This window comes from Trifolium pratense, linkage group LG7, assembly GCF_020283565.1.
Source record: "Trifolium pratense cultivar HEN17-A07 linkage group LG7, ARS_RC_1.1, whole genome shotgun sequence".
Lineage (NCBI taxonomy): Eukaryota > Viridiplantae > Streptophyta > Magnoliopsida > Fabales > Fabaceae > Trifolium > Trifolium pratense.
The window spans coordinates 29,952,878-30,079,016 of NC_060065.1; the positions used below are offsets into that span (position 1 = coordinate 29,952,878).

Below are 126,139 nucleotides of genomic sequence, written 5' to 3' on the forward strand. Positions count from 1 at the left end.
ACAAACATAAATGAACCAAAACTCATAAAGTAAACTCATGAATTATTGCAAAAAAAAGGGACAACATTTATTAGCAAAACCAGGAAGATTGATGTAAGAAAAACATAAAAATTCAAATATTAAGATGCATTTATAAATTGCACTAGTTAAAGTGTTAACAAGCATAAATTAGCCAAAAGTACACTCATGAATTTTCGCAAACAAAAAAATGGCAACTCATTGATTTACCAAAACCATGATGATTGCTGACAATTACCCCCAAAAAATAGAAATAACTCAAAACTTAAGATGCATTTATCAATTGCATTAGTAGAAGTGTTACAAGCATAAATAAGTCAAAATTAAAATCTTACAGTCAAGAATTAATGCAAACAAAAAAGGACATCATTGGTTACCTAAACAAAGATTGGTGTAAGCTACTACAACAAGAATCAACATTAATAGGTCATAATTTAAAATGCATTATTCAATTGCATTAGTTTAAGTGTTAACAAGCATAAATAAGTTAAATCTCTAAAATTACACTCATGATTTATTACCAAAAAATTAACTACAGCATTCATTGCCAAAACCAAGACAATTGATGTAAATTACCCTAAAAAACAACGATGTGTTTTCTTTTGTGATGAATTATCTATTGTCTATTTATACTATAGTATAGCCTGGTAGAAAAATTCCAAAACACTGTCCAACCAGACAACAAGTCACACAAAAAGCAGAAAATGTTCCATGCAATTTTATTCAGAAAAGGGCACAGGCAGAAGCAAGTGTAGATTGTAGAGTGAAGACCGGTACTAAAACTAGGTGACCACACTAGATGAACAATGAGCTACCTCCAGTACCCAATCAAGAGACAAAAAAGTGACCCAAAGAAGATCAATTATACCTAGATGCATCAACTGTAACATCTGAGACTATTCAAGCCATAAAGGTTGTACTATTGTGGAATTAGAGTTGGAATTGCCATGGCAAAAAGGCACAAGGCTCCACTTCAACACTGAGACAGCACGTATGTGACCGATACCAATACCATTAAAAGTTTCTCTTAACAAATTACGATTTCTTTTGCCTTTTTTCAATTACCTACTGCACTAAACTTCAACAATAATAATCATTGAGGCAAGTAAACAAAAGAGACACGACACATCAAAGCATAACATGTTGAATGCACTTAACAACAAATTCATAACCAAACACATTGATAATATGTAATCCCATCACAATCCATTAACCAAAACACTAATCCTAACCATAACATGTTGAATGCACTTAACAACAAACTCATTCATATAACCAAACACATTGACATCACAATCAATTAACCAAAACCCTAATCCTAACCATAACATGTTGAATGCACTTAACAAACTCACTCATATAACAAAACACATTGACAACATATCATCTCATCAGAATCAATTAACCAAAACCCTAATCCTAACAATAAAACACATGCCAAACAGAAGTAATTATAATTAAAGCTAACAAAAACAAACCAATAAACATACAAACCTTGAGTCAATGGCTTCCGATTGCACGGTCTTCTCGACTTCATCGGCAACAGCGTTCGATTCTGAACCACCCAACTGCGCCCTTCTCAGCCACTGTTGTTGTTGTTGTTGTTGTTGCTGCTGCTGTTGCTGCTGCCTTTGTCTCTGCGCATAGAATTGTTGCTGCTGCTGCTGGAACTGATTCTGTTGTTGTTGGTTCTGTTGTTGCTGGTTATGGTGATTATAAGGTGCTCTTTGCTGAAACTGATGGTTCAAATTAGGGCTCTGGTTTGGGTTTTGGTTCAGATTCACGTTGGGATTCGAACCACCACGTCCAGGACCAATCCCAGGTGGTGGATATCTCGCTCTATTGTTATTGTTCATCATCACACCGATTCAAAAACCCTAAATCTAAAACCTAGAAAATCAACAACAACGAAAAAAAAATCGAAAAAATTCCAATATACAAAAATGCGGCGGAACTAAATAACCTGTGAGAAGAAAATCTGAATTAGGGTTCGGTGTATTTATATCGTACAGAAAGAAATACGAAAGGTAGGTTTTAATTTTCTTTCCTTGTGAGAAAAAAGGAAAAAAAATTAGAGGTAAAATGTGTGAATTTTTGTACAGATCTAGAGAAAGATATAATTTTGAGAGGAAAAATTGATGGAAAGTGGGAAAGAAAATGAGAGGGAAAAGAAAGAATGAAATTAGGGTTTGATTTTGATTTGGGGATTTTTGTGATTGAATGAATGGTTTGGAGGAAGAAGAAACTGAAAGAATGAACGTGTGAAGCTTTTGTTATTGTTGTTTGTTCAAAGCTTCTAGGGCGTAGAAACTGTTTTCTTCGTTATTGCTTTATGACCCCACTTTTTCTTTTAATTCTTGAAAGTTCCCAAATTTTGTTCTCTTTCTTGTGTCATCTAATGATCTCATCCAATATTTCATGTTTTATAGCCACATCATGTACTTATATGTAGATATGTCAAAATGTGCCACGAATGAGCCGGCCCACAAAATTAGGATTAAATATATTTTTAAACTTTTTAATTATGAATGTAATTTATATGCACCGTGTAAAGTTATTTTACACATGCATTTAATAATATACTGACATATAATGTATGGTATTAAAAATATGTGATGTGTCGCATTCATAAAATGATATGGCAACAACATCATTGAATATATGTGTAAAGAATTTTTACACTGACGGTGCACAACAATTAAACTCTTTAATTATATCAATTTTTACTTTTAGTGTTCCGGTGGCGAATCCAAGACATGGCTAAAAGTGTACAAAAAAATATTGTCGTACAAAATTTGAACTTTTTCCTTAAAAAATTGTACATTTTAGTCCTCGAAAATATCTCTTCATGCACAAATGGTCATTGTTGATCAAAATTTTAAATTTTTAATGTTTTTCATAATTATGTATATAACATTATCAAAAAAATAATATCAATGTTATAGTTTAGTAGTTTAAGAACTAAAAAAGTTATTAAGTTATTCTAATATTTACTACTTAGAATTTAGAAGATATTATAAGAGGTCATAGTTTCTAGATAGAAAATGAAAGAAGAAAATATAATAGAAGGGAGGAGGAGAAATAAAGAGTGACAAAAGCAATTCGTCAAAAAAAAATAGAAAACATTTACAAAACCAATCTAACAAAGGCGGAGATCTAATTCTTTCCTTCATCGCTCAGCCGTCACCCCACTTTCATATTTCTTCTTCTTCTTTTGGTTTTGATCAATTAGAGGGGGTCATTTAGGAACAATTTTGATCCAAAATCATCCATCTTAATCGTTTTTTTATTTCTTGACATCCGTCCCTGAGTGATCAAAAAGTTTTCTTCGAATTTTGGTCAAGATCAAATTTTAATTTTAGTCTTTGATTTTTTAAAAGTTCACTTTCATTGCTTCTTAAGTTGAAAAATAAAGGAATAAAATGCCAAATATTCTTTTAAAATTTCAAAATTCGTCAAAATTGGTTGTTATCACGTTGGACAATTATGTCCACATGCATAATATTAATGGCCTCATTATTTGCTTTTACACCTTCCAATATCGTCTCTTCCTCATCCGTTTCTTTTCAGAGACAATAATATCTTCATCCATATTAATGCTGTCATGATTTGCTGTGTCTGTTGTAATTTGATTTTTGTCTGTTGCTGGTTGTTTCACACGAGTCTTGATTGGAGGCACAATTAGAGCTGGATTCTTAATGAGAGCAGCAATTAAATCATGTCTCTTTGATGACTCAATATTATCAGCGCTGTCTGCCTTCAATTGTGGACCGTTTTGTTTTTTTTTCTCAATATTTGCTTCATTAATGCCCGTGTCTCTCTCCTGATCGGGTGTCTGCCACATCACTTGTTCATCGTCTCTCAGCCATCTACTCCTAGTTTCTTGGCCGCGCCGGCGTACCTCCGACCTCAGTTTTGGTCCCCACTCTCTAATGTCATCGTCAACTTCAACCGAATACAGGTTGTCACACAAGTACTCAGTGTGGCCTAGTAGTCCACAATAGTAGCAAAAAATTCCGAGTCTTTCATACTTGAGATTCACCCCCCCCCCCCCCTCATTGCCTTTCTTTTTTACTTTTTTTTGTTTTCACCAGTAGTCTCCTGACATCCATCATAACTCGAATACGCATAAACCTCCTCCAAAAGTCTGAACTATTCTTCTCATCATATTCAAGAAACTGGCATATGTAGTTTCCGACATTATGTCCCACCGTCTTCGACATATATCCTGTCGGTAAGTTGTGGATTTGTACCCAGAAAGGTACCATGTAGAGCGGTACATGTGTACAGCGGTATATGCTCTGACTCCTCTCCTCCTCCCATGGGACCTAGGATAAGCATATCTTTGTTGTAGAACCATGGTCCTCCCTTCAAAACTTTTTGAACGATGGAAAAATCGAAAGATAAAAATTTCAATTATATTCGACAACACTCTAATATTTCACAATCAGTTCTACACTTCTCAAAATATTTTCATCTCTTCTAAAATTAAATTTGTAACACCCTAAATAATATATTTCGAATAACATTTATAACAAATAGGTGCATTTGTTGTTATTTGGTGTGGTTATCATGCACATACTTTGTTTTCTAGGTTTATGAAGTTACGAAACATTAAGTTTTTCAAATATTAATATTTTTAAAGGATTGTCATTTTTAAATGTTGTTTATGAGTATCGTTTAACAACTGTTTTTACATTTAATTTTGTTGTAAATATTAAATATGTGTTAGTACGAATATTATTTAGTTTTTATATTAAAGATATTATTATTGACATAACCAATAAGCTATCTTATAGCTTTTAGCTTAAAAGTTCTGTGAAATTTTTTTTTCTACCCCAACAATCTTCACTTTACCCCAACATTTTTCTAAAAATACCCAATATACCCTTATTAAAAATTAATATATTTTAAAAAAACAATTTTTGTCGTATTATACTGTCCCGGTAGAATTTTCATCCTCACGAAAAACTGTTCCGGTAAGTATTTATCCTTACCGGTAAGTTAACTTTACCGGTACACTTTTTAACAAGTGTTCCGGTATGTTAATATTACCGGTACACTTTTTATAACGTTTCCGGTATGTTTATGTTACCGGTACACTTTTTAAAAAGTGTACCGGTATGTTAATTATATTTCGTTTATCATTATACATACCGGTACACTTTTTTAAAAGTGTTCCGGTATGTTAAAGTGTTCCGGTATGTAATAAGTGTACCGGTATGTTATTCTTAATTTTTTTAATTTTAATTTGTTTTTTTTATTTTTAAACAGATATGGCTTATCTCGGCGATACAAGTCAAATGTTGGTAGATACTACAGATGTTTTTACAACTCATCAAAAATTTGCTACCCCAGATGATGTTGTCAAATGAGCTCGAGATGTTGGAGATGCCAATAAAGTCGGTATTATCATTACTCGGTCGGATAAAAAGAACGGAATAAGAGGAAGAAATGACAAGTTGATTTTGGGTTGTGACAAAGGTGGAAAGTATGACTCTTCAGAAAGTTCCACGACAACTGCATCGAAAAAGTGTAACTGTCCATTTAAAATTAGAGCTGCACCTTCAACAGATGGTTCAGGATGGAAAGTTCAGGTTATTCATGGAGTTCACAACCACGGGCTACCTGACCAATATCATGGTCATCCTCGCAAGGCACGTTTAACCGCTGATGAAAACAAACGTGTTCAAGATTTGACAAAGCGTAAAGTAGCACCAAGAAACATTGTTTTAGATTTGAAAGATCAAAATCCAAAGTCTGTTGTTGATGTCACACTTGTATATAGGAAAAGACACATGATGCAAATACAGGAAAGAGGCTCCAGAACAGAGCTGCAACACTTGCTGCAGTTGTTAGATGATGCAAAATATGTCAGCTGGAATAGAAGAAAAGATGATGGCTCCGATGTTTCAATCAAGTTGTTGAACTTGTTTCCCATTGTTTTGGTTATGGACTGCACATACAAAACTAATAAATATAGACAGCCACTGCTTGAAATTACTGGCATAACGTCAACTAACATGACATTTGCTGTTGGATTTGCTTACATGGAATCTGAGAAGACGGACAATTATCATTGGGCGTTAGGTAAGTTGAAGTAATTGATTACTAAGCAAGATATATTTCCTAGAGTAATTTTGACCGATAGGGAGTTTGCTTTGATGAATGCAATTAAAGATATATTTCCACATACTACTAATATGCTTTGTACGTGGCACATAATCAAAAATGTGAATGCGAGATGCATTGTGCAAATACCTAAGGATATGCGACAGAAGGTGAAAAATTTGTGGAGAGATGTTGTTGAAAGTCCGGATGAGGTGGAGTATCAGCAGCGGTTGAATGCGTTTCAGCAAGCATGTGTTAATTCAAGCAATTTTGTCGAATATGTCAATAACACCTGGTTGGCCCCTCACAAAGAACAATTTGTTGAAGCATGGACCAATCGAGTGATGCATTTAGGAAACACAACGACTAATAGGTATAATTTTTTTTTATTTTAAAATTGAAATTATATTTTTCTTTTTTTGGCGTTTAATTGACTATTGTTTGCAATTTGATATTTAGAGTTGAGTCTGCACATTGGAGACTGAAGCAAATGTTGGAACACAGCAAAGGAGACTTATGCAAGTGTTTGGAAGGCATGAATGACAACATAAGACTAGAAGTTGACAAAATTAAGAAGTCTTTTCAAAAGAGTTTTTACTATGCAGAAAAGACACATAGCAGTCCATTTTTTCAATATTTGAGAAACTTTGTCTCCAGGGCCGCTATGACACTAATTTCTGATGAGATGAAGAGAATTGACATTGTTGGAACAAATAAAAACTTGTGTGGTTGCAAACTTAGGTCAACATGTGAGTTGTCTTGTGCTTGTGAATTGAGTGGATATACAACCAGCGGTGTACCGATACCGTTAGCACTACAAGAAAACATGCATTTACTGGCGGCCAAAAGCCCTCAGTAATGCACAAATTTCGTCTAAAATGCATGCATTACTGACGGCCTTGGGCCCTCTGCAATTAGCTCGCCAGTAATGTTTACTGACGGCCCAGGACCGTCAATAACGTTACTGACGGCCTGGAGCCGTCAATAATGTCCTCTGCAATTCAAAAAAGTTGTTCGCGTTTGTGACGGCCTGCAGCCGCCAGTAACGGAATTCGAGGGAGAATTCCTGGCGGCCTGCAGCCGTCAGTAATGTTTTACGAATTAAAAAAAATTAATAATTTAATTATTTAAAAATCAATATTAATATTGATTTTTAAATAATTAAATTATTAATTTATTTTTTAAAAAATTAAATTATTAAATTATTTTTTAAAAATTCTAGTTTTAATAATTTAATTTTTTTAAAAAAATATACTGCATAATAAATAATTAAAAAATATTAAATATAATTTTATTTTTACAAAAAAATATTAAAATTTAATTAAAAACATAATAAAAATATTTAACATAAGCATAATTAAACATAATAATAATATTGTCATTACAAAAAGAAAACAATTAAACATAATATAAATTGTCGTTATGTTATACAAATAATTAAATCAACAACAGATAATTAAAATTACACATCAAGGTTGGTCAGGCGGCTGATATAGTGGTCGCTTCCCCTTGCCACTGTATGTTGGCTGACGCGACCTTCCTCGGCCTCGGCCTCTAGATCAATGTATTAAATTTATTACTTTATTTTTCAAAAGTATTTTGGACATATATATATGTCTACTCAACAATAACATATAAACTTCTAACATTTTATTTTTAAAGTTTATGGTTTATTAAATCTAAAAAATACTAAGTTTTTTAGTTGACAAAACTACCGACTTTTTAACATATATATTATAATTTTTTAAAATATAATTTTTTTCTTTTTTTAAATACATAGTAATAATAAAATGTTAGTAACTATTTCTAAGTGTACGGTAAAAAAAAACTATCACTAAATATTATAAATTAAAATTACATATATTACTTACTTGGGTGCCGGGTAGAGTCTTACTTGGCGCGCTCCTAACCACAAACTCCGCTCCTAACCCACGACCTCCGATGACCACGAGAATTTGCTAATAAAAATGGTAAACAACAAAATATTACAACATATACATTTAAATAACAAAGTAAAAATTTTAACTTTTTCTTTTTAAAAATACACAAACTGTTAAAATTTATCTTTTTAAAAAAGATTTTTTTAAAAATTTTGGTTTTAGAAAAAAGAATATTAATATACTGTTTTTTTAAAAAAAAAAACTTTTTTTAATTTTATTTTTACTTTTTTCGAAAAAATCAAATTTAAATATATTTGTTTTATTTTTTTTTCAAAAACAATAATTTTTATACATAGTGATAAGAAAATATTAGTAACAAATTACAAAATACTAATTAATAACTATTACTAAGCATACGGTAAAAAAAAATTATCACGAAGTATTATAAATTAAAATTACGTTACTTACTTGGGTGCCGAGTAGATTCTTACTTGGCGCGCTCCTAGCCCACGAACTCCACTCCTAACCCACAACCTCCGACGACCACGAGAATAAGACTTGCTATTAAAAATGGTAAACAACAAATATTAGAACATATACATTTAAATAACAAAGCAAAAATTTTAAATTCGTAAAAGTAAAACACAAACACTTACCACTTTTTGTATGGAGATTAAGTTGAAAGTATGAAATTTAAGAGAGAAGTTAGAGAAAATTTAGAGAGAGAATGAAAGGTAAAAATGAAGTGAAGGTGTAATAGATTTGTTGAAGAGGAATATATAGGAGTAGTAATATACAACCGTTGGAATTTAAATTTGAAATATGCATTACTGACGGCCTGGCACCGTCGTAAATGCATAACGGCTTTGTCATTACTGACGGCCTGGCACCGTCGTAATTGCCCTCTGCATTACTGACGGCCCATGACCGTCATAATTGCTCAACGGCTTTGTCATTACTGACGGCTTGGAACCGTCTTAATTGGGCATGCATTACTGACGGCCTGACACCGTCACTAATGCTTAATATTACCGTTTTAAATTTTTTCGTTCCTCAAGAAGCATTACTGACGGCTCCCAGCCTTCAATAACCCACAAATGCATTACTGAGGGCTAAAAGCCCTCAATAAGTTTGGTCAGTAATATTATGTTTTCTTGTAGTGTAGATTCAGTTCACGGTCACTGGAAGAAATTAACTATGGAAGAACCATTGGAGGATGACACAGAGGATGGATATGAGTTGGACATGAGTAATGCAATGGAGGCAATATGGACTCGATTTCGGTCACTTGATATTGTTGGTAAAAGAGCGTTGAAGAGTAAAGTGTTTGAACTTGCTTATCCAGCCTCAAGTTCATTGTGTCCACCACCTGAAAAAATAAAAACCAGAGGAGGAGTGAAGAACAAATATAAAGGCAAAGCACCAAAAGGTTATGATGTGTATCGTGATCCATCATACTTTGAACACGTTGAGAGAGAATATGGTGATTCACAAGGTGACTAATTTATTTTTTTGATAATATAGTTATTGCTTATATTTTTATGTCTATATTCTATTATTATATATTCAACTTTTTTTGTTTTTACATAAATCTAGGTACATCGAAGAGGTTGTGTACACAACAATCACAGTCATCTCAGAAGGAACTATCTCAACCCTCTCAGAAGCAACAATCTCAACCATCTCAGAAACAACTATCTCAGATGTCTAAAAAACTGACATCTCAGAAATATTTGGGGCAATTTCCTGATCATATGCATCCACATATTGTTGACATTGCTGATGTGCTTGAAGATGGAAATTGTGGTTTTAGAGCTGTTGCATCTTTACTTGGTTACACAGAGGAAGGTTGGTCCATCGTCCGCCGGGAGTTAGATGAAGAGCTTAAAAATAATAACAGTTTGTATGAGAAATTATTCAGACAAGATTTGCAGGTTGTGAGAGATTCGTTGGTAACAAATAGATGGTTCACCATACCTACTATGGGTTACTTGGTAGCAAATAGGTATAATGTCGTTCTCGTCACGTTGGTTAAACCTAGTAAGACTTTCTTTCCTATGATGACTTCATATTCCTCTTCAGCAAGGTTTTTTTGTATTGGTTTTGTCAATGGAAATCATTGGGTTCCGGTAAACATGTCAAAGGGGTTTCCGTTGCCCGAAGTTACAGCTGATTGAAAGAAATTTTGTTCACATGAAGCAAGGTCTTGGATGTCAAACTTAAACGGACGCCTACAATATTGGAACCTTCTAAATCCTCTGGTGAAACCTCTTAGTGGTGTTATGTCTGTTGAATAATTTTTAATTGTATGTCAATTAATTAAATATTACCTATTTTTAATTGTTTATTTTATGTCGAATATTTATATTACTTATGTTTTATCAAATATCTAAATTTGTTAGTAACGTTTATTGTGTTAAAAAATATTTTATGTCAATAAAATGCAATGCCTACTTTAGTAATGTTCATTGTGTCAAAAAATAATGTATTGAAGTACAAAAAACATTTGATCGATAAAGTTCATAATCTAAATAAAGTACACGATATAGTAAAAATAGTTCAATAAAATACACAATCCAAAAATAAAAGTACATAAACTAGTGTTCAAAAAAACATAACAATAAAAAACTAGTCATGGGTATGCACCACGACATACATCTAGTGCAAAAAAAAGCTCCTCAAATCCCTCATCATCCCTATCAGCGTCTATCCTCGTCAGAAATGTCTCAAGCGCGCCTCGAGCCATACCTCTCCATCTCCGCTCACGCTGTAGTGCAGTTTCTTGTGGTGCATCATCTGCTGGTGCATCGTCTACTGGTGCATCTGGTGCAGGTGCAGGTGCATAGTGCGGAACTGGTGGTGCTCCATGTGGTCCATCAACAGGGCGACACAGTCTAGGATGTGATACCCTATAGTACCAGGACATGTAATCAGGTACAGTCTCATAAGCATATGTCACTGGACGTGTCGGCCGAAGGATTCGATCAACGGACGCGTGATAACCAATCTAGTCGCTATCAATATCAGAATAGGCAGGAGCTAGAGGTGGTGGTGGTGGTATATACTGTACAAATCCAAACTGCCTAATACACCTCTCGGGCAAGTAAGAAACTACCGTGGATCCACGCAGATGACCACTATACAGAGTAATCAGATCAAAAGGAATGTTACCTCTGTGAGTCTCAAACGGACGCCATATTATGTCATCAGGGGTCAGTGCATCCAATATAGGTCGATACTCGGAGAGCTTGGTCTTCCCTTGCTTATACATCCACCGCATAGCTCGAGGAAAGCCAAGATCATCACAATTAAGTCCCGACGCAGCCCTTCTACCAAGGGTAGGAAAACACTCGTGAATCCAACACTGTTACAAAAAAGAAACAAAAGAAAAAAGAAAATTGTTAACAACGCAACAAAGAGAAAAGAAAATTAAATTACGCAACAAAGATAAAAACAAAATTTAATTACACAGCAAAGAGAAAAAAAATTTAATTACGCAATATCTAAATTATGGATGCACCGTTCAAGTTATCGTATAAAACAAACCAATGCAATACTGGCCCACAAAAATGTATGAACTGCAGACAAATCACTAAACAGAAGTAGCCATTTGGCATCCACACGTGTATAACTCTTATCGGCCAAAATGGTACATCCCACCAACATCAACATCCATGCCCTAGCTGCGCAGTCATGTTTCCTGTAGAAATTGACATTCCTCATATAACTCTCATATAACCACTGCTGCGAAAAATAACCACCCCTCTGCAATACAGTCTCTCGCAATGCAAAGTCATACTTCTCTCCTAACAACTCAGCTGCAAGTTCCGCAGCTTGTTCATGAGAAACTGATACAGGAGTATAAAACTGACCCCTAACAGGTAGATGCAGAAGACATGCCACATCGTCCAAAATAATAGTCATATCGCCGAACGGCATGTGAAATGACGATGTCTCAAGGTGCCACCTCTCAACAAATGCGGATATAAGCTGCGGATCGGTAAGTTTCAAGCTAGTCCGCTCAAGCCAGCACAACCCCGAAATATTCAACCACCCTTGAATAACTTCAGGATGGTGATCAGGAATCCTGTCAGCTAACTTTTTTCCTAAAGATGCTATTCGTAGCTCAATTTTGTCACCTTCGACACGTTCCTACATATATTTAAAAAAATACATTGTGAATAATAAATTAGACCGGATAATTGGATGCATATCATAAGACATTGAAAATGAACTATAATAATATTTTAACACTAAATTTGTATGCAAAATAAGGATTTAATAGTTGTAACGAGAGTATAAACAATACAAATTTTAAAAAAAATGATCAATATAACTTAACAAATAATAACAAAAAAAACAAAGTATTACCTGACCAAACCATACATGACGAGCAACATGATGCTCGTATCGAGTCAAAAGACTCGTATCGATCGGCCCTCCAGGCCAACCCTGCTGCACAGCCTGCTGCTCAACCTGCTCCTCATGCACTGGCGGCAGCTCATCGTGTTCCGGCTCCTCCTGATGTCGCCGAGACTCTCCACGTCCTCTGTTATGCTTAATTCTACCGTCTTATCCTCTTGTACGCACCACTGAAAAAAAAACAAAAAAAAAATAAAAAAAAATCATTGTGAACCGGTACACTTTTTTAAAAGTGTACCGGTATGTAATATGAAACTCAGACGTCGAATGCATACCGGTACACTTTTTTCAAGTGTACCGGTATGCATATTCATACCGGTACACTTTTTTTCAAGTGTACCGGTGAAGAAATCAAACCGGCACACTTCGAAAAAGTGTACCGGTATGTAAAATTACACTTACTCTCTCAATTTCGGCAAACTCACACCGGAACACTTTTTTTGACTAGGGTAAATAATGATTTTTTTTTCCGTTTTACATTATATATGAGGGTATATTTGTCATTTCAAATAGGATTGTTGGGGTAGGAAAAAAAAAATTCAAGCTCTGTTTGATAATTGTTTTTAAACAAAAGCATATAGCTTATTTTTCAAACACTATTTCAAGTAGTTTACAAGCTTATAACTTATCATTTTTTCTTCCAATTTTACCCCTATCAACTTACTTGAAAAAATTAAATATTAATCTTTTTTACTATAAAATTAAATATTAATTAAACATATATTTTTTGTCATTTCATACTTATAAGCTAGTTCAACCGTTAATTTTACCAAACACTACAAATTCAATTAGCTAGTTTATTTGTTATAAGCTACAAGGTTTGTAGCTTATAAGTTAACCGCTATAAGCTAGCTTATTAGCTACCCGCTATTTTTTACCAAACATAGTCATAGTCTTGTCGATACAGAAATTCTTTTTTAAGGTCGTAGTTTAATTTTAATGTATAACATTTTATTCTGGACTTCGTAAGTCTAAAGATAGTTTATTATAGCTTATGATTTTGCTCCGTACAAATATGTCTCGTTTTAATTTTGATTCTTGTGGAAAAAAAATTAATCCCCGCAAAATCTCAAAACTTTTAAAATGGTCATTGAACTAAAAATTTTACTGACATGTCAAATTATTAATGATTTGACAAATGCTGAGTTGGAGTTTTTGCTGACGTGAATATTTCAATAACATTTTCATCTAACTTTTTAATTGAAAATGAAAAAGATGAAGAACTCGGGAACAAGATGAAGATGAACTCATCTATCTCTTTTTTTTTTCTTTTCATAATGCTAAAAATATTCCTCGATGAAATTAAAGCATATCCATGATGTAAGAATCACAAACAAAGGCCATATGATAATTGTGAAGATCATTGTCACAGAAATACAGATAATCAGCAGATTGCTTTGTAACCTTGATCACACAAAGGTCTCCTAAAATAGCCTAGAAAAGTGGTTGTTGGTAAATCTTGCAGAAAAGATGGTATACACCATTAATGCACGTTTGGAGTTTCTAAACAGTAAACAATTCATACATTAAGATTTTAACAACAAAATCAATATGAAAAAGGCTAGTTATGACCTTGTGATAGCATTCCAACTTTCAAGATAGACAAACCAATTTATGAAAATATATTGGCACAAAAAAAAGACAATGATCTCCAACCAAATTAGTCTAATGGTTTCAACTCTCAAACGCATTAAGTTTTCTCCCAGAAAAAAGGCAAGAAGAAATCTGTCATTTTGATAAAATAAATCAAATTCAAGTTGTTTGCAGAAACGACTACTGGTCTTTGATTTAAAACAAGGAAAATGCTAAACAGTACCCCCGGGGCACGGGGGCACTGGTTAAGCATCTTAAAATAGAAATTCTATCTCGAAATGCGTGCATTCAATGCCTCAAAAGTACAAAAAGTTGTCTTTTCAATATAAATTTTATTTTTTATTTCCTTTTTAGGTATGCTTAACAAGTGCCCCGGGGGCACTGTTTAGCATGACCCTTAAAACAATATACCCACAATATGAATTCCAAACAAACAAGCGTATACTTTATTTGTTGCGCTTTGCAGCACGCCTTCCCTGTCCCTTCTTTGGTGGCCCTTTTCCCCGACGCTTCAACATTTCAAGCTTCGATAAGCGTCTACATAGAACAAATAACAAATGCATCAAAATTCTTGAATAAGTGGAAATAACTGTAAGCTAACCAGTAAAAAATATGAATATTTTGATTGAAACCCAAAAACCAAAATACATCCTTCACAAAATTTGGCAGCAAATTTCTTCACTGACATAAGTTACCGTTAATAGAATGCACTTGCTGCAAGATAGCACAGCCAAATTTGTAGGTGAAACCATACCAATACTTCGCCTAATTCGAATATCAAAGAAGTTTTCACATTGACAAAAAAAGTAGTCTAACAAACAGTGGACATGGTCACATGGATAATATCAAAGAATACATCTATAAAATGGAACCAAAATTCATGGACAAAACTTTACCCTGTCCCACCAAGACAATAAACTAAGAATTTCCATGTATGAGGTAGTTTCAGTTCATTAGATATATACTAAGAATTTCCATGTATGAGGTAGTTTCAGTTCATACACATCTTCACTAGCACTGCACATTTTTGCTGACCCATTTGGTTCTCAGCAGCTCATATAGCTTAAGCTGCAGCTGGATTCAAGGCCCTTAGATGCAGTAAAAAAAAAGTGGAAGATCGCTAATTTCAATATTGCTGAGATCAGTTCATCTTCACAAAATGGAAAAGACCACTAAAAGGATACGTGTTGATCTGATAAATGAACTGAATCAAGGACAGGATCTAGCAAAACACATCAGTGACCATCTTGTTTCATCTTCTCCATCATCCCATGAAACCAATGAATTCTTGAGAAAATAATTTCGGCCTACGGGAAAGCTGAACTCTCGTCCTAATGTGGGAGAGATTACAATTTACAACCATCAATGGCAACATGACGAATTAATTTCCCATTGTTCTTTTACAAACAAGAGCCCCATAAAAGATGTCACATATACTGAGTTTAAGCACAAAACTCTTTTCAAGAAAAGGTAATGTCAACAAGAGTAACCGAGTTCTTGCTTCTTTTGTGAAAGTGTGTGAATTGTCAATGCTTGTGGACTTATTTGAATTTGTGGTTGTGGGGGTGCAGAAACACCATGTCCAGATGGAAAGAGCAAGTGATGATCTGCTCAAGAACAGGATATAAGGGGTCTTTCAATGATGGATATAGTACGTGGTAGTTTTAGTTCATTAGATATCATATATAGTTACCCTTTAAATGCACTCAACCCCTTTACCATTACATGGTGTTTCAATTTGTTCCATTACGACAGATTTTTCCTATTAATTGCATAACTCAATCTAAATTATCAAACCCCATCATAGACCCAATAAAAAAAAAAGTCAACTGCATGACACTATTCAATCCATTGGTCAAAAATAAAACAACCCCGCGTCAGAAACTACACCAGAAAGACATAAACACAAGTGAGCCATCTCATTTTTGTAATTACCTCATCCAAACACACTCTAAAAAATGTTGGCCATTAGCAATGGCAAGTCCTTTTCCTATTAACCACTAATGGAAACAACTCAAAATGCTTGGACACATAGTTATGGCACAAGTATGTTGTGTGGACCTTAAGCTATGGAACAGGATCATGTTGAAGAAATGGCTACAAGATGCAGCATTCAAAATTGTCTGATATAGATTTCAATATTCTGTTGTCATAAAAAACAAAAACAATTCTACATGCCTACTTCTATAATGGATGCAACGACAAAAAGTTTCATTCTTTCTTGTGTCCATATATAAAGGTAACTTTCCTCTATTTCTCCGAAAAGCCTAGAACAAATATAATGAGACGTTGGAATAAGTATTGCATATCGAAATAATGCCGTGCCAATTCCCTGATTATCTTTTAAAAATGTTTTGGACAAGCTCATACCATTCAGTGAAACACTTAAACTTGAGTAGGATTACTGGCAAAACACTCCTTATCAGTTTTAACATTTTGTTGCAATTTTAAGACCGGATTCGAACAGAGGACCACTAAAGCTGAAAGAGATGTGTATTCCCTAATCCAAGAAACTCACACATCTTGTGTATATGATTAAAACATGGTTATTTTTCTAATAATTGTGGATACTTTATCCAACAACCAATGAAAATTAGCCAAATAAGCAAATGAAGTAAAGATTAGTTTGTGGGTACCACTCGAAAATTTACTCATTGGCTAATTCTCATTAGTAGTTTAGTAAATTGCCCACAATATTTCAGGGCTAGCCTATACCTCAGATTAAAACATTTGAAATTTTGAAGAACATGCCAGATACTCGGATATAATTTTTGTCTAATTAAATGTATTTAATAAGAATCAATAGGTTAAATAAATATAATAACAATTTGCAGAAAACTAAAAAATAAAAACTAGAATGTATCCCAAAAAATTCGTAATGAACTTATAACGTGAGAAGTCTAATCGAACAAAAAAGGAGCACATATTTTACAAACAAATCCTCACATTGAGTGTACATAGTTTACTACAACTAAACAAGTCCCTTTGCTAACAAACAAATTCAAAGTAGCAAAGAATCTCACAATATCAACACAAGATCATGATCGACTTTGGAACTAATTGACAATATGGCTTTATGAAAGACTAAAAACAAATCAGGTATAAACCAAGAGATGCTCAAAGGTAAAGAAGAAAGAAGACAAAGTGAAAGCTAAGATGATTACGCGTGTAATCAATGGTTATGGACAAGACTTATATGAATTTGACGATCACTCTATTAATTTGTGGTTGTGGGGGTGCAGAAAGACTATATCCAGATGGAAAGATCAAGTGATGATTTCCTCAAGAACAGGATATAAGGGGTCTTTCAATGAGGGATATAATCCGAGGTAGTTTTAGTTCATTAGGTATCATATATAGTTTTAGTTCACTCAATCCCTACCATTACACAAGGTTTCAATTTGTTTCATTACAACAAATTTTTCCTATTAAGTGCATAACTCAATCTAAATTTTCAAACCCTATCGTAGACCCAATAAAAAAAAGTGAATTGTATGACACTATTCAATTCATTAGTCAAAAGTAAAACAAACAACCCTACATAAGAAACTCCGAAACAAAAGAAACTACATTAAAAAGACATAAAACACAAGTGAGCAATATATTTTTCATTACAACAGATTTTTCTATTAACTTCATAACTCAAATTGAATTATCAAACCCCATCTTAGACCCAATTATACATATCAAACTGAACTTTATGAGACTACTCCATCCATTAATCAAAATAAAAACCCTACATAAGAAATTTCATAGAAAGAAACTATGTCATAGTCTCATAGAGACATAAACAAAGACATTAATCAAATTGAACTTTATGAGACTATTCCATCCATTAATCCAAAATAAAAACCCTACATAAGAAACTTCATAGAAACTATGTCATAGTCTCAGAGACATAAGCACAAAGACACTGTGAGCAATCCCTAAAAGTTTTTTCATCACAACATTGACTTATCAGACCCCATGATAAACCCAAATAAGGCTCTGTTTGGCAATGCCAAATTTTGAGCTTATAAGCTCATATTGAAAACGGAGACATGTTTGGTAACATTTTTTCCTCACGAGCTTATATCTTATTTTTACTAGCTTATAGTTTATTTTGATAAGCTAGTTCAATTGGCTTATAGCTTATCATTTTTTCTTCTGATTTTACCTATGTCATATTACTTTAAAAAAGTTACTATTAATCAAACATATTTTTTTTTTATCTCATTTCATATTTATAAGGCAGTTCAATCGCTAATTTTATCAAACACTACAAATTCAATCAGCTAAGTTATCCGCTATAAACTATAAACTAGCTTATAAACTATTCGCTATAAGTTCATCTCCTATTAACTAGCTTATCTATTTTTTGCCAAACAAATCCTAAAAAAACTGATCTTCATGACACTATTCAATCCATTAACTAAAAACAACACAACCCCAAATAACAAACCAAATTCACATAGACATAAACACAAACACATAGAGAGCAATCCCAAATAGAAAGAAATAGATAGTTAGAGAGCAATTACTCTTGTTGTTGACGAGCCATAACAAGAGGGTCATCTTTGTTGATATCATGAGGGTACCATTGAGCAACTTTTTTACCAAACAATTTCATGCGGTAAATTTTGTGCCCAGATTTCTTCCCCGTTGGGTTCAATAGATGACCAAATATGTTGGCTCGTGCTGAAGATAATCCGTCGCCGATTGCCAAGGTTAAAATCTTCTTCAAACCAACGCTAGCCATTGCCGCGCGTGTGACTCACGTGATCGTGTTCACTGTGAAAATGGAGAATTGAATAAGGTGCTGCAACTTCGAATGCTTGAAGAATACATCTTTGTGTAATTATACTTTAACCCCTTTTTTATTTCATATTTACAATTATAATTTACTGAATTTTTTAAGAAACTTTTTGGCCCGTTTTTGTAATATATTTTTTATTTAAAGAATTACTTTATTTTTTAGTAGTTTTTCATCTATTGATATGTTTTTTTTTTGGTATGATGCTAATAAAAAAAAAGAAACAAAATGAAAAAATAACGAAGATAAAAAAAAAATGGGACTGTTAAGATAGTTCAAACTGTGTCACTGATAAAATGGTCAAACATGTTTGTAGGAGGAGAATTGTGAATTACTAAATCAGTATCTAAAGAAGTTCCTAGCTTAACTAATAAGTTAGCTCGTCGATTTCTCTCTCTTAGAGTGTGGCAAAGACAGAGGGATGCGTGTACAAATTTTGAAACTTAAGGCGAAAATTTTATAGAAATTTGATATTATATAAATAAATAATTTTTTATATTAGTCTTTTAGTATTTTCACGAAATTTTGGCAAATGAAAGTATTCTAGACAAGCTCAAATGCAGTCTTGATATGATGAATCAGGCTGTTGAAGGTATGGAGGTGGTGCAACCTGTTCTGAAGGAGAAGATAGCAGCAGCCTCTTCTCAACAACAGGCTGCTGCAAGCTTGGCCGATGCTGTCAAAGCCGATGATGGTGCGAATGAAATGAGCATGAAAGAACTCATTGAGGCCTATGCTCATGATAATGGTTTACTTTTCAAACTTAAACCTGGTAGAATGCACAATGGTCATCAAATATATGGCTTTGGCAATGTCAGCATCGTAATGACTCTCGGAATCAAAAGGTCTATGCCCAAAATGACGAAACATGGTCTTTAGAAACTCTCGAACGATTGCTTGAGTTACGTAAAAGACGCTGAATTCTGTTTCCGGTATGTAAAGTAACAACTCAGTTCTCAGGTACTCTATTTCTTTAGGGGTTTTGTATATGTTATTTTCAATATCCAAAATTGCGCAATTATGATGTAATGTTACCTGCTGTTGCAGTTATAATCTTTGTATTCTAAAGATGAATGAAATGTCATTGAATTGCTATATGATCATATATCATAGTATGCTTTCAATTCTTTTAAAAAGAGTCATTAACTAAATGCAACCAACCACTTTATAGCAATTCTTATCTGTTAATTCTCACATGTGTTTAACTACTATATGCTTCCAGGATGAAGCTGATGTATTTTCTGCTTTCTGTGTCTTGGTCGAAAATTCGTAGGCTTGATTGTCAAATAATCTTTTGAAGAGGTGCGCTTGTTCAGAGTATAATATGATCCAACCACATGAAATCTTGAATATTTTGCATGCTAATGAAACATATATAGCTAGAGTCTTTAGAAAGAGTGGCACATATTATTTTTTTTTTATGTTGCTGGAGCAGAATAGACTGGAAGTTGATCGAATTGAATTGAAACAGATAGGATCTGAGGATTTGTTGTGGCAAGTGTGAGGTGAGTTAAGTCTCACATTGCTTGGAAAAGTGGGGGTTGAGTATTTTATAAGTTAGAGGACTCATAAACCTAATGTCTTAAGATTATATGCTGTCCAACTCACTTGTATGATTGCTCTCAACCTAACATGGATAATCCCCCGGCTGCCCTTTCGTGACCCAACAGGTTTGTTCAAGGTCCAAAAGATGTCGTGAATTGCTCTTTTTCCCGTATTGCTTAGTCATACAAAATACACTAGTAAAGGATATTTTCCGGTAGAAAATATATTACTGAAAAATATCTTACGGTAGAATATATACCACTGGAAAATTAGTTCACACTTGTGTTTATTTCTTTACCAACTTCCCTCACATTTGAAACTTGTTCCAACATGTTGCATATAAGTTATACCAGAAGTCATGAATTTGTGTGCTGAGCTTACATTGCATATATGTTACAGGGATTCAGGTTATTTGGTGTCTAAATTTGGTTTGAGGGCTTCAAATTAAAGATGTCCTGCAAGCTTATAAACTGGTTATTTGGTCATCTAATATTGTCTGTTGCTTTTGTTCTAATACTTTTTCCTCTTGTGGTGATGATCTTAATGATGCAGGTTAGGTCCATAATCATTTTAATTTTGGCTCAAGTTTTATATGACTAACCCTGTTAATTATACATGGCGCTATCAGACACAAAACCTTAACAAAAAAGTAGCAGTTGGTCTATCAAAAGCGCATTCAGATTCATGCAAAAGTATTTCGATCCTACACTTACAAAAACAATAGCACGGTGAAGAGCATCTCTGCGATCATGGAACAACATTCTGTCATTAATGACTGCAGGCAATAGCTGACATGAAAGACCTCTTCATATTTGGCGATGTATAAACTTCCTTCCATCCTTTACCTTCCTCATAATTCTCAACCTGTGTGTGTATGTAATATATGAATGTGAGAGTGAGACTAATACTAAGTGTATCATCAAAGGTAAAAGACTAATGTTAATAGATTTACTTACAGTATCTACCATAGTCTGACAACCATTAACACCTCCAATCACATAGATGGAATCTTTGACCGTTGCAGCAGCAAAATACCCCCTAGCATGATTCATTGTTGCTTCCTCCACCATCCATTTCTCGAGACGAGGATCAAAGACCTCAACACTTGAAACCATTGTTTCTCCATCAAATCCTCCTAATGTGTACCTATGTGCGGGGAATGAAGTAGTTTAAGTAAAACATGTTTCAACCAAGAACAGAACATTGCATGATAAGAAAGGTAAGTCTCTAACTAGAAATAACAATAGTTTTATCTATATGCAAGTTTACCATGTTAATACCTATTGTTGAGAGTCTTACATTGGATATGACCCGAAATTTGTTTATAAGTGGGAGGCACCTCTCACCTTACAAGCTGATTTCATAGCGTATCCAAGATCAGATAGGAGACCCTCAGACCACTCAAGTAATAATGCACAAGATATCGAGTCTTGCGCATGATGGAGTGTGTTGAGAGTCTCATATTGTATAAGATATGATTTGCAAATGTGTTTATAAGTGAGAGACATATGTCACCTTACAAGCCGATTCTAACTCAACTCAAATTCAAAGATTTACCAAATGAACCTTACTGCATATATAGATTTTCAGACAAATAATACAAAGATATAGGTAGAGTTAAGTGTTACACACAGGGGCGGTCCGGAAGGTGTTCAGGAGGAGACCGCAAAGGGCTCCAAATTTTTATGGACACCAATTTATTTATTTTCTTAGTAAGTGTGTGTATTAAAAAATATAATAATATAACAAAAACAAAACCCTACCAAATTTGATAAATTGTACCAGCTATGCATATATCTAATAAAAAGTCATAACCTAAATTTGATTCACTATAAATTGTCCCAACCTAAATTTGATTCACTATAAAATAGAAACCCTTGAACAGATAAATTTAAGTCACCATCATTTCAATAGGTTATAAAAAAAGGGTCATGCCAACTAGTGCTCGGGCAGGGGCGGACCCAGACATAAATTACTAGTGGGGCTAAAAAGCTTAGGCACTAATGGAAATTTTTTTTTATTTTGATAGCTTAGTTAAACAACAAACAATATATGAGATTACTACTAATAGAACATCTATATCCAAAAAAAGAGCAACAACAAATAAACAAACCAGAGAATTTCTATTAAAAAAACGAAACCAACAAACTATATCCAAAAAATCACAAAATTTATATTCAAAAAATTCATGCATATCATTATTGTTTGATGCTTCGCAAAATACTACTTTGAACCAAAATATATAGAACCCAAAATTATACTAGCTTATCAATTAGCTTAAAACTTATTAATTTTTATTCCAATTTTACCTATATTATCTTACTTGAAAAAATTAAATATTAATTAAACATATATTTTTTATGTCATTATATGATAGTTCAATTGCTAATTTTACCCAATATACTACAGATATTTTCACTAATACTTAAACTAATATGTGTACGAGAGACTTTCAATCATCAATAATAAACTCTAAACTGATATTTACATTAATATTTGTATGAATATGTATAAAGAATAATTTAAAATAATTTATAAAATAATTTATTTATTTTTAAAAAAAATATGGGCTTGGGCTGGTGTGGCTATAGCCACACCATGCCTTGAACATGTCCGCCCCTGTGCCCGGGGCACTAGTTAAGGAACTCAAAAGTAGTAAATTTTACATTAAAAAAGTATATTTTACATTTTAAAAACGTTTACTACACAAATTCCAAGACAACTTTACTACTTTTGGTTTCTTAACTAGTGCCTCAGGGACCTGTTAGTATTTTCCATTAAAAAAATAGCCAAATTCTTAATTTGCATAGGGCACCAAAAATGTTAGGGACGACTCTGACAACATATTGCAAAACATTCCAAGGACACTCGTGCAATTCCTCATTGCTACTATGTCAATATTAAAGGCAATCAAGAAGAAGAAACAATGTTTAACTCACAATTTTTCATTTAGAACAACCATTGCATGACAGCCCCGGTTTGTATTCATGTTTGCTATTTTGGACCAAGCATGTTCCCTAGGATCAAATCTTTCTGCGGAACTGCAATTATGTAGAAGAGTCGCTGATATTAGTACAAATGTACAAATATAAATAAATAAAAAATACGGCTTTGTCTATTAAGCACAACTAAATAAGTCTTGTACCATACACAAATTTGTTTTCCACCATTGGATCAATGTATCACTACACCTCATTTGATCCAACGGTGAGATTTATTGATCCAATGGTGAAAACAAATTTGTGCATGGTGCAAGACGTGTCTCACTTGTGTACCATAGACTTGACCATTAATACCTATGAAGCACGAATACAGACACCGGACACGGATAATTCAATGTAATCATATCTGTCAGTGTCGGTGTTGACACCAACGCGTGTCTGACATTGGGACACGCCTAATATGAAGAGTGTTTGTGCTTCATAGTAAAATACATCTAATTATATATAAGTAAAAAATAAAATCATATTTAGATCAACCATGTTTACATGACAAATTTTTTAACAACATATACAAATCAATTAAACGGAAATCAAATTATAAAAATTACTTTAAATAGTAATTTCCATCATATCCACCAGTAGCGTAAATTGCACCATTGAGTTCCACTGCCGCAAGAGTAAATCTCTGGAAATACGAAGAGCATTCAAGCATTAACTTCAACAATTTTGTATGCTTTTCAAAGAAATTATCCAAATGATTATTTTATTTATTCTATAATGTGACTGAGAAGAACAGACATCTTTTAGGCCGAGCTGTTAGTTCACATCCTAGAGGTGACTCACTCACACCGAAGTACTAAAGGCAATAAGCTTGATTGTGTTACTTGATGCATATAAAATTTCCTATAACATCCTAGACCTTAGCTACATGTCATGTCTTGTGAAAAATATAAAAATAAAAACATATGAAGTAAAATGTAAATGAAAAGCAGCATGTAATACAGTTAATCCAGTTGTCATGGTAAGAAGATTACACCTAAAAAATCACATAAACTCTCCCTTTGTTTTTGGTTATCCGTAATTATACTGCTTGGATCTCAATCAAGCAATGAATATTTAACATTTGAAAGACTCAATTTACCTTGTCTAGCATTGAACGTGTGGGGATCCACCGCCCAATGTCAAAATCAAGCATCTCGACGTCTGAGAAGGACTCAAGACCATTGCCACCTCCAACAGCAAATATTTTATCGTTCAAAGCAGCACCAGACAAGCTCCCTTTCTTTCGGTTCATAGAGGGACACAAGGTCCAGTTATCAGAAATTGGGTTGTATGATTCGACTACAGACATAAGCCAAAAATGGTTAACAGAAACTTCATCATATTGTAAAAATAACAAATTCAAAACCATAGTAAGATCTCATACCTGAGTCAAACCAAACACGGTCATCTCCACCACCGAAAACATAAATCTGACCATTGAACTCTACAACTGAAGCATATGATCGGAGACAGTTCATAGGCTTGAGAGATTTGATCACATTCTGAGAAGTACAACACATATCCATGTCTGCTATAGATGATTCTCCATATGAGCCGCCTATTAAATAAAATGAATCTTTGGCATCTAAATGCAGCTCAGCAGTTGGACTGATTACTTTCTCCTCAACATTTGTCGGAGGAATATCATGTGTAGATTCCAACAGTGCACAACGGTCTTTCAGAAGCTGAATTTGCAATTCTGCCTCTATCTGAATGGAAAACAAAAACAAGATAATAGTGATATAAGAAAAGGCATATTCACAAAGTGCACTTCAATAACCAGACAATTCTGCCTCTTGATATTACCAGCTTTTGCTCCAGGTAATTATTTTTTTCAGCTTGCGTTGTTTTGAAATCCGCCAGTGCTTTTATCTCTTGCACCAACTGTAGAATATAGATACATCACCAGTTAGTTGTTTGTAAAAAAAAAAAAAATAATATATTAGTTTACATATAATGACAGTTAACGAACATTCTCAACTACCTGAGCTATGTCGAATTGATGCTCAAATGGAGAGCTAGAATTCTCCTCCTTCTCAGATGGATAGCTGGAACTCTCCTCCTTCTGTAATGGAGAACTAGGATTCTCTTCCTTGTCCTCTGAATGCTTTTCTTCAGACAAATTCCCATCCGCATAAGGAGTATCAGTTACATTGTTATCCCAACTTAGATTCTGATTTTCACGAGCAACAGCCAATTCCTTTAGTTTCATCCATGCGAGGTCCTTCTCATTTGGTGCTGCTTCCTCCTTATCAGTTGAACGGGTATCCAAGGTATCCAATGGCTTAAAGCATTCATCTAATAAATCACTGTCATTGGAACCTGATATCATACTTGAGCGGGTAGAATGATGCTCCTCTAACTCTGATTCAAGCATTTTAAAGGTTTTAGATTTCCAAGAAGGATCATGCGATGGAAGAGGTCGGAATACAGTTGCTCGATTTGTATTCTGCGGAACATAATTAGCAGGCCCAGAATTAGCAGGGGCAAATGGCGAGGGTTTGGCAGACTTAGCAGGGGTGATTGCCAAGGGTCTCAATAAGGCAATCAGCCGGCTTGTTTGTCCATGGTCGAGTTCAAACCAGAAATGGTTATGCATGTAGTAGTTCTCGGCAATTATATGTTTAAACTTTTCTTCAGTTAGTGGCCGGCAGTGTAATTGCAGTCGAATCCGCACCTTGAAAATTAAAAACAGAAGCATATACACATTAGTTACTTTTCATGAGTAATGAATAATAATCCATAGTTCCAACAAGAAAGTTTTACCTGAGCCGGAAACTGTGTTACATCTGAACCGTCATTGGTCCATGCATAGCGGTCGATATACATTCTTCCATCACCCGCCGCCTCAAAAATTCCATGAAGCGTCCTGTCACTATAGTTAAACAGGAAGAGAGGCAGCCCAGGATGAATATTCTTCACATAGGAGTAGTGTGCAGCAGGTAAGCCTGTTGAAACAAATAAAAGTTCCATGAGTTAGAGTTCACAATCCTATCCAAAATGCCTAAAAAGTGAAAACTCAGTAACCAATACCAATAATCTTGTAGCATAAAAAACAAAATGCAAGCATCATGTAATCATGTTCAAGTAAACATCTAACTTTATAAGTGGTTCCATGTTATTTATAGTGAATAACACAATCAACTTCAAAATGCTTTGTAATGTAAGTGATCTTTTTATTTTCTTGAAATGGCCAACGTTAGTAATTCGTTGTTAATCTTAATATTTTTCACCTTTACCGGGACTTAAACCCGAGAGAGACCTTTAACTCCTTAACTCCTTTAACCCTTAACTCAAACCAGTTGAGCTACACAACCCCCTTAGTGTTCTAAGATTCATACTCATGAGTCATGAAAACCACACATGGTATTAATCACAAGAAAAACAATCACATGAAAAATGACTTACCAAATAGTTGTTTGTTTAAACATTCGTTAATCGTCATATTCTTGCAACCAAATACGACACCACCAAGCTCATTTTTTGTCAAATTCCTTCCAAAGGATAGATTTGGACTAGGAGAATAAAGCTGATTCCTAGTCAAAGAAGAAATTGGTGTTTTCTTCCTATTCATGATCCTGTCATAAGAACAACAAAAATGTCAGTACTTCATTGACAACCTATGGCAAAAACTGAAATCACAAATAAACCTAACTTGTTAATATTCCGATTACGCTTCAACGAAATCAAAAAGTAAAAATCTGGGTTTGGTTTGGCTAACAAAACAGAAATTTTCTTCCTCTTTACTTCTTTTCAAATGAAAAGAATAAATGCGTACAAAAATTTCTTCACATAAATGTTTCTGTGAAAAAGATGAACAGAAAATACTACTCTACTTAAGCACTTATATCTATGAAATGATGATAAGTTCATCCAACGAAACAAGTAACATGATGATAAAAGAAGTAATAAACATAAAAGTTTTAAACTTTATTCAAAAGGGTTTAGATTAAAAGCCTAAAATCTATGAAATGACATGAAAATTTCAAAACTTGACTGAAAAAGTTCATTTTTTGCTTATGATCATGAAGAGTGTTTTGGTGAAAACAGAAGAAAATGAGAGAGAGAGAGAGAGAGAGAGAGAGAGAGAGAGAGAGAGAGAGAGAGAGAGAGAGAGAGAGAGAGAGGGGAGTTTGAACGGAGAATGAAGACGAAGCAACAGAGAGTAGTACAGAGAAAAGGAGGGAGCGGTTTTTATTTTTATATTTTTTATTTTATTTTGGCACAATATTTTTTTTTATCGGATAGTCTAACAGCTTGAAATTTTACCTTTAAAGATGGATAAATGGAGTGTCTGAGGTTCGAACTCCGACTCTGCATATGAAATGCTGATGTCCTTAACAACTTAGTTAAGCTCAGGAGACTTTTTATTTTTTTATTACTAATACAAAACTATTATCATTGAAAAAAGAAAATTTGTTTGCTTATTACAATTGAAAAAAAAATTGCTAAATCGTGCTTGTAGGGGTGTTTATGATTCATGAACTGCAGTGTACCATATAAATGGTTCAGTTCAGTAATTGAAACCATTTTTTTATAAAAATCAGTTTATTTCTAAAACCAATTACAGTTCGATTCAAAATCGGTTTAGAACCAGTTTACATCTTTAAACCGGTTTAGTTTCAAATAACCGTTTTAAAACTGATTTTTTTTAATAAAAACAAGTTTATTTTTGAAAACTTGGTTTTAAACCATATTTTTTAAAAACATTTTTCCCAAAAAAATCGGAAACTTTTTTCCTGAAAAAAAAATCAAAAATTTTTCACGAAAAAATATCGGATACTTTTTTTCAGGAAAATATCAAAACTGTTTTCCCGAAAAAAATCGGAAACTTTTTTCTCGAAAAAAGATCGGAAATTTTTTTCTATAAAAAACTCCGGAATTGTTTTTATCTGAAATCAAAATTTTTTTCCCCGAAAAAAGATCGGAAACTTTTTTCTGGAAAAAATTGGGTACTTTTTTTCCGAAAAAAGATCGGAAACATCGGGAACTTTTTTTCCAAAAAAAAAAATCAAAATTTTTTCCCAAAAAAAAATCGTAAACTTTTTTTCAGAAAAAATATCAAAAACTTTTTTCCAGAAAAATCGGGAACTTTTTTCAGAACAAAATCGATATTTTTCCCGAAAAAATATGAAACTTTTTTCTGAAAAAATATTTATGGGCATATACACACGACTATTTAAAGGTTAATAATCTCTATTGAAAAATTTTTGGAGTCTCAAAGAAGAATTCTTTCTTTTCAACTAAATTTTTTTCTAAATTTTTTTCATATGTAAATATGAATGATCCACCTTCTTTGATCACATAAATTTACCTTTTTTTCTATTTGGTAGGAATTTGTACGACTAATAATAGTATAATATATATAATTAAATATTAAATTTACCTTCTTTATGAGCTAAATAGGAAAAAAAAATTGTTGACTTAAAGTTGATGAGATGCAAGAGGAGTTATCGAGGTAGAATTGATGACAAGTAAAATGATTGGGTGAAGAGAATCATACTATTTGTTTGTAAGCTAGTTTAGTGGTTAGAAATTTCACTCTTAAAGATAGATAAGTGGAGTGTTTGAGGTTCGAACTCCGACCTCGGCATATAAAATGTAATAGTATTCAGACCCGTGCCAAGCACGGGTAAAGATGTGTTTGTAGATTTATTGAATTATAAATAATATATTTTATTTCAACGTGAAAAATTAAAATTTTAATTGCTAATAGAAGATAATTAACGACAACTATATAAATATTATATTCGTATAAAATTTAATAATTAAAATAACACTTTGTGAAAAAAACTAACCGTAAAATTTAGGTATAGTGTCATAGATCTTCTTAAGGAAAATTTTCAAAACCAACTTTGTGATAAAAAATTTAAAATGTATGGTAGTTTTTTTTTTTAGGTAAAAATGTATCATAGTTGTTCATATTATTCCTCACTAAACAAATTATAAAGTTGATTGAAAATAATTTTTCTGTGGGATATATGGAAGAGACTTTGAAAAAACTTGTATATCAATATATGAGTAAAAATATATACTACAATATAAATAACAAAAATAAAAATTGATTCCCGTATTAATATTTAAGCAGTTGAAATTAAAAATAAAAAAAGTAGTCTCCCTATTAATATATGCCTAAAAAATATAGATTCTATAAAAATTATAAAATAAATAGGTCTTCGTATTAATATATGAGTAAAAATATAGATCTAAGTATAAATTATAATGCGTAAAAAAAGTATAAATTATAAATAAAAAAAGTCATATGTATTAATGCATACGAAGAAATATACCTTCCCGTAGAAATTACAATAAAAAATATGCTTCCGTATTGATGTATGAGTTGAAAATATGAAATATATGTTCCTGTAGAATATTATATAGTTTATATTAAACATTCACCCATTTACATGTAAAATGTTCATCCTCGTGTATTCAGAGACCAAATTATCATAATAATTGTGAAGTTTCAAAACTCAAAATAAACCTCAAAATGAAGGTTTTTATATTGATATATGAATAGAAATATAGGTTATAGTAGAAATTACATAAAAACAGTAATATATATTCTCATAGAATTATTAAATTTTGTTTTTGATCTCTATAAAATTATGAAATTTTGTTTTTGGTACCTATAAAAAAAAATGTTTCAGTCCATATAAAATTATATGGAACATAGCTGTATTAAAGAATTATAGTATTCTAAACATGATTGAAAAAAATTATTCAAAAATTAAAATATTTAATGATAATTAAATATTAAATAATTTTAAAAAAATAGTAGAGACTAAAATTGCATGCATAAATTTTTTGTATGAACTCAAACATGTAGTAACTTTTTTATAGGGAACAAAAACAATATTTGATAATTTAATATAAGGGTAAATGCCTATTTACCCCCTGCAAAATTAGGGATTTTTCGTTTATCCCTGTGCGGATTTTTTTTCTGTTTACCCCCTGCAATGTCAAGATTTTTTCATTTTGCCCCCTAGATGAATTTTTTTTTGACGTGACATGCACACGTGGAAATACATTAAATTTATATTTATTTTTAAAATTCCACGTCAGTTAATATTTTTAAAAAAAAAATTGAAAAAAATTATTATTATTTTTTTAAAAAATTCTTAAAAATTTATTATTATTATTTTTTCTTTAAGAATTTTTTTTTACTGTAAAAGAATTAATACTTAAGTTTTATAATTTTTTAAAAATAAGTTTATTATTTTTTAAAATTCTTAAAAAAAGAATAATAAAGTTTTAAGAATTTTGTTTTTTGAAAAAAAAAAATTGGCAGTAAAAAAATATTCAAGTTTTAAGAAATTTTTTTTCAAAATTTTTTTATTATTTTTTTAAAAAAATATATTAACTGATGTGGATTTTTAAAGTAAATAAAAATTTAATGCATTTCCACGTGTGCATGTCACGTCAGCAAAGATGCACAGTCAGATGCCCACTTGTCTATCTATGGGGCAAAATGTAAAAATCTTGTCATTGCAGGAGGGTAAACGGAAAAAAAATCGCGCAGGGGATAATCGAAAAATCCTTAATTTTGCAGGGGGTAAATAGACATTTAAAAAAATCAATGTAATAATAAATGTACCTGCTAATTGTAATTGTAATTATTCAAATCATTCTAAACATAGCTGCATTAAATATATGATATATCAACATCTTTTATTACCAAAAAAGTTCAACATTCCTTTCTCTCTATTTTCTTTTTTAAAAAAAAAACTTAGTTTCATTTTTTGTACAACATCCCTTTTAATATGTGTATCGTCCTACTATTCATATTTTAGATACAATAATTGTTTTTCTAAATTCATACAATATAATTATGGCATATATTTGCTAAAAAAAAAAATTATGGCATATATATATATATATATATATATATATATATATATATATATATATATATATATATATATAGGGGTTTTCTAACTTAGACCCTAGTTTGGTCTAAGTTAGCAAGGTGCACCTTTTCAATTGGACCAAAATACCCATTCTTTTAATTTTTGAAAGAATAGAGCAACAGGGGCATTTCTGTAATTTTACATAAAAAAAAACATAACAACACGCGCGTACGGAAGGACCATGGTTACAGACCGTTGATTTCCATCAGACAGCCAAGATGTGATCTCATTAAGACTGTCTGATCAATCAGACAGCCCAGATCATCCTGATCTATCAGATCATCCTGTCTGCGCCACACTAGATTATAAGCTGGAGAGAGAAAATTTTGCTTTTGAAAAGGCAGCCACGTTTCAGCATATGAATGGGTCTGCGTGATTTTTTCCATTTTATACTTTAAACTCGATTATATCGTCGTAAATTAATTTTTTATTTTTTATTTTTTATACCAAAATTCATAATTTTTTTTTTCCTACAAATAGAGACTTGGTTCGTTTGATTTGGACACAAAAAAAAAACGCAATTTTTCACTACCTTAATCTCATTTTATTGTTTACTAAATACGTTACTTGTGTGTTGTAAACTCAACCAACTCACTGAAACCATTATACCAGGAAAATAGTAGATAATATTCTGAAACTTTTGGTATATTTTATGAAATTTTTGGAGACCTGAAACTATTTTTAGTTAATTAAATGAGATAAAACGGTAATTAAAAACTAATGTTTGCTTCTGAAACCATTTAATTGGTAGAATGGTTGCACATAGTTGTATTCTGAAACCATTTTACTGGTAGAATGGTTTCAATGGGTAATTTATTAATTGTGTTTGCTTCTGAAACCATTTATCTGGTACAATGGTTTCAGAGAGTTGTAATCTGAAACCATTTTGCTGGTAGAATGGTTTCAGTAAGTTGATTATTAGTTATTTGCTTCTGAAACCATTTAGCTTGTAGAATGGTTGCACATAGTTGTATTCTGAAACCATTTTACTGGTAGAATGGTTTCAGTGAGTAATTTATTAATTGTGTTTGCTTCTGAAACCATTTATCTGGTACAATGGTTTCAGAGAGTTGTAATCTGAAACCATTTTGCTGGTAGAATGGTTTCAGTAAGTTGATTATTAGTTATTTGCTTCTGAAACCATTTAGCTTGTAGAATGGTTGCACATAGTTGTATTCTGAAACCATTTTACTGGTAGAATGGTTTCAGTGAGTAATTTATTAATTGTGTTTGCTTCTGAAACCATTTATCTGGTAGAATGGTTTCAGAGAGTTGTAATCTGAAACCATTTTGCTGGTAAAATGGTTTCAGTAAGTTGATTATTAGTTATTTGCTTCTGAAACCATTTAGCTTGTAGAATGGTTGCACATAGTTGTATTCTGAAACCATTTTACTGGTAGAATGGTTTCAGTGAGTAATTTATTAATTGTGTTTGCTTCTGAAACCATTTATCTGGTAGAATGGTTTCAGAGAGTTGTAATCTGAAACCATTTTGCTGGTAAAATGGTTTCAGTAAGTTGATTATTAGTTATTTGCTTCTGAAACCATTTAGCTTGTAGAATGGTTTCAGAGATTTGTACTCCGAAACCATTTTTCTGGTAGAATGGTTTCAGTGAGTTGATGTAAGGTAGTGAAAAATGAGATTAAGGTAGTGAAAAATTGGGTTTTTTTTTCTGTGTCCAAATCAAACGAACCAAGTCTCTATTTGTAGAGAAAAAAAAATTATGAATTTTGGTATAAAAAATAAAAAATAAAAAATTAATTTACGACGAAATAATCGAGTTTAAAGTAGTGAAAAATTGCGTTTTTTTTTTCGGTGTCCAAATCAAACGAACCAAGTCTCTATTTGTAGAGAAAAAAAAATTATGAATTTTGGTATAAAAAATAAAAAATAAAAAATTAATTTACGACGAAATAATCGAGTTTAAAGTATAAAATGGAAAAAAATTAACGCAGCCAATCATATGCTGACACGTGGCCTTTCCTTTTTTAAAAGTTTCTCTCTTCGCGTTAGGGCTGCAACCACGCGCGTCTGTCGGCGCGTGTGATGCACGCGCTTGGATTTTGTGCAATCAGGAGCTGCCACGTGTCCTGGGGGGGGAAAAAGAAGTGGGGGGCGCGTGTAAAATTGCAGAAAATTACAGAAATGCCCTTGTTGCTCTATTCTTTCAAAAATTAAAAAAATGGGTATTTTTGTCCAACTCAAAAGGTGCACCTTGCTAACTTAGACCCAACTGGGTCTAAGTTAGCAGCCCCCATATATATATATATAGGGGTTTTCTAACTTAGACCCTAGTTAGGTCTAAGTTAGCAAGGTGCACCTTTTCAATTGGACCAAAATACCCATTCTTTTTAATTAATTAACCAAAATACCCATTAATAGACGCGGATCCAGTGTCGCGCGCGTACCGAAGGACCATGGTTACAGACCGTTGATTTCCATCAGACAGCCAAGATCTGATCTCATCAAGACTGTCTGATCAATCCGACAGCCCAGATCATCCTGATCCATCAGATTCCAGCGCGTGCGCCACACTTGATTACACCTGGAGAGAGAAAAATTTGCTTTTTAAAAGTAGGACACGTGTCACACAATGGTTGGCTGGACGTGATTTTTGTTCATTTAATACTTTGAACTCAATTATTTCGTTGTAAATTAATTTTTTATTTTTTTATTTTTATACCAAAATTCATAATTTTTTTTTTCTACAAATAGAGACTTGGTTCGTTTGATTTGGACACCGAAAAAAAAATGCAATTTTTCACTACCTTAATCTCATTTTTTGTCTACTAAATACGTTACTTGTGTGTTGTAATTTAACACGCACCACTCAACCAACTCACTGAAACCATTATACCAGGAAAATAGTAGATAATATTCTGGAACTTTTGGTATATTTTATGAAATTTTTGGAGACCTGAAACTATTTTTAGTTAATTAAATGAGATAAAACGGTAATTAAAAACTAATGTTTGCTTCTGAAACCATTTTACTGGTAGAATGGTTGCACATAGTTGTATTCTGAAACCATTTTACTGGTAGAATGGTTTCAATGAGTAATTTATTAATTGTGTTTGCTTCTGAAACCATTTATCTGGTACAATGGTTTCAGAGAGTTGTAATCTGAAACCATTTTGCTGGTAGAATGGTTTCAGTAAGTTGATTATTAGTTATTTGCTTCTGAAACCATTTAGCTTGTAGAATGGTTGCACATAGTTGTACTCTGAAACTATTTTACTGGTAGAATGGTTTCAGAGAGTAATTTATTAATTGTGTTTGCTTCTGAAACCATTTTGCTGGTAGAATGGTTTCAGTAAGTTGATTCTTAGTTATTTGCTTCTGAAACCATTTAGCTGGTAGAATGGTTTCAGAGATTTGTACTCTGAAACCATTTTCCTGGTAGAATGGTTTCAGTGAGTTGATGTAAGGTAGTGAAAAATGAGATTAAGGTAGTGAAAAATTGGGTTTTTTTTTCTGTGTCCAAATCAAACGAACCAAGTCTCTATTTGTACAGAAAAAAAATTATGAATTTTGGTATAAAAATAAAAAATAAAAAATTAATTTACAACGAAATAATTGAGTTCAAAGTATTAAATGGAAAAAAATTACGCCCAGCCAATCAGACAGCGACACGTGTCCTGCTTTTAAAAAGTAGATTCTTCTCTCTCCAGGGTGTAATCCAGTGTGGTGCACGCGCTGGAATCTGATGGATTCGGATGATCTGGGCTGTCTGATTGATCAGACAGTCTTGATGAGATCAGAGCTTGGCTGTCTGATGGAAATCAACGGCCTGTAACCATGGTCCTGTGGTACGTGCGCGACACTGGATCCGCGTCCATTGATGGTAATTTGGTTAATTAATTAAAAAGAATGGGTATTTTGGTCCAACTGAAAAGGTGCACCTTGCTAACTTAGACCCAACTGGGTCTAAGTTAGCAGCCCCCTATATATATATATATATATATATATATATATATATATATATATATATATATATATATATATATATATATATATATATATATATATATATGGGGAGGGATCAAATTACACCGGTGTAACATTTGAGTAATGTTACACCGCTCAATAACGCTTTAACGAATACAAATTTTACAAAATCCACCGTTGGATTAAAAGCTTATATCGTATAGATCATCCATGTTGAATTTTACAAAAATCTAAAATCGTTTGATATGTTATTGAGACCGATGAAGATTAATGGTTTATGCGTTTTTATTGAATACCGTTAATCTTGATCTATCTCAAAAACATATTAAACGATTTTAGATTTTTATACAATTCAACATAGATGATCTATACGATATAAGCTTTCAATCCAACGGTGAATTTTGTAAAATTTGTATTCGTTAAAGCGTTATTGAGCGGTGTAACATTACTCAAATGTTACACCGGTGTAATTTGATCCCTCCCCTATATATATATATATATATATATATATATATATATATATATATATATACACACATACACGATTTTGAATAAATTTTGGATTAACTTTTTTTTTTTGAACAAGCCAAAATCAGATATATTAAGAAACAAGTCTCCTTAGCACAAATGTGAAATTTTGGATTTACTATTAACTTACCATAGACGAATTAAATACATCATACTTCCTGAGGCAAGCCAAGATTAAAAACACAACCAAAATCATCTCCTCTCTTGAGCACAATAATGATGTTCTCACTGAACCAATTCAAATTGCTGATCATGTGGTGAATCATTTCAAAAACTTGTTTTGCACTAACTCTTCATTGCAGGAACAATTGCTTGTGGACGAAGTCATTCTTACTTTAGTTAGTAACAATGTCAACAATTTGCTAACAATGTTACCATCTAAAGAAGAAATAAAAAGTGCAGTTTTTGGTCTAAATAAAGATGGAGCACCAGGTCCTGATGGATTTGGAGCTTACTTTTATCAAACTTACTGGGATATCATCCAAAATGATGTCATAGATGCAGTCATGCAGTTCTTCATATCAGGATGGATTTTGCAAAATTACAACTCCAACACTCTTATTCTTATTCCCAAGTCTTCCAATGCAGATTCTATTGATCAATACAGACCCACTACCTTAGCCAATTTCAAGTTCAAAATAATTCCAAAAGTCTTAGCAGATAGATTAGCCCAAATCATGCCTTCAATCATTTCTAGAGAGCAAAGAGGATTTATTCAAGGGAGAAACATTAAGGACTGCATCTGTTTAGCCTCAGAAGCCATAAATCTCTTGCAAAAAAAATCTTTTGGTGGCAACATTGCTATGAAGATTGATATTTCTAAAGCTTTTGATACACTCAACTGGGATTTTCTACTTTTAGTTTTGGAAAAATTTGGCTTTAGTCATGTTTTCTGCAACTGGATTAAAGTGATTTTAAATTCTGCTACCCTCTCTATTTCAGTTAATGGATCACATCATGGTTATTTCAAGTGTTCCTCTCCTTTTTTGTATAGTTGAGGAAGTTTTAAGTAGGGGAATTGCAAAATTAGTTGAGGATGGCAAGTTAGATCTTATCAAAGTTTCAAGGCATACTTTTGTTCCATCTCACTACCTGTATGCTGATGATATTATGGTGTTTTGTAGAGGTAAATTGTTTGGCATCATTGCACTCAAAAGCTTATTCACTAGGTATGCTAATTGCTCGGGACAACTTACCAATGCAGCTAAGTCAACTATTTTTTCTGATGGTGTTTCTCAACCTAGACTAGACAATATTGTGAACTTGATCGGTTTCAAGGTTGGGTCCTTGCCTTTTAATTATTTGGGTGTTCCAATCTTTAAAGGTAGGCCAAAAGCCAGTTATTTTTATCACATTGCGGACAAAATCAAGACAAAGCTTTCAGCTTGGAAAGCTTCCCTTCTATCCATTGCAGGAAGAGCTCAACTAGTCAGGTCAGTCATTCAGAGTATGATGGTGTATAGTATTTTTGCTTATGCTTGGCCTATTCAGCTCCTTAAAAATATTGAGACTTGGTCAAGGAATTTTATATGGAGTGGGGATATCAATAAAAAAAAGTTAGTGACGGTGGCATGGAAAAAAGTTTGTACTCCTCTTGGTGAAGGTGGTTTAGGCTTGAGATCTTTGCTTAGATTAAATGAAGCTGCTAATCTTAAATTATGCTGGGATCTTTTGCTTTCAAAGGAAGATTGGGCCATTATCCTGAAGAAAAGGGTTCTAAGAAATGGTAATGTCATCAATCATCATGTTTTTTCTTCAATATGGAGTAGTGTAAAAACAAATTTTTCAACTGTTATGAACAATTCTAGTTGGAAAGTTGGCACATGACAAAATATCAATCTTTGGCTTGATTCTTGGTGTGGAGGTCCTCTAGCTCAAACCTTGAATGTTAATCAAAATGTCTTAGTCTGGCTCCCTTCTAAAGTCAGTGACATAATACTTGATCAAAAATGGAATATTCCCTTTCATTTGGAATTGCTATTTCCTACTCTTAAAAACATTGTTCAGAAGGTCATTCTTCCCGTTGAACCATTGGAAGATCAACTTTGCTGGAACAATGCTTCTTCAGGTGTTCTTACCATGAAAGATGCTTATGATTTTAAGAGACTGCATTTTCCTGTCAAAGCATGAGCCAAAACCATCTGGTGCAAAGAAGTGCCACCCTCAAAGTCCTTGCTAGTTTGGAGACTGATGCAAGACAAGATCCCTACCGATGATAAACTCATGGAGAGAGGTTGTAGCCTTCCTTCTATCTGCTCTCTTTGTCATATTTGTTCTGAATCTACTTTCCATCTATTCTTTGAATGCAATTTTGCGGTTAATCTTTGGAGATGGTTAGCTTCTATTCTTGGCAAGGCACTTCATTTTCAATCTTTAGAGGATATTTGGAAGTTTCGTGATAGCTCTTGGACACCCCAATGCAAAGTTGCCATCAAATCTGCTGTGATTAATATTATGAGTGATATATGGTTTGCTAGGAATAATGCTAGATTAAATAACAAACCTACGCATTGGAAAGCTGCAGTGAATTGGATTCAATCCAATGTCTTTTTGGATGGAAATAAAACCATCTGTTGCTCTTATTCTTCCATCACGGACTTCATAATTCTAAAGAAATTCAATGGTCAATCCATCCCCCAAAGGCTCCGGTTATTAAAGAGGTCATTTGGCATCCTCCTTTTGGCCAATGGGTAAAGTGCAACACTGATGAAGCTGCAAATAACATCACAGCATCTTGTGGAGGTATTTTTAGAAATTGTAACTCTGAGTTTCTTTGTGACTTTGCAGAAAATATTGGCCCAAATTCAGCCTTCATAGCAGAGCTTTGTGGAGCTATGAGAACAATTGAATTGCTGCTAATCATAATTGGCATAATCTTTGGCTAGAGTCAGATTCTTCTTTAGTAGTACTTGCTTTCAAATCTCATGATTTAGTGCCTTGGTCTTTAAGTAACAGATGGTTTAATTGCTCCAAGCTTCTTAGAAACATGAATTTTGTTGTATCTCATATATATAGAGAGGGGAACCAATGTTCTGATGGGCTTGCTAATGTTGGTCTTAGTATAGAAAATTTCACCATTTGGTATGAAATTCCTCAAGCTATTAGGAACAGTTATTTTGCTAATAGATCAGGTAGGCCTAATTTTAGGTTTATCAACTTTTAAGGGAGGTTTTGACCTAGTCCCCCTCCTTTTTTGTAAGTTCTCTCTCCTTGTTCTCTTTTACCTATATATATATATATATATATAATTTTTGAGGTAGTAGCACTTTGCTACTCCTCCTTTTTGGCTAAAAAAAAAAAATTAAATATAAAATGTCATGATAATGACAACCCTTTTAATCACAAAACTCTACAAAAAGTTAATAAAAGAAAAGAAAGTGCGCGTGTGGTAATCAGTGGCGGAGCCAGGATTTTATTTTTGGATGGGCCGCTAAAAATTATAACATATAAATTAAATAAGAAAATTATATTATTATATTATCTATTTCTTTTTTAAGCATATTATATTATATATATAACAATTGAAGTTGTGATAAGTAAAAAGTTGATCACTCTAAATAAAATATCTTAAATTTGCTCCGTTAAAAAAAAGTTTCTCATTCAAAAATTAAAGTGTGTACCTTAAGATAATATTAACGTGTACAAGTGACTTAAAAGAATTAATAATTAAGTTTGAATGAATACTTTCATAAAATTGATCATCAAAAAATTATATTTTTTGTTATATTACATATATAATAAAAGAAAAATGATATAATCGAAAATTAATAATATTAATCAAAAGAGAATAATTTTTTTTATTGATAATAATTGTGTTCACACAAAAAGTTAACGAGAAAGATAATAATGTATATATAACTATGAAAAGCTAATTTTACAAAAATAATATGATTAATTTAGTGGCTTACTTTAATTTCATTTCATCTTGATTTGTGTGGGTTTTTACATAGTAAAATTGATTTTTTAAAGAAAAAAACAGAAAACTAAAAAAATCATCAAAACAGATAAATAAAAAACAAATGCTATTGCAATGACTAGAACTCAAGCCAATTTAATACCCACATACCACTTAACCACTTGGCCAACTTAAATTGTCTTCAATTTTATCGCGTCCAACATATATATAGCATATACTCATAATTTTATATATGTATAGGGGTATCCAGGTAATTTCCAATTTTTTGGGGTGGGCCATGGCCCTGCCTGGCCACCCTCTAGCTCCACTACTGGTGGTAATAATAATTGGTGTACATATTAAGCAATAATATAAATTTAGTTAGGGTTAAATATGCAAAAGGTCACTGCACTTACGAGTCATTTGAGTTTTAGTCCCTGCATTTTAAAAACATTTCATTTTGCCACTGCACTTTCATTTTACTTTAAAAATGGTCCCCGGACCTTTTTTTGTTGTTGAAATGACACATTTTTGATGATCTATCACTGTTGACTGGACTTTAGAGTTGCAGTGAATCGATCAAAATACCCTTAAATAAGTAATTTTTTAAAAGTAAATAAAATTGACACATCATAAAAAAATGTGTCACTTCAACAAAAAATGGGTTCAGCGACCATTTTTAAAGTAAAATGAAAGTGCAGTGGCAAAATGAAAGGATTTTAAAATGCAGGGACTAAAACTCAAATGACCCGTAAGTGCAGGGACCTTTTGCATATTTAAGCCATTTAGTTAAATATCAATTTGACATTCTAGTGGCCACTACAAGAAAAAAGATTTTCGGCAGCGACAAATGTTGTTGAGAAAAATACAAAATTGCTGCAAAATGTATTTTTCGCAACAACAAAATTATCGCTGCATGTCGTTGGCATAGATTCCGTTGCGAAAAGTTTTACAAGGATAATCAATGTCGCTGCCATAACTAGTGTTTTCGCAACAACAAAGATCGCTGTCGTATGATGACTATTGTCGCTGCAAAATGTATTTTTGTCAACAAATAAAGTCGTTGCAAAAATATAAGTATTTTTGTCAACAACTGAAGTCGTTGCAATAAGTTATTGTTTTCAACAATATTTTTTTTAGGCTTAAATATCACATTGGTTCTTGTATGTTCCCATTTTTTTGGTTTTAGTCCCTGTATGTTTTAAAAAAAAAAACAGTTCTTGCATGTTCAATTCCTTTTGGTTTAAGTCCCTCCCCTCTCAAAAATGATGATGTGGCTAACGGTATGACATTTGGCATGCTGACGTGGCAAATGAAGGACCAAAACAAAACAAAAAATTTAATGAAGGACTAAAACTAAAAAACCATAAACATAAAGGGACTAATGTGATATTTAAGCCTTCTAATTTTGATTTTGGTCTTAAAAGGCTCATCATGTTTTTAATTTTCAGCGAGAGTCTTGATTTAACTGGAGAAATATTTCATAGGAGAGAATTTACTTTTGTTGGACCAAAACTGCAACAAATATTTAAGTAGAGGATAGAAAAAATTGATTTTAAAAGGGTTTTTTTTGCGAGCAGGCTGTCCTGCGAATCGTGGAGGAGGCTCTGAAATTATGGGTTGGACTTAAATCAACCCTACAAAACCGGTTTCTAAAGTGATGATTGTCTTTACTTTATATTTCATGTATTTAGATTTTTATATTTCGTGTGTATGTTGCAAATTGAATTGTCCGCTTAAAACAACAATGGATGAAATGAACCACTCACTAAATTAAGGGGGTGTATTGGATTGAGATTTCAATGGATTTTAAAATACTTTTTTATAATAAAAAAATCTTGTGGTATTCAATCAAGAATTTTACAAAGTTAAATAAATCTTGTGGTATTCAATTAAAACAATCACGATTTTTTTCAGGGCAATAAAATATGTTAGTATTCAATTGAGATTTTTTATCACTTTTAAAATGTCTATCGGTATTCAAAAATCTATAGATTTTGATGGACTTTTTTTGAGATGGATTTTAATGGACTTTTTAGTTGAAAATATAAATACTTTTGTCATCTAACAATCTCACTCAAACCCTCAAGACTTTTCTTTTCTTACAAAGGGTGCGTTTGATTCGTAAAACAGCAAGGACTGGACAGAACAGTACAGGACAAAACAAGATAATACAGGACAGGACAAACCTGTACCGGAAAGATATAGGACGATAATATTTTTATATTCGAAAATAAAATGAGTATTTTTCGTATTTTTTATAGTTGTACTGTGGACAAAAAGTTGTCCCGTGGTTTAGTGAGGGACAAAAAATCTTGTTTTTGTCCTGTCCCTTGTTACCTAATTTGTCCAGTCCCATAACCAATTTCAAATCAAACAGAGTACAACAAAAGTTGTCTTGTCCAGTCCTCTGTTTTTTAGCAAATCAAACGCACCCAAAGACTTTTTTCTTCTTGCAAAACTGGAGTTCCCGTTCTTTCTTTTACTACATCCTATACTTTTCAATCATCTTCTTGAATGACTATCATATACAATTCCAATTTGCAATTGTTCATCGTATACATTCATCCGCCAAAATAAACAAGCAAACTATATATGTTTCATCATTTCAATCATTATATATGCCACTTTGAAAAATTCTGAAACATAATTTTGCAACAAAAAAATATTCTGCAACCAAGCCTCTTTCTTTTATGATTCATAGTTGTTTTTATAGACTTTTTTTTATGATTCTGCAACGTTATAAAAAAGTGGTAAGAAGCATAAAAAAACCACTGTTTTCTTTACAACGTTTATTTGTCTTTTTTTTAAAAAATATTTTTTTAAAATATTCATTTATTTGATATTGATGATTGTTGATTTTTTTAAGGAACGATTCATTTTCATTGATTCATTCATTATTATTTTAGAAGATATTTGTATCGAATTTATTGAGTCATTAAATTTTAAAAGTCTATAAAGTATTTTGAAATCTCAAAAATCTGTGTTATAAAGTCTCACAAATTCTTGTGTTAAGAATCTTGATTGTAAAAAGTCTTTTAAAAAAGTCTTCTAAAATCTCATAAAATCAATATAATCTCACAAAATCTTTTAAAATCTTCAAAAAATTTTTTTGCTAAAATTGTCTTATGAAATCCAAATCCAATACACCCCCCTAAGACATTGAAATCAAGTTATTAATGAACCATTTATAACAAATCATTTGAGAGAATTCGAGTTCGATTTATGGTGGGAATTATTTTATTGGTTAGACTTTATTTAGCTCATAGTCGAACGGTGGATTATTAGACTCCTTCCCACGAGATCTAGAGGGTTAATAAAAAAAAGAAATAAACACTCACTAATTAATTTATGATTGAGAGCAATAATGGACAATACTCACCTACAAGCTCACTAATCTCTTATATTCTAAGCTTATTCCGATACGCTAACCTTAAACCTAATCTTTTTTCTGCTCATTTTCAATCTCATTTTAACCCTAATTTAATTCCAATAAAATGTTAAAAAATATCTCAACAAAAATCGAACCCACGACCTTTAAGATTTACTTGGTGAATTTGCCACTAGGCTACATGAATCAATCTGATATAATTTGGTAATCCACATGTAATAAATATGAAATTAATGTTTAATTTTGTTTAAATAGAAATCAACCCCGTTTTCTTTATACAACTCCAATTTTTTTATTATGTAATACACATTCAATTTCTTTTTATACAAATCTTTTTTTTTTGTTTAAATAGAATTCAATTAATTTCTTTCCTCTCATTTTTTCTCCCGGTTTTTACATTAATTAATTTTTCATTGGATTTTTGCAATATTCAGTTCCAAATTAATTTAAATAAGATGCGTTATAAATTTGCATTTGAGTTATATCTCTTATATATTATAAGCTTGCTAACATAAGCTAATCTTAAACCTATTTTCTTTTCCTCTCATTTTCCGTATCTTTTTTATTGTGGCTTTATATTTAAATTAAAAAAACTACAAATTTGTCTACAATAAAAATCGAATCTACATTTGCTTACAATAAAGTCTTTCAACCACTAGAGTATATATGTGCTTCAATCGTGATAAAAGTTAGGAATTCTAATATGTTAACCATGTTTTTCAATAAATTTGAAGACAACATTCCTTATCTCTTATATTATAAGCTTGCTAACACAAGCTAACCGTAAACCAATTATAAAAAAATCAATTATAAAAAAAATTGGGATATGACGAAATGTGTATATAATTTTTACACGTCCGATTACAAAAAAATATTTACTCAATTTTTTTTTTACAAAACATGTTAAATTTATTTTCTTCGTTGCCACTATTCTTTTATGCCAAAGAAAATCATAACTCAATTTAAGATCACAATGTGAACGTTTAATATTTAATCAAAATTTAAAATAAAGAGTAATGACAATATGTTAAACATGTTAAGATATATCTTTCGTCGCCAGTGTTTTCACATGGTCAGTTGTATGTTGCAACTTCAAGAGTTACTTCTAGAGAATGATTAAAGATTCAGATTATCGACAAATACGGTGAAAATGCAAATAAAATTTCGATTATAGTTTATAAGAAAGTATTTCGTAATATATCATAATTTCCGTTATATGAAAATTTATCCAAATTTATAGTTAATATTACTCTAATTTTTCAAATACGTTTTAATCAGACCCGTGCGTGCACGGGTCGGAAGTTCTAGTTAATTTATGAAAAACTATATAATTCATTATACATGCTTAAACTATATGCATTTGAAATTAACAACCATTTCACGTTCTAACAAATCGTTCGTAAGCAAGCTTTGAATGAACCTTGATAAAATAAAAATATGATTAAGATCTATTATTTGAGGTAGTTGATGCATATATTTAGTTTAACAATAATCATCAATCAACATAAAGTTAGGTCGAAGTGGAATTCTCTATCCTATGGCTAATAGTCAAAGCTTTCATACATCATTCATACAACAAAACAAAAAGATGGGTTTCAACCTCAGCTCTATTTTCCTTCATTCTCCTGTTTTTATTTGGTACAAGCACTTTTATCGTCCAATGGATTGACCTTGTAAGTCATATTCTTACTCTCTTGATCATCTTCTTAATCATGCTCTTTCTTTCATTAAGTTAATTTTAATAGCTTTTGATGCATATATATATGCTTTGTGGTTTTCTTGGACTAGTCCAAATTTTGTTTATCACTCTCTCACACACAATTGTTAGAACCACAACCTTGACTTACTAGCCTACTGACATACTTGGAAAAAGGGTATAGTGTTAAGTTGTTGTCCTAAAAGCATGAAAGGAGAATAGGAGGACAAAATATGTTAAGTTACACATCCCCCCAAAAACACTAATAAATATTCTACTATGGTACATGTACTAAAGTTTATAGAATATTTGACTCGTTTAATTAAAATAATTCAATTTAAAGTTTATATAATATTTAACAAGTCAAACTTATTAAATCACGAATAATTAATCATATACATAATTACATATCTAGTTGAAAGTTGAAACATTCAAAGGTATAACATGTAAGAGACTAAGGTTTGATGAATAAACAGCCGGGCCATTTGTATTATAATGTTTTACTAGTATAACTTACCCGTGCTATCGCCCGGGTTAATGTTCTGTGAAAAATATAGATCATTTTTTTTCACACATGAAAAATATGGATTATTAAAATTTTAATATTGTGATTTTTTAATTATTTGTAAAATTAATTTTATATTTAATGTAATAGTTTATTTAATTATGATAAAAGATCCAAATTTTGGAGATTTTAAGGAGAAATGACATAATGGAGAGTGATACTCCACTCCCCGTTCCCAACTCACATGTTCATATATTTGTTCTTTTATTTTCATAAAAAAAATGTCATTATGCAAAAACTAATCTAACGGTTAATATATTTGTTCTTAATCGCCATCTCTCTCCTTTAGACATTTGTTTTCTTCAGGAGTATTTTATCTCATGTCCCCGTGTGAAAAAATTTCACATTTGAGAAGCAAAATGGGGCAATTTTAATTTTAATATTATTTATTTAAAAGTAATGAACAATAGAATTGTTTGTCATTTGCTTGACACAAAAATAAATTATATAATTTTTTTAAGCATATCTCATTTGTTAATGTGCAAATTTTAAAAAATGTATCTATTTGTTTTTATTTTTATTTGTTTATTTTACAGTGATGTATGGAGAATAAAAATAAAGTAATACATGATATTATTGCTTTTAATTCTTTTTTTATATATATAAAATCATTGTTACTTTCCCTGCTTTCAATTGATATCGTATTTTTTATATAATAAAATCTACAAATGTATGTCTCACCCCCTGTAAGTTATTTTTTGCTTAATACCTCCATGTAGGTTATTTTTTTATCAATACCCCCGTATTTTAATATTTTGTTTGGTACAAATCACTATGTATTTTTTTTATTAGAAAAACCACGTTAAGGTAATCCATAATTAATAGAATAATAAAATGAATTAGAAAAATAATCTATGAAGTCAATTACTTCATTCCTTTTATATTTCAGACAATGACACCTTTTTCTCTACTTAATAAGTATGAAGTTTAAGAATTTTTTTTTTTAAGCATATCAATTTCTCAATTCCACATTTTTCCAATTAATTCTATAGTATAGTCATTCGAGGAGTTTCTATTATTTTATCAGTGTATTTGTTAAATATCACATGAAAAATTAGACAAATAAAAAAATAATGAGTAAAAAAATAGAGTACAACATTTATTTATAAATAATAGTAAAAAAAACATTTATAAGCATGATTTAAATCCAATAAAAAATATTAGAGAAACTCATCCACTCTCCGTTTCCGATCGACGTGTTATTTTCTCCCTTGTAGCCATCTTCAGTGGTCTTTACTACAATGCAATGATCTCATGAACATAACAAATTGAATAAATAAATTCTATATTATTTTTCAGATGAAGATCAACCTCCCCGTGACCATATTTTTAAATGATTCTCTTGTTTAGAAAATAAAATTGAGAAGAGTGTTACTAACATTTTCTTAATATATTCTATATATAGTGGTGAGACTCACATGAGTGTCACTCACTTAAAGAGCGAGCTGAGTAATTGAAAGTGTTAAAAAAAATAGTGTTTCTGGCCTTCTTTATTCATAAACATGTTCATGGTTTTTTTGTCAAGTAACAGATGTGGAAACTTTGTACTATATAATAGTAAACACTACAAATAATGTGGATCTACACATATTTTTTTGAACATCAAAAGAAAGAATTCTATAAATTGCAGAAAAAAGCACTAAATTATTTCTTTCTTTTTCTGTTTTCACAGCCAGTTTAATTTGATTCGGGGTTAATTCTGGTATCAAGTGATTTATTTGATTGATATACAACATATGAATATTCAAATGCATTTTGACATGTATTAACATCTAATGTATTACAATAATTACTATAATACAGTTAAGCATAATCCCTATTTTTATTGCACTAATATTATATGAAATTTGAATTTTAATAGGATGATCTTATTCATAGAAAGTTTAAATATGGTCAATGCATAAATAAGTCATTATATTGAATTGAATAAATATAATTGTTAAAAAGTTATTAGAGTAAAGACATAATTTCTTCTGATATAAAAAAAAAGACACAATTCATTCAATATGAATATTTTACTTTAGTCTATGTCAAGGTTTTAAATTGTGGTTGCGGTCATGGATGTGGTTGCGGTTGTTGCGAATGCGGTCATTACGGTCGCTGCAACGCGCAATGCGGCTATTGCGGCGTGAAATCATTTTGACATTTCACAAGCTATATAAAAGGAAACTACTATGTAACTATATTATTTATTCATCATTGCATAGTCTTAGTTTATTCCATAAACACTAATTTGAATGTGCTTAAAATACACATTCATAAACACTATATGATTTAAAGGTCATAAATTTTATTTTTTTGTGAGAAAATTTGAACCAACATCGTCGAAAATGTCTGATGCGGTTGTGGTGCGGTTACGATGCGGCTGTACACGTGAATATTGAGTTGTAATTTTTGTCTCTAACATGCAAAGATCACAAATATTTGCAAGGATCATGAATCTGCAATATACAATGAAAACAATTATAATCAACAAAAAAAATTACAATCAACAAAACAAAATTATCTATATTAAGGACATATGCATTGTAAATAGTCTAATCTGCGTAGAAAATAAATTCATAAATAAGTGCTCAATAAATTCATAAATAAGTGCTCATAGTATTTTATTGGTCATAGAGATGTATAAAAACAGTAGTACAAAAATAAGCCAACAATGAAGCAGGTGAAAATGAAATATACTACTCACACAAAATAGACGAATAGAGAAAGAGAGTACCTTTAAATGTTAACTGAAACAAAAAAAAAAATGTACAAAAATGGTTAGAGTAGAACAATATAAACGTGAAAATAAGTAAGTGAACAGAAAAAAAAAAGTGTGCTATACCTTTTAAAAAAAATGGAAGAAAAACAAAATGTGATAAATAATGGTGAAAACTATACCTATATATTGATCCCAGGCACTAAAACGTTTTTGCTGTTAAATGATATTAATCATGATTAGAATTTTCTTTTTATAAGTCAATGAGGATTTTCTCAAAATAAAAAAACTTAATTACTGTCAATAAAGAGCATAATTACTATTCACACAAAATTTTGATACAAAAATAATAATAATAATACGTGATTGACACTAATAATATATTAATGAATTAATATGTAATATAATGAATCAAATGATTTGAATATATCCTGATTTAATTGAAGAACATTAAATTCGATTTATAAACAATAATTGAAAAATGATTGAATTTCCAAATTAGCCAAAAATTCTAAGTAAAATGATATCATCATGTAGAGAAATTGCAAAGGCCTTCATAGTTAGCCACATAGGAATTGGAGAAATATTAGAATGCCACATAAGACATGGATCAAGGAAATGGTGCCACATAGGAATTAGACCATGAGAGAGAAACTCCTAAATATATAAATAATAGATTAGTTAAGATAATATAATGCAAAGAAGAAAAAAAAGTGTCTATATTTAGATTCCTATAAAATTAGTTTTTAATTAGGTGCATCATGCAATTGGTACACCATTTGAAGAATTCTTTTATTTTTTGTTGGTCAAATTAGCTTATAGAATTATAAGGCTAACCTTTCGCATATTCAATTTTCATTGAGTGAATTATGAGTTGTGTTTAGCATAATGACGAGATGGCTTTCCTTCTCCATCATCATCCTCATTGTATTTGTTGCAACTTCTTTCATCTTGGAAATTGACCTTGTAAGTCTCTTATATTTTCAATATTTGTGTTTTTCTTTTTGTTATAGATATTGCATTCTTTAATCATGGTTGTTTTTGTTTCTATAAACTTTATCCTTCATTCATATCTTTCTCTCTAACTTTGCCTGAATTTTCCATTTCTCACTTAACGACCGAGCTTTCCTTCTTTCTTTTTGAGGGGATCGTCGTTAAGTCAACGTAATGATATTCTAATATTCAATACTCCCCTCAAATTGTAACGGAAATCGGCAACCATATTAACTTGCTCTCCAATAAACTTAACTTTGCAGTGAGATCGAAAGTTTAAAATGGCCCCAACAACACCGAAGAATATTACCTACATTTTTTTTTGGTAAAAAAAGGGATCAAATGCCCGAGAAATTAAACTATTCTAAACATATAAAACTTTCCTAAAATCATAGGTAAGAACTTGTAACACAAGGGATACATCATTTAAGCACCTATCCACATGTTCATATCCATGTTTTGGGCCAGAAGCTAAAATAATCCCCATAGCATCACTTTCTTCTTTGATGCAATCTTACGATTTAGAGACACTGATCAAAATTGACCGGTAAACAAAGCCACAACAAAACACATGTTTTGTTGACATTTTTGTACGAATCCCACTTCTGTGACCCTGACATACTTGCGCGCCCCCTGATATTCTCAATTTACCCACTGGCTACTTAGAAAGCGAGTGTAGAAAAGAACAAAACAAAAATACCATTGTTCGCTTGCTACGTCGTAAGTATGGAAAATTGCAAAAATTGAAAAACCACAATTCACATTCTTGCGAACTATAGTTCACAAAAAAAAATCAATTTTTTTGTCCTCTTCATCTTATAAGGCATGAATACTATGAATTAAATTGTGTTAATATTGAAAGATTATTATATATATATATATATAGAGAGAGAGAGAGAGAGAGAGAGTAAAACTAATGCACCAAATAAAGAAATAAATTATACAAAGACAAATAGTAAAATTGATCTTAATTGTAAGGATTATCATTCTGCATAGTTGTCACCGTTGAATTGCAATTAGTGCACATATTATTCATATTTGATTTTGTATAAGGGTCTTGCTAAACAGTGCTCCCGGGGCACTCTTTAAGCATTCTATTTAAAGAAATAATTTACTTAAAAAATAAAAAGTGGAACATTTCAATTTTCGAGGCGTTGACTTCACACATTTCCATAAAATTTTAACAAAAACTTACTATTTAAGATGCTTAAAGAGTGCCCTGGGAACACCGTTTAGCATTTTCCATGATGTCACAATTGATTAGCAATTAGTGTATATATAACTGTCACAATAAATTAGCATATTATGCTCCCTGTTTGTATCAGTCTCGCGTGTATATAATTAATAGTCTAGTATCTATGAAAATCACTACAATCAAATATTAATTTCTATCCTTTTATAGAGTCACCGTGTTTAATACTATGAGTTCGCAGTCTACTACGTAGCGAACTGAGTTTTAGTTCACATTCTACGTAGCGAGTGACTATATTTTTTACTCAAATACAAGATGTTCGCCCTCCTAAATGAAAAATATCATGAAAAAATAGTTCACATTCTAGGATGCGAACACATTTTTTCATGATTTTTTCCATAAAGGGGGCGCAGACGCTGAGTTTGAGTTAAAAATATTGTCACTTGCCACTTAAAGTGCGAAAAGTACTCGCATCCTAAAAAGCGAAAGGATTAATTTGGTCATTTCAAAGGGTGACTAAGACATTCTGGGGTACGAAAAGTTGGATTCTTTTTGTACTAGTATTAATCTAAGTATGCTTTGAGAGTGGTTAATCTAATCAATGTTCTTTTTTTTTTCTTTTTCTTTTCAGTCCATACTAACAAGAAATACTATATTCAAGACAATTGAAGTCTCAAACAACAAACAAGAAAAATCTAAATTCCCACTAAGTTGCAACACAAACTCAACATCAACATGTCCATCTTCCTATCCAACAACATTTCATCTCAATGATGATTCATCATCTCAATCATGTCCACATTACTTCAAATGGATCCATGAAGATCTTAAACCATGGGAGAAAACAGGAATCACAAGAGAAATGGTTGAAAGAGGACAAAACATGTCACATTTTAGGCTTGTGATTGTGAATGGAAAAGCATATATAGAAAAATATGCAAAATCTTTTCAAACAAGAGATGTTTTTACAATATGGGGAATTCTACAACTTTTAAGGTTATATCCTGGAAAAATACCTGATTTGGAGTTAGTGTTTCAATGTGGTGATAAGACTTTGGTGAACAAAAACCTTTTTCAAGGACCACAAGATGTGTCACCTCCACCTCTTTTTCATTATTGTGGAGATGAAAATTCATTTGACATTGTTTTTCCTGATTGGACCTTCTGGGGTTGGTAAAACTTCTATTCCCTTTAATTAGAATTTAAATGCATCATTAACAAGTCATTAGTTACAATAAAAACTATAAATAAACTCAGAGTGAATATACTATCTCCGATCTTTTTATAAGAGACAATTGAGTCAACAAAAGGTGACGTATCTAGTTTATATTATAAATCAGATACATTAACTTTTATTGACTCAATTATCTCTTATGAAAAAGACTAGAGAGAGTACACTATTTTTCATACTTTTTTTTTGGGTCAGGTGGCCTAATAATTAGAAAAAATGCTGTTATTTTTATTAAATATATTTTAGATTTTTATAATTAGTTGTGAATGTAAACATAATGATCATGCAAGGAAAAAGGAAAACAAAACTTATATAAGTTTACATTTTTTTTCTTCTTCTTGGTAGGTCTGAGCTCAACATAAAACCATGGGAAACAACATTAAACAACATACAAGAAGGCAACAAGAATATCAAATGGAAGGAGAGAATACCTCATGCATTTTGGAAGGGCAATCCAGAAGTATCTTATATTAGAAAAGAACTTTTGAAGTGTAATGCCTCGGAAGAACATGATTGGAATGCTCGAATATATGATATCGTAAGTTCGTAATCTTATGCCTCTCGATTTCTTTTAGAGTAATTGCATCAATTTTTCGAAGACGAAAGTAATATATTTTTTTTTTCTTTTCAGAAATGGGTAGAGGAAAAATCGAAAAAATTTCAGGACACAAAATTGGAAAACCAATGTACCTATAGGTATGCCAATTTTATTTTTAATTTTTTTTAAGTATTATGTGTGATTTTGAATTTTTTTTAATTCATTTTTTGAATTTGTTACATAGGATATTTTAGAACTTATTTGCTAAAGTATGAAATTTGTGTGACATGTTTTATGTTAAGGTACAAAATTTATGCAGAAGGGGCAACATGGTCTGTGAGTGAAAAATACATAATAGCATGTGACTCCATGACTATGTTCATAGAACCTAGGTACTATGACTTCTTTACAAGAAGCATGCTACCTTTGAAGCACTATTGGCCTATAAGTTTCAAAAACATGTGTGAAGAGATTAAGTATGCAGTGGATTGGGGAAATGCTCACCTTGATAGAGTAATAATCTTCTTCCTCAATTTTCCTCTAAATATTTTCTATATTAAAAAAAAAAACAAATTTGTGTTAAGTTTTTTTTTGGTTAACCTGATTTTTAAGGGAATGAAGCTTTTGTAATTCAGAGTTCGGCCGCGAGGTAAATAAAATATAGCCAAAAATTATTTTCATCAAGAATCGAACTCGGGTTATTCCGAATGATTCATCTTAAGAGAAACTCATTAACCACATGAGCTCAATATCTTAGTTCAAACTTGTGTTATGTTAAAAATATGCTAGTTTTATTGCACTTCTTTTTATAATATATTCCCTCCGTCCCTTAATATAAGCTCACATTAGGGTTTTTCACGCATATTAAGAAAAGTTGGTAGTGTAATAAATGTGTACTTTTTGAGTATTACAATTACTAAATTATTCTTGGTGAAAAGATTATTTGTAGTTGACTTTTCGAATTTCAATGTAAAGTAGGGTTATGTTTGGAAAAATAATAATAAATGTGTCTAGGGAATTGAAAAATACTTATACATTTAGGGACAAATTTTATCTTTAAAAAGTGTGCTTATAATTAGGGACGGATGGAGTATACTATAGTTTCTTTTGGCAGAAATATATACTATAGTTTAGTTGCTCGAAAATTGAAGCATGCATTTTGTTCCTACATACAAAAAGAACTTAAGTTAATTGGACTTGACTACATTGTACCCCAAATATTGACATAATTGAACTTTTTTTTATGGCATATACATTGATTCACATAATTTAAGAAAATATCCCCATTTGAGTCTTTAATTAGCATAAAACACTTCTTACATCAATCCCATATGACCCTACAAAATATTGAAATCTCGATTGGATGTAGATAAAACTACATGCAGTTAGATCAGATTTAACCGTATGATTAAGATTAGACGGTCAAATTTAATCTGACGGCATGACAACTGCATGCAATCTAGATCCAAAATATTGTGATATGAAATTAGTATATTTTTTTAAAAAAAAAGTTTAATGATTATGCACCGACGATGCTAAATGTCACAAAAATATCATTAGAATATTATTTTCTAAATTTTTTGAACAAATATCTAAATAGGAACATATAGTTGAATGAATGTGTCAAACTTTTTTACAATCAGTACTAGGAACATATAGTAATTACTAGGAATGTTTCTAGTTGAAGGAATGTGTCATTAAACTCTTTTTTTTTTTAAAGTTGAAGTCAACATATCCTTGAAAAATGAATTTTTCTTCGTATGATTAAAAGAGGGGGGGAAAAAAGAAAGAATTAACTCAATTACTAGTAATTACATTAGCTATTTTTCTCACTAATATATATTTAAACTTACTAAGGAAAACAACATTTTGATTAATTGCAGGCACAAGCAATTGGAGAAGGAGGAACCAACTACATAATAGATAATTTAAAGATGAAATTTGTTTATGATTACATGTTTCATCTATTAAATAGTTATGCAAAGCTTTTGAGATTCAAACCAGAAATACCAAAAGGAGCAGTTGAGATTTGTGCTGAAAGTATGGCATGTTCATTGCGTGGAGCAAGGAAGAATTTCATGGTTGAATCCATGGTTTTGTCACCAAGTGATACACCTCCATGCACAATGCCACCTCCTTATACAATTGAATCTCTTCAACAATTTCTACAAGAAAAAGAGAATCTAATAGGGCAAGTGAAGACAAGGGCAATGAATAAAGAGCTATAGTGACATTTGTTTTGTAGATGTAGATATAGTTCAATGTCATTCTAATAATTAGTCTTAGTGTAATTGAAAAATTCTTAATTGGAAGATTATTTTTTGTCAAGTAATGAATCTTTAGCTACATTTTATAAATTTAGATTGTTACATGAATAAAGAACAAATTAAAATTGTCAATTTCTTAGAAACATGATAGCAAACTATGTGATTTCGCCAAATTTCTCTATGTTGGTTGTTCAAACTTTCTCCTTTTCAATTTACCATGAAGATGCACTTTTGTGTCTTACACATGTAGATACATTAGTATTTTAGGGTAAATAAGTTTTTACTCCCCGCAAAATAGGCGAGTTTTGGTTTACCCCTTGCAAAAACAAAAATTTGGATTACCCTGTAATGTGAAGATTCTCTAGTTTACCCCCCCCCCCCCTCATGGAAAATGTTGACTTAAGATTTCATTCTTTTGCCCCCATAATGTTAGCGAGTTTTAGTTTACTCCCTGACTGACCATGTCACGTCATCATTTTTGAGGAATCTTAGGCAAACCATTGTCAAAGTAATCTAGCAAACTTGCAATCAATAAAAAGGTGTTGAATAATATGTGTTCGAACCATAGTCATGAAAAATGTTATCGGTAGGGGGAACATTCCAAAAAATCTTCAAAAGAATAAGAGATTTGGAAGGAGGAATACTGCAATCTCTAGTCATCTTGAAGCAATACTGCAACCTTGTAAATTTGGTTCTGTTCTATTGTTTTTCACATTCATTTGATTACACATACTTTACTTGTTTTGAATTATTGGATGGTACCAGTTCTTGTTTAGGTTTATTTCAGGAGGATTAATTAATAAATCTATGTTTTTTTTATTTTTTTATTTTTTTTATAAGCAATTAATAAATCTATAGAACAATTCAGGGTTCAAGTCCTGGCAAATGAGAATGTTTCTACTATTCGCGATGATAGAAAAGTCTGATTTAGAATTATTCCTGTTCTGGTAAAAAAACAAGGGGGGTTTGTATTATTGATCAAATGGTGTGAATACACTCAGTTCAATCCCAACAACACTGGGAGTTTAATAAGTCAGAATTCGTCCTTTTACAAATGAGAGTATGGAGCTATTTATAGAGCTTCCAGTCTTCTTCTCCAAGCAAGGGTTCCTAAAAATCCGGTCCTTAGCATCTTCTTCGGTGGTGTGGCGTGAAAATAGGGATGAGAATCTTGGTCTCCAAGCCATGGCAGTTGCGAGAAGTTTAATTCTTCCTTCTTAAGTTAGCGGTTGATGCAAGGAAGGAGAAGATATTTTCAGTAACGCAGAATCCAATCCTTTTTTGGCGTTGTCTTAGAATTGATGGTCGCGCCCTAGCTTCTAATCGCCTGTTTTGTGTTTTACCTGCTTTGGGCTTATCATCCTTTTTACTCTAATTGGGCTTATTGGATATTTTCTTAAGCCCATTGCCCAGTCCACAGCCCCCCAAGCACGAAGTCCAAAGGGGTGAAGTGCTTGAGTTTGATTCGAATTTTCCCTCTAAAATTTGTAGCGCGGGAACGGTTTCATCACGTTTTTCCCCACTTTCTGATGCACGATCTCGCTCTCCTATGCCGTATCTATCAACCATTTCTCCATTTACTGATGACACGATCAGATATTTCCTCTATAAAATGGATCACTCGACGATAGGATCCGCTCATCACCTTTTCACCTGCTTACCTAACAGTTTTCTTTCTTACAGTATGTCTCCCAAAAATCCTCCCTTTGAATGTGGTCAATCCCCTGCTTCCCCCGTCATCAAGCGGCTCCGCCGTATGTTGACCCTGAGTACGGAGGACTTAATGGACGATTTTGGTGAATTCTCGGAATTTGTCAAAGAGCTTAATGACTATTGTTGGAGGCTGTCCAAGGAAGAGAAGCGTTTTCTAGACAGTGTGCTGCGTCTAGAGAAGGAGTTAAAGGATAGTGCATCCTTCGTGATTGCTGTGGAGAATGTCAAAGAATGCCACGCCGAAGTTGTCGAAGCTGTCGACAGTCAGATAGAGATCACGAAAGAAACCATGGGTGTGCAGGAGGAGATCTTAGGGATATGCTTCAACGAGGAGCGGAGAGTGGACGATCGTTTGGCGCTGCTGAACAAGGAGATGAAGCCGCTTGTGAAGAGAAAAAGGGCTCTTCAAGGCGAAATCAGGGACGATGTCACTAAGCTGATTTCTAGGCGTCACTCCCTGGTGGACCTATTGGACAAGCAGAACGAACTGAGGGAGGATTTGAAGCCTATTGAAGAGAACATGGTGAAGGCGAAAAGGGTGAAACGAGCGTTGGAGGAGATGCATCGTATCGCCGTCGCCGATGCCAGTGAATTGGGGGGTTCCACCATGCCATGAAGTTCCTGCTCGCCAACTTTTTCCTTTACGCTTTTTTCTTTGCATGTTTGTAATTTTCTTTTGCATTTAGGACATTCCTTGTTTGTTCTTCATACCTTTTGCTTTCGTTGTATTTCCCTTAAGTAATTTGAATTTCAATCTTTCCTTTTCCGTTATACGCTGTTTTCTATTTCTGCTAGTATCGCCCTCCTCTAAAATCTCCATTAACTTAAGTGGGTCAAACATTGACTTTTTGGAAAGATAAAAATAACGGTTCTCAAGACAGTCAAACCAAAGTAGTTGCGACCGTCCAAGCATTAATTACGACCGTTAATAACGATGTTAGGGTTGGGCAAGATTGGCTATAAATATCAACTGTTATTCTCATCAACTTAATTTGAATCTTTATCATGGAAAATAACAATGCGAAAAAACCTGTTGCCAGAAGTACTCCGCCTCAGCGGAGGAAGAAAAGAGTTGAGGTTTCAACCTCTAACTCCACTCGCTCCCGAAGGTCTAAGGATGTCAAAAAGGTGGAGGTTATCGTTCTTTCCTCGGATACCTCCGATTCTGGTAGTGGTGATGAGGACTACGTTTCGTTTCTGGAGACCTATGTTCCTCCTGAGCTTCGTGCTTCCTCATCCAGTGAAGAAGGGGGGTCCCGGGTCACCGTGGAATCCAAGATGACTTTCCCTGAGCCTGTGCAAAAGGATTCGGAGTCTGATTGATAGGATTTTAGGATTTCTCCATGTAACCTTGGTTTCTCCTCGTTGTACTTTCCATTTTCTGCTAATAATAAAGATTTTTCTTTCTTGCTTTGAGTAGAATGCATTATTTTATGTCTTGTCTTTCCTTGATTTTTGGCTTTTTCTCGTTTGGCGTTGTTTTGGATATCTTTGTCGCGCCCCTAAGGCGAATCAAACTTTAAAGAATGGCGCCACTCTCCCCGCCTGTAGGCGTCGTGTTTAGTTATCTGACGATAAATCTTCTAAGGTTTATTCTCGAGATACGCGCTTTGACACGTATTTAATCCGACGACGCGTGCGTTACCTCTTGCTTCAACTTCTGGACTTCGAACAACCGAAAAGGTTTTTCTCTTTAAATAGTACCTCTGTTTCCTTCCCTTTGCTTGTTTCTTCTCGCAAATCCGTACTCTTTTTCGCATATCCTTCTTCGATTCTCCAGCAAGCCTTTGTTCAACGCTACGTGTTAGGACGCTCCCAGCTTTGTCAATTTCTTTGAGGTATTCTTTCTTTTATACCTTATTCCTTTTCGCCGATTTGGCCTGTTTTGCGTAGGAACCCTAGTTTTCTGATTTAGGTTTAGGAAGATGGTTATTTTGAGAGAGTTAGACGATAATGAGGGGAGGGTTCCTATTTCTGCTCCTAGTTATCTCGAATGGGCGCAACAAGTTCGCGCCCATTATACTAGGGCTAATGGTGTACTTAATAGCCGAGGATTTTACTCGGAATTATGGGGTTTTGATGTTGGGAGTAGTAGTAGTGATAGTGATAGTGATAGTAGTAGTGTTGATAGTGGTAATGACAGTGATTGCGTCATAATCTCCCCTTCCTCTTTCACAGGAAAGCGGAAGAATCCTTGTCGAGATCTGGTTGTTGCTGGTTATACTCCCGTCACCATGGAAGTTTCTTCAAAGTATACCAACACGGAAATGGTGAGGAGCTTTAGGAAAGCCGTCAAGCTTTCAGACCCCTCTCATGAAGACCTTATTATAACCGAACCCGTCAGAGAGGACGAGTTTGTATTTTCCAAGAATGACAACCCGCCGCATTATTTCTATCTTTATACCGGCGTAATACAACCCCTTAACATTTGGTTACCTTTTACTTCCTTTGAGGCGGAGATATTGAAGGTTCTCAACGTCGCCCCCACCCAACTCCATCCTAATAGTTGGGCCTTTATCAAAGCCTATGAGGTAATGTGTTCTGGCTTCGAATTGGAGCCTTCAATTGGCGTTTTTTTCTCTTTCTACCACATAAAGAACTTGAAGCCGCAAACTTTGGTCTCTCTTAGCAGTCAACCTAACCGTCGCCTTCTGAGTCTATACGCTTCCAACTTCAAGAACTTTAAGGATTCTTTCTTTCGAGTTCGTAGTGCTGAGAAATTTTCTGACTTGATGTATGATGAGGTTGATGATCCTCTATTCCCTTTCTACTGGACTGATAACCCTAGGCTTATCAAGGGTGCTATCTTTGAGGCCTTAAGCGATTTTGAGCAAGATACCGTCAACTTCCTTGACTCCTATGCCCTTATGGATACCGCCGATATCCTTAGGTGTGAGGGTAATAGTGAAGCCCTGACAGAGTATTTACGTAAGTAGCGCATTTGGTATTTTTCTACTTCTGTTTAATGTTGATCTCGCCTCATTATTAACTCTTGTGTGTTTTTTTTTGTCTCTTTTTACTTTTGCAGAGAGAATGAGGACTATTTCTAATGAGGAGAGGCTGGCATTCTTGGCTAAGGCTCGCCAGCAAAAGGCCAATCCTGTTGTCGCCGTGACTGATCCACTGAAAAAGCTGCAAGTGGAGGAAGCTGCTATGAAGGAAGGGCGGAGCAAGAAGAAGCATGAGGGGCGTATCCGTGTCGAGATCCCGGGAAAGACGGCCTCTGGAGTAGAGGAGACTGAGGGTGTTGCTCCTCCTCCTCCCAAAAAGCAAAAAGTTGAGAAGATTACTCAGAAGGCTGGGGGCGCTGACAAGGGCAAAGGTGCGGCTTCCAGTTCTTCTCAGCCTCCTTCTCAAGACGCTGAAACCGCTGCGCCTCTTTCCTGGAGCTCCTTCGATCCTCTGGAGTTTATTGAGAGAGGGGTAACCATGGTGGGTGACATGACTCGCTTCACCAACACTTCGACGGAAGACCTAAGGAAGAAGGCCTTAGAGTATGAAGTCAAGGGTACTCTTCTTAACTATCTACTGACAAACCGCCAAGAGCAAGAGGTTCTAGAGGCGAGGCAAAAAGTGAAGATGGTTGATGATAACCTCGCTGATATTGAGAAGAGGTATTCTGAGACCAAGGCGAAGCTGGAGGGTGACATTAAAAAGTTGAAGGAAGAGAAGGAGGGCGAGACAGAGAGGCTGAAGAAAGAGTATGAGGAAAAATTGTCCAAAGTTAAAGAAAGCTATGCCGCTTCGGAGGCCAAACTCAAAGAGAATGCTGCTGCCCAGGCTGAGAAACTCTCCAAGCTATCCGAGGAGAAGGATGAAGCGGTACAGTCTGTAGGGACCTTAGCTGATGAGAAAGCTAGATTGGAGAGTGATGTCACAGAGCTTCAGCTCTATGCCGCCAACCAATATGACGAGGGCTTTTCTTTTGCTATAGAACAGGTTAAGCTTCTTTTTCCGGATCTCGATGCTAAGCGCCTTGGCGAAGCTGATGCAATGAATCAAATTGTTGACGGCAAGCTCGTTCCCTATGTTCCTCCTCAGTGAATGATCTTTTTGTAATGATTTTGTTTCTGCCCTTCTGTGGCTTTTTGTAATTATTTTGTATGCCCTTTTTGTGGCTTTGAACAATTTACCCCTTGGCTGGGTCCTTTATAAATTTCTTTATTTGCCTGATTTCTTCTCTTCATAACTTTATGGATTTGCATTACGTTGAGAGGTAACGCCTTTTGTCGTTCTCGCTTAGGAAACTTTATCCTTGCACCTGCGACATCTTCGATTTTCTATAATAATTGTAAATTGATACAGATAACTTTATACCTGTTGTTTTTTGGTGGTTGCAAATGATTTGGCGTTGTGATGAATCGCCTTGCTTTGGTTATGTATAAGCCTTTTCTGGCGGCGTCAATAATCTCGCCTTTCTTCACTGTATCTTTTTCTGACGTACCCAACTCGTAAGACTTACAGGTAACGCCAAGGCTTTGCAACCTTTTTATTTTTCTTTTTCTGACGTACCCAACTCGTAAGACTTACAGGTAACGCCAAGGCTTTTCAACCTTGTTTAATTTTTCTTTTTCCGACGTACCCAACTCGTAAGACTTACAGGTAACGCCAAGGCTTTTCAACCTTGTTTAATTTTTCTTTTTCCGACGTACCCAACTCGTAAGACTTACAGGTAACGCCGAGGCACTGTAACCCTTGTTTAATAATTTTTTTTTTTCTGACGTACCCAACTCGTAGGTGACGCCAAGGCACTGTAACCCTTGTTTTTGGTTCAGCGCTCACATCTGAGTTGATCTTTAAGTAAAGATTCAGAGCTCAAGTTTGAGATAACCATTTTTGTTGGTTCAGAGCCCGTAACTTAATCAGGTTGACCTTTATTTGGGATATGCAGGAAGATATAAACTACTAGAATTTTGAAATTCAATGAGCCTCGATAAAAACCCCCGTTGAAACAGGGGAAAAGAGTGTCTCATTGTTTTTTATTTATTTATGAAAACGGTTCTCATACATCATTTAAAAATATTGCTAAAAGAAGAGAATGGTTTTACTTATTCTTCCACCGATAAAGTGATGCTCCGTGATTAGCTATAGTAGAACTTTAGGTTTGCTACGTTCCATGTCCTTGGGAGGATTTTTCCTTCCATGGTCTCTAGGCGATATGCTCCTCCTTCGAAAGCTTCTTGCACCCGAAAGGGGCCTTCCCAGTTTGCTGCGAACTTTCCTCCTTTATCCTTTCCCATAGGTCTTTTCAGCACCAGGTCGCCTTCTTGAAAACTCCTTTGTTTGACTCTCGTATTATAACGCCTAGCGGCTCTTTGCTTTATGGCGAATTCCCTGAAATGCGCTCTTTCTCTTCTTTCCTCGATCATGTCTAGGTTCTCTTCCAGAGCTCTGTCGTTCTCTTCCTGCGTCGTGGTTTCTCTGCGCCAACTAGGAGGATTTATTTCCACCGGGATCATCGCGTCCGAACCATAGACCATTGTAAATGGCGCTTCACCTGTCGAGGATTGGGGAGTGGTGTGATACGACCAGAGGATGGGTGAGATGTGGGCTACCCAAGCTTCGCCTTTACTATCTAGCCTTCTTTTTAAGGCTCTTAGTATCACCTTATTTGCTGACTCTGCTTGTCCGTTAGCTTGTGGATGCTCCACTGATATAAAGGTGTTTTTGATTCCCTTGCTTCGACAGAATTCAACGACCTTTTCGCTAGCGAATTGTGTACCGTTGTCGGATACGATGTATTTGGGCAATCCAAATCTGCAGATGATTTTCTTCCAATAAAAGATTTTTACCTGTTCCGCCGAAATGCTGGATACCGGCTCTGCTTCAATCCATTTTGTAAAGTAGTCTACGGCGACGATGATCCATCGCGCTTGTTTATAGCCAACCGGAAATGGACCAACGATATCTACACCCCACATGAAAAAGGGCCAAGGGGATAACACTGACTTCAGTGGCTCCCCCGGAACATGATGCAGGTTGGCGTGTCTTTGGCATTTGTCACAGTTTCTTACATACATGGCGGTATCATCATGTATATCTGGCCAATAAAATCCTGCTCTCAATATCTTTCCTGCTAATGCTCTTGAACCGATATGACTACCACATGATCCTTCGTGTACTTCATTCATGATGCGCTTGGCTTCTTCAGTACTGACGCATAAAAGGAGGGGGGACGCGAATCCTCTCTTATATAGCTTATCCCCTACCATTGAATACCATGCCGCCATTTTCCTCAATTTAAAAGCCTTTTCCCTTTCTTTCGGGAGCTCATCCTTTTGGAGGTACCGGATAATGGGCGATCTCCAGTCTTCTTCTTCTATTACCATCATTACCTCTTCCCCGTTGATGCTGGGAGTTTTTATGGTTTCTTGGATAACGGTTCTATGGCTTCCTGGTTTTTTGGTGCTCGCCAACTTTGACAATAGATCTGCTCTCATGTTTTGTTCGCGGGGAACGTAAACTAATTCGAACGAATCGAAATGCTTAGCTAGGTTTTGCACCTTCTCCACGTATTTGATTAACTGCGGCTCTTTCGTTTGAAACTTCCCTGATACTTGGTTGGTTACCAGCTGGGAATCACTCATGGCCTTTAGCTCTTTTACCTCCATATCGCTTGCCAACTTCATTCCTGCTATCAAAGCCTCGTATTCCGCTTGGTTGTTGCTAGCTTTGAAGGCGAAACGTAGTGATTGTTCTATCATCACGCCATCCGGTCCTTCCAGTACTATTCCGGCTCCACTTCCTCGCACATTGGAGGCCCCGTCAACTGAGAGTGTCCAAAACGCCGTTTTCTCTGTTGTTGGCGGAGTAGACATCTCCAATACAAAATCAGCTAGTCTTTGTGACTTAATGGCCCCTCTAGGTGAGAAGGTGATGTCAAATTCCGATAATTCCACGGACCACGCCACCATCCTTCCTGCCAAGTCTGGCTTTCGGAGGACGTTCTTGATAGGGTAATCTGTTTTAACAACTACCTGGTGGCTTTGAAAATACTGCCTTAACTTTCTGGCTGTGACAACTACCGCGAGAGATAACCTCTCTATTCTTTGATACCTTGTTTCTGCTCCCCTTAAGGTTCTACTTACAAAATATATAGGTTTTTCTTCGCCTTCTATTTCTTGAACTAGAGCTGAACTCAAAGCTCTATCCGAAACTGCGAGATATAGGTAAAGGGTGTTACCTGGTAATGGGCGTGTTAAGATGGGCGGTGATGCCAGGAACTCTTTTAGTTGTTTGAAGGCTTCTTCGCATTCTGGCGTCCAGGAAAACCTCTCATTTTTCCTCAGAGATGCGAAGAAGTGGAAACCCTTTTCTCCCGCACATGATAGGAATCTGGATAGTGCGGCTATTCTGCCTGTCAAGGTCTGTACTTCTTTCACGGATGTAGGGCTCCTCATGTCTATGATGGCTTGGCATTTTTCGGGGTTAGCCTCTATTCCTCTGCTGGTGAGCATAAACCCTAAGAATTTTCCGGCTTGTACCCCAAAAGAACACTTTGCTGGGTTTAGTCTCATGTTGTACTTTCTTACTGATCCCATGATGTCCAACAGATCATCATCATGGCGACTTCCCTCGGAAGTTTTTACTACCATGTCGTCGATATATACCTCTAAATTCTTCCCTATTTGCTCAGCAAAAACCCTGTCCATCAACCTTTGGTATGTTGCTCCTGCATTCTTCAGTCCAAAAGGCATGACGTTGTAAAAATAGTTGCAGGTATTCGACATAAAGGCTGTATGGCAGGCGTCTGAGGGGTTCATCTTTATTTGATTGTATCCGGAGTAGGCGTCCATAAAACTCAGCATCTTACACCCCGAGGCGCCATCAATTAACCTGTCTATGTTAGGTAGGGGATATGGATCTTTGGGACACGCCTTGTTTAAGTCTGTGAAGTCCACGCACATTCTCCACTTCCCGTTGGCCTTTTTCACCATGACGACATTTGCCAACCATGAGGGGTATTTTATTTCTTCGATGAATCCTGCTTCCTTTAGTTTCTCTACTTCCTCTGCTATAGCGACTCGTCTTTCTTCTCCCACCTTCCTTTTTCTTTGGGAAACTGGTTTTGTGCTGGGTGATATTGAGAGTTTATGTGTTATCACCCCTTCGTCAATCCCTGGCATATCTGAAGGTTTCCATGCGAATAGGTCAGCGTTATCCTTCAAGATTTTGATGATTCGTCTCCTCTCCTCGCTGGGCAACGCTGTTCCCAAGCTAGTTGTCTGGTGAGGGTAATCGCCAATTTGAACCTGCTCCAGGTCTTCTATAGGGCTTACCCTTCGATCTTGGAATTCCTCCCTTGGATCCATATCTGCGCTCTCTATCATGTTTATGCCGCCTGGAGTTGCGGCTTGTCTTCTTTCGAATTTCCCGCTTGCGCTGGAAGTTCGGTGTCGTATCTTTAAGCTGGACTCGTAGCACTTCTTGGCGAGAATCTGATCGCCCCTTACTGTTCCTACTCCCCCATTCTCGAGGGGGTATTTTATTGCTAGGTATAAAGTGGACATGGCCGCCCCTAACGCGTTAAAGGCGGGTCTTCCTATAATAATATTATAGGAGGTAAAAGGAGTTTTAACTACCAGATATCGCACTTTGATAGTTTTGGCATTGCTGCCTTCTCCAAACGTGGTAAGAAGGGAGGCGTAACCCATTACGTCCACTTGTTCGCCAGAGAACCCAACCAGGGTTCCGGAGTATGGTTGCAATTGCTCTTCTGCTAATTGCATGGCCTTGAAAGCTTCCCAGTACATAATGTCTGCTGAACTCCCCGAATCTATCAGTACTCTTTTTACATCACAGTTCAAAATTTGGACTTGTATCACTAAGGGATCATCGTCATGGGGTGCTACCTCCAAACCATCCTTTGCCGTGAATGCCAAATCCGGTACGTCTAATGGCTGAGGTTGACTTACGAGGTATATCTCCGAGATGGCTCGGCGTACATACCTTTTCCTTGCTGAGCTTGATTCGCCCCCGCCTGAGAATCCTCCCGCTATTGTATTCACGGAGATTCTCCCCTTGGGAGGCTCTCTGTTTGGCCCAGGAGGGTCTCGTGGCTCCTGCCGGGGAACTTTTGGCACGACAACCCGCCCTTGGGCGGCGTCGTCAATGAATTTTCGAAGGTGTCCGCTTTTTATTAGTTCTTCGATTAAATCCCTTAAGCGGAAGCATTTTTCTGTGGAGTGACCTCTACACCTGTGATATGCGCACCAGGCGTTATCGTCCAGCCCCATGGGGATGTTACTGGTTCTCCTTGGGGGGAGGTTTGCCAAACCGGTGGCCAGAATCTCATTTAAGACGTAAACCTTTGAGGCGTTTAATGGCGTGAGGTCTTCATTGGCGGGATGATTCCTGAATTCTCTTCTGAGCGGTTGGCGGTAGGGCTTCCCATGATGCCTTTGCCATGGGTCTCCTTGGTGGCCCCCTGATTTTGGTCGTGGGTGCTCGGGCGCTCTAGCGGCACGGCCCACGTATTCCTTCTCCTTAACGTCTCTTTGCCTTTTCTCGGCGTTACTTTCTTCGCCCTTAATATAACACTCCGCCCTCTTGTTCACCTCTTGCATCGACGAGGCTGGCTTTTGGGCTAAGGACTCATTGAAATGTCCCGCTCTTAGCCCATTGTGGAAGGCTGCCACGAACATCTCCTGATTTGGATTTGAGACTTTGATGGTGGCTTCGCTAAATCTGGCGAGGAAGTTACGCAATGACTCGCCATGGTTTTGGCGGATGGAGAAAAGACTGGTTGATGTGACTTTAACGTGTTTCGATCCAGCGAACTGGTGAATAAATTTTTTATGAAAGTCAGCATAACTCTCAATTGAGTTTCTTGGAAGGTTCATGTACCAACGCAGGGCGACATCCTTGAAGGTGCCGGCTAGTAATTTACACTTTAGATGTTCCGGAGCATTGATTATGGCAGTTTGTGTCCCAATTGCCATCAGGTGCTCCCTTGGATCCGTCTTTCCGTCGAAGGTAGGAAGGTGAGGAACCTTGATTGTTTCCACCACTTGGGCATCCCACAAGTGCTGTGCTAAGGGTTGTACGTCCATGACGCCCTCTCCCTCCTCCTCCTCCAAAATCAATTTCGCTCTTTCTTTCTCATTAGTTCTTTCGGCTTCGATGGCCGCAATCTGAGTTTGTAAGCGCCGAATCTCTACGACGGCGGCTTGCAGAGTGTTAACGTTAGAGTTGTCATGGTTTTCGTGTTCTCCAGCCATGTGAAGATGTTTGATTTTTCGTCTAGTTGCTGTGATAGGCTGGGATCAAATGATTTTACCGCAGCCCCACGGTGGGCGCCAAAATGTTCTGGTAAAAAAACAAGGGGGGTTTGTATTATTGATCAAATGGTGTGAATACACTCAGTTCAATCCCAACAACACTGGGAGTTTAATAAGTCAGAATTCGTCCTTTTACAAATGAGAGTATGGAGCTATTTATAGAGCTTCCAGTCTTCTTCTCCAAGCAAGGGTTCCTAAAAATCCGGTCCTTAGCATCTTCTTCGGTGGTGTGGCGTGAAAATAGGGATGAGAATCTTGGTCTCCAAGCCATGGCAGTTGCGAGAAGTTTAATTCTTCCTTCTTAAGTTAGCGGTTGATGCAAGGAAGGAGAAGATATTTTCAGTAACGCAGAATCCAATCCTTTTTTGGCGTTGTCTTAGAATTGATGGTCGCGCCCTAGCTTCTAATCGCCTGTTTTGTGTTTTACCTGCTTTGGGCTTATCATCCTTTTTACTCTAATTGGGCTTATTGGATATTTTCTTAAGCCCATTGCCCAGTCCAATTCCTATTAGAAATCGAATCAAATTCTATCGAATCGAGATCTCATTAACTACTTGAATTCAATGTTTTGGTTTGATGTTTTTTATTTTGGGTCTTGCTAACGAGTGCCCCCGAGGCACTCTTTAAGCATTCCATTTAAAGAAACTTTTTATTCAAAAAGTTAAATACTACAATTTCCAATGCATTGACTTTACACATTCCGATAAAAATTCTATAAAAAAACTTACTATTTAAGGGCTTAAAGAGTGCCCGGGAGCACTATTTAGCATTTGCCTTTTATTTTTTATGTGATGCAATTAGTTACCATCATTTTTTTTGTCGCGCAGATTATGGAGGAGAGTCCTTGTGATTGTTTGTTTTGATAAGCAGAGTGGCTCTCTCTTAGGGATGGCAGAAAAACCCAAACCCGTGAGACCCACCCGAACCCAAACCCAAGTCAACGGGCGAAACCCGAATTGACTGGGTTTGGGTTTGGGTTTGGGTTTGGGTGACACCCGAAAATATGGGTGTGGGTTTGGTATCACTCAAACCCACACCCGAAACTCATACACCCACCCGAAACATGTTAAAATTACCTAAATACCCCCACATATATATAAGTGTAAAAGTAAAATTAGGTTTTTCACAAACCACAAACCAAAATTGTGTTTGAATTTTGCTTGAAAGTTGGAAGAACTTAATTTTGGTTTAGTTGTAATTTAATTTCTTGAAAGACTATTTTGTAATTTTAAATTCCCTTGTAATTTTAAACCTATGTTTTTGCTAAGTGATTGACAATATGTTTAAATTCCATTGTTTTTGCTTAAATTTGCAAAGTAGTACAAAATGTGTTGTGGGTTTGGGTTTGGGTGTAAAAAACCCGAACCCAATGGGTGTGGGCGTGGGTGTGGTTTTGCCACCCGAACAGATTTGGGTTTGGGTTTGGGTTTGTGTGTTGATTTCGGGTGTGGGTTTGGTATCACTCAAACCCGCACCCGTGGGCGCCCATTGCCATCCCTACTCTCTCTCTTATGTGCAATGGAAAGAAAAAAGGGTGTTGAAGGAGTGTTTCAACTGTTGAAACCATTGGAGGGAGTGTTGAAAAAATGATGTGGAGGAGTTGGGTGATGAAATGTTTCAACTGTGTTGAATCTGACGCAGGGGCCACACGGCGGGTTTTGTTTGGTTGCAGCAGGGCGCGTGTGATACACGCGCGGGTGAGGAGAGTGGGCGAGAGTGGGCGAGAGTGAAACGCGGAGAGAGAAAGAAATAAGGACACGTGTCTTCGTCTGATTGGCTCTCCGGATTCTTATCACATTAATACTTTGAACTCAATTATCTCATTGCAAATTATTTTTTTATTTTTTTACCAAAATTCGTGATTTTTTTTTTCTACAAATAGAGACTTGGTTCATTTAATTTGGACACAGAAAAAAAAAACCAAATTTTTCACTATCTTAATCTATTATTATCTTTCTAATTAGTCTTTCTTTTGAAGTTTTAATCTTTTTTTAGTGAAATGGATCCCAACAATTCTTCTATACGTTATTTGTGTGTTGTTTCGTATTTTAAGTTAATTTGCATTGTATTAATTACGTAACTTGTGTATTGTATTGCATTTTAAGTTAATTTGTATCGTACTAATTACGTTATTTGTGTGATGTATTGCATTTTAAATTAAGAAAATAAAAAAAAATATTTAAATAAATTTTGTTAAGTGTATTATTTTAATTTAATTTTAATCGATAATTATAATTTTATTTAATCATAAAAACAAAAATTAAAATTTAAATAAGAATATGAAATAGAAAGTGGTGGGGTAGAGAAAGTGGTGGGGTAAGGTGTTGAATAGAAAAACCATTGAAGAGGGTAAAAGTTGAATGTGTGTTGAATGATTAGGTGGAAGAAAGAGAAAATGATGTGGAGTGAAAAAGTGGGTGTTGAAGATGTTTTGGTGTTGAAACCATTGTATATAGGAATATTTTTTTTCCTACCCCTACATTTATCACTTTACCCCAACATATTTTAAAATATTCCTATTCTACCCTTATATTAATATAATATATTTTATTATTTTTTTAGTTTATTGTTTCTGAAAATGTGTTCCGGTATAAGAAAAATCTTAGAAATTTTGTTGTTACCGAAACACTTTAAAGTGTTTTCCGGTATGGATCCCTTTACCCCAACAATATTAACAGCTGCTTCTTTCTTTTCTCTTCATTGACGATCTCCACAAAGCTACAGTACCCTTATAATTATTTCAACATCTCTTTCTCGTTCTTTCATTCATACTTTACTTTCTCTTTCTCCTTTTTTGGATCTTCATTTTCGAATTTACTGGTAATTTTCTTATACCCTTTTGCTTCAATTACATTATTCACTTCATTTTCATCAATTTTATCAACTTTTTTCATGAATGCCCCTTTTTGCATTATAGGATTTTGTTAATTTTTAATCATTGTCACTATGATTTTATTGAAATTAAACTTAATTGAGTTAATGGGGTTGTTTAAAGTTTCATTTTTTGATGTTTGGATAGATGTAAAGTCTTGATTTTTACACTCCTTGTTATATAATTAGACAATAGTAGTGATATTTTTCTGTGATTTTAGATTTTAGTGATTTGTGGGATTGAGTTTGAAGGACTATGGTGAGGAAATATGGCTTCCTCTTCTGCAACTCTTGCTGGTTCAGTCGTTGCTTCTAATCTTCTCAGGAGTTCGACCGGCGGTTTCATTGGTCTTTCTTTGAGAAGTTTGGGAAGTGCAGGGTAACAACAAAAAAAAAAAAAAAGAAAGATCCATACCGGAACACACTTAAAAAAAAACAATTTACATACCTGAACACTTTTTTACATAGTGTTCCGGTAACCAAAAAAAATTACATACCTGAACACTTTTTTCAAAGTGTTCCGGTAATCAAAATTTTTTTTTACATATCTGAACACTTTTTTTCAAAGTGTTCCGGTAACAAAAAAAAATTTAGAAAAATTTTATATACCTGAACACTTTTCAAAGTGTTCCGGTAACCAAAAAAAATTTGACATACCAGAACACTTTTTCCAAAGTGTTCCGGTAACCAATTTTTTTTTTGCACCATATATGAGGGCAAATTCGTCCATTCAAAATTAATGTTGGGGTGGATGGATGATTGTTGGGGTAGGAAAAAAAAATTTCTGTATATTGTCATTGTACAAGAAATCACACACACACACACACAAACTCATAGTACACCTGATTCTGTTGATTTGTCGTTGAAAAGAGTGAATAACTTTTCAACGCGGTGGGACCCTTTTCCTTTGGGATAATCCTGCATATACGCATTGCTTAATTACTGACAATATCAAATAGTATAAAAAAACCCAAACCCGAGAGACCCACCCGAACCCAAACTCAAGTCAACGGGCGAAACCCGATTTGACTGAGTTTGAGTTTGGGTTCGGGTGACACCCGATAATATGGGTGTGGGTTTGGTATCAGTCAAACCCACACCCGAAACCCATACACCCATCCGAAATATTTTATAATTACCTAATTATCCCCATAGTCTCCCTCAATTTCCTTGGAAGACCTTAAATTTTAGTTGTAATTTAATTTCTTGAAAGTATATATTGTAATTTCTTGAAAGTCTATGTTTGAATTTCTTTGGAAGACCTTAATTTTAATTGTAATTTAATTCAGAGTCTATGTTGGAATTTAATTTCTTAAATTTGCAAATTCTTTTTAAATGTGTTGTGGGTTTGGGTTTGTGTGGAAAAACCCCGAACCCAATGGGTGTGGGCGTGAGTGTTGTTTTGTCACCCGAACAGTCTTTGGGTTTGAGTTTGGGTTTGAGTGATAATTTCGGGTGTGAGTTTGGTAAGTGTCAAACCCGCACCCATGGACGCCCGTTGTCATCCCTATCAACAATGTTGATGATTCCTTCAAGCACAACATCTATATATTGTTTAGATCAATCTCGATAACATAAATTAACTAATGTATCAATAGAATTAGGTGCATGCATTTGTAAAATAGAGGCGAATCATTGCCAAAGTAATCTAACAAACCTGCAATCAATAAAAAGGTCTTGAATCGTATGTCTACGTATATGTGCTCCAACCACATAAAACACACCTTGAAGTAATACCGCAACCTCTAGTCATGAAAACATTATCCGTGGGTAGAACAATCCAAAAAATCTTCCAAAGAATAAGAGATTTGGAAATAGGAATGTGTTCATCCCAAATTTTTTTAGCCCAAAGAAACTGAAGGCTAGGAGGGGCAAAATATAAATAATTTAATTTAGGATCACACTGTCCCAAACATTTATTAAATATACTAAGAAAAATAAAATGTAAAATTAATATTAGTAAAATAATTATTTATACTATTAAAATATTGAATGCACAAGTTCAAAAACAAAACTTCTTTATTAATGTGTTAAACTAGTAGCTCCATCCCCGAAACACTATTTAATATTTTTCATTTAATTTAAGTCTCAAGTTAAACGGGGCACATGAATCCTTGTTAAACATATTAAAAAAGAAAATTAAAGACCAAATTAATATTAAAAATATAAGTTTTTATAATTTTAAGAAGATGAATAAAAAATTTAAAGATAAAATTTTGTTATTAATAAGGTTAAGGGTCATGCTAACATGTATCCTTAGAGCAATGTTACTTAAAATAGTAATTAAGTTTTGAATAAAATAATCTTTGATTTCTAAAGTGATAAAATGACCAATTTTTGATACATATCTTTGAACACTAACAAGTGCATTAAGAGCAGATGTTAGCTTTTCCCTTAGGGTAATTAGTACTTGGAGAACACGGTTTGGTTTAGCATTTTGCTTAATTTCACAGCACTAAACACGATCGCGCGCGAACGAGAGAGAGAGAGAGAGGAAAATCGCTTATATCATCATTCATCACTCTTTGCAATGCAATGCATTCCTCGCTCGCTCGCACCACAACACAACCAATTCCACCTTTCTACTTTTCCGAAAACATCGTTTGGTACTTCTTTACCGTTTCTTTCTCTCATTTTTCTATCTTCATTGCTGCTGCTTTTTCAACCAACATTGTTGCATCATACTGTTGATTACTTGTTCAATCGATCCTCATATTGTTGCATACATACTATTTCACTGTTTATTACTTTCTGCTTTTTGTTCAATCTCACTTCATTTCATTCAACTAATAGATCTGGTTTTTGCTTTAATATTTTAAATATTCGATTCATAATTGATTTTTCGGATACATTTAAACCTTATTTGTTCTGTACAGTGTTATTTTTTTCCTCTTTCAGTCATGCACAAATTTGGCTTTGTTTCTTTCCTTCACTATCACTGATTCAGTTCAGTACAAGTTTTCTTTTCATTTTTTGTTTAGATTCATTTAATGTTTAGGTTATTTGTCCTACTGTACTGTGTGAAAGTAATTTTCAGTTTTGCATATATAGTATGTGCTAATTTAATTGTTGCTGTTTTTTTTTTATTATTTTTGTTTATTTTGTTGTGCAGGTAGGTTATGGAGGAGAGTCCTTGTGATTCTGATTGTGATTTCGTTGCTGCTGCTGCTCAAGATTTGGTGCGTTTCTCTCTCATTGATTTTTTAGTCATACTCTCATTGTACAAGAAATCACACACATACATACATATTCATGCACCTGATTCTGTTGATTTGTTGTTGAAAAAATTGAATAACTTTTCAATGCGGTGGGAGGGACCCATTTCCTTTGGGATCTTAATGAATGCTGCATATACTCATTGTAGCTTCACTAAATTGGTCATTGATAAATAAAAGAGAAACAAATAAAGCATATAATAATAGTAACTAGTGTTTGATTTTGTATGTGAAAAAATTTATATTGATAGTATAGTAGTATGTTGTTTATATTTATAAATGAGGAAGGATTGTTTGACATTCTTTCGAATGTTGTAAATTCAATATGTAAGGAGAGGAGACGTACATAGGTAGGTGACCAGACATGTAGTGATACGATACGATGATACTTTTTCATTTTTGGTTGAATCTCATAAGGTCACTGCTCGGCTGTCTTGGGACGGAAGCGATTCCGCTTCTGAAGCCCGAGAGTTTATTTAATGGTGTGCGTCATGCGAGATCCCTAAGCGTAATATTTTCCAAATGCCTGCTGCTAGTATAGCTTTTTGCTGTGCTGAGTCAATGGGTGGTCCTTCAGCAGACTCATGCTATAATCTATGCTGACTGTGTTGATCCTTATGTATGGTTCTCTGGTACTGGTCTGCAATAGCATCTGTTTATAATACCTGTCACCTATGTAGTGTTACTTATCTTCCATAGCCTTGGTGCTTATCCCTGATAGTTTAGTATAGGTTCTTTAGTAGTGTTGTATTTGCTCACTGCTAAAAGGGAGGCTTTAGCTTGTTATTGAATTGAATGATCTCTTTGTATCAGACTTGCTCTTGAGTACTGAATTTTGCACACTTTGTGCCCAATTAACTAATTTGTGTTCCTTTTACTCTGAAGCAGGAAGAGGATGACACCCATGTCGACGAGGGCAAAAGCTTAGGTAATATCCCTTTAAATGACATATGTAACATTTGATAAATTTATATTGATAGTAGTATGCTTACATTGTCTAATTTGCTAACTTCATTAATGCTAATAATTGTATTAACATACAGCACATGTTAGTTTTTTGTGAATTTTGTTATAGTACCACTGTTTCCACATTTTGCAATAAACTGTCAACAAATATTGCAGGGGCTCCTGAGGAGTTTAATGTAGGTCGATTTTATGAAATTGACCATTCCAACCTTCCACCTGATTGTCCTGTTCAAGTAAAATGTGTGAACATTGTAATGGTAATATGAAAACCTCTCTGTCTTTTGCAAAGCTCCTTTTCAACCATTTCACATAGCTCTCATCTTTGTTGGGTTTCATATACTGGATGTTGAATTCTTTTAGGTCAGTGGCACTGGGGAGGGACAAGTATATCTGAGGTATCCAAGCTGCGGCTCTCTTTGCACGCACTTCAACGACCAAAGCTTTTGGGAGAAAATCCCTGAACTTGATGAGAAGTATGTGATCGGAGTCGAATTCGCCATCAAAACACTTTGCAGGAGCATCACATACGAGGAATTTTCTCAAAGAAGAAACTCATGGAGCTTCTGGGCCTCTCCGACAAAAGAAAACTTTCAAAACCATGACAGTCCAGTTCCAGTTATCAATGATGCTTTTACTAGTTTGGTTTCCAAGCAGGGTTCGTGTTGGTCTGAACTCAAGTTCACGGCGGGTATGATGCAGTGGGGCCAACGCCGGCAAGTTCGGTTCTTGGGCCGTTGTGAGGAGCAAAAGGTTGAATCTTTAAGTAAACTTAATAAGGAAAAAGGAGTCATTTTTCAACCCAGGGAAGGGACTAATAAGAAGAAAAGAAAGAATGTTGAAGAAGAAATGGATGCCGTAAAGGTGGCTCCTTTTGGGGTACCGAGGATGACTCGTGAATGCAAGAAAAACCAAGGTGCGAGTAGTAGCAGTGGGGCTAAAAAGTCTATGAAAGCAGTAAACGACACCAAGGAGCAGCAACTCGTTGTTTATGGCAAAAAGAAGCGAAAAATATCTATTGACAGATGGTCTGCTGAGAGGTAAATGGTTATTAGTATTCAGATATATAACATTTTTCAGTATACAGTTCAGTTTTTTACTTGGTTTAATAGACGTTTGTTACTAATTTGCTGTTATATATGTTATATGTTAATGTTACCTTGTACATTTGAAGGTATAAGCTGGCCGAGGAAAGCATATTGATTATTATAAAGGAAAAAGAAGCTGTGTATGGAAATCCAATAATGAGGCCAGACTTGAGATTAGAAGCACGAAAGTATATTGGTGACACAGGTTTACTTGATCATTTGCTGAAGCACATGGCTGGAAAAGTGGCACCTGGAGGAGTTGAAAGATTTAGAAGGCGACACAATGCGGAAGGCTTAATGGAGTACTGGTTAGAGAGTGCTGATCTTGTTGATATCAGAAAGGAAATAGGTGTCCAAGACCCTTACTGGACTCCTCCCCCTGGATGGAAGCCTGGCGACAGCATTTCACCAGATCATGTTACTAGTAATGAAATCAGAAAGATAAAGGAGGAAATAAATAAGCTGAAACGGTATTGCCAATTTATCCAATTTTTGTTATTGAATGACTAATATTATTAGCTATTCTATTGATTTTGAGTTATTGGTTACTTTTCTTGATCTACAAACAGAGATATGCAGGAGCTTGCATCAAAGAAAGAAAAGGAAGCATTGGTCACTGTGGCTACTCCTAGTTCTTGTTTGTCAAGTTTGAATTGTAAGGACTATGGTTCTCAGGTTTCTAATCAGGTGAGGGGAAGCATAGTAGCTCCAGCTTATTGCTAACATGAATAGTAAAGTTGGGATTGGGAGGTCACATGACATATAGAAACCACCCTTTTAATACTTGTATCTTTTTTATTGTAGGAGATTTATGTGGAGCTGGTTCATAAAAAGGCTAAAATTGAAGAACAACTAAGAGAAATTTCTCTGGCTTTGAATGGCATGGAGGTAACATAAACTCTGTATTTTATTGAGTGCTAGCTGATTGAATGTTTTCATTGCAAAATAATGATGCTATTGTGACCAAATAAAATAATATTGATGCTAATGATTGCTTTGTATTTTCCCCTAGAAAATTTATGTATGAGTCTAAAGTGTTCTATAGAGTATTAACAGAAGTGTAAAAAACATAAAGTCTGGACATACATCAGTATGAAATTCAGTAATATTTTATAATATTTCTCTTTCAACCTTTATGGAATGGAATTTGATTGCCACTGATGAAAGGCACTTAATGCAGGATCAACTGGGAAGGCTGAAAGAACCAATAATGTCAGAATCATTAACACCACAAACGTTAACATCAATGACGGAAAACATTGTGGAGAAGACAAGGGAGAAGAAAAATTGGAATAATAACAAAGAAACAAAATCAGCAGACACACAAATGCTAGGAAGCACAGCAGTAGAGGACAGGGCAGCAAAGATAGAAAGACTGAAAAGTAGTTTCCGAATTTGCAAACCAAGAGGGACCTTTATGTGGCCAAATATGAGTATGTCTCCACAAGTTGTGGCCAACCTTGATGAACACACTATGGTCCTAACCCCAGGCTCAGCTTCCTCTTCTACCACCGCACCTCCGAAGCTTATATCCAAATCTCAGACTCCTAACTTGCTATTGTCCCTACCTTGCCCTTCTTCTCCTGTTAAGCCACTGGCAGAGAGGCGCGCTGTGAGCATAACTACTTTGGCACATGTCACTGGACCATTTTCCCCTCCATTAGAGACTACTACCATCACCAAAAGCAGTTCTTCTATTAACCTTAATGAGACTCCTCTGGATCAGGAGTAATTATGGCAAAGTCCTGCAAGTGCTACATGCATATATAGTTATATAGTATATTTGAAAGAAACCATACAATTTTGAGACTCTTGGTAATAGTAGATTAAGCCAATTCAGTATAGGCAGTAATATAGTGTGGTATATTTTGTTTGCTTGTTTTTCATTTGATAGTTATAGTTAGATATTACAATTATGTGCAATTGAAATTGCAACTGAAAATTATAAATGAAACCAGTATTACTAGTTGAATATCTGCATATGAACTTTAAGCAACATAATTTGTATACTTATTCTACCCTTGTTGATTATTTTTATAGAAACAATTTTTTATTAAATCATGGTGATAGACTCCACTTAGCCCACTAATCCATGATTCAGTTAAAGCCAATCATTAATTTCCACAATAATTCATTTCATAACCTATTGACTCTAAGCAAAAGCACCTAACACAAGTTAGTTTTGTTTTAGCTTTATTATGCTACATATCTTTGTGGGCACTTCTTAACTGTTTCATATTATATTTTTCATTCTTCAACTCCAAATTTCTTACCAAACTTTTATACATTAAATAGCACAAAACTTTGGTAACAATATACCATTATCTCTTTTTTCATATCCTTATGTTGATCTTCCTATTATAGACATTTCTGAACCATTACAATCATCTTCTTTAACAACTCTCTCTAAAGCTTGCAAAGATTGGGATTTTTTCACATAATTAATCATGAGATATCAAAAGATCTTTGTAGCCAACTTCATTCATTATCTAACTTAATCTCTAATCTTCCTTCTGATTTTTTGTATTCAACGGGGGCCTAGGGCCAATTAAAAATTTAACTTTTTCAAGTATTAATTTTGTCTTTAATTTTTTTTATGTTTAATAAATATCTCAAAAGCTTCGGAAAGTGTTCGTAATCTTCTAAAGAACAACGTAATGAGAATATTTTTTCTTAGCATATGAATATCCATTTTAGTTATGAATATGTAAGGACTAATCTGACAAACAGAAATAAAATTCAATGACTAAATTAATTATCTAATAACAAATTGCACAACTAAAATAATTATTATAAAATATAGTTTTTTTTTTTGGAAAAAGATATAATTTTTTTAACTATATTTATAACTTCAATATATTAAAAGCGGTGGCTTCTAACACGAGGGAGCTATCAAATCCCTCACCGGTGAGACACTTAAAAAATACCATTAGATCAAATGGATAATTAAGATCTTTAAAAAAAAAAGGAAAATACCTATAGATATCTACATTCAATTTTACCCTCAATATTATTCTTAATTTCGATAACATGTTTCGTATGTTTCTTTTTCATCCATCTGCAGATCCACAACAAAAACAAGTCTTCATCAAATCACAAAAGCATCTACAATCATAGTCATCTTCCTTAACAAAACCCTAATTTCAATACTCTGGCCCTCTTCTTCATCTTCCACCAATTCCAAAATTGACTCGTCTTTCTTATTTTACGGTTCGAATTATCTCCATAGATCATTACATTACGCGGCACCGCCAATTCCAAATTATGAAATTATTATATTCTCTTTTCTGTGTTAATTCAAAAATAAACAAAAGTGCTTTGTTTATTTCTTACTTGCACTATTTAGCAGGTTTCTGAGAAAGACACGGAGAAAGACAGACAGAACGAAACAAAAACCTAAAAAATAGGTTTTTGAATCTTTTGACTTCATCTATGGCTGGGTATGTAACCTTCGTTTACTTACAATATCTTTGATTTGATTATCATGCTCAGTTTTCAGTTGATTTTCCATTTCAAACATCATAGTACAAGATGAAACTGTTTTGTTACAATATTGAGGTTACCTAGTATCTTGTGAAAATTGATAGCTTTTTTGTGATCATGTTAGATTTCTAAGTTGGATTAGTTTGTCTTTGCGATGTTTCATGTTATATGTTTGAATGTTTGTGTTTTTGTGCAAGTTGTTAGTTTAGGTGTTTTCTGTTTTTATTTTATTTTTTATATTTTGAGCGAAACCCATTTTAGCCCTCACATTTTTCTGACGAGCAATTCAATTCCTGATATTTTCATCTTCCACCAATTCCAAAATTGACTCGTCTTTCTTATTTTACGGTTCGAATTGTCTCCATAGATCATTACATTACACGGCACCGCCAATTCCAAACATCGATATCTCTTACAGTAGCTTCCATGGTATCACACTAAACCCTAACTATTTTCAATTTCAATCATCAATTAAACTGTTTGAATAACAAAACGACTTCGATTTATGCTTAGTTCTGCGTTTTTCAAAACTGGTATTTATTCGTAAGGTGGAAAAGTGAATGAAATTCCTGAATAATAGTGTATGGTTCTACTCCTGCTGGCCAGAAAACTTGCTTGCACATACATGGAGTAAGTTTTCATATCAATTTTGGTTGTTGACTTGTTGTATTTCTTCTAGCCATGAACCACTAAAGAGTTGTTTAATGATATTTTCATATTTTCTTTGGTTTGAGATGGATGATAGTGATGAAGAGGAGTTATTTACAGAGTAGTGTTACCTCATCAACACAGACATTGTATACCTGAATGGAGGAATCATCCATGCCAATAGCAATTAAATTGTTGTCCTAAGGATGGAAAGCAAGAAAGGTAGCAGCAGGTGGTGGAGGCATGAAAGTTGTCATCGTCTGCACATATACAAGGTTACAACATTTTGAATTTTGATTATCAGGAAATTAGGAATAATTGCAAAACATAGTCTTCAATACTGATTAGGCTCATAAAGTGTTGTAGATATTTCTGATAGATTCTTATAGGGTGAAACGTGTGTGTATCGATCCAGTTATAATTGATAAGTTCTGTGCACTTGGTTCATGTTCCATGACGAGTGCCGAACTCACCAAAATTAATATAACCGAGTTAAAACACAACTTGTAGTATTAGTGACAACCCGAATCGTTTCCCGATTGACCAACTATGAAATCCAACCAAATTTAGTAATAAAGTGTTGGGTTATTACAAACTTACTACAAACCAACACTGTACTCTTAAAGAATAATTTCCAATTACTCAATAAATTCTTAATTTTATCTTGTAGTTGAAATCTCAATTTTAACTCTATTATTATTTAGAGTTGGGTTGTTACAGTTTCATAAATCAAACCTCAATAATGTCTACACCCAAGGATTGATTAAGAAAATTAGCCTTCCATTGAGCTTATAGAACTCATGGAATACAAGATTACAAAAGAAAAATAAGTAAAGGAAAACCTGAAGATGAAATAAAACAAGTTAGAAAGCTCTCACTCAATTCTACATATTTTGTTGCTCAGCCCTGCTTCCCTATTTATACCACACATAGACCGCCTCTTGTTTGATTTCCAGCAGAATCCATTCCTTAAACATTAAGTTTCAAGTGCAAGTTGTGAGAAAGTAACATCAATTTGCTTCAGCTTTTGTCTCTTGTTCGTTTCTGCTTCATGTGCTGTTTTCTTTGACTTTCAATTGTTGTGTCCTATTTTACTTCTTACAGCAACATGCCACTTCAAGTGGGCTTTTCAAAAAGGTAGAGTTTGCCTCATTTGGATAAAAATTGAGTAAGTAATGACCATTTGATTTGTTTAACGTGACATACTATAATGTTGTTAGATTTATATTCCAATTGACGATTGTGTTGGAAATTGGTTTTTGATGGTTGCCGCTGTTGACGACCAAGTATTGTATCATCTTGACCCGGGCTTTGAAACAAGAACTACTATACCTAGACAGGGGGTCATTAAGAAAGTGGTAAAGTACTTGTGAAAGTTTGTATTTGAACTTTTTGTTAATCTATTAATTACCTTATTTGATTTTACCACTTGAATTTTGTAGTGGCAAGTTATCACCGAAATGGTACAAACTATGGCGCAAGCAAATTACTATCCACCAGAGTTTCTACGTGAAGTGGACAAAGACAATTGGGATATGGCTGACCCTGTAGGACTTGTTTCTGAAGGATTTTGGTAACAAAATATTTAATTTATTTTAATCGATGTATATTCGATTTCCACACACACATATATATATATTCACCTTCCAAACACATGTGAATGTGATATTTGTACATTTTGAATAAACAGTCAGCACTCTGCGGTGTGGGTCTTACAGTGGCTAGCAATGGGTTCGTCCTTTACACCAAACATTCATGTCATGGTGGGTATCTTTAACTTAAAATGGTAAATTATTTATGTAATATTAAGTCTTTCTATCAACACTAATATTATCAATTAATTGTAACAGCTGAAAGAAGATGTTGTTAGAATGAAGGCGGCAATGGATTTGTTGTTGGGTGATCATAATGAACACAAAGACATCCTGGTGGAAAAGGCTATAGAAAGGCTTGGCATAATAATATCAATAATGCCTAGAAATCCAAAAGTTTCAATTAGTTTTTGCTAGGACATTGTAGGCATGTCTACAATGGGTTAATCTGTTTTCCATTTTTCCTATGTTTTTTTGTTTTTCCATTACTTTGGTTAGTTTTGCTTATTGTTGTTTTACACTGCACTCTTTTCTTTTTTCAACATGGTTTAAACTTTGAGTTTATTTAGTGAAGTTTTTAACAATGTCATTGTTTCATGCAAAGGTGTTGTTTGATGTTTAGCAATCTTGGATGTATCATTTTACTTTTGTTTATTAGCACTTATGGTGCATAAAATCGTTGACCATACTTGCTTTATGATTAAAGAGTTGAGTTACATACAAGTTTTTAATATCAACAATTCTCTGTATATCCGCGATTTTATGAAATCAGCAGTGAATCCAAGCTTGCACTTAGATGCCTCTTACAGTTGTGAACATGAATCTGTATATTGTTATACTCCCTTGTTTTGGCATTATTTTTTCACAGCATTCGCTCTTGTACTCATCTCTTCCCCCATAGTTTTTGCTTCTTATACCTTGGTGTAAAATATGTGGAGAACACATTATTCATTTATCTATTTTTGCTGGAAATGTAAACAAGAAAATGACAAGTATTATATATATGTATATGAACAAACTAAGTAGTACACTACGTTTTCTATTAACTTCGAACTCAGGCGGCAGCTTCGCTCCACCTTTGCTTATTCCTTTAGTATATAGAGTACAGTAAAAACAATAGTAGCTTGCTTCTTTATCAACAAATATTTTATTTTAGAATCTATACTTCACTAATTGCATTTGGCAATACTAAATTTGTGCTATTCTGGTTCTTGTTAAATCTGCTCTTTATTTTTTCTTTTAAGGATAGCTTCACAGACACTTCTCCCCTTTGGGGGCGGTTTGCATATAGTATCCACAGAACAAGGCAGAGCAGAATGCCGACTGAAATGAGTCCCAGTCCTACATTAATAATCTTGAGGTAATGCTTTAATGGAGGACAGTGACTTGAAGTTATTCCAGTGAATGCATCCCTGACAAAATTGCAATTCTGAAGGCTAAGTAAGAGTGGAGCATAATGTTCCAATGCATAGCTTTCCTTAGCTGCGGCTGCGAATTGCGCGTAAATTTCTGGGGTCACCCTACCAACTGTAGTGCAAATACCCGATTCAGATACCTCACATACATAATTCTTCCAGACCTGAAAATTTTAAACAAACAGATTTAATGTGATCCTCTGTATATCATTTGCAGACAGAGAGACTGAAACATGATACAAAAATTTAGAACAATCCAAGAGCAAAACTTAGAGGTTATTCTTCAATCCAATTTCCCTATGTCGATGTTTCTTTATTCAGCTAACTGATTGGCAAATCATCAAAATAGTTAGAAAGTTTCTATTATGTTTTTAGCTATACCTTAAGAATTTGACAGAAATGTCTCATAATTAAATCCAATAGAAGAAACCAAAACTAACAACTTGTTGAATTTCTATAAAATTCTCTAAATTTTTTCAAAAACCAACTTGGTCATTGTTTATAAATCATCTTTCAACCCTGCATGTACACTTATTGATGAGTAAACCATAGAGTTATTAGGATTATTGTGCACATCATCAACAACCATCTTGCAATCCATTTCAAACAACACCTTAGTGTAGCCAAGTGTTGATATCAATTGAAGACTTTTGCTGCAAACACCATGCTTCTGCTTCCGCTGCCGAAAACTTGGCGTTGATGCTTGCTGTCATAGCTGCTACAAACTGTCCTTTATCGACCCTTATGCACGCTCCCAGTCCAGCCTTGTTTTCTGTCGAGGAGAGTGCTGCATCTAAGTTGCACTTGACGAAAGTGGTAAAGACATGATATTTAAACAAAGCCATAATATATATTATGTATTAATTGAAGTATTTAAAGATACTCAAGAACACTACTAGCATGCTCAAAACTAGCCTGCATAACTTACCAGAAACCACCATATAACAGCAACAAAGGGATCAACAAGAAAATCCAATTCAAAGCAACATTCTTCACTAAAACATACATCAATAAATAATGTCACTAAAATACATTTACCTATGATAAAATGCAAGTGTCTCATTTAAACTTGTTTCTCTTCCTCATCTGAATCAAAGCTTTGTTGAAGTAGCCTTTGCACATCTCCATAGTTCTGTTAGCATCTTCTAAAAATCACTTGAATCTATTCTTGAACCAGGAAGAGCTGAAAGTATTAGTATGGCATCTCTAACATTTTATCTCCACTATAAGAAATCCAGTTTTTGTATCAAACAAGCTGGTTCAGATTTGAAATACAAACCAAACAAATATTATAAAAAGGAAATGAAGCCAAAAACTACCTCTGAAACAGTGTTAGAAGTACTGAATTATGCTCCCAAATCTCCTACTAAATTAACTTCATCATCATTACATTTAATGATTTATAACAAAACAAAAAATAGTCACTTGGATAGTTGGATTTAGGATGATTTTTTTTTTTTGGAAAAGCAAAAATAGATTAATAAGTGAACTAAGAACAAAAAGCGCTGATACAACCATAATGCAACCACCTACTCTAACAAAATATAAATCATGAAGCTGGACCTCTATAACACAAAACAGAACCAGCATAGCAGAAGCACAACAATACACAGACAGCTTCACTAATGAATTCAACAATCGACACCCAGCTAGCTCCTATTGAAACAAAGCCGCACTAATCCAACACCAACTAGGACATTTGCTTCTGCCAGCAGAGATGCAATTTCAGTCTCAGTTTGATAGTAATCACTAATCAGCGCCCATCATCATGGTATCCTAGATAGCAAAATCCATAAGAAGGCGTATACCAAATAGAAGATGAAAAAGATTCAATACCTTGCATTTTTCTACTTTGGTGGGTGGTAAGAATCTCGGGGAATACCTTGCATTTTTCTACTCTGGTGGGTGGTAAGAATCTCGGGGAAGTGAAGAAAGGTGTCTTTGAATCATAGAATTGAAATTTTGGAGGCTGCAAGTAATGACACAAATAATTAGTAAATTTGCTACACTTATCTTTATGAGCAAGAACTTGCTCCAAAGTAAAATCATGTATTCACTTTTTCTCGGTTGAATCCGGCTGAATACCATTATAGTCAGTGAGCATGACCTTAAGAAATACTGTATGAACCTATATAAAAATAAAGGATTACCTTGATCATTCCAGAAAAATGAAGGATCATACAAACCACTCACATACTCAATCTGGTTCTGTCTTTCAACTTTCTTCATCCCTTTCTGACTTCCATTCCCAATATTACTTATAGCTCTTTGCATCTGCTCTTGAAGCTAATTCTAAACTTTGAAAAGTACAATTGCTACTTGCATCTTGACTACTCAGAAGAACTTGAGAGTCTAGATAAACCATAAAACATAGTATAAACTTCATATAGCTACACCCATATTAAGCCTAACCAACCAACACATCATCATCTCATAGCTACACCGCCCATATTCTATGCCTCATCATCAACAAATTTCATATCTATGCCCGTACTAACAAACCCATAAGAAGGCGTATACCATCACTGAAAATATTCACACAATCCATTATTATAAACTGACAAGGAATTTAAATCATCATATTCATACATGAAGTAAGAAAAATCCAAAATGTAAAAGGCATGACAACAGAAAAATAAATGGGGGAAATGGCTATAAGAAAAGGGAAAATACCTACCTCCTTCAAGCCTTCGACAATGATAACAATCCTTTAATTTTTGGGTTCAATTTGGGATTTAGGGTTTAACAAGTTTTGGGAATTGCCGAATTGGTGGAAGATGAAGAAGAGGGCCAGAGTGTGAAATTAGGGTTTTGTTAAGGGAGATGGCTATGATTGCAGATGCTTTATCTGATTTGATGAAGACATGTTATACGAAATTATGAATAATATTGAGGGTAAAATTGAATGTAGATATCTATAGGTGTTCTCCTTCTTTTTTTAAAAGATCTTAATCATCCATTTGATCTAATGGTATTTTTTAAGTGTCTCACCGGTGAGGGATTTGATAGCTCCCTCATGTTAGAAGCCACCATTAAAAGCTGTTAATGAATTTTTCTTAAAATAAATTATTCTAGAGAATTTGAGTTTAATTTTTTTTATTTACAATGAACGGATAATCGAACCCAAAACCTATAGCGTACTACCCAAATCCCTCACCATTAGACCAAAACCTAGTGGCTTAATTTGAGTTTAATTGTTTATATAAACAAACCCACTTGAGTTGGTGCATTGATATTGGCTTGGGACATGAGAGTGTGCTTCTTTTGAGGTCTGATGTTCGATTCTCTCTAGTACCAATTTGAGTAAACTAATTTAGATTTCGATAATTTTACCGGTTGAGCTAAAATTTATAGGATAACCAAATTTTACTTACTTTACCTTGAAAATTAAAGAAGTGGTACCGGCATACCAAACCAAACCTACCTATACAGTACAAGACACTACTACAGTACAAGACATCATGGTTGTATTGAACAATCAGAAACCACATTTTTCACACTCTCTTTCTCTTTTCTTTCAATTTTCAACGTCAATCTAAGCATGCCACTATATTCCATTTAACTTTCTCACTTCTCAGAAACTCACTCCATTTCCTCTTTCTCTTTTTATTCCTAACATAACATAACCGATCTCTCTCTCTCTCTCTCTCTCTCTCTTCCAAACTCTCAATCCTCAATATCTCAGGTTCGCTCATTTTTCCCCCTTTTCTGTGAATATGTTTTTTGTTGTTGGATTTTATGGGTTTTGATTTTTATTTTTTTTTAATTTTTTTTTTAATTTGGGTGTTTTGAGAACTAATTCTTATCCTTAAAAAAACATTTTTTTTTGTTGTCTAAATCTGCTTTTGGAATTGGATTTTATATGTATGTGTGTTTTCCCCCTTTTTCCGGAAACATTTGATAGAAATAAAAAATTTGGCTGAAATTTTCTTCATAAAAGTTGCTTCTCTTCTCTGGGTCAAAACAAAGTTTTTATTTTTATTTATTTATTTATTTTATTTTTATTTCCAGTCAATTTTGAATAATATTGGGTAATTAATTATCATTTTTTTTTAAAAAAAAATATTAGAGAGGAATATGAATATGAATAAAGAATCTTTTGTGTGTGTGTGTGTGTGTGTGGGAGATTTTTCTTTTTAGTGTCTGAAGATTCTTATCACATGACCTTATGTACTTTATAACAAGGTTGAAACTTTTTGAACCTTGTTCTTTGTTACTTGATCTTTAAGAATTACTTCCTTTCTATTGATAAAATGTCTTTATTTTTACTGTAGATGCATGAATTATGGTTATGGTAGTATAGCTTATGAGTTGTGACAAAAACCAACTCAACAGTAATTTAGATGTCTTATTGCTTTCCTTCAAATATGCACATAGGAACACATGAATTTTATTATTTTGTGCATTTAGCTAACTTTTGTTTTGTATTTACCTTCATGATCCATTTTGACCTTTGTAGCACAACACCTACACTTGTAATGGAAGACATCTTCGGTTTCTGACATGTGTCGGTGTCTGATATGAATTGGTGTTCGACACTGACACGACACTAATACATGTGATTACATTCAATTAGTTTATTTTCTTAAATTGTTACCAGTATCGATGTGTTAGTGACGTGTCGGTGTCTGTGCTTCATAGATTTTGACTATTGGAAAAAAATGATACTTAGAACATTACCTAAGTAATGTTTATTTGCCGGAGAACTTACAAGAATTTTAACTTGATATTTGTGTGTGGTAATGTTATAGTTAATACTTAATATGCCTCCATATGATGTGTTTGTCGCCTTTTCTATGTTAAAGGGGATTTGTCTGCCAACAAGATTTTGAAGTTTAGATATGTCACAGAATGATTATATTATACTATTTCTTAATGTTTTTCTGAATATTATTTAAAAACGTAACAAATTGCTGATTAAGAGATATGCTTTTTTTGTCAAAAAAAAAAGAGATATGCTTTTTATCTACAAATTATTTAAGCATTTCGTGCGACCGAAAATATTTACTTGCTACAATAATGTTGCTCTATTTTCAGTTTTTGGTATTTATATTATATTATGCTTCCAGTTGTTTTAACTTAAATACATCTTGGAAATTTGTATCTGAGACTAGCGTTCACGAATCCTATGTATTTCTTTCTTTTCAGGTATAATAACGTATCTCTATCTAAGTTTTCGTGGAAGCTGATTATTGACAATGAGCAATCTTAAACTAGGCGTGGAAGTTGTGGGTGCTCATGACCTTATGCCCAAAGATGGCGAGGGCTCGTCTAGTGTTTTTGTCGAACTTCAATTTGATAATCAGAAGTTTCGGACAACTACTAAAGAAAAAGATCTAAATCCCGTATGGAATGAGAAATTTTATTTCATCATTGCTGATCAAAGCAAATTACCAAACCTCACACTTGATGCCTGCGTCTACCACTACAATGGCAAAAACAATAGTTCCAAAGTCTTTCTTGGTAAGGTCCGTCTCACGGAAACCTCATTTGTCCCGGATTCTGATGCTGTTATATTGCACTACCCTCTGGAAAAGAAACTCACATTTTCTCGCGTAAAAGGAGAGCTTGGTTTGAAGGTATTTGTTACGGATGACCCTTCTGTAAGATCCCCCAAACTTCTTTCTGATGAGGAACCCTCTTTGAATTCAGAACAGCACTCGAACAAAGATCAACCACCGGGATCATTGACAGATTCGATCCTGAACATGTTTTCTCGTAAGAAAAATGTGTCGAAGCACACATTTCATACCATTCCTGGTTCTAATAAAGAAGAACATCGATCTTCTCCACCAGGAGCTGCAAAGTTGAATGTGGACCATGGGAAGCATGAAATGAAATCTGGACTTCCTCCGAAACTCATGCATGCATATGCAGATTCGTTGCATCCAATTGATTATGCACTCAAAGAGACGAGCCCTTCTCTTGGAGGGGGACAGGTAATTGGCGGGCGAGTTATTCGTGGGAACAGGCCATCCAGCACCTATGACCTTGTTGAACCAATGCGTTACCTTTTTGTACGAGTTTCAAAAGCTCGCGACCTTCCATCAAAGGGTGTGACCGGGAGCCTTAATCCATATGTGGAGGTAAAAGCTGGAAATTTCAAAGGAACTACAAAGCATTTAGAGAAAAATCAGGAACCTGAATGGAATGAAGTGTTTGCCTTTGCAAGGGACAATCTACAGTCAACAACAGTTGAAGTTGAGGTGAAAGACAAAGGTACGATACTAGATGAAACTGTTGGCACTGTGAGGTTTGTTCTTCATGATGTTCCTACACGGGTTCCACCAGATAGTCCATTGGCTCCAGAATGGTATCAGATTGACAAGAACGGGAAAAAGAAAAAAGGGGAGGTGATGCTTGCTGTATGGTTTGGCACACAAGCTGATGAAGCTTTTCCTGATGCTTGGCATTCTGATACACTCTTCCCTGGAGAAAACTCTTCAGTTTCCCATCATCAGATGCGATCAAAAGTTTACCATTCACCAAGATTATGGTATGTACGGGTTAGAGTGATTGAGGCACAAGACTTGATTCTGTCAGAGAAATCACAAATCTCAGATGCCTATGTTAAGGTGCAGACTGGTAACCAGATCTTGAAGACAAAAGCGGTTCAATCGAGGACGAAAAACATGCGTTGGGATCAGGAGCTGATGTTTGTTGCTGCTGAACCGTTTGATGAACCATTGATCCTTTCTGTTGAAAACCGCATTGGTCCAAACAAGGATGAGACACTTGGGGTGGCTGTTGTTCCTTTGACCAAGGTTGATAAGCGTGCCGATGATAGAATTATCCGTACTAGGTGGTATAACCTTGAACAGTCCATGTCATCTGCGACGGATGAGGAACATGAGAAGAAAAATGATGTGTTTTCTAGTAGAATTCACCTCAGTGTCTGTCTTGACGGCGGGTACCATGTTTTTGATGAGTCAACTTATCATAGTAGTGATCTTAGACCCACATCAAGGCAGCTCTGGAAGAAGCCAATTGGCATCTTAGAACTCGGTATTCTAAATGTTGATGGTCTTCATCCGATGAAAGCCAGGAATGGAAGAGGGACATCTGATGCATACTGTGTGGCAAAATATGGGCGAAAGTGGGTTCGTACTCGAACTCTTAGTGATACTCTTGACCCAAAATACAATGAGCAATACTCATGGGAAGTTTTTGATCCAGCAACAGTTCTCACAGTAGGAGTGTTTGATAATTCTCAGGTTAATGGTCCTGATAACAAAGATTTGCTAATTGGTAAAGTTCGGGTCCGAATCTCAACCCTTGAAACTGGCCGTGTTTACACAAATGCTTACCCTTTACTGATGCTTCATCCTTCGGGTGTTAAAAAGATGGGTGAACTTCACTTGGTCATTAGATTTTCTTGTTACTCAATGGTTGATTTGATGCACTTATATTTTAAGCCTCACTTGCCAAAAATGCACTACAAAAGGCCCCTTAACGTTATGGAACAGGAAATGCTGCGACAACAAGCTGTCAATGTTGTTGCTGCCCGCCTTAGTAGGGCTGAGCCTCCACTTAGGAAGGAGGTAGTTGAGTACATGTCTGACACAAATTCTCATCTTTGGAGTATGAGGCGCAGCAAGGCAAACTTCTACCGTTTGATGACGGTTTTTTCAGGGTTTCTTGCAGTAGGGCGATGGCTTGGGGGAGTTTCCACCTGGAATCATCCTATGACAACAGTATTGGTGCACATTCTTTTTGTAATGCTTGTGTGTTTCCCTGAACTTATTCTACCAACCATGTTTCTATATGTGTTTGTTATTGGGATGTGGAATTGGAGATTCCGCCCGAGATGCCCACCTCACATGAACACCAGACTCTCTTACACAGACAGAGTAACTCCCGATGAGCTTGATGAGGAATTTGACACATTTCCTTCCACAAAGAGCCCTGATGTAGTGCGATGGAGGTATGACCGGCTAAGAAGTGTGGCTGGAAGAGTTCAGAGTGTTGTTGGAGATTTAGCTACTCAAGGAGAGAGGGTTCAAGCACTTGTGAGCTGGCGTGATCCTCGCGCTAGTACCATGTTCATGGCATTTTGCTTTGTGTCTGCTCTTGTGTTGTATATGATCCCCTTCCAGGTACCTATTCTTATATGTGGATTTTACTTTATGAGACACCCAATGTTCCGAAGTAAGGTACCATCGGCACCAGTTAACTTCTACCGCAGGCTACCTGCCCTCACAGATGGCATGCTTTAAATGGACTGCATGGTGTGTGGTTATTGTATTTTTACCTACCGACAGCAACACTGTCATCGAGTCTTTTTGCAGTGATTGTAAAATAGCTATCTTGTCAAGTCTTGTTTTATTTTAGTGTTGAGTATAATTGGTGGAGATGTATCTATACATGCTGTGGAAAACTATTATGCAGTTTTATGCTTTCAAGCATTTCCTGCAGTAGCATTTAATTTTATGCCATTAGGAACCATGAACCATGAAACTAGTTTGATGATGACTTGAGGTCAAAAAACTCTGATGAACTTTTAATGCAAAACTTGTAGAGGTTTTTTTTTGCCGCCCTACCTACTTCTCGTGCGCCCTACGCGTTTCTATTTTAACCTTCTGCTGTTTAAGTAGCGGACGTTATGAAAATGAGAAATTTTTGACAAATTTTGAATATGCCGTCCACTACCTAAGTAACGAACAGAGGTATTTTAGTAAATTCGTAGGGCGCTCGAGAAAATGGGTAGCATGACAAAGAAATTCTCAAACTTGTAAGTTTTTGAGAAGGAAAAGACAAAGGATAATGTAAGAATCCTTTCAAATATTGTCACTGTTTTTTCACAGTACAAACAACTTTAGAGGTGTCAACAGCTTTGTTCAATTTTCAAGCAATCTGGTAAAGCATTTTCAACCACTCATTTTATTTATGTTTTTTATTTATTTGATGAGTATTAAATTTGGACCATTAGATGGTGTGAATGCACCAAATTCATATCCGTCAAAGTCATCAACAACCTATGGAACACACAATAAAATTGATTATAACATGATTATAATATGTACGGAGTATTCCTTATAGTTACGGATCCGGATTCCATGCAGTCGTTTTTTGGTACAGTTGTGCAATCACGCTATTTATAGTCGTCCAATCAAGATCAGACGGTCATGATTTAAAGATTGTATTTAATGATTGCATTTGTTTAAACCGTCCGATTGTGATCGGACAGCTATAGAATGACTGCATCGAAAATTCAAATGCACATAATCCATTTCCTAATGTTACAGAGTATTTAATTATAACTTTTCTAAAAATATGTAATATCAATCGTTAGTTGGTCCAATGATGATTGGTGCTAGACTTTAGTAGGGAAGATCACGATTCAATTCTTCGTAACTACTTAATGTCAGAACTGACTCCGAATTAGATTAGACAGTCCAATGAGCCGGATACTCATTATATAAACTTTCAATCCAACGGTGGATTTTATAAAATTTGTATTCGTTAAAGCGTTATTGAGCGGTGTAACATTAGTCAAATGTTACACCGGTGTAAAATTGATCTCTCCCCATATAGTGGATTTTATAAAATTTGTATTCGTTAAAGCGTTATTGAGCTGTGTAACATTAGTCAAATGTTACACCGGTGTAATTTGATCTCTCCCTATATATATATATATATATATATATATATATATATATATATATATATATATATATATATATATATATATATATATATATATATATATATATATATAAGACTTGTACATCATAATTTTGAGAGGGGGTAAAGAGCTATTAACCCCTTTTTTTATAGAGTAATGTTACACTGTTCAATAGCGCTTCAACGAATACAAATTTTACAAAATTCACCGTTAGATTGAAAGTTTATATCATATAGATCATTCATGTTCAATTCTATAAAAATCTAAAATCATTTGATATGTTATTGAGATTATCAAGCTTAACGGTATTCAATAAAAACACATAAAGCGTTAATCTAAAATAAGTTATTTTAAATATTATCGTTGACTATTTTTATACATTTAATTTGTAATAAATTAAAAATAGATTATTTAATATATTATCTTTGACTAGTTTAATACATTTAATTTGTAATAACTTAATTAGAAATATAATATAGCTAAACTCATACAAGTTTGAAATATATTAGAATTTTCCTTCCAATCCCTTTTCCAAGTCTATATATAATATATGCTTACTCAGAATCATAGATTACAACAGCCAATTTCAAGTTAAGAAAATGAGAAACAAAATTATCTCTTCACTAGCTATTCATTTAATTTTCAGGACAAGCACATGTCATCATATAATATATTTTTTTTACTAATTGATCTGAAACAAAATAAAAACTAAGATCTGAAACAACTAACAAAAATATGAAAGGTTTATTTGTTTGATTTCTGCAAATAATACTTGCATTCTGGATGTTTCAAAACAAACAAATTCATTAAAATATGTCTCAATTTGATAATGATTATAATTCAGGTATATATCATTTTCAAAAGAAATAATCATAATATTATCAAACAAACACAAAAATAGAGAAATTCTTATGATTAATACAAGCTTAATTTGCGAATCACCAAACCCCTTACCTTAGTGTGCAGAAATTGGCTTTTTTACTACAGTAACACCCTTTCAAAAATTATGTTCCAAATTACCACTTTTTTTTTCTATAATGTACAATAATAGATCAAGTAGACGAGAAGTATAAATTAAAAATAGATCTAGAATATATATTAAAATATATTTCACACATCCTTCATGAACACATTATAAGTTTGTAAAATATAACATTTCTCTCCTCTATCAAACATGGATATAAAAACAACAAAGCATGTACCAAAAAAAAAAAAAACAAAGCAAAAGAGTATACAAAATTAAGAGAGAAGAAAAAAAAAATTGCGTCATAATTGTTGTTCGGTCGGTTTCGATTACCAAGAGATAGAATTTTATAGACTCGCATCCGTCCGTATGCAACCAGTCATGCTCGATCTTTTTCGCATTACATGAGTAAAAAATATAAATCAATTATTTATATTAAAAAATTACAGTTTTAATAATATAACAAAACAAAAAAAAGAAGCAAAGGTGCTGAGAAATCGTGTCTCCACACACCGATTTCTCTTAGGCTTTTAAAATGGAAATGAAAATTTGGTAGTAAGGTAATCGTTTTTCTAGGTAGCGACTTTTAAGGGTGAAAATTAAATCACTGCAAAACCATGGTATTTTGGTACATAGTAGAAAAAGGATGGTAGTTTAGTATTTAATTTTTAAAAGTGTGTTACTGTAGTAAAAAAGCCGCAGAAATTCTCTCCTTCTCTTCTGCTCTCTTTTCTTTTCTCGTTAAAGTTTGGACAATCCTATTTTTGTTCTCATGTCATTCTATTTATAGGGAAAAGTTAGGTTTTCTTTCTCCTAAAGAAAAGTTTGATACAAAGAGGCATGTGTGTATTTATACTGAATTTATATTTGGGGATGTTATGTGCTATTTAGGACGTGTCTATCCTTGTGTTGGAGAAGTTAATACATACTTGGTAATATGTATCAGAGCTTTACGCTTCATTACTTTATTGAATCTTTAGTATGTCGGACTTTAATTCAATCTGAAACACACATTATTTTTTCACTAAAAAATATAAATAAAACTAATAAATTCTTCATCGATTTTATTTACTTCAGAGTTTATGAGAAAATATTTCAAAAACCAAACTAAAGATACTTGATTGTGTTATGAAATATAAGTAATAGTAATAATATATAAGTATAGAGGAGAGAAGAAGAGAAGAGAGAAAGAATAGAGATTGTATTATTCTCATCAAAGTGTGTCTTTACATGACAATACAAGTCCTATTTATAGGACAATATAATGGGTCAGTGGAATGAGTCAATGCTTAATGGACATCCACCAAATTATTCATAACACTCCCCCTTGGATGTCCATCGAGGATATGCCTCGTTAAAACCTTACTAGAGAAAACCCATTGGGAAAAAATCCTAGTGAAGGAAAAAGAGTACATCATCCTTTGTGTGTGAACTGCCTCATTAAAAACCTTACCAAGAAAAACCCAGTGGGACAAAACCATGGTTAAGGGAAAAAGAGTGCAGAACATATTTATATCTCCCCCTCATAAAGACAATTATATATGAGACGAAGAAAATCAAATAATCTTATGTAGTTGTAGTAGTTGCTCAAAAGTTTTACTTGAAGCTGACTTTGTAGAAAAACATGTCTTATCTTCTTTATCATATAATCTTCTCCAAATATGTAGTTTGTGCGACATTATCTTCATGTTGAATCGTTGCAAGAAACCTTTAGAAGAAAACTCACAAATTCTTGTATCCGATGAATCACACACTTCAACCAAATTACATTCTTGATTTATCTTCTATAGTGCTCAACTTTCCTCATCATTTTGTTTCATAATATTGTTATTGTTGTTTGTTTCATAGATCTCCACGAGTAATTGTACTTCTTCATGTGAACGTATAGTTTGTTTGTGATCTATAACTTTACGAGGATTAAACCAAATACCTGCATATCTAAAATAACAAAATATATACTTGATGATATATTGACAACAAATAATAGGTCCATAATGTATTTGGCCCCAATTGAATTAAAATGTGGTACTTCAGGACCAATTAGTTCTTCATCATTTACTCGAACTCTAAAATATTCTTCAAATACTTATTTTGTAAGAAATGACAATATTTCAAGCTCTTAAGGAGTCTCTTGATGATATTTTTATCATCAACATAGATAGATAAAAAAAATTCATTGCCAAATATTTTCTTAAAATGAACAAATTGTCATTTTCATATTTCTCACTTGGAAATATTCAACAAGAATATTATACAACATGCATATATATTGCTCGAGTATTTAAGGAGACTTATTCATGTTTATTAAGTCACCTTTCCAATAGTTTGATATATGTGTCTCACGAAAATTAAATCCTTTTGGGATTTTCATATAATTATCAAGTGAGATGATTTTCATGTAATCATCATTATTAAGTGAGTCATTCAAATACATATACTAAACTTAATCAATTATAAAGAAGTTCTGAATTCACTTCAGGTGAATATGCCTCTTGAAAATTAATTATAGACGTTTATCATTATTCTTTAATAATGAGTCAAACTTTAAATATTTGTATATTTTCTTTTCTCAAATAGTTTGAAATGTATGTCTCGTGGAAATTAAATCCTTCAAGGAGTTTTATATAATTCACACTAACAAGTTAGCCATACAAATATATCGTGACACATTTTTCAAATAAATTGAATTTTCCATGTGTTAATAAACTTAATCAAGTAAGAGAATGATTTTGATTTCACTTCAGGTGAATATTTCTCTTCACATTCAATGGCAAACTTTTACCAATATGCTTGAATAAAAAAATCAAGCTTTTAATGTTTGTATGTCAACATTTTCTATTCACACGAAAATTAATTCGTATCTATCATGTTTTACATCTTCAGGTGTATGGACTGCTGGTCCAAAAATCTTCACTTTGCAAAGTGACTTTAATTACGTAGTAATTGTGTTTTCATTTAGACAATCATTGTCTATAATTCTCAATAGAATTTAGTTCATGATCCTCATTAACTCTTTTCACAAATAGCGCTATATTATATATAAAAATATCATCAACGTTGACTTCCTTTCGGTTCCATCATATTCCATTCATGACATAATTTTCATTCATGACATAATTCTTCAAGATCTCTTTATTATCATAAATTTCAGGTACCTGAGAAGTTCTTCTGGAACTTAAAACTCAATTATGTCAAATACTCTTTTGAAGTTTTCATATCCTCACTTGGGTCATCTTTCTTTTTAGCTCCTTTTCTTATTTGAGGATTTTTATTGTTGGAACCGACTGATCTACCACACTTCAGGGTGGTTAATACTGATTTGCAAAATAAGATTGTCCAACAGGGACATCCATTTTGTTTGGAGCATTAGCAACTAATAGTTGATTTCATAAATTTTGCAAATGATTTATATTTTGAACATTTGATTCAAACTATGAGGATCAATGTGAGATAATAACATTAATTTATTTCAAGTGATTCATTTGAACTTCTGGTTCATATTTTTCAGCTGCTTATTCTCCCCCCTAATATTGGGAAAATTAATTCATCACTTGAAAATCAGCCTACAGGGCTGTAAATAATTCTCCAATTTTTGGCTCAAGATGATTTATAATAGATGGAGATTCATATCAAATACATTTTCTCAATATTCTTTAAGAACCGTTTAAATGCATTCTATTGGAGCAATTGCACATACACAACACATCCAAAAATGCTTATATGGGAATCATGTTTATAAACAAAGTTCAAATTGTAAATTAGGGGAGAACTTATAATAACTAGTTGGCTTGATGCGAATTAGTATCTCAATATACATGTTTGAATGTTCCCAAAATATAAATTAGAAGTTATGATCTCATAAGTATCAGTCATGTAATTACTTTAGACGTCTAAAGAATGGATCTTCTAGTCCATTTTTTGTATGATCATATTCTATTTGATATCGATTTCAATTGACATACGATACTTATCAAATATTTTCTAAGAATTTAGAAAATGAGATCTTAGCAAAACTATTTGAGAAAACAAACTCACAAACTTCTGGTTGTGAGTAAACATGCATGTGACCAATTTAGTTGATGCATCAATTCTCTAAATGGTCAAAAATCTCAAATTATCAATTTCTTTTGGGAATTAGTAACCGATAAAAATTATTAGAATGAAGGAACTTCAGGCCCTTCACTATATATTTATAGTTTTTTTTTTCGCATCATAATAAATCCGGGATGACCCAACCGGTATTGCCAACAATAAATTTAATATGATTTGTAAACTTCTAGTTTACAATAATTTGTGCTTCAATTGCACTATTATATATAAAAGTGTAGTATAAACTTCTGGTTTATAATTTTTTCATTACACTTAATTTATCCAAAATATGTGTAGTAATATATAGAGATATTCAGCATATCTTCATTTACCATATCCTCGTTTCTTGTTTCCATATTGATATTCATGTATGAATGACAAGAAGATTATACTTATGCAATTAATTGGTCTGCAAATCAACATCTCCCTTATTATTGGGCTGAATTGTTACTATTATCATTTATGTCCGTTTAAAAACGTTTCATCATATTAGCGAATGAGTGCCCTTACCAATCATTGGTACATTTATATAATGAGCTCCAAGCAAAGGTTGCCACTCGAATTCTTCCTTGCAAATGGAGCCAATAAATTTTGATGACTTTATAAATCATCTCAAATAGCCACAAATCAACGGCAAACCAATATATAATAATAAAAAAACTCTAATAATAAATCAATGTAAGGATAACTTAATAGTCAATTGTCTTAATAGTTCCTCAAAATAATAATTTCAATAACAGTTTGCAAGTGAGCATTCAAATAACAACAAGACAATATAAAATTTACAAAATATTTACAAATATTCATATAAATAACATTTGGTGTAATAATTGTCGTAAAAAAAACATTTGGTGTAATAATTAACAAAATTGAGCCTAAAATAAATTTCCAAATAGAACACTTTAACAAAATAATTAACATTAGTGGTACAACTTTTAAAGTAAAAGAAAGTTTCTCATATAATATTTTAGGCTCAAATCGTGAGATTATATAGTTTAAAATTATATATGATTCTCAGTTCTCACATTCAATCAACACCAAATATTTAAAAATTTCACAAAATAAATTCAAATCCCATAAACCAAGGATATGATATTAATATTAAACAAATATTCTTGGATTGAATATATATATATATAAAAAATATTCTGGGTATAAATTATAATTAAATTTATTTCCAAAAGAAAAAAGATATGTTTAAGGTATGAATTATAATTTTATTTCCAAAAGAAAAAATATCAATTAAATTGATTTATTATGGAAGAAAAAATATTTCTTTAGTAAGACACAATTCATACCTTAAGCATTGTAGTAGCTGAATTAATTCATAATAACACAAAGGACAAAATTATCATATAAAATAAAATGAATAAAGTATTAAGTCATGCACACATTTTATTTTAGTAACATTCAAACTTAGTATATAAAAGTAACAGGAAACATCATAATTGTCAAATATAATGTAAATAAATAATCCATTAATTTATGATTTAAAATGTTAAGTTGATTTCATCTTGCAAAAATCCCAAAATTAATAGGTAGTATCACAATTACAAAAATTTGGCTAATAGAAATCACAAAAGAAATTAAATGATATGATATTTCAATTGATATTTGAAAATCTGTCAAATCAACTAGTTTTATTTTCAAAACAAATCATTTAATCTCAAATGAATCAATCATAATACTTCCTTAATCGATAATGTAATAAATTGAAAACAATAAAAGAAAGAAATAAAAGGCATTCAATTGTTTTCAATGAGATTGATTGACCAAATTAACATATGAATGACATATGAAAAATCAATATGAAAATTTGTCTTAATTTAGAATTTAGAAATAAAAGGCATTCAATGTTATATTTGGAAACAGTATTAAATATGAAAATTTGTCTTAATTTAGAATTTTTAACGGAAAAATCAATAAGGCCATTGACCTTTGTTTTTAAGGTTATATTACTGCAGGCCGTAAAAACGGTGCGATTCATGCTACATGCTTTCTTTGAAATTTACTTAGCAACTGAATTTTACAATTTTATCCATTGAGTTCTTCAAGAACTATATAATAAATCACTATCAATTTACAATCCTTCAAGGATGTAGGAATATTGAATTCATCTAGAATTCATTGAAGAGAAAAAGAAGTTGTTTTATTAGTTCTTCAGGAACTATATAACACATAAAAGTATTTTGATGTGCAATCCATTAGGGATGCATGGTGATAAATGGTGATATTTCGTAAGTTCTTCAGGAACAAAATTAATTTTTTAAGTTCTTCGGGAACTAAGATTATGAATTCTTCGGGAATTCATGTATTAAATGTCTAAGTTCTTCAGGAACTAAGAATAGGTTCTTTAGGAACCAAGATTATGAATTCTTCGGGAATTCATGTATTAACTTTCTAGGTTCTTCAGGAACCAAGATTATGAATTCTTAAATATGTTTATGTTCTTTTGGATGATCGAAGTGTCGATGTTTCACCATACAGATGTCGGTCACGAAGCATAATGATGCTTCACCAGACTATTGTCGGTCACGAAACTCAAACAATATCAAACATCCAAGATACATATTATAAATAAATAAATAATTGATCAACATTTTATGTAATATTAATGATCAAAGTGTTATGCTTCACCATATAAATGTCGGATATCACGAAGCGTAAACAACATTGAATCAATTAAATACATAAAGAAATGATGCTTATTTATTTAATTTTAATTATTATTATTTGATCTTTATAAGTATACAAGGTTCAAACGATTCATAATCATATAATAATCAAAAATAAAAACTACTTGTGATTTCATAAAAATAGAATAAGAATTGCGTACCTCAGTTGGTAAGCTCATGCTGATAACGTGTTATGAAATATAAGTAATAGTAATAATATATAAGTATAGAGGAGAGAAGAAGAGAAGAGAGAAAGAATAGAGATTGTATTATTCTCATCAAAGTGTGTCTTTACATGACAATACAAGTCCTATTTATAGGACAATATAATGGGTCAGTGGAATGAGTCAATGCTTAATGGACATCCACCAAATTATTCATAACAGATTGACTATTTCAATTGATTCGACTATTTTTCTCAAAAAAATCAAACTAACTCATTACACCCTAATAATTAGAATACTTAATTCTTGATTCTTGATGATAAAAAAAATATTAGAATACTTAATTGGGTGAGTTCATATTATATATAGGCTTGGTTATATGATTCCCTTGGTTCGCTCTATTTGTGTGACCCAACTTTGAATAAAAAATATTACATTAGTTTAATAGATATATTCTTTCGATGTAAATTAATTTTACATTAATATTTAATAATTTTTTTTTTATATCATACAATTAAAGTCGGATATAGTATGATAATTTGATAGAAATATACAATTATTATTATTATTAATGATTAATGATAACTGTGCATATAATATTTTCTCATATATTAGGTTATCCTTGAAAGCAAAAAACTTTCATATTTGACCATAAAAAAAAAAACAAAGAAACTTATGAATTAACCATTTTTCATGCAACATCCACCAAAACTATCTTAGTAAAAAAAAAAACAAAAAACCACCAAAACTATCCTATTGTGTTGTCTTATGCTCATTTTATCGCTTCAAAGGTGAATCATGTTAAGCAATAAAGACTATGTAAAATTTCTAAATATATTTTTAAATTAGAATTTAGAATTAGTTGATTTTGAACTTTAAATATAATAATAATTTTGCTTAGCTATGACTGTACTAACTTAAGAAATTATTCTTTGTATATACTTTTATTTACTATAAATGATTATTTCCAAAAAAAAAATTATTATCAAATGATAAGTTATTGGAGGAAAGCACAATGAATTATTTTTTTTACTCGATAGTCATACATTTTATGTAGTTCATACTGACCATGTGAATACCAAAACAGTCATAACAACATTATGATTCATGTATATAAACAACGATAATATTATTGATGCTTGTAAATAATTTTTATTTTATTTTTTACTCTAACAATTACTTTTCTTTGTTATATTTGGAATATTAAAAAAATTGGTAAATTGGCAAATATTTGTTTCTTTTATCTCTAAATGATGATTTAATTTGATATAAATATCTCAACAAATATTTGTTTCTTTTTATAATTATCTTCTTCTTTCTATTTATGATAAATCTCTCTCGACACACTATATCTAATATTTGACACTTTTCACTAAATATTTTACTTCATTTTTTGATTAATTAATAATTTTTTTGGTATACTTAATTAAAGTATAGTTTATTTTATCATAGTTTATTTTAATAATTACTTTTTTTTATATTTTTGTGTTTTTTCAAATTCAATATTTTTGTTGCTTTCGGATGTGTCTGAATACTATTATTTTCTATTTTGCAATAATATTTATTTTAATTTGGTATGAATATATCAACATAAATTTTGTTTCTAATTTTTTTTTGACAAATTTTTATTTAAATTTTATCACAATTTATTTTCATAAATTTATTATTTTTTAATTTTTAATATATTTTATTCATTACTTTTTATGTTGTATAAGTTTCTCAACAAACGAAGTATAATATATACTTTTATTTTTGTTATATCTTTTATTCTATTTTTTTATAAAACAAATATAAGGTGAGGGGATATGCTCGGTCCAAGACACAGAAGACCTTAGAGCTTTTATAGTCCTCATAAAGGTAGCGGGCCTCGAACCTAAGACCTCCTAGATCTAAGATCTATAACCACTATATCTCTAATCGGTGTGTTGTCCATGTGGTGTATTTTTTATGAGATTCTTGGTAGGAAGCCAATTTTCCTATGCACTAAACGGAACTAATTTTAAGTGTTCTTGGAAGCCAACATGAGTCTGATTTTGAGTTTATTGATAATCCAAAAGCCAATGGGTTTATCAAATCACTTCCCTATACACATGGGACACACTTCTATCGTTTATACCCACAAGCAGATCATTAGCCTTAGATTTGTTACAAAATTTGATTGTGTTTGATCTAACTAGAATAATTACTTTATTAGAAGCACTTCAACATCTGTATATGACTGATCTATGTGATGCATATGATGTAACCCTTATGCTCAAGTTCAAGTCAATCTTGACATAGATGAAAATTGAGCGAAGAAATCAAAATTAGGTTCTACTTGTTCTTTTGTTATTAAAGAAATGCAATTTGAATAAACTTTTCCAATAGCTACCATTTATTTATTATTTTTTTGGTTACAAATAGCTACCATTTAATAAAGAAATGCAATTTGAAAAAACTTTTCTGATGGCTACCATTTTATTCACTCACGAAATTGGTCCCTCTATTCTAAAATCGTTCAGTTTTGGTCTCTCCATCTCAGATTTTTATACTTAAAAATGATGACTTGGTATATTTTAAATTATATGGCATACAATCCAAATATGTAGATTCATCAAAATGGATTAATTATTTATATTTTATTAATTAAATTATAAAAATGAATAATTTCTGAAATTGAAACTAAAGTTTAATGAGTATGTTTTCTTGTAATTTCATGAAGTTTTATCACTCAATATCATTAGGTTGTATGTTTCACAATTTAAAATATATTAAATCACTATTTTTATGATCGAGAGATCAAAACCGAATAATTTTAAAATAAGGGGACAAATTTCATGAATGAGTGAAAAAATATAAGACAAAACTATATATATATATTTGTGTCTTTCTTAACCAAGAAATTTGTGTCTATTATTCTTTATATATATATATATATTATGTAATGTATTATGATAAATACACACCAAAACACACAAACATACATATACACATACTCGCAGAATCACTTGTCAGATTCATTGAATAATTAATATATTTGATTTATATTATATAGTAGATACATCAATTATTATTCAATAAATTTAAGAAGTGAAATTTTGTTTATAATAATACGGAAGGGAGTATTTATATATGTCTAGCCAAATATTTATGCATCTGACCAGAAAATTTCCATCTCACCCCTATCTTTCTGAGGCACACCTAAAGCCTTCCAAACAGCAGAAGAAGCATCAACAATATTATTCAAACACCCTCGAGTAGAATCACATTCATCAACAACCAAAGCTTTAACCCTTTTACCATTTCCAAATATATTAATCTTTTTCAAACACCTCTTCTTATCACTCTTTAACCAACCAGTTGATAGTGCTACAACAAGTGTATTATCAGAATGAAATTTTCCATCACATTCTGATGCTGATCCTCCATCTCCACCTTTCTCAAAATTATTCAATGTTAGTGTTGCTTTTGTGTGCTTAGTTACTTTAGGTGAACATGTTGTGTGGGTTTTTCCTGGTTTACAACTGTTTGATTTCAAGTTTTTTCCTCTTACTCTTCCTTTGTGTGTGGAAGCTTCAATGCTTAGGCAAAAAGTTGATACAATGATTAGAAGAAAGATTATGGTTTTAATGGTATTTGATGAAATTTTGACACCCTTCATTTTATTTTTATTTTCTCTATGTTTTTTCCCTAATGATGGTGTGTGAAGTAGAGTTCAGCATGTAGGATATTTATAGAGATAACAATCCCAAAAAGACAAAATTATTTTGTTAAATAAGATTAGGGTCGACGCTTACTATATTTGGAGGTTCTGCTCGAATATTAAAAATAGGTTTATAATAAAAACAATGCAAATTTTATAAAAGTAATCATCATAGTCAATCGCTTTTATTTTAAAAACTCGGTATCTGATTCAAGGACCGACTAATATGAAGGAACCAATTTCACCGTCTTGAAACCTTAAGAAGAGTACACTCCAAGATCCCAAGCCAACCCAACTGAGTTATAATGGTCTATAGTTAATTTATGCACATCAAATATTCAAAAAAAATTAACAATATATAACAATTATCGTAAGATCTCAAAATTTTAAAGTATCTTCTAAAAATTTAGAGAGCCACCTAGCAAGAGCACATAGTATTGGGTCGTGCCGCAATAAGACATTTAAGTTGTAACGAGATTATTTTTCATCAAGTCCAATGGTTAGTTTGATGGAACATATGAGTTTGTCATCTATCAATATAAAACATGATATGAGTTAAAAGTTAAAACCTTAAGTTGCCGATTAAATAAAATTAATTTAATAGTAACAAAGCATGCATATGTTAAAATCTTGATATTACCTCCGGAGTTAAAACAAGCCGTTTGTGGACAATAAAAATGAAAACGTTTCTGACTTTCTTCCAAAATTGAACATAAGTTGATCACGTAACGATCACGGGTCTCTTTTAACTTAACTAATTATTTTGGGTTGATCATTGGTTTGGACATGCAGTGTTAAAATTTTTAGAGAGAATTTGTCACCTATTTGAGTCCTATAAAATTCTAATAATTAGTCTATCTTGTATTTGATAACAGAGCGAAGACATGTGAGACTTTGGATGGATGGAGGATATGTTGTGTCAAAGTTGGTATTCATCCAAGAAGTCCCACATAGACCGGTTGGAAGAAAAAAAGGTAGAATGTTATTATAAACAGGGAGAGTTATATTGAGTTTTATTCACGACAACAACTCTATTTTTATAAGGTTAGGGTAGTTGTGAGTCACGAGAGGAGAGTTTGCAATTTTTTCGTGCAAAAATTGGAGTTGAGGACGGTTTGCAATTTTTCTGTGCAAAAATTGTAATTGAGAGTGTTTGCAATTTTAGTCATCGTAAAAAATTGCAGATTTAGTATTATATTATTGCAGATTTAATAGTAAAATATTATCGTGAGTTTGTTTAGTTTAGTTTTTATTTGTTGAAGATTCTATTTAGTTTTATTTATTGTGTGGAGATTTTTTTTCGATTATTTCTCCAACAAAACCTACTTTATGTGTCTCATAGGTTCTTCGACGGAGATTAGTTATTGTTAATGGTAGTGAAAACTAAAAACTTTAAAAAAGAAAAACTTGAGTCAAAAAAACTTTGAAAAAGGAAAACGGAAATTTTAATTTTTTTTTTCTTGAATCATACTTTAATAAAGAATAAAAAATGACTACATCACAACTTTGGAAAAGATGACTACATCAAAATTTAGTATCTTTATATGGGTTGCTTCTAATGTGGTCAAGTAGCTCAAATTGTGCACCATCCACAAGTTGCTCATATTATTATAACGAATACAAATTTTATAAAACTCATCGTTGGATTGAAAGTTTATATCATATAGATTGTCTATAATTTTTTTTAAAGAAATCGAAAATTATTTGATATGTTATTGTGACCATCAAAATTAAAGTTTATGAATTTTAATTGAATACCGTTAATCTTGATGAGTCTCAATAACGTATCAAATAATTTTTAATTTTTTTAAAAAAATTTATGGATAATCTATATGATATAAAATTTCAATCCAAAAAAACGATAAATTTTATAAAATTTGTATTTGTTATAATAATATTTGAAACTTGTGCACCATAGAAGACTTAGTGAAGTCTTTCATTAGCTTAAGCCTCTTTATATATAGTGTAAATTTAAATTAACCAAAGTTGAGGTAGAAATGGCCGATTCAAGATGGTACATCAAATGATTCCCCAAACTTGTAGATTCTGAAAAGAGGAGAATCCAATATTATATTATGATTTTAATAACTGTATACACAATCATCTAAACAATGATGCTCTCGTCATGCGTAATATGATTTAGTAAAATATCATTATAAGTATTTACATTGTAGGATATAATTTTTTAAGTAAGATAGCATTCTCTATTTTCTTTTTCGTAAGATGATAGCATTCTATTACTCTTTTATACTTACATGGGACCAATGTTTTTTCTAGAGAATAACATATATAATAATAAATATCGAATGAGATATTCCCTAGACTCAAAAGTACATCCAAATACGGCAAGTCACCAAGATTAATTTATTTAGTTTTAATTATATGAAGACAATTTTCTGTCAAAAAAATCATATGAAGACAATTACAATCTTTTCATGAACATTTCTTGTTGTTTTTAACTGTAGCTCAATTAGGGACATTAAAAATATTGTCATAGATCTTAGATCCCATGACACTATTTCTCTCATTATATTCTAGTAGATTAACTAAACATGACTAACTAAAGAAACTGGAGTTCGAGCATTGTTACAACCATTTACTATTTATGTAAATTTTTAGCCACTAAAGTATATGACCAACAAAACAAAAACTAAACATGATTAAGGCTCCGTTTGTATTAGCTTATTTTTTAGTTTATGTAAATAACTTATGCAATATTATTATAAATTTGTTAAAAGGTAGTTTATGATAAAATAACTTATAAAAATACAATTTTCACTACCGTGAACTTATAAAATAGCTTAAAACCTATAAGGTTTGGAATGGGGCGGAAATATCCGAACCCCATCAAATATAGGATTGAGTTCTACTTTTTATCCTTATTGGAGATCAGACCTGGTAGAATGATATTCAAATTCAAAATTAGATTTCCCAAAGTTATAGCAGGGTGTTGTAATTGATCTGGGCCATTCGATCTCTGATTGGCGGCTGAAATCATATTATTTTATAAAATTGTATTTAAATTTGAACTGTCTGATCTCAAATCAACGGTCATGATTGATTACAGCGTAAAACTGCGTCATTATTTGACAACAGTGAATCCATATCCCTCAAATTCTTTTTTTTTTTTTTTACAAGATAATAACACTATCCTCAAATTCTTTCGTATTGGTAAAAGACAAAAATCATTCCCGCTCCATTTTCATGTCTAAACATATCAAATTTTAAGTCAAGTCTACAGTTATGAGTTGATATAACCAATATTTGTATTGTTGTGTTACTAGTAAACATCGATAGTATATGTGATAATAGACAATGAACCTTAATTTTGTTATTTTTCACAGTAGATGGATCATTGTGTCATCATATATAAACCAAAAATATAAATATGGTATATAGCATCAGCATGTTACTATTCATGAATATTACAAAATCAAATGTCAAGATCAGGCTGAACAACACACATAACCAACTATATTTATTTAAGACTATAATTAGTGGCTTGTATTGTAGTAGAAATTTTGTTATTGTCGAAGTTTTGTAACACAACAAACAATTGATGTTGATACTATAATTATTTGCTTGTATTCGAGTATGAATTATGATTTTTAGTTGTTTCCTCATTCTCAACAATGTCGAATACAAAATTGATTTATTTGGAATATGGTGTTAGAATTGTGTGAAAAGAATATGTTAATTCATAGAATATATATCTCTGCAGTGAAAATATATATTTAGTGTAATTAAATTAGATTAGATGTATGGTTAAAGAAGTTTTACCGACGGCTATGAAGCACGGACTCCGACACGGACACCGCCACACGGACACGGACACCACGACATCGCTAATGTGAAAAATATAGGACACCGACACCGCTACATATTTATAAAACATATAAATCGAGAATCAAAATATATACATGTAAATCTAATTTGAGCAAATTATTTTTTAAACAAAGTTTTAAAACAAGATATGATAGTATTTTACCTTTATTTATCCATCTACGATCGAAAAAACTAAAACTATCGTAATCAAAATGTAATGTCTCCAATCCCTCATTGATTAATATTGTTGTTTCTACACATCTTTAACTCTTGTAGATATGTCTGATATGTGTCTAAGGAGAGTATAAGCAAAGAAAAAATAATTATTTTTGGGACACTTGTCCGACACGTGTCATACAAGTGTCTTACAGGTGTCGGACACCGATTAAAGGAGTGTCAAACTAAAGGAAAAATTGAATTTTTTTCGACATCGATATGAGCTATCTGACACGTGTCGGACGAGTGTCATACGAGTGTCGGACACTGACACGTGTCAGATACCGCGACACGCCTAATCATAGAGGTGTCGGTGCTTCCTAGACAGACGGTGTATACAACTTAGTTGAAAGTTCGGCTGCGAGTAAAATCTGGCCAAAAAATTATTCCATCCAGAAATCGAACCCGGTTTCTCCCGAAATCCATCATTTTTGGTGAAGCTCTTTAACCTGATTTGGTTAGACTCTACTATGCTTCTAAACATATGGTACAAATATAATTTTTACAAGTATAGAAATAAAAGACAGTCGCATAAAATTCAATAATTTTTAATTCTAAAAATGAATCCTCTACTTTTAGGAAGAAAAAGTCATTGTAACTTTAATGTATTTGAGGAAAAAAAACAAGTTGAGAGAAAGAAAAAAAAAAGTGATAATAAGATGAAAGTGAGAGAAATATTGATGAGAAACAGAAAAAATTGAAGTGATTTTTCTACAAGGTCTATTTGGTGGCCAAGATTAGAGAAATAAAATATTGTAACATAAAAATGGACAAGAGCAATGCTATTGTCACACTTCACAGAAAAAATGTGTTTAGAAAACATCAAAATTATAGCAGAAAATCATAACACATGAGGTTGTAAGAATTATGTTTGGAGAGTTTTCTATACTCACGCTGACAGTTGCATACCGCTCAACCAAACACATACTCACATGAGTATATTTAAGTTCCAAAATGTCAATTTTATGCAAAGTTTGACGACTGATGATTTGGCCGAGCTAACGATTCATGACAAGACTAATACAAAATATATTCTAGAAAGCGTTATGAGAAAGAACCTGATACTATTATATACTGTATAATGATTGCTCTTCTCCACATTACATCCCCCGTGTTGCTCACACAAACAAAATACACCACTGAAAGATATCTTTAAATTAGAATTTTACACCACCGGAAGATATCTTTCGATGAAATGGGGGGAATTCTGAGCAATATCACGGGAGAGAATAGGAATTACCGTTATATATAGTATGGAATGCAATAGAGAATGGCATGAAGCCCTAATTCATGGCAAGTGTTGAGGACTTGAGGTTGAGGGAACCTTTCATGCATACTTTGAAAGAGTACTTGCATTTCTTGACACAATTCAATGACAAAAATCGCAAGATTTTTAACTCGCAAGACTCCTATCGAAAATAATATTTTGTTTTAGAAGGGCATATATACCAACAACCCCTCGAACCATGTTGTGGGAGATCAGTCCCTTCTGCTAATCGCTTTGATTAGAACTACGCCATCATATCACATAAGTCGTGATATATTCACTTAAACCACAAAAAATCTAACCAACTATCAATTTCCATCAAAGAAAAAATAACCAAGATAGCAAAATCTTCAAATTTAAATACCTCACAACTACAAAGATATGAGTAGAACCCCTAAAGTCAATCAATCACAAGGTAACATAAATGAAATTCCACAAGTCAATAAGGCTTTCTCTACTCTATAGTTGATAATGCCAATTATGTCATAACTATGCGAAAATTAGATGAGTAACCATCAATCTTAAATATTTACCAAGTACTGGTGTATGCTAATAAAATAAAATTATCACCCGCGCATTAAATCAATGTCAATATGCGAATTACGCATATCCAAGGAACGCGATGCAGGCCAAGAATTGAGAGATGATGGAGTAAGATTTTGATTTGGTGAAGAAATGTTGTTCATTGCAACTGGATTATGAACTCCATGCTGATGATGCTGATGATGATCTGCCTCTATACCAACTTCTTGACCTTCCGAATCTTCAATCTTCTGTTTCTTTGTCTTTTGTCCGCCCCACATAAAGCTCCCAAGTATCACCTGATAGTCATGACCAATCAAATGTAACAATCCAAATAAAACTCGGGTTTGGGATTAATTTCACTTTAAGTGATATTGTTCGAACATGAAAAAGCCAACACCGTATAAAAATGCGGATGTGGATTTGTTGCAATTACAAATCTCATGCAGTTAGCACATCGGTGGTTGTTGAACCAATATTGGAGTCTAGATTTCAAGCTCAATATTTTAGTTTGAAAGAAAGAATCAAAATATGTTTGTTTTCTGCACTGTTTGATCTCGATCAAATGACCATCGATGTGCTAAATGTGTGAATTTGTGACCGAAGTAAATCTAAATCCATAAAAATACAACATTGCTGATATGCAAAGTGACTGATGTGCTAAACATGCGTGCAATTACCTGAACAGAACTTGCAGCAATGAGTAGTCCACCGACGCCTCCACCAATGACACGGCCATCAGGACTTGCAAGACAAACACTTAATGAACCAGTTCGATTTCGGGAGCTACCATTATCAGCAACCAAGTAAGAGCCTGACAAGCTAAGTATCTCGAAACGCCCCTATTGAAGCCAAAGTCCGCCAATTATTAAACATAACCATACATTAAAAAAGAAACAAGACTTTAACATGCTAAAGAGAATTATTGAAGGGATAAGAAAAAGAAACGAAACACAGCAAAACAGACAGATTCTGAATTACATAGCCTGAAGATCGTATAAGAAACAACAACAAATATACATATATAAGAAAATGCAACCACTAACATTATTTGCATATAAAAAAAATGCATTCTTAATCCGAGCCATTCTTCCAAAATAACAAAAGATTGATATGTGATTATATCATTTATATAAGTTTGAAACCTATCTAATATATGCATTTAAACGATCATAAATATTTATGAACCTATAAACACATTGAAACATAGATGCACGTAAAAATGAGAAAGTTTCAAACCTCATATGTGACAGATCCCCCAGATGTCGAAGCTTGACAAAGCGTCACAGTAGAGACAGCACCAGTGGCTGACATAACAAATATAGCTCTAGGTCCCTCCTGAGAAAATGCCAGAATTTTTGTCGCAATGTCCTACACAGAAGAAAATTGTCAATTTTCAAATGAATATTTCCTATATACTTACACAAAAGGCAGAACATGTTGCACAAATTCATTAGGATCGTCATACAGAAAATTGATGATTTTCTAGAGAACAATTGTCTCAAATGAAATCGCTTTCTAGAAAAGTACCATGCCATATTCTTCGATAGATTCATTAAAAATAAAGCAGCACTTCAACGATAAATAAATAAAAGTAAATATATAATAACAAAACAAGAAGATTGATACCGATTGCTATAAAAAATGTGGCATACCTCTCCAATTGCGACATTGATCACATGTGGGGTGAAACCATTCCCAGCTGAACTTGAGATCAACCCAGCTGGCAATAAACACTCAAATCATCAAACACAGAAAATATATAAAAATAATAAAACAAGAGTAACATAAAATCTATCCCCTTAGGTTGAATCAACATTGAGACAGAACCAAACCGGTCCTTACTACAGACATTTCACTAAATTAGCAAATAGGGAGTGCAACTGTTAGGTTATGCTCAATTGGCAATGCCAAAATGCCTTTTGGTTTTATAAAGCGACAAAATTTGAGACAAACAGTTCGTAAGGTCTAGCTCAATTGGCAATGCCGATATTGCTATGTTGAACACCTTCACCCAGGTTCGAACCCAGAACCTTGCAATGTGAGTTTCAGTGGTGTTTACCACTTCATCTATAGACCCAAAAAAAATTGTGACAAACAAAACTTTCAAGAGTTTAATAACTATACAATGAGTAAATAAAACATGTTTTGCATACGTATCCAATCATACTTCACCATCTTATCATAATAAACATGCTTGCATATGTATCCGAATTTGGATTTTCCGCATTCTACAATCCCCACATTCACACAATCGGCACATTGGTGACCGTTGGATCAAAATCGGACCATCCACATTTCAATGCAGATTTTGATGTTTTTTTAAAAAACTAAAATACCAAGCTCGAAATGAAGACCATCGGATCTCGATCTACCGATCATGTGCTGACAGCTTGAATGTCCCTACATTCACGCAGTCGGCACATCGGTAACCATTGGATCATAATTGGACGATACACATTTCCATGCTGATTTTGATATTTTTTTAAAACTAAAATACCATGCTCGAAATGAAGACCATCGGATCTCGATCTACCGATCATGTGCCGACTGCTTGAATGCCCCCCACATTCACGCAGTCGGCACATCGGTGACCGTTGGATCAAAATCAGACGATCCACATTTCAATGAAGATTTTGATTTCTTAAAAAAACTAAAATACCATGCTCAAAATGAAGACCATCGGATCTCGATCTACCGATCATGTGCCAACTTCTTGAATGCCCCCACATTCATGTAGTCGGCACATCGGTGACCGCTGGATCAAAATCGGACGATCCACATTTCAATGCAGATTTTGATTATTTTTTAAAACTAAAATACCATGCTCGAAATGAAGACCATCAGATCTCGATCTACCGATCACCAATGAGTAAAGTTTTGAATAGACAGTGTGGGTTATGTGTGTGGCAATTGAAATTTTTTTGTTAACTCAATTTCTTTCGGTATTAGAGTGCAACATGAAAAAGTAAACAAATCCTAACTCAAATATATGCATGTAATATATTTATGATCAAACAACACATGGATATGAATTTATGAAACCAGAAACATACCAAGTTAAAATTAAAATCAATTTATTTCTACTAAACGCGACAAATTAAAAAGTAGAATAGAAATTTACCAACAGAAGCCAACTGCTGCTTCTTCCCTGAACCTGGAGGGCGACCGCGACCACGTTTCTGTACTTGCGGTACAGATCCAGGTTGACTTGCTGGTGTTGTTGGAGTCAACGCCAACGAAACATTTCCGTCAGCCCCATACTTTCTAGGCCTTCCTCGCTTCCTTTTGACAGGTTCACCAGTTGAAGCAGCCGCAGAAGGAGCACCGACATTGATACATTGGGATGAAATTCCGGAAGAATCCATCGGCAATGTGGATCCAATAGTACCACCAATACTTGATTGAAATGGTGAATTGGTATTCGGTAGTTGACGAATACCGGGCGGACTATGCAATTCATGTTGGTTTCCAGAACCAGGTAATCCTCTCTGCATAAAGTACGATGCAGAACCCGATAATGCAGCCATTTGGTCGCCTCGATCCATGCATTTAAGTTCAAGTCCCTTCAAAATCTTTGACGACAATAAAACTCGAATCCCCTCTAAATACTCAACAATCTAAAATTTACCACCTATCTCTGTTCACATATAAAATCAATGTCAAATAAAAAAAAGTTAGAAAAATCATAAAATTCAATGCGCGGTCAACAACAATTGACTAAGAATTCCGAATAAATAAATAAATTATTAATTGAAAATGTCGTTTATTGAAAAAGTCAAGTATTTGAATTTTCAACGCAATGAATGCACAATTTTCAATAAAAATTGACACTTTTAAGTAATCCCTCCCGTCTTCTTTTTGTTTGGTCAAGTAGCCTAGTTGCCAAAATTTCACCCCTTAAGATGAATAAGTGGAGAGTCTGAGGTTCAAACTCCGACCCTGCATATTGCAATATCCCTACCAACTGCGCTATGCTCACGGGGACAAATAGTAAATTTGGTCGAAGAGGATATGAGACCGTCATCCTGACCAGAAATTTGATAAAACTAACCACAAATCATAAATGAAATATTTCAACATTGCGAAATGTACTCAGACTAATATTTTTTGTTTTAACCATCCAATTCTCAGGGAAAATGGACCGAGTAATCTGGAATTTGGCCAGAAGATAACGAAAGTCTGATCGATAATTGTTTCAGCCAAAAATCAAACTTGGTACTCCGACTAATTCAATGTTAACTAAAACTCATTAACCATTTAAGTTCAACCACTTTCATATACATACTCTACTCAATTATACATATGAATGCTTGACATCTATATCTAAATGTGAAGAGCAAGCAAAAAAGGATAAGAAAATTACCTTAAGACTCAAAAGCAAACCAAACCTGCAGAAAACAACCAAAAAGTATAATCTAGATCAATGGAAATAATCTACAAAATCAATTATTATAGTAAGGACAAAAATAGAAACTAGATTACATCTTAAACTATACACAAAAACATGAAAAAATAAGAGAAGGCTTGACATTGAAGATAAAGACCAGCTTAACTGTAACAGGTCCACTCTCACAGTCACACCAACCAACCCATAACAAAAACTTCAACACTAAGCAATTTCTAAAGTAACCCCATTTTAGCTTACCCTTTGATGCAGACACCAAGAAAATAAAAAATCCCAAAACAAAACAAAAAAGGTTCCTTTTTTTTACTCTCAATGTTATAAACCCAGTTTCAAACTCAAGTAAAATGAACAAAATGCTACACTAAAAAAAGCAACTTTTATATAAAACTACACAAAAAAGCTGCAACTTTGGTGAATTAAGTAAAAAGTAAAAGAGATTTTTTACACCTTAAAGCATATTTAAGCATAAGGAAGAGATAGTGCTATGCTATGAATGCATAATTCAAAAGGGTGAAGAGAGAAAAAGAGAGTACTAACATATGAAGAGAGAGAGAGATAGAATCAAAACTCAAAAGGGTATTGTGAATTGTGATTGTGATCATGTGGTTCACAATTCACGTACTCCATGATGAAGATGTGGTGGAAGCTAGTGTGAAAGTTGAAAAACGTTCAACGGTTTCATAGGGAATTAAAGAGAGGTGGTGGTGGGTGACAGAGCAGCACAGAGAGAGAGAGAGAGAGAGAGAGAGAGAGATGAGAACAAAACAACATTAACTACAGAATGTGAAAAAAGTAAAAATGAAAAAACATTAGTGTATGAATAGTGTTTGAAATATGCTATGTTTGTGTCTGATTTTTTCTCTTTCTTAGTGTGTGTGTCAGTTGCATAAGTCATTATCAGATTGCATAAGTCATTTTATTTTTCTAGGGGGTGAGGATGATATGGAGGTCTTTATTCAGATTTTCTCTCTCCTAGTTTGATTAATAATCATGAATGATGATAGTGATCATGAAAATATGGTCTATATAGAGTTTAGCTATGTGCTTTACTAACTGGCATTTCACAAACAAACAAAACTTTTCAACACAAAAGCACTTCTTTTTTGGATTTTTGGAACTTTGAACTAGGATTTTGGATAACATGTAAACACACTCTCAACAGTGAGATTTTTTGTTTTAATTTGTAAAATTAATTCATTTATAAATTAGTGTTTTGAAAAAAAATTATTAATTTTTTTATATGTGAATTATACTGTAGACTATCTTCATAAGTGGTTTAGGGTTAAGGGCGGTAAAAAACTTATCAGAAAATTTAATGATGGTAGACCATACTTTTCAAAATTAATACTTCATGACTCTCCTTGTCTTTACGGATAAAGAAGTGATCTGAGTAGTGTCGATTTAATATAATAACTAAAGATTTCAACAGCAGAAAATAAAAGTTTGTTGTGGTCTGGGATCCTCGTCAATTATAGAATTCTGACTAATTAATGATAAATTTGTGCATGAAAACCAACAGCTACTAAGGTGTCGTTTGGCTTGACTTTTTTTTATGTCTTAGAAACTATCTGAAAACTAAAAGTAAAAATAAGAGCTTTCAGAAAAAAGAAAAAAAAAACTAAAAATATTTGGTAATTGTTATTTTTTTTAGCTTCAAAAGTCTTTTATCTTTGTATTTTACTCATAAAAATTAAGCAATTTATTTTCTAACAAGAACTTCTTAAAGATCTGTTTGTCCTAACTTCTCCTTTTATTGAGTAAAAAAATTTGAAATAAGTTAGATCAAACGGTACATAAGTATTACCCTGAGTTTGTGTTCCATTATATCATAATTTGAGCTAATAATTTATACTTTACAATAAGCTCACATGACAAAAAAATAGGTTTAATTGCATATTTGGTCTCTTAAGTTTATTTTATGATTCAATTTAGTCTCTTACGTTTAAAAAGTTTCAAGTTAGTCATTTCAAATTTCTATTTAAATCATCCACGTGGCTAAATGATTTGCATATGTCGAACAACTTAGGAATGTTCCACGTGGAAATTTTACATGAAATTAACTCAAAATATATAATTGAAAATTAGTCGAAAGTTAACGAAAAGGACGAACTTTTGTTGATATTAATAACTTGAAATTTTTTAAACGTAAGAAAGCAAATTAAAACCTAAAATAAATGCAAGAGACTAAAAATGCAATTAAGAAAAAAAATAATATTTGGTATAACATATTTTCCTTTCAAACTTATTACATATTATTTTTATTATTTTATTTAATGAGTTTAAATTTTTTCTTGTACTTTTATCTCTTCCATCTTTCTCAAAGAAAATATATACACACACAATAATTCAACCACTAATTTTATTGTAATATTTTTTCTACAAAACACTCCAAATTTGACTCTAATTTATAAATTAATTTATCAATTACCTTTTGTACAAATTTATCAATCATCTACTACTTATATTTTTAGTCATGAGAGTTTAATTTTGTAAGGGAAAATTAAATAAAGTTAAGTATTACACTGATTAAATTTGACTCATCCAATATCCCTATCGCTCTCTCAGCATAAAGGTTAGGAGATCTTGACAAATAAAAAAAGTGACAGAGCTGACTGAAAACATAGCACTCCTTCACTGACTCACTTTCAGTCTTATTTCATCACATATAAAAAATGAATTCAAAATTGATGTAAAGTATGCACTCAACATTTTAATGGGATGATTCAAATTTAAACTGTTTTTTATATATATTTAATATGAAATTTGAGACTAAAATTTAGACCGTCACAATTTAGTAACTGGTTAACTGTATACTCGTAGACTGCACATAAACCATATTATATATTCTCTCTGATCTTATATACGTAATATATTAAAAAATAAATATTTTCTTATACATAGATGGTGGAGTATATAAAATATAGATATGGATCACTTTATTTGTTTGCATGTGACTTACCTCTGCCCTCTCCATATAAATGGTCCATGGCCATTCTACACCACACAATAAATATCTATCAAAGGTTGGGAGGGATATGCTATTTTCTTGACAACCTTTCAACCAAAGAAGAATATCTTCCCTATTGGTAGTACACCTATGACAAAACAACAACATATATGTTCATCATCTATTGTCTCATAAATCATTATCAAAGTTTATGCAATTTGCTTGATTTAAGTACAATTAATTTATTTAAGAAAAAAAAAGAATAGGTGTCATCATATATAACTAGTTTTATTGGGAGGAAAAAAAATATAGTGATTATTGAGTTGAAGTGCCTTAATTAGTGCCCTGGTCTCCTGAGACACTAGTTAACATGACCCATAAATATATTCTCTTTTCGTAGAATTCATACTTTTTAAATATTAAAATAAATGTTTGGAAAAAAAAATAATGTTTGTTGAAATATAATGATATAAAGTTATCTGTGAAAATTATTTAATAATTTTGTAGAGGTGTTCAACATTTGATTCATCTTCTTCACTAATTCATAACAAAATATATATAAATAGAACTCAAAATTGTATAAGTTTTAAGTTTTTTTTTTGCTTTTGTTTGCTTCAATCTTCTCCTAAACTCTAAAATCAAAATTCTCGATTCTTAGTAAACTCTAAATATACCAAACTAAAAAAAGAATTGAGGTTTAATGAAATATTTCAAACCCTTCTCATGTGTCTTTGTTTCAAATCCTTCATTGTGTTATAAAGGTATAAAATAAAAGAGTGACACATACACATTTATATAGAGAATTATTCTTATATGGTCACGTGGCCAAATATTTTTTTTTTTGTCACACCCACAAAATTTGAATTTTTATTTTATTATTTTAATTATTTTATAAATAATCAAAAATTATGTGAGTGTGACTATATGATCACGTTTATAAAAATAAAGAACTTGTGTGAGAAAAAATAGATAAATGACGAATCTGTTACAAATAAATAAAATGATAAAATCCATACACATTTATAAAGAGAATTATTCTTATATGGTCACGTGACCAAATATAAATTTTTTTATCACACCCACAAAATTTGAACTTTTTATTTTATTCTTTTAATTATTTCATAAATAATCAAAAATTATGTGGGTGTGACTATATGGTCACGTTTATAAAAATAAAGGACTTGTGTGAGAGAAAACGATAAATCAAGAGTGATGCATACTTTTGGGTCACTACTTGCATTTGGTTTGGTTTGTGGTTGACTCTCCTTGATCTTTGTGTCTCTGGTATTTTCAGATTTGTTGAGATGTGCAGGTCTCAAGATTTAAGGTTTGTTTCCATTGCCATATTGATATCCCTATCACTCTCTAGATTTGACGCAAGACTGTTTGACACTTTGGCTCGAAAGAGTCTTGAATGCTTGTTGTGATTTATCACAAGGGGTCGTGGGTATGTGATTTGGTCCGTGTTGACGTCAATTCACTCACCAGTTTTCAAACCTAAGTTGGTGCTTCCAGACATTCGCTAAATCATGATTGCCGATTGGTGATAGTTTGTTATGATTGATTAGGTTGATTTAATTTTGAGTTGATTTTCCTATAGATATCACCTGTTTGGGTTGACCTACACTTTTGTGAGGTTTTACTGGGTCAGGTTCTATGTCCCCCAATTTTTATCTCTCTTGTAATTTCTTCTTTTTTTATATATATTATTATATGAATGTGGTAGACGATGGGGGTGTTTAGGTGTGCCTACGGTGATACTTCCAAAGATCCTTTGATACTCGCTATTCTTTTAACTTATAAAAAAATAAAAAATAAATATATTACAAATAAATAAGATAAATAACTCTTGACTTAGAACGTGCTCTAACATCTAAGCCAAAAGGTTGAAAATATAATAGACACTCAAAATTAGAAAGAAGGACTCTGAGCTTCGAATCCAATCCCGTTTGGATTTGACTTATTAATAAGCTTATGAAAATAGCTTATAAAAATTATTTGTGTTAATTTATAAGTTTTTACTAATAAAAATTATATTTTTATAAGTTATTATTTCATAAACTATATCGAAAAGCTTATAATAATACATAAAACTTGTTTATTTGTATAAGTTGTTTTGCATAAACTAAAATTAAGTCAATTCAAATGTGCACTAAGTCGGACTTCAATACCCAAGGCCATTTTAGACATTGACAAAAAGAAACGGCATTTCTTCGAGTTGGGATTTTCTCCATTTTGTATTTTTTTCCATTTCCTTCATTACTAGTATATAGTTTTAAAAATATAAATGAAAAATGGGACATTAAATAAGTCAATTTCTTTTTTTTGTCAAGTAGCCTAGTGGCTAGAAAACCAACCTTAAAGGTGAATAAGTGGAGTGTCTCAAGTTCGAATCCGGACTCCTGCACATATAGTGCGATATTCCTACCAACTGAGTTAAGTTCGCGGGAATAGTCAAAATCTATTTTATACCCCTCAAAATATTAAAAGACTTTGTTAAAAAAAAAACTAAAAATCATAGAAAATTGAGAAATCCTTACTCCATTTCTTCATATGATAATTGTTGAGTTTTCTACACTTCGAACTTCCAATTTGAGACCAAACACTTTAAAACACATTAAATTGGTAGGATCCTAACACACACACACACACACACAAATATGCATATATCCATATCTCAAGAAAATTAACAAATGTCATTATTATTTTTTGTTGAAATTTTTAGAAGAAAATCATGTTATATGACTCGATGAATTAACTTGAACCAATCCGTTCATAACTAGGTTGAGTTTTTTTTTTTTTTATCCAAATTCAAATCAATGAAATTTTATTCTAAACTGGAGAATAAATTTGGTCAAAATGAATCCAACCCAGCTTGTGTTTCTTTTTACAAGACTAATAAAAAAAAATTCTTTAAAGAAGAAAGTTCGAGCTGCGTCGCTTTGAAGAATATCCAAATAATCTTTCAGAGAAGATGCGTGAATCATGAGATCGAAATCTGAAAAGGCTTCAAGTTTGACTAAAAATCCGCACAATTGTTTCCTTCTCGATCAGAGAGTGTGGTAAAGAGTAATGTTACTTTGAGAAATCAACTCTTTGATGTCTTTTATCAACACAACATAGAAAAGATATTATATATTGAAACCTTTTATGAGGTTTTTTTTATAATAAAAAAATTATATTAATAAGGAGTACAAGGAGTATTCAATCCTTACAATACAAGAAGGAAACTAAATAGTTTTAAATGCTTTTTAAGCATAGTGGATTAATACACCAATTGAAAACCTTTTATGAGGTTGATGTAGTGGAAAGAATCAGAGTAACAGACCAACTTATCAATAACCATATATTTTTTGCCAAAATAAGACATGAGTAAATGACAAATAACTCTGCAAATAATATGTCTGGGTACCTTTGAATGAAACTCAAGAAACCTAACAAACACTAATATTTTTGGACAAAGAGATGAAGTGAAACAACAAAAATAGATTAATCTAAAATTTAAACAAAAAGTATAAAAGTGAAATGACTGAAATCAAATTTCACTCATATTAAAAGGACACAAATGCTAATTATTCTTTAATAAACTACAATATATTCGTTGACATTGTATTTTCAACATTCTTTGCTATTTGTTGAATTGCAAAGACATGTTGAATATCAATTTCTTATGAGAATAAATTTTAGTTAAATTTTATTCACTTCACCATAAACTCTAAATTATCTATTTCACTTTTTCTTCGTATAGAGAATTAATATTAAAAAAAATACTGTTACAAAATTGTCAAATAATTTGTCAAATAATAATGGTTTCTCATCTTTTTCTAAAGACCAAATTCTCATATCCTGAGAATATTTGTCAAATATTTTTATGGTGTCTAGTGTTCTCCTTTTATAAAAAAAATACTTCAGCACGCTATCTAAATAAAGAAATAATTAAAATCAAAATCCTTATTTGGCCCACATTGGATCATGAACTAGATTCTTCTTTTCCAAATATAGAAACACTTGAATTAATTATGATTTATTTTGGAGACATCTTTGATGTTTTTATATTGTATTTGATTTGAGGCGGATTCTAGTGTGGGAGACCATGATAGGTCTCTCACCGATGAGTCATGTGATCTGTGGACTGGATTGAATGTGTACATGATATTATGATGTACTGTCAGTATTAAATTTTTTTTTTTTTGAAAAAAAAGTTTTTGATATTTTTTCGGGAAAAAATTAGCGATTTTTTTTTCCGGAAAAAAGTTCCCGATTTTTTAGGGAAAAAGTTTCGATTTCAGATAAAAACAATTTCGGAGTTTTTCTAAAGAAAAAAAGTTTCCGTTATTTTTTCGGGAAAAAAGTTTCGGATTTTTTCCGAAAAAAAGATTTCGATTTTTCTGGAAAAAGTTCCGATGTTTTCCGGAAAAAAGTTCCCAATTTTTTGGGGAAAATAGTTTCGAAATGTTCATCTGAAAAAATTTTGCTGATACAAAAAAGAGTGAAAAAACAGAAAATATTTAAAACTTTTTAGACACCACAAACTAAATCTCATTCATAAAAGTGACAAGACGATTCTCTCTTTTTAGACAACCAACTTCAAAACACGCTCTCTTGATGGATTCTACCACTTCATTGATCGAGAGAAATTCATCATAAAAATAAATGCATTCTGCTCTCTCCCAATCTCCCATACGAGGTGGGAATAGGTCAGGTCGGCCCACAGGAGCCTATTACATAGACTTAGGTTAGACCAACATATTTTTTTAAATAGAGCTAGCCAAAACTTTTTTATAAGCCATTAAAAAAGCTTTTTAGACCTATTAGGCCAACCTATTTAAATTAATATAAATAATATTTTTACTACTATTATTATATATTAAAATTTATACTTTTTTAGTAGTTTAAGTTTATTAATCTACATTAGTTTTTCATAGATATAAATATATTATTATAACAAACATTAGTTTATTAATTCATATATAAGTATAATTAAAAATAAATATAATTATTTATTTAAATATGTTAATATGAAATAGGCTTTTAAATAGGCTACCATGTCATATTAGGCTTTCAAAATGCCAAACTCGGGTCTAAAAAATAAGCCTATGATAGACCAACAAACCAAACTCAGACCTTCGATTTATTGACATGCTAGGTTAAGGCTCGGCAAAACTTAGTTCGGCCTAGCCTATTCCCACTTATATGACTGAGTTTAAAAAAAATCATTAATAACATGCTCCAATAACTTTCCTTTTTCCTATCACAAACACAACTATTAGTCGTTTCTTTTTAATAGATAGTTGAACAAATGACCTCTTTACAGAGGCGTCTCGCACACATGTGCGATGTGCGAGGTGTGCGATGGCATTGGGCCTCAAAATTTTGAGGGCCTCAACTCAAAATTTTGAGGTCCTATAATATTACTTGTATATTATTTATACCTATAAAATATCAAATGTATATTAATAGTGTTGTTTTTAGGGGTAATCAGCTCATCTTATTCATTGATCATAAAGCCTTTTATAGGCAAAGTACAAATAGCTTGCAGTCCAAGCCAACCAGTTGGCTGTGCAAGCCTGCAGGCAAGGCAAGGCAGGCCAGGCTTAGGCGCGCGCGCACATCTGCAGGCCAGCAGGCATGGCTTGGCTTAGGCTGCAGCCAATTTCTTATCATACAAGCTAACCAATATCCTAACATACCCTCCCTTAATTGAACACATACAAACACAAAACACAAAAACAAATGTTCAATGTATCAAGCTATTAACATCACACATGCCTAAGCCCTCCCTTAACTTGCAAAAAGACTCCAGCTTCAAAGGCTTAGTGAGCAGGTCTGCTAACTGTTCTTCACTTCTGCAGTGAACCAACTCTATAGTTCCATCCTTAGTGAGATCTCTAAGGAAATGAAACCTAACATCAATGTGCTTTGATCTTCCATGCATAATTGGATTCTTTGAAAGCTTAATTGAGGAGCTGTTGTCACAATAGATCAAAATACACTCTGATTGCTTCATCTTCAAGTAATTCAGCACATTCTTCAACTAAATTCCTTGACAGGCACATGCTGCAGCTGAGACATACTCTGCTTCAGTGATTGACAAAGTCACAATTGGCTGTTTTTTAGAGGACCAAGAAATAGCACTACCTCCCAACATGAACACAAAACCTGTAGTGCTCTTCCTATCATCTAAATCACTAGCATAATCTGAGTCACACCACCCTTTCAAACACAAATCAGACTTGGAATTAGACCTGTACAGAATTCCAAACCCTAAAGTACCTTTCAGATATCTCATAATTCTCTTCACAGCAGTAACATGCATCTCAGTTGGCCTTTCCATGAACCTTGCCACCAAACATACTGAATAAGCCAAGTCAGGCCTTGTGGCTAGTAGATACATTAGACACCCTATCATTTGCTTATAGACAGTTGCATCTGTCCCTTGCTCAGTTTCATCTTTAACTAGTTTGCAACCAGGAACTATAGGGCTATTCACTTGATTACAATGTTCCATACCAAACATAGACAAGATTTCTGCTGCATATTTCTGCTGAGTAATGAAAATTCCATGGCTATCTTGATTAACTTCTACACCAAGGAAGAATCTCATCTTTCCCAAATCTGTCATAGCAAACTTCTTCTTCATAGATGACTTAAATTCATCCATTAATCTTTGATTGTTTCCAGTGTAGATCAAATCATCTACATACAGACTTACCAACAAAATCTCATTCTTCATACCATACTTGACAAATAAGGTATGCTCATATGGACATTTCTCAAACTTCTCTGCATTGAAGTAAGACTCAATTTTGTTGTACCAAGCCCTTGGAGCTTGCTTCAATCCATACAAGGCCTTCTTCAATCTATACACCATGGACTTATCCTTGCTGACATACCCTAATGGCTGACTTACATAGATGTTCTCAGTCAATTCACCATGTAAGAAAGCAGATTTAACATCTAATTGATAAATCTTCCATCCATTATTAGCTGCAAATGCTAGAATGGATCTGATAGTATCCCATCTTGCAACTGGTGCAAAGACTTCATGATAGTCTATGCCATGCTTCTGTGTGCATCCCTTAGCCACCAATCTTGCTTTGTACTTATCAATTTCTCCCTTCTCATTATACTTTGTCTTATATATCCACTTCACACCAATGGAGTTACAGCCAGCTGGTAGAGTAGTGAGCTCCCAGGTATCATTATTCTTGATTGACTCCATTTCAACATCCATTGCCTGTCTCCAAACTTCATGTTTCACTGCTTCATTGTAAGTAATTGGATCATTGTTAGTGTTAATCACTGCAAGATTATGCAGTTCCAACTCATCTTCATCAATTTCTGCAGCTTGACCAGTTACATAGTCATTCAGTCTTACAGATGGTTTTCTTATTCTTGGACCAAGAGGTGAACTTCTCTCAGCTTCACTATCACTAGATGTTTCATTTACCACATTTTCATTGTTGATAGCTGTAGCTTGTTCATCAGTACCAACTGGATCCTCATCAATACTTCCATCTGCTGATTCAATCTCTTCCTAGTCATTATCATTTCTAGCTGGTTTCTTTGGTTTATTCCAATTCCAGCTCTTTGATTCTTCAAAGATCACATCTCTACTGATTATGATTTTATTTTCAACAGGGTCAAAAAGCTTGTATGCTTTAGACTCTTCACTAACACCAAGCAAAACACACTTTTTGCTCTTGTCATCTAACTTCTTTCTTTGACTGTCATGAATGTGTACATGAGCCACACATCCAAAAACTTTAAAATGATGCACAGATGGCTTCCTCCCACTCCATGCTTCCTCTGGTGTCATATCTTTCACACTGAGTGTAGGACTCCTATTCATCACATAGGTTGCCCATTTAACTGCTTCAGGCCAAAATCTCTTTGGAACATTTCTTGCATGAATCATACTTCTAACAATGTTCAGCAATGTTCTATTTTTCCTCTCAGATACTCCATTCTGCTGTGGAGTATAAGCTGCAGTCAGCTGTCTTTTAATCCCTTCCTTACTGCAGAAGTCACTAAAGGCATTAGAGGTATATTCACCACCTCTATCTGTCCTAAGACATTGTATAACACATTTAGCTTCTTTCTCAACAAGGGCCTTAAAAGATTGAAAACATTCAAGAGCAAGAGACTTTTCTTTTAACACATATATCCAGGTTTTTCTGCTGAAATCATCTGTGAATGTTATGAAGTACCTGCTTCCTCCATTTGATTGAGGAGTAATAGGGCCACAGATGTCTGAATGAACCAGTTCTAGTTTTGCAGATGCTCTCCAATTTGCTTGTTTTGGAATAGAGTCTCTAGATTGCTTACCAGCTAAGCAATCAACACAATTATCTTCTATTTCTTCAAGGTCTGGTAGTCCCTTCACCATTTGCTTCTTGGATAGGGTATTCAATCCCTTGAAATGCAAGTGACCATACCTTCCATGCCACAGCACAGTTGATTCTTGCTTTGCAGACATCAAACATCTAGGGTTGATAACAGTTGCAGAAATCATATACATTCTATTGCTAGACATAGCAGTAACATCAAACCCTTTTCTTCATGATAGATCTTGCAAACATCATCTTTAAAGATAACTGTGACTCTCTTTTGCTGCAATTGTCCTATGCTAATGAGATTGGTTTTCAAACCAGGAACAAAGTACACATTGGTAATCACATGAACTAGATCATTAATCTTTAACCTCACACTACCTTTTCCCATCACAGCCATTCTTGAATCATCTCCAAGTTTGACTGAATCTCTATAACTATCATCAAAATCAATGAACCAATCTTGATGACCTATCATGTGATCACTACACTCAGAATCAAGATACCATGGTTCAATTGCATTAACTTTTGATTCTTGATTGATTCTAGACATAAGCAGCATTTCTTCTACACTATTGTATTCAGCATAGTGAACATTACCTTCATACTCAGGGCATTCACTCTGATAGTATCCAAGCTTGTGGCATTTGAAGCATTCAACAAACTCTTTGTTTTGCCTTCCTCTGCCACGACCTCTACCACCATTGTTTCTTCCTCTCCCTCTACCAGCACCTTTCTCAGGATTGGAGATTTTCAAAGCTTGCTCATCTGTAACTTCAATCTGTCTCTTCATCCTTTGTTCTTGCACAATCAAACTACTCTGCAAGCTATCAATGGACATAGCTGTAACATCATTTGATTCCTCTATGGAGCAAACCACATAATTGAATTTTGAAGACATAGATCGCAAGATCTTTTCAACAACTTCAACTTCTTGCAGAGTTTGACCCTGTGCACTCATGCGATTTGCAATAGCAAGAGTTCTTGAAAAATACTGCTCCACTGATTCGTTTTCTTTCATTTCAAGAACTTCAAACTCACGTTTCAATGCTTGCAGGTGAGCACGTTTCACCTTCGTGGATCCTTGGTACTTGCGTTTCATAGCTTCCCAAATGTCTTTGGATGTGTTGCGAACAAGAATCGTTTCCATAATGGAACGATCAATAGATTGAAAGAGGTAGTTCTTTACCTTCAAGTCTTTCAATTTGAGCGCTTCAATTGCTTGCAATTGCTCAGCTGTAGCATCAGGTGGCGCCACCGTGATGCCTGGTTCAATTAAGCTCCAAAGTTCCTTTGATCGTATGAGATTTTCCATTAGCATTGCCCAGTGTTCGTAATAACCATCAAATTTAGGAACTTTTGTGTGATTATACTTCGTTTCTTCTGCCATTGATGAAAAGAAGAAGCTTCAGATGAGGAAGAAAGAAGAAGAATCGTAACAGAAAACGGTTGCAAAAGTGGTTGTAACTGATTTTGGTTAGGAAATTGCAATTTCTCTCTCTTCAGGTCCCTAGAGGAGAGAACCTGATACCAATTGTTGTTTTTAGGGGTAATCAGCTCATCTTATTCATTGATCATAAAGCCTTTTATAGGCAAAGTACAAATAGCTTGCAGTCCAAGCCAACCAGTTGGCTGTGCAAGCCTGCAGGCAAGGCAAGGCAGGCCAGGCTTAGGCGCGGGCGCACATCTGCAGGCCAGCAGGCATGGCTTGGCTTAGGCTGCAGCCAATTTCTTATCATACAAGCTAACCAATATCCTAACAAATAGATTAATTTTTAGGCCCTAAAATAATAGTTATATATTGTTAATGTTCATAAAATATCATATGTATCAATAGATTAGTTATCTATAATCGTAAATATAGTTCTAGTCCATTTTAATCTTTGCATACAATTTGATCTTAGATTAGGATGTTTCTTTTTGACGTTATATACAAAGATAATTATTTTGTAT

At 33.2% G+C, this 126,139-nt stretch overlaps 11 protein-coding genes and 2 long non-coding RNA genes across 16 annotated transcripts in view; 5 read left to right on the forward strand and 8 right to left on the reverse strand.

Moving 5' to 3' along the window:
- LOC123897390 (DEAD-box ATP-dependent RNA helicase 8-like) overlaps positions 1 to 2,436 on the reverse strand; it is a 10,792-nt gene extending 8,356 nt beyond the window's left edge. Inside the window, exon 1 of the mRNA XM_045947992.1 lies at positions 1,513 to 2,436. Within this exon, the coding sequence (XP_045803948.1) occupies positions 1,513 to 1,877 (365 nt within the window). The 5' untranslated portion in view covers positions 1,878 to 2,436. The remainder of the gene's footprint in view (positions 1 to 1,512) is intronic.
- A 2,858-nt stretch (positions 2,437 to 5,294) lies between these two features.
- Positions 5,295 to 6,122, forward strand: LOC123896217 (protein FAR1-RELATED SEQUENCE 5-like). Its single transcript, XM_045946633.1, has 2 exons — positions 5,295 to 5,327; positions 5,454 to 6,122. The coding sequence occupies exons 1-2, from the start codon at positions 5,295 to 5,297 to the stop codon at positions 6,120 to 6,122; spliced, it is 702 nt and encodes a 233-aa protein (XP_045802589.1).
- Positions 6,123 to 11,016: 4,894 nt separating this feature from the next.
- LOC123896218 (protein MAIN-LIKE 1-like) lies at positions 11,017 to 11,933 on the reverse strand. The gene is made up of 2 exons (XM_045946634.1): positions 11,556 to 11,933; positions 11,017 to 11,373 (listed from the first exon to the last, which is right to left on the reverse strand). Exons 1-2 carry the CDS (start codon positions 11,931 to 11,933, stop codon positions 11,017 to 11,019), a joined length of 735 nt encoding a protein of 244 aa, XP_045802590.1.
- Positions 11,934 to 14,427: 2,494 nt separating this feature from the next.
- Positions 14,428 to 18,856, reverse strand: LOC123899497 (28S ribosomal protein S33, mitochondrial-like). The gene is made up of 2 exons (XM_045950644.1): positions 18,545 to 18,856; positions 14,428 to 14,561 (listed from the first exon to the last, which is right to left on the reverse strand). The coding sequence occupies exons 1-2, from the start codon at positions 18,760 to 18,762 to the stop codon at positions 14,471 to 14,473; spliced, it is 309 nt and encodes a 102-aa protein (XP_045806600.1). The 5' UTR covers positions 18,763 to 18,856; the 3' UTR covers positions 14,428 to 14,470.
- A 2,228-nt stretch (positions 18,857 to 21,084) lies between these two features.
- On the reverse strand, positions 21,085 to 27,215 carry LOC123896219. The gene is made up of 11 exons (XM_045946635.1): positions 27,001 to 27,215; positions 26,754 to 26,923; positions 26,112 to 26,293; positions 25,330 to 26,022; positions 25,152 to 25,229; positions 24,730 to 25,054; positions 24,445 to 24,644; positions 23,912 to 23,988; positions 23,301 to 23,402; positions 21,318 to 21,507; positions 21,085 to 21,225 (listed from the first exon to the last, which is right to left on the reverse strand). The coding sequence occupies exons 2-11, from the start codon at positions 26,917 to 26,919 to the stop codon at positions 21,130 to 21,132; spliced, it is 2,109 nt and encodes a 702-aa protein (XP_045802591.1). The 5' UTR covers positions 26,920 to 26,923; positions 27,001 to 27,215; the 3' UTR covers positions 21,085 to 21,129.
- A 20,223-nt stretch (positions 27,216 to 47,438) lies between these two features.
- On the reverse strand, positions 47,439 to 48,013 carry LOC123898278. The gene is made up of 2 exons (XR_006805290.1): positions 47,969 to 48,013; positions 47,439 to 47,720 (listed from the first exon to the last, which is right to left on the reverse strand). It is a non-coding gene; the product is annotated as an uncharacterized LOC123898278 (long non-coding RNA).
- A 719-nt stretch (positions 48,014 to 48,732) lies between these two features.
- LOC123898277 (O-glucosyltransferase rumi homolog) lies at positions 48,733 to 54,240 on the forward strand. The gene is made up of 6 exons (XM_045949193.1): positions 48,733 to 48,946; positions 50,797 to 51,338; positions 51,742 to 51,934; positions 52,028 to 52,092; positions 52,237 to 52,447; positions 53,818 to 54,240. The coding sequence occupies exons 1-6, from the start codon at positions 48,869 to 48,871 to the stop codon at positions 54,160 to 54,162; spliced, it is 1,434 nt and encodes a 477-aa protein (XP_045805149.1). The 5' UTR covers positions 48,733 to 48,868; the 3' UTR covers positions 54,163 to 54,240.
- An 18,636-nt stretch (positions 54,241 to 72,876) lies between these two features.
- LOC123896221 (protein DYAD-like) lies at positions 72,877 to 76,327 on the forward strand. Its single transcript, XM_045946636.1, has 8 exons — positions 72,877 to 72,912; positions 73,169 to 73,208; positions 73,403 to 73,503; positions 73,607 to 74,283; positions 74,418 to 74,801; positions 74,901 to 75,018; positions 75,136 to 75,219; positions 75,512 to 76,327. The coding sequence occupies exons 1-8, from the start codon at positions 72,877 to 72,879 to the stop codon at positions 76,061 to 76,063; spliced, it is 1,992 nt and encodes a 663-aa protein (XP_045802592.1). The 3' UTR covers positions 76,064 to 76,327.
- Positions 76,328 to 79,186: 2,859 nt separating this feature from the next.
- LOC123898023 lies at positions 79,187 to 80,657 on the forward strand. The gene is made up of 4 exons (XM_045948866.1): positions 79,187 to 79,820; positions 79,905 to 80,035; positions 80,153 to 80,225; positions 80,313 to 80,657. The coding sequence occupies exons 1-4, from the start codon at positions 79,725 to 79,727 to the stop codon at positions 80,469 to 80,471; spliced, it is 459 nt and encodes a 152-aa protein (XP_045804822.1). The 5' UTR covers positions 79,187 to 79,724; the 3' UTR covers positions 80,472 to 80,657.
- A 403-nt stretch (positions 80,658 to 81,060) lies between these two features.
- Positions 81,061 to 84,202, reverse strand: LOC123895419. 3 transcript variants are annotated; one of them, XR_006804364.1, is made up of 3 exons: positions 83,620 to 84,192; positions 82,508 to 83,438; positions 81,061 to 82,241 (listed from the first exon to the last, which is right to left on the reverse strand). It is a non-coding gene; the product is annotated as an uncharacterized LOC123895419 (long non-coding RNA). The 3 variants fall into 3 exon arrangements; XR_006804365.1 differs by having other exon boundaries at positions 82,173 to 82,272; XR_006804363.1 differs by having other exon boundaries at positions 81,061 to 83,438; positions 83,620 to 84,202.
- Positions 84,203 to 84,819: 617 nt separating this feature from the next.
- Positions 84,820 to 90,253, forward strand: LOC123895418 (FT-interacting protein 7-like). The gene is made up of 2 exons (XM_045945771.1): positions 84,820 to 85,154; positions 86,618 to 90,253. The coding sequence occupies exon 2, from the start codon at positions 86,668 to 86,670 to the stop codon at positions 89,683 to 89,685; it is 3,018 nt and encodes a 1,005-aa protein (XP_045801727.1). The 5' UTR covers positions 84,820 to 85,154; positions 86,618 to 86,667; the 3' UTR covers positions 89,686 to 90,253.
- Positions 90,254 to 102,113: 11,860 nt separating this feature from the next.
- Positions 102,114 to 102,626, reverse strand: LOC123896222 (putative ripening-related protein 2). The gene has a single exon (XM_045946637.1). The coding sequence runs from the start codon at positions 102,624 to 102,626 to the stop codon at positions 102,114 to 102,116; it is 513 nt and encodes a 170-aa protein (XP_045802593.1).
- A 5,690-nt stretch (positions 102,627 to 108,316) lies between these two features.
- LOC123898889 (AT-hook motif nuclear-localized protein 9-like) lies at positions 108,317 to 113,902 on the reverse strand. Of its 2 annotated transcripts, none has more exons than XM_045949920.1 (7): positions 113,444 to 113,902; positions 112,865 to 112,889; positions 111,623 to 112,138; positions 110,154 to 110,221; positions 109,738 to 109,869; positions 109,179 to 109,340; positions 108,317 to 108,797 (listed from the first exon to the last, which is right to left on the reverse strand). In XM_045949920.1, the coding sequence occupies exons 3-7, from the start codon at positions 112,044 to 112,046 to the stop codon at positions 108,543 to 108,545; spliced, it is 1,041 nt and encodes a 346-aa protein (XP_045805876.1). In that variant the 5' UTR covers positions 112,047 to 112,138; positions 112,865 to 112,889; positions 113,444 to 113,902; the 3' UTR covers positions 108,317 to 108,542. The 2 variants fall into 2 exon arrangements, with proteins under 2 accessions (XP_045805876.1, XP_045805875.1); XM_045949919.1 differs by having other exon boundaries at positions 113,354 to 113,872.
- Positions 113,903 to 126,139: the final 12,237 nt, after the last annotated feature.

Coding starts and splice junctions, on each gene's coding strand:
- LOC123896217 (XM_045946633.1), top strand. CDS start 5,295: ATGGCTTATCTCGGCGATACAAGTCAAATGTTG. Junction 5,328..5,453: donor GCGATACAAGTCAAATGTTG/GTAGATACTACA, acceptor TCGGATAAAAAG/AACGGAATAAGAGGAAGAAA.
- LOC123896218 (XM_045946634.1), bottom strand. CDS start 11,933: ATGACTATTATTTTGGACGATGTGGCATGTCTTCTGCATCTACCTGTT. Junction 11,374..11,555: donor TGTGGGCCAGTATTGCATTG/GTTTGTTTTATA, acceptor TTTTTGTAACAG/TGTTGGATTCACGAGTGTTT.
- LOC123899497 (XM_045950644.1), bottom strand. CDS start 18,762: ATGGCTAGCGTTGGTTTGAAGAAGATTTTAACCTTGGCAATCGGCGAC. Junction 14,562..18,544: donor ATGGCTCGTCAACAACAAGA/GTAATTGCTCTC, acceptor TGTTCTATGTAG/ACGCTTATCGAAGCTTGAAA.
- LOC123896219 (XM_045946635.1), bottom strand. CDS start 26,919: ATGAATAGGAAGAAAACACCAATTTCTTCTTTGACTAGGAATCAGCTT. Junction 25,230..25,329: donor ATCAATTCGACATAGCTCAG/GTAGTTGAGAAT, acceptor TATATTCTACAG/TTGGTGCAAGAGATAAAAGC. Junction 24,645..24,729: donor CCGTGTTTGGTTTGACTCAG/GTATGAGATCTT, acceptor TTATGTCTGTAG/TCGAATCATACAACCCAATT.
- LOC123898277 (XM_045949193.1), top strand. CDS start 48,869: ATGACGAGATGGCTTTCCTTCTCCATCATCATCCTCATTGTATTTGTT. Junction 51,339..51,741: donor GATTGGACCTTCTGGGGTTG/GTAAAACTTCTA, acceptor TCTTCTTGGTAG/GTCTGAGCTCAACATAAAAC. Junction 51,935..52,027: donor ATGCTCGAATATATGATATC/GTAAGTTCGTAA, acceptor TTTTCTTTTCAG/AAATGGGTAGAGGAAAAATC.
- LOC123896221 (XM_045946636.1), top strand. CDS start 72,877: ATGCTGACTGTGTTGATCCTTATGTATGGTTCTCTG. Junction 73,209..73,402: donor CGACGAGGGCAAAAGCTTAG/GTAATATCCCTT, acceptor CAAATATTGCAG/GGGCTCCTGAGGAGTTTAAT. Junction 75,019..75,135: donor GTTCTCAGGTTTCTAATCAG/GTGAGGGGAAGC, acceptor TTTTTATTGTAG/GAGATTTATGTGGAGCTGGT.
- LOC123898023 (XM_045948866.1), top strand. CDS start 79,725: ATGGTTGCCGCTGTTGACGACCAAGTATTGTATCATCTTGACCCGGGC. Junction 79,821..79,904: donor AGGGGGTCATTAAGAAAGTG/GTAAAGTACTTG, acceptor TGAATTTTGTAG/TGGCAAGTTATCACCGAAAT. Junction 80,036..80,152: donor CTTGTTTCTGAAGGATTTTG/GTAACAAAATAT, acceptor TTGAATAAACAG/TCAGCACTCTGCGGTGTGGG.
- LOC123895418 (XM_045945771.1), top strand. CDS start 86,668: ATGAGCAATCTTAAACTAGGCGTGGAAGTTGTGGGTGCTCATGACCTT.
- LOC123896222 (XM_045946637.1), bottom strand. CDS start 102,626: ATGAAGGGTGTCAAAATTTCATCAAATACCATTAAAACCATAATCTTT.
- LOC123898889 (XM_045949920.1), bottom strand. CDS start 112,046: ATGGATCGAGGCGACCAAATGGCTGCATTATCGGGTTCTGCATCGTAC. Junction 109,870..110,153: donor TCAATGTCGCAATTGGAGAG/GTATGCCACATT, acceptor TCTTCTGTGTAG/GACATTGCGACAAAAATTCT. Junction 108,798..109,178: donor TTGCTGCAAGTTCTGTTCAG/GTAATTGCACGC, acceptor CATGACTATCAG/GTGATACTTGGGAGCTTTAT.